The 144,179-nt window shown below is 38.0% G+C and overlaps 2 long non-coding RNA genes and 1 pseudogene across 2 annotated transcripts; 2 read left to right on the top strand and 1 right to left on the bottom strand.

Annotated features, from left to right (window-relative positions):
* The first annotated feature begins 5,723 nt into the window (after nucleotides 1–5,723).
* LOC145524867 (uncharacterized) lies at nucleotides 5,724–10,159 on the top strand. The gene is made up of 3 exons (XR_014067900.1): nucleotides 5,724–5,791; nucleotides 9,021–9,713; nucleotides 9,856–10,159. It is a non-coding gene; the product is annotated as an uncharacterized LOC145524867 (long non-coding RNA).
* A 21,548-nt stretch (nucleotides 10,160–31,707) lies between these two features.
* LOC145524866 (uncharacterized) lies at nucleotides 31,708–99,555 on the top strand. Its single transcript, XR_014067899.1, has 4 exons — nucleotides 31,708–31,839; nucleotides 81,763–81,998; nucleotides 97,954–98,085; nucleotides 99,448–99,555. It is a non-coding gene; the product is annotated as an uncharacterized LOC145524866 (long non-coding RNA).
* LOC145523864 (RNA polymerase II subunit A C-terminal domain phosphatase SSU72 like protein 3 pseudogene) lies at nucleotides 84,850–85,450 on the bottom strand (annotated as a pseudogene).
* Nucleotides 99,556–144,179: the final 44,624 nt, after the last annotated feature.

Here is a 144,179-nt window from a genome sequence, read left to right as displayed (position 1 = left end):
AAAAGAAATAAGAAACAGCAATGCAATTTATAGTGTCATTTACACCACAATCAGTATTTTTATCTTATAAGGGTAGTTGATTTTCTAATATAATTGCAAGGTATTATGTACTATGCATCTTAATTTATCTCATTTAAAATTCATTTAATCCTGTGGTAGGTAGTGTCACTAACTTGAATGAAGAAGCCACTGAGGAACAGAAAGGTAAAACAATTAGCCCAAGTCAACACAGAAAAGTTGGAATTCAAATTCAGACAGTTTGATTTCAGAATTTATAGCTACTGCATTGTACTGATTCTTTGTATATTAGATTCTGCTTATTTACAAGAATTTTCTTTAAAATATATCAATATATAAATTTATACTGATAATTTATGTTTATTATAAAAAATTAGAAAATACAGATACAAATAACTAAACTCCTTACTATTTCATTTCCTCAGGGATAGTTATGTTAATATGCTTTGTATATCCTGTGTGGATTTCCTCTCACAATATATTACAAAAATCATGTGTAGCAACAAAAATTGTTTTTCAGATTTTTAAATTAAGAATGAAAGATAGTTGGAAATTTAAAAGGGTAGATAAGACATTTCATGGCAATAGTAATTTAGGAGAATATTTAGGTTGTATACTGCAATGTACCATGACTGGAACTTGTGTATAGTTATTTTCAGCTCTACCTGGATTAATACAAAATGTATGTTGTGATCAGATTTGGTTACATACATCAGAAAAGCTGAAATTTCAGCAGCTTAAGCATTGTAGTATTTATTAATACTCTCTATCTCCTATTATTGTTGCAAAGATAGATAGTTATACCAGACAGCACAGTGATTGGCATACAGCATGCTATGATTATTGTTGTTGATATAGTTATCATTACTCTAACATCTCCTGATATTATTACTGGATTAGATAGATTATTTTTTTGAGTTATCAACCTTCATCTAAATGTCTTTCTGAACATCACAATCCAATATTAAATTCAAAGGGAACTAAGATCTTCCCTAAAAAAAAAATGCTGCTCTTGAAATTCAAGAGAAATTAAAAGAAAAAAAATTGTTAACATTGTAAAAGCATGTTAAAGAATCTTCACTCTTCACTTTAGTTTTTCTTAGGTTTGCCTGAGAATACACGTATGTTCCTGTAAAATTCGGCATGATTCAAAATAAACGATAAATAAAATTGGGTAGGTACTCTTAGAAAAAGTTACAGATATTTAACACTGGCTTTCTCAACCCTACTCTCTCTTCCTAAGAAAACTAAAGAAAGCCTGGGGTGAATAAAACTGAATTTTGATTAAAATATTAGGCTTGAAAGATTGTCAGATTTTCTTAAGTGCAATTAAGTAGGATGAGATACTAGAATGGATGATGGCATAGGCTATTCAAAGAAAAATTATTATATGTTTAAAGACTCTTTTCATAGTGATTGCAGCAGGGCTAAAAACAGACCAAGCTGGATGAAAGAAAATATTCAGAAAATTATCAAAGAAAAAAAATCAGTGTCTTGGATGTCTGAGATTTTAGAATAAGCATACTTCAGAGATGTGTAAAAGTCATTTGAGAACAAGAGCTTATGAAGAGAGGAGCTACTCTAAATAATATAATATAGTACTTTCATTCTAGAGCATTTGGTAAATAGATAGGAAAACTATCTTGATCACATCATTCTAGCAACAGAATTCATTAGGCATTTAACCATTTAAGGTTACTATGCATAGAATGAAAGTCTGAAACAACAAAGTGCAATTAAGCAGCATTTTTAAATAAATGGAATTGACTATATAAGCAGAAATCTCTTCTGTTTATTAAATTCTTGATTTGAACAATGCATTTTAAGGAAATATCAATTATTACAACATTTTCTTGACTATAGGACTTTTGGCAAGCTTTTCTGCATCTTGGTTTCCTCATTCCAAATAAAGCAATATATCTAAAGAAACTTTGTAAACAGTAAGCTATATTATAAATATCAGTTGTGATTGTGTCCAAGACTGATCTGGACTGTGTGTGTGTGTATGTGTGTGTGCGCGCGCACCCGCACACACTTGTATCTCAGTCTGACTCTTTGAAACCGCGTGGGCTGTAGCCCACCAGACTCCTTTGTCTGTGGAATTCTCCAGGCAAAAATAGTGAAGTTGGTTGCCATTCTCTTCTCCAAGGGATCTTCCCAATCCAGGAGTCGAACTATGTTTTCCTGCTTTGCAGCCAGATTATCTACTGTCTGAGCCATCAGGGAAACTCTTTGATTGCATAGAGAGGCTAAATAATATATATATGTTGTACATCTAAGAACTTGTGGAAAAATGTCAACATTTCTGAATAGAATAAAGAAACAGCCAATAACTTTCTGCTGATTATATACTCTAGCACCAGTTACATTGGATTCTAAGTTTTGAGTGCCAGTCTCCCTTTGAGGGCAAAGGTAAAGTCTCTTGTGTCCAGAGAACTCTGCATTTAGTAAGCCCTTCTTACTCGATGTTTTGCTGGTATAAACTCTTCTGGAGTTGATTAAGGTCCAGAGCAGGATGTCTATTATATGACCAGATACAGCACACTAAGCTAACAATTAACCTCATAACTCATCTACTGAGAGTAATTTACATCTGTAACTATTGCTTTGATGAATGCTTAACGAATCTTTTGAAGATATAATTGACAAATAAAATTATGTAATTTTAAGGTGCATACTGTGTTTATTTGATATATGTATATATTATGATACAATTATCACAGAAATGTGAGTGATTTTGGTCAACAAGACTGTATTATATACTTGAAATTTGCTAAGAAACTAGAGTTTTAGTGTTCCCATCACAAGCCGTGTGGAATATCTCAGGAAAACTATAGACTCTCTCCCCATTGGTGGGGGTGGGTGTGTGTGTGTGAGGAATACCAGGGGAGGAACATCAGACACAGAGAAAGAGAATCCTGCATCTAATTTTAGAGGAGCCTCAAAGCTATTGAAAATCATTGATGTGCTCTCTAAAATGTTCACAAACCTCAGATTAAGGATTCCTAACCTAAATTTCTGGTAGAAGAGGAAAATTTGAGGATATTTCCCTAGACAACTAATTTAATTACATTTTCACATCCAACAATTTCATATATTCCTTTTTAGTCCTATTTTATCTCTTTAGGTTTGAGGGTTTATTCAAGTCAAGTAAAAATTGATTTTTATTGCCGTTTAAGTTATCGAAACAGCCTGTTTACTAACAAGTTCTTAGTTCTACTTTATCTGTTCTAATATTTCAGGGATTATTTCACCAAATCATGACAAGTACCATTTAAGTCTGATCCAAGGGAGTAGAAAATAAATCACATAAATATTAGATATGTATATTAGATATATACATGCACATATGTGAAAATTTGTATATGAAAAAAATATTGCTTTTTACCTGTCTACTCTGCTTTAAGAGCAAGAATATTCATCTGTTTTATTCTTTGTTGAGGCTTCAACACCTAGAACATAGTTCATGGCACCCAAAATATATTTATAGAATAAATGTTTTATTAAAAATAAAAGGAAATTTTATCACCGTATGTTTAAGTACATGTGAGGAAAATTAAATAAATAGTCTTGTTTAGGCTTCAGAGACAAAGCAGAGCAGGCCTCTGACCTTACTTCTAACCTGCCCAACACTGCCCTGACTGTGACTGTGAGTGACTGCCTGCTGTGAGTGCAGGACTTGCAGCAGCATAGCTAAGACTGGGGAGGAATCTTGAGATTGTTGAGCCCCTGGAGGGGGCCTGGCCAAACAAGCTCCAGGCTCATCAACATCCAAAGCTTTCCGTGGTAAAACCAGCAGCATTAACATGAAACCAAGCTTGCAATTTGGTCACAGATTGATGATGATATCAGTTTGAGTCCATCCTGGAATTATAAGTGGGGATCCCAAATATAATATAATATAATCCCCAATTATATTGGGGATTCCCAATATTTGAAGTCTCACTCATGGAGCGGACATGCTACCTGGGACCTTTTCCCAACTGGGACTCCAGATGTGCTGTGACTCAGGACTTACCAGCACTGCTTAAGTCTGGATGTTGGTCAAAACCCAATTTGGTGATATATTCTTTGCTCTTTCTATTTCTCTTTTCTTTTAATGTTAGTATGTTGAAAGTAAGCTAGGTAATTCTCTAATAAATATCTGTATTTTTTTTTTGTATATAATGAATGGCTTATTTTGTTAACAAATTCTTTGAACCTGAGATGAAAGTGAAAACTTTCAGCAAAATAGTACACTACTTTAAAATGTGTACCTGCTAAGCTAATATCAGTATTTACTTTTCAGGAATTCCCTGATGGCTGAGACAGTAAAGAATTTGCATGCAATGTGAGAGACTTGGGTTTGATCCCTGGGTCCAGAAGACGCACTGGAGAAGGGAATGGTAACCCACTCCAGTATTCTAGCCTGGAGAACCACATGGACAAAGCCTGGTGGGCTACAGTCCAAGGGGTTGCAAAGAGTTGGACATGATTGAGTGACTTTGAGAGAGATACAGTTTTCATGTTGCTCGTAACAGATAAAATTCACTTCTGCATAATAACATTTACCTTTATCGAATACTACTTTGTACTAGACATCATTCCAGGTGCTTTATAAAATTACCTCATTAATTCCTACAGCAATCTGCAAAGTGGGTATCATAATGCCAATTTTATAAATGAAGGCTGAAGGTTCTAACAGTCTGCGAAAAGTGAAATAAAGTATTCAGAGGCTTCCAATTTTACCCCTACCAGCCTTCACTTCCACCTTCATCTACATCCCCATGAGAACCTAAAAGGTGAAAAACTAAAGCAGTTCCAAGAAAGTAAACTATAAGAAAAAGTATGAATCATTATGTGCATATTGCTTTACAGACTGTTATAAGCAAGCTAGAGTAACTCTTGACTATGATCAAACTAAAGATGTTACATTTTCTCAGGGAAGTAGTACATGAAAACACAGTTGCTTCGCAGTCATGAAGCTCACACACAGGGAAACTATGGAGTCAAAGGCTGGCATGATCTCTCCAAGGAGAGGTCCTGGCTTCCAGGCAGATATTTCTCCAAAGGGGATATGAATGTGTATTTTCTGTATAGTATCATTTTTATCATGTTCATTGAATAAATTAAAATTTAGGCTTAAGATTTCATCTCTGGAGACATGACACACTGGAACAACCAGAAGAGAAACAGAGCAAGAAATGAGATCCTTAAAAAGGAGTCGAGTAATTAGCTACACAATCTGACAAGTTCCATGTGGTCAAAGGTGAGCAGTCATTATAATTGGAGACTTGAGATTTTAGGTAAGATTTTGGATTTTGAGGACAATATGAGGATTGCATCTCCTAATTTGTATGCATAGGCAAATTTCTGCTGTTCATTGTTTGTAATTGGGCTAATGCAGTCAACTCAGAGAAAATTAATTTAGTGATATTAAGTAAAATAGCAATGTGAAAAGGAAGGCAGAAGTAGATTAGATGGGAAAATCAATGCCAGGAACATAGCGTATTAAAACCATTCTAATTTTTTTGTCTTTTCCAGAGGAAGTTGGGAAGAAATAGGACTGTCTGTCCTGTGCTATCTAATAAAGTCTTGCCATATTGCTACTTTTGAATTTGTTTAGCATACTAATTTTCATAGTAAGTTTAGAATTTAGAGGGAAGCACAGGTTCCATTTGTCTGTATTATGATTTGGTGGTTGCACGGTAACAAGGACAATTTCTATTGAAGAAAATCAAGAAGCCAAGCAACCCATCCTAAGCTGAATTTTGTGAAATCAGCAGGATGAAAGGTATATGAAGAGATTAGGGATGGTATAAATCCTGGGATTAGATCTTCAAGGCAACCCAACAAGTCAGCACCCAACCGAGAAAGAGACAGGGGAGTTGGTAGTTGCTGTGGTATGCTGAATCTTTTGCCATACATTGGGAGAATGAAAAAAAGAACAGGGAAATGCAGTCCTGCTTTGTCTATCCTGAGAGCTTTAGAACATAAATCATATAACAGTTATTCCAGTGAAATAAAATATAGAGCCCTAATCCCCTGAAATCCCTGTCACTAGGTTCACAGGGAAGCTTACCTATCAGGATCTCCAAAGACTTGATTCTAATTGCTTAGATGGTTTCTTAAAAAAGACCAGAAACCAAGGTAATGGGTAGAGAAGGACAGAGATTTAGATTAGATTTTTCTCTCAGATAAGTAGCATTCATATATGGCCAAGAAATCTTGGTTAGTTCAGCAAAATATTTGCCACCTGATTTTCTACTTACTGTTGTACTAGACACACTGTGGTAATTTTTTTTTTTTTAAGTGCAGAAGGAGCTGGAATGTTAGATACTCACATAATTACAGCTGTGATAAGTGACATAAAAATAAGTTTCAATTAAAAAAGATTAAACAAATCAACGTAATCTAGTTTGGGGAACTAAAGGGATCAACTTAAATTTTGTCTTGAAGGATGACAGGGATCAGTAAATATATGTGCAAAGAGCATTCTGGGTGAGGCAACATCAAACAAGCAGGCTCTAAAGTACAAAGCAGTTGGATATACGGAAGGAACTAAAAGAAAGTTGCTGTAGTTACCAATACTAAGTGAGGTAGAAGTGATATAAAATTAGTGAGGCAGATATCACCATTTAGTACAAGCTAAAAAGCAGATAGATACTGACTGTGTGTATATATATATTCACACACACATATATATAATATATACTATATTTATGTATATATGTGTATGTGTGTCATTATTATAATCATGGTCATCATTATAACTTTGGATGTTGGACTTCTTCACTTCTGCACAACTTAGAAAAGTATTGAAACTGGGCATGTCTTTGTGATGTTCATTAGGGCTGTTCACAAACACTAGTTTCCTTCCAGTCCTATGTAAGACTATGCTACCCTGGACCTTTGAAACTAGGTGATGTCTTCTGACTTGCTTTGGACTATGCAATGTGAGCAGGACTATGGGTGCACTTATGAAAATATATGAAGAGCTAGTGTGCAGTCTGCCATGTCCTCTTTCTTGCTGCAGCAATCACAAAATTTCGTGTAGAAATTGGTTTTCTATCAGCCTGTACCCGTGAGTAACTAAGGTAAGCAGATTTCTCTGCTTGAGCTGCAGTGAAATGTTATGCTTATTGTATCACGAAGGGTTTTGATCATCAAATGTTAGTTAAAATCGATTATCACTTTATCCCCCTATAATATGACATAGACATTCATAGTATTCTTACCACTGGACAATTCATCAGACAGAAACACTTGTGCCTTGTCTGCACTTATGTGCTGTCCTGTGCTAAGTCGCTTCAGTTGTGTCTGACTCTGTGACCCTATGGACTGTAGCCCTTGAGGCTCCTCTGTCCACGGGGACTTACCAGGCTAGAATACTGGAATGGGTTGCCTTGCCCTCCTCCAGTGTATCTTCCATACCCAGGGACCAAACCCGGCTCTCCATGTCTCCTGCATTGGCAGATGGGTTCTTTAACACTAGTGTGCCCGTCTGCCCTTACACTCTAAAGCAATGCTTTTCAAAATGGGAGGGGTGTGGCATTGGTATGTTGCAATAATTCTCAAGGTAAATCATAAATAATATATTGTGCATAATACAACACTGAAGTTTGTAAATTATTGACTTGATTAGAATGAATTCAACACCATTCCCTTTAACTTGCATTGTCATTCTTCTTTGAGTGGGAAGAGTATACGGGAATGTAGAGTATCTGAAGCCAAGTTTATGGTCAAGTTTCCAGGAGCACAGCTGGGATTCTAGTTAGATGTAAAACCATAGATAGATTTCTTATTCCCTCTGAGTCTGTGTCTTCATTTACTAAATAGTAATAACTCCTTCCAACAGGGGAGTTCAGTGTACAATATAGATTGATAGACACAGTCGTTCTTATGATTAGTATAGTTCTATGCCTATACTAATGGCAGTTATCATTTTTAAATAAGTAGATAACTATCACTTGGACTAAGTACAATGAGAGATAGAAAGCAAAGTGACAATGCACCCTCAAATTTTTCTAGTTGTGAATATAAGTTGCACACAGGTTAAGAAATGGCTAACTAACTGAGACATGTGGCTAGATTGTAAACAGGAGTGTAGCTACTCCAGACTTCCAAGATAAAGGAGTGGGTTGAGGTTGCAGTTGTGGTTGCAATCGTGGAGTGGGTTGAGGTGCAAGGAAAAGTCTCACCACAGAGCAAAGATTGGAACTGGGTCTTAATAGCAAGTGAGGATTCAGAAACCTGGACAAGAGGAAGTTTGACATTATGAAAGGTCTGGGATTGCCTTCTCACTATGGGCTGCACTGACCCAGTTCCCATCCCTCTTCATATGTGTTGCAGAAAGATGCTTTTAAATTCACAGTGCATTTACTGCAGCCCTAATACCAAATTAGAAACAGCAACTGTGGTTACAGGGAGTGCTTGCTGATCATCTATCAGAAGTAGAGGAGAAGTCAATGCAAGCGAATTCAAATTATAAGGGACAAGGAAAAATAGAAATGACATTTCCTGAGTGCCAATTGAGGGCCAAACACTGGGAGATGTCTTGCATATGTATCATCTATTTATCAGAAAACCCTGAAATGTGGATACTCTTTTCCTCAATATAGAAATGAAGAAACTGAGGCTCAGAAGGTTTAAGTAATTTTTCAAGATTTTATAGCACAGAAGTAGAAGAGACAGGATGTGTACCCAAACCAATCCAGCTTCAAAGCCTCTGCGCATTTTATCAGTCCATTGTTCATTTTGTCAAAGACTTTTACAAGCTGGTGGCAGTAGGAATGGGGGTGAAGGAAGTAGAAATTATACACAAATAACAAAATAAGATGACTTGTGGTAAGTCCACATTGTCAATATTTAAATTAGGATAGAAAGTCTAGCTGAAATGAACTTAAAATATAAGGAGATGCACTATCTTTGATGGGAATAGATCCAGGGCACATATAGCAAGCAGCTTATTTTTGTCATGAAAGACAGTTTTTTTTTTGTTTTTTTTTTTAATCTCTGCCCAGTCATCCTCATGTTGCCTTTAATCTCAGGCTGAAAGCAAAATAGCACCAAGGGTCATAGCCAGACCCAACAACATGCAGAGGCGAAAAAGAGATTCTTCATGTGACTCTGTTTGATCAGCAAAGAAGCTTATCCTACGGACTTCCCAGTTGTGCTTTCTTGTCTCTCCATCCATAAGTGGATCACGTGCCCACTACTAAATCATGTATAATTAGGAGGAAAGGTTTGCTCTTACTAATACTACCAACATTTATTGAGCATTTACTAGGTGCAGACAATATTCTTTGTGCTTCATCTACATCTGATGCTCATAAAAGCTCTATGATATGGGTGTTAGTATTATCATGATTCACCATTTTAAAGTTGGAGAGACTAAGGAAGAAAGAATAAGTGCTTTTCTCAAAGCAGGGAAGTGAGCATGTGACTCCACCAAGTCACTGATTCTGCACTGAATCTCAGCACTGTATTGCTTCACATCATGCTACCCAACTACACTGACCACTTCTGGATCTGGCAGAGAAGTCTGTGTCCCTGAAGTGCATGAGGAAAAACTGAAAGAAGGAAAGAGATATACACCATAAGATACCAGGAGATAAAAGACAGATTAATTTATTCCTGAGATAATCAATGAAGATATAATGGAGGAAGAAGCATGGCACAGCATTTTGATCGATAAACAGAATTTCTTTTATTAGGTGAGTATGGGAGGATTAAAAAGAAAACAGCTAATTTTATTAAAAATACATATATCAAACAATGTTCTTAACTATTGCATAGGTGATATTTGTTTGATTTTTACAACCCCATATAGAATTATTTCTGCTTTTACCATGCTAGTGTTGTAAATGAGAAAACATCAGCTTGGAGGATGAAGGTGCAAAACCCACCACTAGAAAATGGCAGAACTAGAATTCAAACCGAGTTCGGACTCTAACATCTAGCTCTTATAAACTACACCTGATTTCATGTATAAAACGCACATTTGGAACCTGAGAAAGAAGAACCCCATGATTCAGTGCAAACAGCAGTCCTGCATCAATTCATGATTATAGACTCAATTGGCCATCTAGGCAGGCATCTGTGTAAATCCATTTCAAACCTCCTGACCTATCAACAATCAATAAAAGTAAATTTGAAAATCTTTCTTTCTCATCTTGCTGTGTGATCCCAATTATATAATTTGCCAGTCTATCTCCAGCTAAGCTTGTGTAGAAGAGCAGAAATCAGGACTTTGATGAAACTCTGGGTGTCTTTCCCTTCTCCATGCTTTAACTGTTGCAGAGTAAGAGTCCAATATTCTGGGGATACTGACCCCTTCTATAAATCCACTTTCGTTGTATTCACAAAGATTGAGGCTGCCTTGAAAGGCTTGAAGCATGGGCCATGCTGGTTCATAGGCTGCTTGCCAACAGATTTTAAGTAATTATAGCAGATAATCGATCTGGCTCCATTGTGCTGTGTGCTGTGCTTAGTCGCTCAGTCATGTCTGACTCTTTGCGACTCCATGGACTGTAGCCCACCAGGCTCCTCTGTCCATGGGATATTCCAGACAACACTACTGGAGTGGGCCATGCTCTCCTCCAGGGGATCTTCCCAACCCAGGGATAGAACCCAGGTCTCCCGTGTTGCAGGTGGATTCTTTACCATCTGAGCCACCAGAGAAGCCCAAGAATACTGGAGTGGGGGTACCCTATCCCTTCTCCAGGAGACCTTCCTGACCCAGGAATCGAACCAAGATTTCCTGCATTGCAGGTAGATTCTTTACCATCTGAGCTACCAGGGAAGCCCCTGGCTTCATTACAGACATTTAATAGTGGGCAAATAAATACTTTTATAGCTTTGGTATTACTTTTGATGTTGAAACCAAAATCCGTAAAAATCTTTGGGTATCATATGCTAAGGGCTGTCAAAGAGAAGAAAAATAGGTAGTCTCTGCAATTCCACTGTCACTTACACACTTGCCTATAAAGTGGGATCTGTGCAACTCAGAATTAAAGTAAGTGGACATTCTCCTAATTTTATATGGCAAATGCATACAAATGACAGTAATGATATGGCCATTAGCGCTGATCTTCAGATTGATGAATCTGTTTCATATGTGTTAGAATTTTCTGAATACTCAACTTGAATTCTTTTAATGGTTACTTAATTAAAGGGAATTAGAACTTTAGCAGAGAGGCAATTTAATTTTAAAAAATGAGAGAGAAGTGTCACAGCGACACCTTTCATTCATTTTAATGAGAAAATGTAAAAGAAGAGCTGAAAAGCATTTTTCCCAAAAGAAAAGTGGGCTATAATAACATGAATCACAAAGTTGCCTCATATTCAGTTGTCATTTAGTCAATGTTATTAATTTGGTTTTATAATAGCTTAAGGGGGTAGATTCTCATAGAATAATTCAATCAGTAAGAGCAAGTTCCTTAACCCCTGTTATAGCAAATCTCTTCTATTGATTTATAGGGCATGTGGCAAATGAAAAGAAATGCAAAGCAATCATATTGCTATGTGGAATATCAGACCTTACACGCAGTTAGTCTTGACAGCTGGATACTCATGTTTGCGCCTTCTTTGCTACATGAGTCTATCCACTAAGAGTTTTTAGGGTATTTCAGATACAACTTCTAAATGCCACACACAATTTTAATTCCAGTATCCTTTCATTTATTGGAGAGCACAATATATACAGTTGTGGATCTAATTTCCCAACCATACTGACATACGTGGCTGTAGTTCGCCTAATGGTATACGTTTGGGAAGATACACTGAGTCAAGGGCTCAAAACGTTTGCTACTGTTTTCATTTAAAAGATGTTTGAAAATGCATCAGATTTTTTTTTTTATTAGAATGCCCAAAACTCAAGAATAGGCAATATCTGTGCTTTTTTTTTATATTAACCAAGTTCAGTTGCATAAGAGTTATTTTTATGCCACTGGCAAGCAAAACTTTTCTATTCTTAATCACATTTGTGCATCTAAAAAAATTCAATTAGTAATTCAGTGCTTTTAAACAGAAGAAAAGGCATCACTCCTTGGTGCTGAGAGATAACGAAGGACAGAAAGAAATAAGGATTGCTGAGGCTTTGGGGCTAAGAGAGAATGCTTGATGGAAAGAAATGAACAAGAAACAGAGTAGATCTGGGTCTTCTAGGAATATCCTTTCAAATCCTGTGTATCATATTAAAGCAAAATCTGTTACCAATTTAATTTAAATTTGTTTAGATGTTTGCTATTCAGGTTCTTCTCTTGCATACTATATGTACTAGGAGAAGAACATTTAAGAAAGAAAAGTGTGAAAAAGACCACACATGGATTCACCATATGTTTGAAGAAAACCAAGGAGACTAGGCCTGTCTGGAGCAGGGCAGTGAGCAAAGGAGAATGGGAGATGCCCTTGGGGAAAAAAGCCAGGGTCCTGGCAACATAAGGCCAAGTAAGAACTTGAGATTCCTTTTTTATCCTAACAGGAAGTCACTGGGGGAAGGGGGGGCTTTGAGCAAGTTGAGATATGATCTAATATTTAGTAATCTATAACTTCATTATGGGCTTCCCAGGTGGTGTTAGTGGCAAAGAACCCGCCTGCCAATGCAGGTAGGCATAAGAGACACAAGTTCCATCCCTGGGTTGGGAAAATTCCCCTGGAGGAGGGCATGGCAACCCACTTCTTGCCTGGAGAATCCCGTGGACAGAGGAGCCTGGCAGGCTGCAGTCTGTAAGTGTCACGCAGAGTCAGACATAACTGAAGTGACTCAGCACACAAACACAACTTTATTATATATTTTTTTTCTTTATATATGTCATGTGAAAATATTCAAATATACACAAAAGTGAACAGAATACTGCATTGAACATATACAGCCGTACTTACCTTCAATAATTATTAAGAAACTGCCATGCTTACATGTTGATATAAGGAACCACATATACATATTCATGCCATCTTTTCAAAATACTATATTATATTCCATAACGTGCCTTTCTTGCTTAACACTGTATCTTAGAGATTAGTTCATTTCAAAGTATACGAAATCATTTTACGCAGCTTTACTGCTTCATGTTATTCCATTAGCATGGCTTCAGTGGTGGCCTTAGTTTCTCATCTGATGGGATAATATACTGTAAGGTAGGGGGTTAAGGGCAGAAGAAAGGAGACCAGCTAGAAGACTATAGCAGTAGGTCGTATGAAAAATAGCTTGGATTAGGGCAGTAGTGGTGGAGCTGATAAGTAGTGATATTAGGAAAAAATTTGAAGATGCAGCCATTTGGAGACACTGATAACTTGGATATGGACTGAGAGAGGAAAGTGTCAAATCCACATTTTATGTCTGAACATGTGGTGGTGGCTGAATATCAAACACCATAGGAGAAATTGGTACAAATATGTGGAATACCAAATGTTCATTATGGTATTATGGGACATATTACTTTGAGATGTTTTTTAGATATGCACGTGGAAATGATGTATAGCTAATTATGTGAATCTGAAATCTGAAGTCTAGGATAGAGTTCTAAATTTGGGAATTAATAATTTAATTATATTATCTCACTTCCAACTGAGCATTGTAATGAAGATTAGAGTTTCTTTCCTGTTAGAGTTTGATTTGGGTCTTGACTCTGGTACTTGCTATGTGATCTTGGACAAGTCACTAGACTATTTAAAACTGTTTTTTATAGCCTATAAAATGGTGACAATAATTCTGTCTATCTCAAAAAACTTAATGATTGGAGATAAAATATTAATATGCAAAGTATTTACAATACTCTCTAGCATTTTATACACTTTTAATTAGTGTTGGATAGTACTATTTTTATAGTCACTCCTCAGGTCAATCTCAAGATTATATAATTAATCCAGTAAATATTATTTTACCTCTTTATGAGCTACCAGTGGTCATGTATCTGCTGGGTTTGGAGATATATATATAAAACATAGCTCCTGCCTTGAAGACCTCATGGTATCATTATTTCTATATTATAATTGGAAAATTTGGTTCAAGGGAAGACTTGCACTTGTTTAAATTATTAGCTAATGGGGTATTATTTTTGCAGTCAGACATGTTTTGAGCAAATTTGACCAAGCAACAATTGATGAAGTATGAGAATGTATGCTGAAGCTGAAACTCCAGTACTTTTACCACCTGATGCAAAAAATTGACTCATTGGAAAAGATCTTGATGCTGGGAAAGATTGAAGGCAGGAGGAGAAGGGGACGACAGAGGATGAGATGGTTGGATGGCATCACCAACCAATGGACATGAATTTGAGAAAGCTCTGGGAGTTGGTGATGGACAGGGAAGCTTGGCATGCTGTAGTCCATGGGGTTGCAAGGAGTCAGACATGACTGAATGACTGAAGTGACTGGGAACAGATTTAAATAAAAGCCAAGTCTGACTATATTTTCATTTTGTCCTGAAAAAAATCCATGTGTGGTCTTTTTATTTGGGATACTGAATTAGCATATTGATTTTCAGAACCCAACAAATGTGCTAATTTCATGTCAAACTAATGGTAGCATATGTGCTAAATCAGTTGTTAGTTCAAATAGACAGGTGGATAAAACATAAAAGGTGAAAGGGTGAAGCCATTTATGTTAAAAGGTGGTGGCCCAAAGAATGAATGAATCTAAATTCATTAAAGAAGACTAGGTGAAGCACTAAAGAAGAAGTTTTGATTCTGGAAATCACACAATAGGGAAACTGAAGTCAAGTGGTAAAAAGATAGCCAGAGAATATTTGCATGAAAAAAGGAAGGGTTTCTTGGCATTTGACTTTTACATATATGTATCTTCTCATAATAATAATAATCATACCCATGAGAATTCTATTGGGGTTTCCACTTCATAGATGAGAAACAGGATTTGGAAAGGATAAATAACTTATCCAGAGTCACTCAGGAAATGAATGCAAGTCCAGATTCCCAATCTTATATAGTCACTACCACATTCTCGCTCTGCTTATCATGCTGCAGTCTGAGTCCATTTAAGACTCAGCAGTGAATTATTTCTTATTTCTGGTGTCTTTTCTTGTACTTCAGAGAAGCTGTTCACTGCATTTGGTTGCCAGGAAAAGACTCTAACTTTGAATGAATATCACTATACTTTGAGAATTTAAAATATATTTCCCTGATTAATCCTCAAATTAACTTGATGGAGTAGAAGTGATTATTACTCTTTTTAAAATGAGAAAATCATGCCTTCAAGATTAAGTAATTTATCAAAGTTCTCACAGGTCACACAGTAATTAACAGAGCCAGGTTTCTTTCTCAAGTTTACTGAATCTAGTCCTTTTCCTCACCCAACAGAGCTCTTGTGTCATAGGCCAAATTAATTTGTCAGCTTTTTATGACATAGTTTCTGACTCCCTTTCTGATTCTTATTTGTATTTCATGATGAAACTAAAGCGTCATTTCTATGAAGTCTCTTAAAAATGATCGAGCTATGCATTCCCCCAAAGTGTTCCTATGGCCAATGGCCTATGACAGCTGTTCTCTTTTCTCCTCGTATTCTGCTGTAGTGATTTGTCTTCCACACTAGACATTGAATTCATCCAGACCAAAACGTTGCTTAACATACCTTTGAAACTGGAATGCACTAACAAAATTTCTCTCTAGAATCAAAACATCATTGTTATTTAGAAGGTAATAGTTTTCCTTATTTAGTAGCTTAAAACAAAAAGTGTTAGTCACGCAGTTGTGTTCAACTCTTTGTGATCCCATGGACTGAAGCCCTCCAGGCTCCTCTGTCCATGAGATTCTCCAGGCAAGAATACTGGAGTGGGCTGCCATTCCCTTCTCCAGAGGATCTTCCCTACCCGGGGATTGAACCTGGGTCTCCTGCCTTGCAGGCAGATTCTTTACTGTCTAAGCCACCAGGGAAGCAAAGGTATATTAAACAACTTAAAATATTTTTGCAATGATGGAATCTCATGGACAAAAAGGAAAGTGAAGTTGCTCAGTCATGTCTGACTCTTTGCGACCCCATGGACTGCAGCCTACCAGGCTCCTCTGTCCATGGGATTTTCTAGGCAAGAGTACTGGAGTGGGTTGCCATTTCCTTCTCCAGGAGACCTTCCCCACCCAGTCTCCTGCATTGTAGGCAGACGCTTTACCATCTGAGCCACCAGGGACAAAAAGGAGGGAAAGATTAAAATAAAGCCTCAAATTTCATATTTTTCAAATTATTGATTTATGTGGCCTCAAGTGAATATTGATGGCTTTACTTCAAGGATTGACTACTGCAACATAGAGATAACTGAGATGATTAGGTAACTCAAGATGCTGAGGTGTTTTTCTTTTTAATTAAAAGTAAAGGATGGTTAAATATAAGAAGAGAAGAAAGAAACCAGTATAAATGATTATTTTTTATTGTGTGGGGAATAGTTGAACGAATCCTCAAAGTTTGCCTTGAGGATCTGATGCTACAGATCAAAAAAGAGAAGAGGTTTACTAGTGAAAACACAGTCACACTAACTTCAGAGATCTCAGCAGGGGAGATTAGAGAGAAAGGAGCACCAAGGAGTCCAGAAAAACTAATCTGTGCTGAGAAAATGGTGACTTAGAAAGGCTTAATATAGGGTTCCTATGAGATCAATGCTGCCAAAGGGAACACAAAAGAAACTAGGGTAGATGCAGTATCATAACCTTTTATTGATGGACAACTTCATGTGTAGAGAGAATATAGACTTAGGAATCTCCTTGACCTGATTGAAATCCCTGTTCCAACTATTATTACTGTTTAACTTTAGGAACCTTACTTTCTGGAAGTAGAGTGAGGTGGGTCAAGTAGACAAAAGAGACACCTGCCCAGTGGTTCTTTTGAAACTATGGATGACATAATGCATGTAAAGAGCATAACTTAGTATCTGGCACATCCTAGGTTATTAATTTATCTTCCCTCTGCAGTTTGCACTTCTGTTTCCTTGTGCATTATTAAAGCCCTTTCCTTCTCGTTCTCTTGGTATGAGTTTAGAAATAGGAGCAGATACTGGAATCTCTTATGGTAATACAAGATAGACAAGGTAAGAAAAAAAGAAAGGATGTAATAAAATATCAGTAGAAAAATACAGAGACAGTTAAAAAGAAAGCAGTTTTTAGAATCATTTTATTGTCAACGGAACAAAATTAGGATTTAGATTCTAACAGTGGGACTGTGGTACACAAATGATTAAACCTTTTTGTTCTTGAGTCTTCTGATGTTCAAATCTGTCCAGTGAGTACAATAACATCGGATAGCCATATAAAGGGCTTCCCTGGTGGCTCAGACAGTGAAGAATCTGCCTACAAGGCAGGAGACCCAGGTTCAGTCCGTTGGTCAGGAAAATCCCCTGGAGAAAGGAATGGCAACCTACTCTAGTATTCTTGCCAACAGAACTCCATAGCAGAGGAGCCAGGTGGGCTACAGTCCATGGGGTCACAAAGTTGAACACGACTGAACAACTTTGAGAGACAGTCATTAAAAAAAAAATGGGGAACGTAGAATATATGCTTAAGTTCATTAAAGAAATTTAAACCTATAACCATGAAACTGACTGACTGACATTCATCAAGTTATAACTGAACTGACTAAATAGCCCTCTTAAAATAGGAGACTGGGTTTGATCCTTGGGTTCAGAAGATCCCCTGGAGAAGGGAAAGTCTACCCACTCCAGTGTTCTTGCCTGGAGAATTCCATGGACAGAGGAGCCGGCAGATTACAGTTCATGGGGTCACAAAGAGTGGCACATGACTGACACTTTCACCTTACTTTCGGGCTTCCCAGGTGGCTCAGTGGTAAAGAATCCACCTGCCAATGCAGGAGACACAAGAGACTCCGGTTTGATCCCTGAGCCAGGAAGATCCCCTGGAGTAGGAAATGGCAACCCACTCTAGTATTCTTGCTTGGATAATGCCATGCACAGAGGAGTCTGGAGGGCTACAGCTTATGGGGTCGCCAAAGTCAGACATGACTGAGTGACTGAGCACACACAGAACTCTCTGATTTTGAGTTTGTATCCTCAGAATTCAAGTTGCTGCAGACTTATAGGTCAATTAATTTACAAGGTGTGTAAATGAAACATTTAAATCATTCTCCTATTATTAATGGGTAAGGAGCTAGAGATAATACCTGAATATAACTAATTTAGATGCATCCAAACAAAACAAACTGTTCATTAAAATATCAGTGCTATTATTAAACCTTGCCATAGAAATGTATTTTAAATGACACTTAAATTCATAATAAATACTATTAATGAACATAAATTCAAAGAATATTATTATTGCTGTCATTATTAATCATGATGATAATATTACATCCTCTTTTATTAAGCACCATATCTAATATTCTCAACAATCCTGAAAATTGGTAATGTTACCTCACTATTCTTATTTAATGGGTGAAAAAGAAATGATGCTTAGAATAGTTTATTGGCTCTCAAAAGTCTTAAAGTGAGAATACAGAAACGGAGCTTAATCAGTTCCTCAGAGGTCAAAATTTCTTGTCCTACTAGGCAAACTATACTTGGAACATTTATATTTAGACAGACTGAGGGTTCTGCATATCAAAATTGGAAATGTCATTAATAAGATTAAAGATTTGACCTCTGAATTCTCTCTTCTAAGAATCTGTGTATCTGAATCTCTTCCAGGTCACTCTTCTTAGTAAGTCCCTGTATTAGTTTGCTAGTGCTGCCATAATAACGTGTCAGGGAGTCATCCTCTGTCATCCCCTTCTCCTGCCTTCAATCATTCCCAGCATCAGGGTCTTTTCAAATGAGTCAGTTCTTTGCATCACATGGCTGAAGTATTGGAGTTTCAGCTTCAGCCCTAAACAACAGAAATTTATTTTCTCACATTTCTGGAGGCTAGAAGTTCAAGATCAATGTGTTGGCCAGGTTGGCTTGTACTAAGTTGTCTCCCTGCTTTTAGATTTATCATCTTCTAATGTCTACACATGGCCTTCCCTCTGTGAGTATCTGTGTACTGCTGCTGCTACTGCTGCTGCTAAGTCGCTTCAGTCGTGTCCGACTCTGTGCGACCCCATAGACGGCAGCTCACCAGGCTCTGCTGTCCCTAGGATTCTCCAGGCAAGAATATTGGAGTGGGTTGCCATTGCCTTCTCCAGTGCATGAAAGGGAAAAGTGAAAGTGACGTCACTCAGTCGTGTCCAACTCTTAGCGACCCCATGGACTGTAGCCTACCAGGCTCCTCCATCCATGGGATTTTCCAGGCAAGAGTACTGGAGTGGGGTATCTGTGTACTAATCTCCTCTTAAAAGACACCAGTCATATTGGATTAGGTCCCACCCATAAGACTTCATTTTACGTTACTTACCTCTTTATAGGCACTATTCTAAATATGATCTCATTTTAAGATCCTGGGAGTTAAGCCTTCAATATAAGAATTTGAAGAGGACACAATTCAGTTCCCCCCTTTAATCCTCCAATTTGTATGTGTGTGTGTGCTCAGTTGCTCAGTTGTGTCCAAGTCTTCGAGACTCGTGGATTGTATCCCCTTTGGCTCCTCTGACCATGGGCTTTTCTAGGCAAGAATACTGGAGGGGTTGCCATTTCTTCCTCCAAGGCATCTTCCCGACCCAGGGATCGAACCCGTGTCTCCTACATTGACAGGTAGATTCTTTACCATTGAGTCACCTGGGAAGCTCCCAATTTTACTGAAGTGTAATTGACATATAACATTATATTAGTTTGATACATAGTGATTGGATATGCAGGTATACCTCATTTTACTGTGCCTTGCCTTACTGTGATTTTAGCTGTTATGATTTCTTTTTTTACAAATTAAAGATTTGTGGCCATCCTGTATCAAGCAAGTCCATTGGAATCATTTTTCCAACACTTGTTTACTTAACTCACAACATTTCAAACTTTTCAATAGCATTATATTTCTTAGGGTGATGTGTGATCATTGATCATTGACATGAACATTGCTACTATGACTTGCTGAAGCCTCAGATGACAGTTAATAGTTTTTAGCTGTATTTGTTTAAATTAAAGTATGCACACTGTTTATTTAGACCTAATGCTACTACGCACCTAATAAACTACAGTATAGTATAGACATAACTTTTGTATACACTGAGAAACCAAAAAAAAAAAAAGTGTGACTTGCTTTATTCCGATATTTACTTTATTCTAGTGGTCTGGAACAGAACCCACAATATCTCTGAGGCATGATGCTTATATACATATATATATATGTGTGTGTGTGTGTGTGTTTGTGTGTGTATTATATATACACATATGTTGCAAAATGACAGCCACAATAAGTTTAGTTAACATTCATCACATATACTTACAATTCTTTCCTTTTAATGTGAAATTTTAAGATCTACTCTCTTAGAAACATTCAAATATAAAATACAGCATGTTAAATATACTCATCATGCTGTGTCTTACAGTTCCGGACTTATTTACCTCATGGCTAGAATTTTGCGGCTTTTGATCATTTCACCCATTTTTGCCTATATCCCCCCTCCACATTTAGTAATCACCAATATTCTCTGCATAAATAGGTTTGTTTTTTTAGGGGTCCATAATACGTAAGATCATATCATGTTTATTTTTCTTTGATTTATTTCACTTAACACAACACACTCAAAGCCCATCCATGTTGTTTCATTTGTCAGGATTTTCTTTTGCATATAGCAGAATTACATATATTATATAATATATGAGAGAGAGACAGAGAGATATTTCTTTTAATCAATTCACCTGTCAATGTATGGTTACATAGTTTTCATGTCTTGCTCATTGTAAACAATGCTGGAAGAACATGAGAGTGCAGATATCTATTCCAGAAGTGGAATTACTGGATGCCTTTTGTTGAAATTCTCACTTTGTTCATACTTTGTTCTCCTGACTGTGCTAAGCATCTTTATGACCATTATTCTGAACCCTTCATCAGGTAAATAACTTACCTCCATTTCATTAAGGTCATCCAGCCTGGCCCTAGCTTTTGGTTCTTTCTTAAAACTTTGTGATTGCACAACAACCTTTTTTTTTTTTTTTTTAGTGGTTCTTAGTAGTTAAGGGTGAGCCAAGACCTCTCAGTGTCCCAAAGGGGAGATCTCGGTCTGTATCTAGAGGCTGATTGGAAGTCAGCTCTTCAGAGAAAAGCTTTTAAAATCGATCTATATCAGGGAAATACTAGGAGCTGAGTGCTTCCATCTCCTTCCTCTGTTCTGAGTCCTGGGGGAATAGTCACAATAGAACTGTTCCTTTTTTTTTTGCTCCAATCCTGTGAGACCCATGAATGCAAGCCTCCTGGCCAACAGAACCATATGATCAAGCTGCACATCTTAGCATCAGCTGAAAAAGTAGAGGCACAACATGTATGTGTAAACTTGTTCCAGGTAGACATCGAGGACCAGGAATGGGCAACAGGGAAATTTGGAGATGGTCACTGCCAGGCTCCCTGGTCTCCAGGATAGACTGCAGTCTGTCCCTAGATGTTTATTAATTAAAAATCAGGCCTTGGGCAGCCGCTGCTAAGGTGTGCACATAGGCCTCTTTAGGGGAAACAACGGGAGACAGACATTGCTTTTTGCTCCTTTTGCACTGACATTTCCTGGTAGCTCAACTGGTAAAGAATCCACCGGCAATGCAGGAGCTCTGGGTTTGATTCCTGGGTTGGGAAGATACCCTGGAAAAGGGAATGCATTCTGGCCTGGAGAATTCCATGGGCTGTATATAGTCCCTGGGGTCCCAAAGAGTTGGACACAACTAAGTGACTTTCACATTCATTTTTCTTTTCTCTGCACTGAGTACTAGAAGATAGCTGCTTAAGAAGTATTCCTTTCATTCCCGGGTGGTCCAGTGGTTAAGGTCCCTGAAACTTTCTCAGGGAACTAAGATCCCACAAGCCACGTGGTGCAGCCAAAAGTAAATAAATAAATAAAACAAGCTAAGTTCTTTAAAAAAATGTTAATAATAGAAAAAAAAGTATTCCTTTGTTTGCTAAAATCCTGTGGGACCTGGAACTTAAGCCCCACTAGCCAGCAATGGGAAGTGATCAAGGAGGCATTCTCTGGGTAGCAGCCAGTGTGCCAGATGTATGCACTGGCAACCTGGATCTGGCCAGAGCGAACATGCAGAGAGGGCACCTGCAGACCTTCTCAGTCTCTAGAGAGGATTCCAGTACGTCCCTAGAGGCTGCTTTAATTAGGAGAGTAACCCTCAAGTGGAGGCTCAGGATATGAAAATGGACCTCTTTCAGGAAAAGTTGTGAATTATGATATATTCAGTGGCCTTAATGTGGATTATAAGCAGATATGTTTGGATGGCATCACTGATTCAAACGTGGGCAAACTTGGGGAGATGGTGAGCGATAGGGAAGCCTTGTGTGCTGTAGTCCATGGGGGTCACCAAGAGTCGGACACAACTTGGTGACTGAACAACAAAAACAGAGTCTCTCGGATAACTCTGAGGAACTGTCCCAAAGACATAATGGACGAGGCAGGATATAAAGGAGTTTGCAAAAACCAAACATGACACGAACAAAAAACTCATGTAGATGAATATCAAAAGATTATTGCTAATCAAACACACACACACACACACACAGATCTTTTAAGTTAATGATTGTAGTATTTTTTCTATGTATAAGAAGATGCAGGACTCTGGACTCACTGAGATCACTCCTTTGACATGCATCGTATTTATCTGTCTAAACAGTATCCTGTTCTCTCCATCCTCAGTTCCCTTCAGTGTAAAGTCTGGGGGCAGCTGTACTAACTGACAGTTTTCTGGAGAAAGCACCTTTTGTTTACTGAAATGGCAGACAGCATTCTGTCCACAGGATATAGCCATGGATAGACTCCGAGATCCCATTTAGAAGTGTTTCTTTCTTTAATTGTAGTCTGATGGGTCTTTCAGCCTTGTCTAGCTCAAGGAAAATATGAGCCATGCCATGTGGGGCCACCCAAGATGGACGGGTCATGGTGGAGAGGTCTGAGAGAATGTGGTCCACTGGAGAAGGGAATGGCAAAGCATTTCAGTATTCGTGCCTTGAGAACCCCATGAACAGTATGAAAAGGCAGAAAGATAGGACGCTGGAAGATGAACTCCCCAGGTCGGTAGGTGCCCAATATGCTACTGGAGAAGAATGGAGAAATAACTCCAGAAAGAATGAAGAGATGGAGCCAAAGCAAAAACAACACCTAGCTGTGGATGTGACTGGTGATAGAAGTAAAATCCAATGCTGTAAAGAGCAATATTGCATAGGAAACTGGAATGTGAGGTCCATGAATCAAGGTAAACTGGAAGTGGTCAAACAGGAGATGGCAACAGTGAACATCAACATTTTAGGAATTTATAAACTAAAATGGACTGGAATGGGCAAATTTAATTCAGATGACCATTATATCTACTACTGTAAGCATGACTTCCCTAGAAGAAATGGATTAGCCTTCGTAGTCAAAAAAATAGTCTGAAATTTGGGTGCAGTCTCAAAAATGATAGAATGATTTCTGTCCAATTCCAAGGCAAACCATTCAATATCACAATAATCCAAGTCTATGCCCTGACAAGTAATGCTGAAGAAGCTGAACAGTTCTGTGAAGACCTACAAGACCTTCTAGAACTAATACCCAAAAAAGATGTTCTTTTCATTATAGGGGACCAGAATGCAAAAGTATGAAGTCAAGAGATACCTGGAGTAACAGGCAAATTTGGCCTTGGGGAACAGAATGAAGCAGGGCTAAGGCTAACAGAATTTTGCCAAGAGAATATGCTGGTCATGGCAAACACTCTCTTCCAAAAACACAAGAGATGACTCTACACATGGACATCACCAGATGTTCCATACTGAAATCAGATTGATTATATTCTTTGCAGCCAAAGATGGAGAAGCTCTATACAGTCAGCAAAAACAAGACCAGCAGCTGAATGTGGCAAAGATCTTAAACTCCTTATTGCCAATTCAGACTTAAAATGAAGAAAGTAGGGAAAACCACTATAGCATTTAGGTATGACCTAAATCAAATCCCTTATGACTATACAATGGAAGTGACAGATAGATCCAAGGGATTAGATCTGATAGACAGAGTGCCTGAAGAACTATGGATAGAAGTTCATGACATTGTACAAGAGGCAGTGATCAAGACCATCCCCCAACAAAAGAAATGCAAAAAATCAAAAGGACTGTCTGAGGAGGACTTACAAATAGCTGAGAAAAGAAGAGAAGCAAAAAGCAAAGGAAAAAAGGAAAGATATACCCATTTGCATGCAGAGTTCCAAAGAGTAGCAAAGAGAGATAAGAAAGCCTTTCTCAGTGATCAATGCAAAGAAATAGAGGAAAACAGTACAGTGGCATGACAAGAGTTCTCTTCAAGAAAATTAGAGATACCAAGGGAACATTTCAAGCAAAGGTGGGCAGAATAACGGACAAAAGTGGTATAGACCTAACAGAAGCAGAGTATATTAAGAAGAGGTGGCAAGAATACACAGAAGAACTATGCAAAAAAAGATCTTCATGACCCAGATAACCATGATGGTGTGATCACTCACCTAGAGCCAGACATTCTGGAATGGAAAGTCAAGTGAGCCTTAGGAAGCATCACTATGAATAAGGCTAGTGGAGGTGATGGAATTCCAGTTGAGCTATTTCAAATCCTAAAAGATGATGCTGTGAAAGTGCTGCACTCAGTATGTCAGCAAATTTGGAAAACTCAGCAGTGGCCACAGGACCAGAAAAGGTCAGTTTTCATTCCAATCTCAAAGAAAAGCAATGCCAAATATTGTTTAAACTACCACACAATTGCACTCATCTCACGTGCTAACAAAGTAATGCTCAAAATTCTCCAAGCCAGGCTTAAACAGTACATGAACCATGAACTTCCAGATGTTCAACCTTGATTTAGAAAAGGCAGAAGAACCAGAGATCAAATTTACACCATCTTTAGGATCATATGAGAAGTAAGAGAATTCTAGGAAAACAACTACTTCTGCTTTACTGACTATGCCAAGTCTTTGACTGTGTGGATCACAACAAACTGGAAAATTCTTCAAGAGATCATCTTCCCTGCCTCCTGCAAAATCTGTATGCAGGTCTAGAAACAATAGTTAGAACTGGATATGGAATAAAGTACTGGTTCCAAATTGGGAAAGGAGTAAGTCAAGGCTGTATATTGTCACCCTGCTTATTTAAGTTATATGCAGAGTACATCATGTGAAATGCCAGGCCAGATGAAGCACAAACTGGAATCAAGATTGCTGGGAGAAATATCAGTAACCTCAGATACACAGATGACACCACCCTTATGGCAGAAAATGAAGAGGAATTAAAGAGCCTCTTGATGAATGTGAAAGAAGAGAGTAAAAAAGCTGGCTTAAAACTCAACATCCAGAAAACTAAGGTCATGGCATCTGGTCCCATCACTTCATGGCAAATAGATGGGGAAACAGTGGAAACAGTGACTGACTTTATTTTCTTGGGCTCCAAAATCACTCTGGACAGTGACTGTAGCTGTGAAATTAGAAGATGCTTGCTCTTGGAAGAAAAGCTCTGACCAACCTAGACAGCATATTAAAAAGTAGAGACATTGCTTTGCCCACAAAGGTTCATCTAGCCAAAGCTATGGTTTTTCCAGTGGTCATGTATGGATGTGACAGTTGGGCTATAAAGAAAGCTGAGTGCCGAAGAATTGATGCTTTTGAACTGTGGTGCTGGAGAAGACTCTTGAGAGTCCCTTGGACTACAAGGAATTCAAACCAGTCCATTCTAAGGGAAATCAGTCTTCAATATTCACTGGAAGGACTGATGCTGAATCTGAAACTCCAATTCTTTGGTCACCTAATGCAAAGAGCTAACTCACTGGAAAAGACCCTGATGCTGGGAAAGATTGAAGACAGGGGGAGAAGGGGACAATAGAGGATAAGTTGGTTGGATGACATCACCGATTCAATGTACATGAGTTTGAGGAAGCTCCAGGAGTTGATGATGGACAGGAAAGCCTGGTGCTGCGGGCCATAGCCACAAGGAGTCAGACACAATTGAGTGAATGAACTGACTATGGAGAAAAACACAACAACAAAAGTGTAGCTGATGGATCGGTGAGAGTAACCGCTGTTAAGGTGATCAACTATCCTGGTTCACCTGGAACTGAGAGAGTTACTGAAAGTTAAGACTTTGATTGCTGAACTCAGGATAATCTGAAGCAAATGAGAATGTTTTGTCAATGTACTGCAAATTCCTGAAGTATTTTGACAGGAGGTACTGGCTGGAAGTTGTCTCTGAGAAGGGACATTTGACCAAAGACCTGTGGAAGGTGAAGGGGAGATCCAGTTATGTATTTAGGAAAAGGTAACTCTCGGGCAGAGATTAAAGCAAATTCTAGAAGCCTGTGCTTAGTAGCTCAATCATGTCAGATTCTTTGAAACCACATGGACTATAGCCCACCAGGCTCCTGTGTCCATGGTATTTTCCAGGCAAGAATACTAGAATGGGTTGCCATTTCCTACCCCACCTAGAAGCCTGAGACAGATGAGTGTCATGTGATTCAGAAGTAACAAGAAGTGGGACTTGCTGGGAATTACGACTGCTCTGTGCCTATCACTGCCAAGAGCCCAGGTTCAATTCCTGGTTGGAGAACTAAAATACCACAAGCCGCACAGTGAAGCTGAAAGCAAGCAACAGCAACAAGAAAGCAGGAGGGCTAGAGCGTTTGGAGTCCAGGAAGTGTAGGAAGAGAGTGGTAAGAAATGAAGTCAAAGAAGTGAAAAGACCTGGGTTACAGAAGAACTTACAGTCAATTGAAAGACATTAACTTTTGCTGCAGGCATAGGAAAGAACTCATGGAGGAATATAGGTCAAATATTATAATAATCTGATCAAGTTTTAAAAAGATTATCCTTGAGATTGCCGAGAATAAATTTCAGAGGGCAAAGGTACAGAAAGAGAGACTAGAAAACTATTGCAGTGTTCTAGGAAAGAAATGACGGCAGTTCAGAGAAAGAGGCAGTGATGAGCTCTGGTATTCTGTTAATAGTTTGATTTGTAAACTGATAGATATCACTGATATAGTGGGTGTGGGCTATAAAACAAAGAGGAATAATACTACTTTTTATGACATTAAAGTGGCGATACTGAGTAGAGTAGTTAAGAGTCTCGAATTTGGGGCCTATGAAGAGCTGAAAATATAAATTAACTCATGCCATTAGACCCTGAGTTGTTGAGAAGATACAGAATATATTACACAAAAGAAATATACTCTTTACACAGAGGATTAGAGAAACAACATCTAAGTTGACAGGAAGAAAGGACATTTGCACAGGGGTGAGATGTGGAGAAGGGAGTTTTTGGAAGTTCTTTCGTAATTGTCCTTGCTTTTTAGGTTTGTGAAAAAATATTATCTGAGAGAAAGGATGAGCTTCCTTGGTGACTCAGTTGGTAAAGTATCTGCCTGCAATGCAGGAGACCAGGATCCAATCCCTGGGTCAGAAAGATCTCCTGGAGAAGGGAATAGCGATTGATAGGCAAACTCTTGGCAGAAACATATCCAGGCACTATTTTATGGAGGCTCTTGAAGGCAATGGAAAAGATTTGGGACTTTCCTCCCTAAATATGTGGGAGCCACCAGTGAATTCTGAGCTATGAATTGTGATCAGAATGGTGCATAGGATGAACTCAAAATAATTGATAATTATGTAGTAGTGTTAAGATTAAAAGTATGAATATGTAAGTGACTGGATGAATGAAAAAGGCTTATTGTCTTCACTTCTTCTGTGATAAATTCTGAGAAAACCAAGCTCACTGATAAAGAAAGTGGGGAATATAGGTGATATTTTACTTTTTATCTCCATCCTAGCAGGTCGTTTATGTATTTCTTATATAGCATTGGCATCAATTAACTGAGAAGAAACAGTTAAGAAATGCAGCTTCTCAACTCTTGATTTTGGATATAAGACATAGTATGGAAGATCCAGATGAAAGATACAAAGTAAATCTGCTCCATTATTCCTTTGGCTCCATTCTGGCAGCCCTGAGCTGGTGAGCATTTAGGAGGAGTCAAACACCATGCTATAGGATTCAAGAACTCTGACTACTATTCCCTTACTAGTGGTGCAATGGAAGAGGGCATGGCTATCCACTCCAGTATTCTTGCCTGGAGAATCCCCATGGATAGAGGAGCCTGGCAGACTACAGTACATGGAATCACAAAGAGTTGGACATGACTGAATGACTAAGCACAGCACTAGTGGTGCATGCTGTGCTAAGTCGCTTCGGTTGTATCTGACTCTTTGTGACCCTATGGACTTTAGCCCATCAGGTTCCTCTGGTCATGGGATTCTCGAAGTAAGAATACTGGAGTGGGCAGCCATGCCCTCCTCCAGGGGATCTTCCCAACCCAGAGACTGAATCTATGTCTCCTATGTTTCCTGCATTGGTAGGCAGATTCTCCACCATTAGTGCTATCAGTAGGATGAATTTCTTTCCTAGATGCCATAGGAAAACCTGAAAATTTATGTTTGTGAGGGGCTGGAGAGAAATCTCCTTTTAATATCCCAGAAAATCAAGGGGTTAATATCACAGCTCACATCCTCTTTGAGCCAAGTAGTGGACCTGTGTGGTGTCTATATCCGTCAGTGAATTGAACTATGTACTCAGTAGTACATAGTTCCCAAGGCAAACCATTCAGTATCACGGTAATCCAAGTCTATGCCCCAACCAGTAATGCCGAAGAAGCTGAAGTTGAACGATTCTATGAAGACCTACAAGACCTTCTAGAACTAACACCCCAAAAAGATGTCCTTTTCATTATAGGGGACTGGAATGCAAAAGTAGAAAGTCAAGAATCACCTGGCGTAACAGGCAAGTTTGGCCTTGGAGTACAGAATGAAGCAGGGCAAAGGCTAATAGAGTTTTGCCATGAGAATGCACTGGTAATACAAAACACCCTATTCCAACAACACAAGAGAAGACTCTACACGTGGACATCACCAGATGCTCAACACCGAAATCAGACTGATTATATTCTTTGCAGCCAAAGATGGAGAAGCTCTATACAGTCAGCAAAAACAAGACCGGGAGAAGACTGTGGCTCGGATCATGAACTGCTTATTGCCAAATTCAGACTTAAATTGAAGAAAGTAGGGAAAACCACTAGATCATTCAGGTATGACCTAGATCAAATCCCTTATGAGTATACCGTGGAAGTGACAAATAGATTTAAGGGTCTAGACCTGATAGACCGAGTGCCTGATGAACTATGGACAGAGGTTCGTGACATTGTACAGGAGACAGGGATCAAGAAAATCCCCACGGAAAAGAACTGCAAAAAAGCAAAATGGCTGTCTGAGGAGGCCTTACAGATAGCTGGGAAGAGAAGAGAAGCGAAAAGCAAAGGAGAAAAGGAAAGATATTCCCATCTCAATGCAGAGTTCCAGAGAACAGCAAGGAGAGATAAGAAAGCCTTCCTCAGAGATCAATGCAAAGAAATAGAGGAAAACAACAGATTGGGAAAGACTAGAGATCTCTTCAAGAAAATTAGAGATACCAAAGGAACAATTCATGCAAAGATAGGCTCGATAAGGACAGAAATGGTATGGACCTAACAGAAGCAGAAGATATTAAGAAGAGGTGGCAAGAATACACAGAAGAACTGTACAAAAAAGATCTTCACGACCCAGATAATCACGATGGTGTGATCACTCACCTAGAGCCAGACATCCTGGAATGTGAAGTCAAGCGGGCCTTAGAAAGCATCACTACGAACAAAGCTAGTGGAGGTGATGGAATTCCAGTTGAGCTATTTCAAATCCTCAAAGGTGATGCTGTGAAAGTGCTGAACTCGATATGCCAGCAAATTTGGAAAACTCAGCAGTGGCCACAGGACTGGAAGAGGTCAGTCTTCGTTCCAATCCCAAAAAAAGGCAATGCCAAAGAATGCTCAAACTACCACACAATTGCATTCATCTCACATGCTAGTAAAGTAATGCTCAAAATTCTCCAAGACAGGCTTCAGCAATAAGTGAACCATGAACTTCCAGATGTTCAAGCTAGTTTTAGAAAAGGCAGAGGAACCAGAGATCAAATTGCCAATATCCGCTGGATCATCAAAAAAGCAAGAGAGTTCCAGAAAAACATCTATTTCTGCTTTATTGACTATGCCAAAGCCTTTGACTGTGTGGATCACAATAAACTGTGGAAAATTCTGAAAGAGATGGGAATACCAGACCATCTGACCTGTCTCTTGAGAAACCTGTATGCAGGTCAAGAAGCAACAGTTAGAACTGGACATGGAACAACAGACTGGTTCCAAATAGGAAAAGGAGTAGGTCAAGGCTGTATATTGTCACCCTGCTTATTTAACTTACATGCAGAGTACATCATGAGAAACGCTGGGCTGGAAGAAACACAAGCTGGAATCAAGATTGCCGGGAGAAATATTAATAACCTCAGATATGCAGATGACACCACCCTTATGGCAGAAAGTGAAGAAGAACTAAAGAGCCTCTTGATGAAGATGAAAGAGGAGGGTGAAAAAGTTGGCTTAAAGCTCAACGTTCAGAAAACTAAGATCATGGCATCTGGTCCCATCACTTCATGGGAAATAGTTGGGGAAACAGTAGAAACAGTGTCAGACTTTATTTTGGGGGGCTCTAAAATCACTGCTGATGGTGATTGCAGCCGTGAAATTAAAAGACGCTTACTCCTTGGAAGGAAGGTTATGGCCAATCTAGATAGCATATTTAAAAGCAGAGACATTACTTTGCCAACAAAGATCCGTCTAGGCAAGGCTAAGGTTTTTCCAGTGGTCATGTATGGTTCTGAGAGTTGGACAGTGAAGAAAGCTGAGCGCCGAAGAATTGATGCTTTTGAACTGTGGTGTTGGAGAAGACTCTTGAGAGTCCCTTGGACTGCAAGGAGATCCAATCAATCCATCCTAAAAGAGATCAATCCTGGGTGTTCATTGGAAGGTCTGATGTTGAAGCTGAAACTCCAATACTTTGGGCACCTCATGTGAAGGGTTGACTCATTGGAAAAGACCCTAATGCTGGGTAGGATTGGGGGAGGGAGGAGAAGGGGACGACAGAGGATGAGATGGTTGGATGGCATCACCGACTTGATGGACATGGGTTTGGGTAGACTCCGTGAGCTGGTGATGGACAGAGAGGCCTGGCGTGCTGCAGTTCATGGGGTCGCAAAGAGTCGGACACAACTGAGCGACTGAACTGAACTGAACTCAGTAGTAGACTTTCTGGTTTCTCCTCCTTGTAGCTTATATGCTGAAAATCTCCCAGCATTGTACTTCCGCCAGCTAAAATTTAGTACAAAACTTTTAAGGTGTAAATACCAAGTATCTCAGTGTATTGAAAACTTAAAATTGTTGTTTGTAGGAGCCATTGTGGAGAAGGAAATGGTAACCCACTCCATTCTTGCCTGGAGAATCCCGTGGAAAGAGGAGCCTGGTGGGCTGCCGTCTATGGGGTCGCACAGAGTCAGACACGATGGAAGCAACTTAGCAGCAGCAGGAGCCACTGATGAGACCATTGTGATTTAACAATAGGCTGGACTCTCAGTTGAATGAATGAGTGAATGACGAATACAATCTAAAATTCTTTATATCCGTTTAAGGCCATTTTTAATCTGTGATTCAGCTATTTATGTGTGTGTTCTTGCTCAGTCGCTCAGTCGTGTCTGACTCCTTTGTGACTTCATGGACTGTAGTCCACCAGGCTCCTCTGTTCATGGAATTATCTGGGCAAGAATACTGGAGTGGGTCACCATGTCCTACTCCATGGGATCTTCCTGACCCAAGGATCAAACCTGAGTCTCCTGAATTGGCAGGCAGATTCTTGACCACTGAGCCACCTGGGAATTCCCTCAGGTATTTATATTGCTAAACAAAAGCCTATGATCCAATCATCTTTCCTTATTCTTGATTTACCATACAATAAATGATATTAGAAAAGAGATCTTGATGAAAGATCATGTTGGGCTTGAATTCTGGTATCAGGCTTTGTTAACTGAGAGGTTGATCAATTAATTCCAGTCATGTAACCTTAACCTCCCCATCTGGATAGTCTTCTGGATTCAAATCCCAGTTCTGTCACTGTCTAGCTTATAATATTGAGAATGCTCTGAACTTTCTGTGTCTCAGTCTCCTTGTGACTATAGTAATAGAATACACTGAACTCATAGATTTATTGTAATGTCTGTGATAGATAAATAGATCTGCTGCTGTTGTTCAGTTAGAAAGTTGTGTCTGACTCTTCTTCGACTGTCACCTGGCTCCTCTCTCCATGGGCTTTTCCAGACAAGAATACTGGAGTGGGTTGCTATTCCTCCTCCAGGGCATCTTCTCGACCCAAGGATTGAACTTGCATCTCCTGCATTGCAGACAGATTCTGCACCACTGAGCCACCTGGGAAGCCCCAGATAGATACATAGATAGATAGATAGATAGATAGACAGACAGGTAGATAAATAGACAGATAGATAGAACAGAATAAACATTAAGCTGATTTGGATCTGGGACTGGATGAAGCACATTTCCTCAGCAGAAGGTCTGGCCATGGATTCAGGCTAACTAGGTCCTCCAGGTCTGACTCAGGGTGAAGATTAACTGAGATGCATCTCAGATAAAAGGTGTGAAGGTGAGAGAGTGACAAGGAGAAAAACTAAAAATAAAGTGAGATGGAAACTTTATACAAGATCAAGAGAAATAGTATCTTATATCCAGTAAAATTGGATATCAAGAAACTATTTCTTGATGTTAGAGAAAACTCTTGAGAATTCCTTGGACTGCAAGGAGATCCAACCAGTCCATCCTAAAGGAAATCAGTCCTGAATATTCATTGGAAGGACTGATGCTGAAACTGAAACTCCAATACTTTGGCCACCTGATGGGAAGAGCCAACTCATTGGAAAAGACCCTGATACTGGGAAAGATAAAAGGCGAAAGGAGAAGAGGATGATAGAGAATGAGATGCTTGGATGGCATCACTGACTCAATGGATGTGAGTTTGAGTAAGCTCTTGGAGATGGTGAAGGACAGGGAGGCCTGATGTGCTGCCGTCCATGGGGTCACAAAGAGTTGGACCCGACTGAGCAACTGAACAGCAACAATCTGATAAAATTACTGGAGCACAGAAAGGTTTTGAAGGATGAGAGAGAAAGGCAAGCGCCATGAGAAATTCCTTGGTTAACTGTTGTTATCTGATGCTTGGACTTCTAGGCTTTGGAATGGGGTGGACACCATTGACCAAACAGTTGGTGAATGCCTGTCCAATAGTCTGCTCAGGTGTTGAGAAAGGAGGTGGGCCTCCTGATTAACTTACTTTGTTTCAAAGACACAGGTGGAGGTAGGGAGTTCCTGTTTCATCCTAGAAGGAAACAGTGTTGGAAGACACCTCTAAGTCTCTCTACCCTCATTGACTTCCTCCTCTCTACCAAGGAAGAATATTTTCTGCTTAATGAAATTGGATCAGAGGTAAAGCGTATCCTGGCTTTTTGAATCTTGCTCTTTTTATCTGGGTCCTATTTATGTTCAAATCAATTGAGTTCATTTTCACTATTCCTTCTCACTATAAATAGCCATCCACACCCCCTGTCTGCCTTGCACCAGACACAGACAGCAGTGGGGAACTGCCCTTGGCCACAGCTGCTCTGACCTGGGGCCATCCAGCTAAGGAGGAAGGGGTTCCTTGGTCTCCTTCATCCAATGCTCCTTTATTAGGAAACCTTCTCTTTAGGTTATGAGGCTGTTAGGTTACCCTGTTTAGTGCTGGCTTCTATTTATCCAAATTTCCTATCGTTTTGCACCTTATATTGGAATTTAAACTGCTTAGTAATCAAACCGTTCCACCACTTTCATCACCTACTTATCTAATCAGTTGAAATGAGTTCAGAGATGGAGTGGAAAATGGGATAGTGATCTTCCTGATGCTGTTCCCTTCTAGGCATGGATAAGTCATTCTTTCCCCTTTTAAAAAAGAAAGAAAGAAAGGATTAGGATAAGTGTCACTCCGTAACAAGAACCAGTTTAAAACTGTGTTTGGATGTGACATATAGACATAAACTTAAGTTTCCATCTAACCCCATAGTTCTAAAATATTGGTACTATTAATAAAATTCAAATTATGCACTGAATGCAATAAACCTAATATAATTTGTGTAGACCGGAGACAGGGCAGGAATTAATTTTAAAATGTTCAAAAGCTGCCTATTTATCTTTTTATGTACTAATCAATAGAGACATTTTATGCAATCCTATTCTCTAAAAATAAAGTCATGTTCCTAGAGAGATGCCAGAGAGAAAATTGATCAAAGACTAACAACAAAAAGAATTTATAAATATAAATGTACCTTGTTAGGGTGTCTGGGTGGGTGTCATGAGAGTTGTAGTAGATCCAATTTAATTAGCAGTTTAATTCTCTCTTAGAATGGTGTAAATAGTAAAGGAAATTTGCATATTAGGCCAATTGGAAAGATATAGCACCTACTAAGAAAAATAGATGCATTGATTAGAAAAAGAAGTAGGAAAATGCCTGCTGAACAAATGAAAGAGAGCATAGCCTTGCCAGCTTCTTAACTTTTAGCCTGTATCACAGAGAAAGAATAAATTTTTGTTGTTTTGAGCCAATGGTTTGTGATACTTTGTTGTGGCAACCTAGTTATAACAGAGAAACATGGCTTTAGAGTCAGAGGACCTAAACTTGACTCAATCAGTTTGTCCCTAATTAGCTTTGAGTCACTGAACTAATATTTTTTGGGTGCCTTTTTCAATCTATGAAATGGGCATAAGAAAAACCACATGTTGTGATATTTGAAATGAATAATTTTTGGTTTAGTATTTATAATTTTTTTAAAAAAAATATTTTTATTTGTCATTATTGTTGTAGTTGTTGCTGTTAAGTGAAACTATACTGGTGGAACTTCTACCCAAGGGACAATCCTAAAAGAAAGCTGGGATCCTATTGGGGAAAATATCATAGTTAACACGTCAGCCTGCCTCCTTCTATGAGCTTTTGGCTGAATTTGGATTTTCCTCCTACTCTTTTGACTATAAAATATTATTAGACTATTCTGTAGGGATGAATATTACCCTTAGTAAACCTCCCTCTGGTCGTGGATCCCACCCTCTGTTTAGGCTGTTACCACCTCCCCACTGTGCTGGAATCACAGAGATGCCATCTCTCTCCTCATTCACAGGGAATTCATTCTACAACATCAGTTGAAACCGCAGCATAGCACTGACCTTCCCGGGCTGGAACAGAGCCAACATCATTAACAGGCCTGTCTCTGCAGCTAAGGGCTGCTGGTTTTCTCCTGTCAAGTTTCCAATTCTTAGGGAGAGAGCTAGGGAAGATGAGGCAGAGCAGGCTTTTAGAAAGCCGGGACAGATGGGTCCTCTGACTGTCTGTAGCCTGGGTAGAATCAATAGCAACTTGTCACACATACACGCATACAATCCGCTCAGCCTAATGAGCATTGACTGATACAATTTTATTTGTACCTCTGCAAAATGTTTCTGGTCAGAGGTCAGTGTCTGTGGGCAAACTCTTGCCTATGGTATTTATTTTCTAGTAGAGGTTGCTGGACAGCTCACTGGAGTGGGATTTTTGAACCATGAAAATATACAGACTGTCATTTCTTCCCACCACTGCCCACCTCACACGTACATACACACAAAAACGCTGAAACATATTTATCAGAAAACTTTTACACTTAAAAAGAACAGGTTGAGAGCATCAAGTCTAGAGTCAGACAGATCTGGGCATTCTACACACTGGCTGGATGACTTTCAAAACCCCAATTCTCTAATCGACATATAATGGAAACATTTTTATAGTCTATCTTATTTCTGATTGTGTATTTTTGGCTGTGCTGGGTCTTCATTGCCGCCTGGGCTTTCTCTAGTTGTGGCGAGTGGGGGGCACTCTCTAGTTAGGATGCACGGGCGTCTTATTGGGGTGGCTTCTCCTGATGCCAAGCATGGGTTCTAGGGCGCATGGGCTTCAGTAGTGTGGTGAGCTCGCTTAGATGCACCATATGATGTGGAATCTTTCTGGATCAGGGATTGAATCTGTGTCCCCTGCAAGCGCAGGCAGATTCTCAACCACTGGACCACCAGGGAAGTCCTATATATAAAGGAAATTAACAGTGTCAAACACCTAGGCTTGTGTTGATTTTGTCACAAGTTTAGCTCCTCCTTTAGATTGACTTGTTAAGAAGATATTTTATATTTTATTTCTACATCTTCAGCCTCTAGCATAGTACTTGGTACACGTGAAACATTTCACACTTGCTGAGTAAAGGCTAGATGATGCTTAAGTCAGGTTTGCTTCTTATACAGTGTGTGCTTTTTATCAAGTCACTTTGCTTCCCTCTAACTCTGTTTCCCTAATGTGAGAACTATAATAGATAATGTATAAAATAATTTCTTAGGTCTTTGTCACTATTAATGTTCACGGTGTCACTGTTTGTTCATTGTGGGGGGAAAGGAGATGCTTTTTCCATACAAGAGTTTCCTTATCTGGATTTAATTTCATAGCCATTGGACTTTTCCTCTAGTGCTTGCTCATTTGTGTGTGTGTGTGTGTGTGTGTTTAGTAATGTCAGATTCTTTACGATGCCATGGACTATAGCCTGCCAAGTTCCTCCATTCATGGAATTTTGCAAGTGAGAATACTAGAGTGAGTGGCCATTTCCTACTCCAGGGGATCTTCCCAACCCAGGAATTGAACCTACGTCTCTTGTATCTCCTGCCTTGACAGATGGATTCTTTACCACTGCACCACTATCCGTGGTGGTTTTTCATAGTGGGGGGAAAGAAGATACTGTTCCTATATGAGAGTCTTCTTGTTTGGATTTAATTTCTAGCCATTAGACTTTCTCACCAATGCTTGCTCATTTGTATCCAATGACAAATACTCAACTGAATAAAATGGAATCTAGCAGAACATGCAGTATTTAGAGAAATCTCAGATCTTTATTTGAGTGTCTTGCTGCAGTCTAAGAGAGTTAAGGATGAGGAATGCAACATCACTCACCACTTTGTCATGATCTACATAGGTGCTATCTTTTGATAGTTTTCACCTTTGTGTGTGTGTGTGCGTGGAATAATCACATTTTCTTGCCTTTTGGGGAGAAACAAGAGTGAGCCAAAATGATACTACTTTAGGCAAAACACGTGCTTTGTATTTATCATGCTTTTCAACGATACCTACATTGTCTTCATTGATAGTTTGTTTTAAGCTATTCCTGGTTATGTTTATTTCTTCTTTTAATTAAATATATCATCAGCAGAGCACTTTAGACTACGTCCTTCCTCCCATCGTAGGCTAGAGGAATTAGGAAATAGCAGTTCTGGTATTTTCTTCTTTTCACACATTGGAAATCGGTCAAATCTAACTTTATGTATGAAAAGCAAAATGAGTAGAAGTGTGTATTTTTCTGACTGGCTAACAAAGATGCAATCTTGCACTTTGAGGATTCAGAGAGAAGGCTCTGTGGTGTCATGAGGTGTCATGCATACAGGGAGTACAGGTGGCAGCTGGTTGATGTAGAGGTAGCAAACGTGCAAATTCACTAATTAGAGACATGCAAATTTCAAAGACATAGTCTGTTATACCCTGGAGCCATGATGAAGCAGTCAACATTAGGAGGGTACTAGGAGCACTGACTTTGGGGGATCTTGGAGCCAAGATGTAGTTGGTTACACTTATTGGTACACATTAAAGCAACAGCTGCTGTTTCAGAAGTAGAGAAGTGGTATACAGGGAAAATTTCAATTGTGAGGACCTTTAACCTGATAGACATTTAACCTGGGTGACCATCTTGTAAACCATTTGCTATCACAGAGTCCCATGTATTCCTATACCCTGTCCTGTCTTTGATTCAGTCTTGAATAGTACAAGGTGCAAAACGTTCTGGTGGTATGAAATGAAAGGATTTCATTTCTGAACAAGTCACTAACTAACTACGAGGAAAAAGATACTAAACTACTGTTAGAAACATGAACAAATTTAAATAAATGCTTGATTGTTTTTGTGCATGTTTTGGTTTTGCCTGATGACCTGTAGATTTTTCCTGCACAGAATTAATTGACTTTTAATTAAATCAGAGTAATTGGCTGATTGTTTTTAACATCAAGCTGCCTAAATATCTGTCTTCCAGTGCTGAAGTCCTAGCATAAATTTGTTGATTATCAGACTGTACATGTCAGCTACTCTTCGTTTCAAGTTTATAGATTTCATGGAGATTTTTAAGTTCACATTAAGAAATCTATAAATATCCCAGAAATCTAGGAAATAGTGCTTGTTAAAATGCATTTGTACATTTTTCTAAAGGGAAGGTTTATGACTTCTAATGTATTATTATATGTGATCAATCCCAGCCACCGAATTTAAGAATGTTATTGCAGCTTTATCACTAATATAGTTCAGGCAGCCTTGATTAGATGTCTCAGCCCATTTCTCCTCAATCCCTTCATTTGCAATCATTAACACAGGATCCCTGGGAGATCACATGGCACAGAATATTTCATAAGTATAGACATCAGACTCACTTTTCACACAGCCTTTAATGCTTTAACTCATATCTCCCTGTTATTTAGAAATCTCAGGTCCCTGCTCCCATGATTGGATTCTGCAGGAATATTCTCTTTACCCTAGAAGGCAGGCTGTGGGATGGCCTTACCTATCCAAACAGACACTTGAGAGTTGATATAGACCCGACATTTTCCTGGGCGAGGAAAATAAGTCTCCTCTCCTAGGCAATTTTCTCTTTCCTGTTTTTTTTTTCTTCTTGTTTCCACAGCATTCAACTCCAGAAGTAAGACTGGTTTTCTTTCTTTCTTTGCTTTTTAACATAGGTTAGCACTAACCTGAATCTAGAAACTTAAACGCAGTTTTGTATTGTTGTTCTGGCTTAACCATCCCCTGGTTCTGTGACATTGACTCCCTATTTTATGTTGTCAAACCTCTGTTTCCTTATCTGTAAAATGAAGGCAATAATCCACACCTTGTTTTCTTACAGGGTTCATAGGAAGAAAAAATGAGATGACAATGAAAACTCTCTATGAAAATTTAAGTTTCTAATAATATAAGTGGGTTCTATTTAATTTAAAAGAGGTCTATTATAAAATTGTTCACTCAGGTAGAGAAAACTATTTCAGATCCTTTATTTTTATTAGTAAAATAACTCTTTGACCTAATAGGAAACTGGTTTTTCTGTGTACATCTGTTTATTAAATAAATAGAAATGCTGGCTCAGTGATAAGAGTGTGGGCGTGAGGTTCAGTGGCAGGATTTTGAGAGCTCTGAAAGGAAATGCTTTTGGTTTGTTGATGACAATTTTGTGCATTTTTTAATATTATAAAGAAACATCACCTAATGAATATATATTTGAAGCTAGTTTTTGTGGAGTTCAGGAGAAGTTAACTTTGTAGCTTTTGCTCTTGAAAAATGCTTTTTGAAAATTATCTATATTGAGAATTGGAAAAACATTGCAAGTCTAGTTTTATTCCATCTCACAAGGTACTACACTGCTGTTTTCTACTTCTTTTTTTTTATTTGGAGTATAATTGATTTACAATGTTGTGTTAGTTTCAGGTGTACAGCAGTGTGTGTCAGTTATATATAATATATATATATATATATATACACTCTTTTTTTTCATTTTTTCCCATACAGGCCATTACAGATTATTGAATAGACTTGCCTGCACTATACAGTAGGTTCTTATTTGTTGCTTATTTTATATAGAGTAGTGTATATATGTCAGCCTCAGTCCCTCAGTCCCAATTTATCCACTCTTATCCCCTAGTAACAATAAGTTTGTTTTCTACATCTATGACTCTACTTCTGTTTTGTCAATAATTCACTTGCATTTTTCTTTTTTTTAGATTCCACATATACATGATATCATGTTATATTCATCTGTCTGTGTCTGACTTATTTCGCTCAGTATGACAATCTCTAGGTCTGTCTATATTGCTGCAAATGGCACTGTGGCCATTTTTATGGCTGAGTAATATTCCATTGCATATATGTACCACATCTTCTTTATCTAGTCCTCTGTTGCTTGATATTTAGCTTGTTTCCATGTCCTGGCTATTGAGAATAGTGCTACAAGGAACATTGGGGTACCTGTATATTTTTAAATTTTCTCTGAGTATATGCCCAAGTGGAATTGCTGGCTCATATAATAGCTCTATTTATAATTTTTTAAAGAAACTTTATACTGTTTCCATAGTGGCTGTATCAATTTGCATTCCCACCAACAGTGCAAGAGGGTTACCTTTTCTCCACAATCTCCTCACAATCTGTTTATAGATTTACTGATGATGGCCATTCTGATCATTGTGAGGTGATACCTCATTGTAGTTTGGATTTACATATCTGTAATAATTGCAGCACTTTTCATGTGCTTTTTGGTCATCTCTATGTCTTCTTTGGAGGAAGAAGATTCTATTTAGATCTTCCACCCATTTTTTTGATTGAGTTGTTTTTTTTTTTGATATTGAGTTGCAAGATCTCCTTGTATATTTAGGAGATTAATCCCCTTTCATCTGTGTCATTTCTAAACCACACTATCTTCTGAGTGAGGCTTCCCTGTGGCAGAAGGAGAATGTTTGCAACAACTGTGAGTGGGGAGACACTGATGGCTCCATTAGTGAAGATTCACGATCCCAGTTTCCAATCCACCAGTCAGAAAAGTGGATTTACTACTTAGTGCCCATTTGGCAGTTTTTAGGTGCCTATCCCAGGGATTTATAAAACTAAAGAACATTTCTTTCTGGATAACATACTTGTATGTGTGTTATACAAAGATAAAAATCTTGAAATAAATGTACTTATTAGGTATAAAGGAGATAATAATCCAGTGATTATTACCTCTTTGTAATATAATCTCAACCATTTCTTTAATATAAAACAGAGACACCTAAACCTCATTAATTCAGGGGCTGTAATATATTGTTTATAATTATTGGCCTGAATCATTCTGACATTCACCCTGGCATTATTTATAAAGAAGAGACACAATGAAATAATAGAAAAAAATATTTGCCTCTCAGTTCCTGATACAGATCTACCCTTCAGTTCCTAATACAGATTTCCTGAAACCCTAAATCTGTATCTAAATCTATTCTATTTCTTAACAGTGATATAATTTCTAAAGAGACATTTCTTCTCTCTGCACTTTTTATTTCCATCTTTAAAAACTCATAAGAAACTGATGGAAGTTGGGTATATGGATAAAATAACATGGGAACATCTCTGGCTTATGGCAGCCTGTTGATAGACGTGTTTTAGAGGAGCAGTAGTGGTGTAGTGGCAGAAACAGAGTTGTACTTGGGATTTGGAGAGATCTGACTTCCAATGCTGGCTTTGCTGATTTCTGTTTGTGACCTTAGGCAAGTTTATTCATCTCTCTGTGACCCATCTGTAAATGCATATTTGTTTGAATAAAATAACATATATGAAAATGGTGCATAATGCCTGACATATGGTAGATAGTGCATAAATAAATGTATCTGTTATGTCAACCAGGCTGCTTTCATGTCCTCACCTACAGTTTATAATAAAACTCCAGCACACGCTGGTATAGAAAAACAACACAACACTCACATTTTAATATAATTTACAGGAAAATTTAATTACCCCAAATAGAAAGCAAACTATTTTTTTTTTTGGACTGATAAAACTTCACCCTATGTTAGTTGAAGTCGGGGAACAGAGTCTTTGAACTTTACCCAGGACCCAGGATTGTGTTCTGGATCATACGGCTTATAATTTTCACCTACTTTGGACTTAGAACTTGAATTTAACTGAAATAGGATCCTGGCCCAATATGTATACGATGATTTCAGTCAGAGTCAGAGTTCACAGTCTCCAGAATCTTAATTTCATCCTCCCAAGTTGGCTGTAAGTTATAGACTCAGAGGATCACAGAAAGTCAATGGCAGTTTGACCACAATAAACCTGAACCTGACTATATAGCATCATTGTCATGACAGTCCCAAAACGATGACTCCACTTTGGAGACACCTGTAAAGCATCTATTATAATGACATGAACACATGAAATGTCTTGGGTAGTCTTTTGTTATATCATGCCAAACTTTTCTCCAAGAACTTTAAGGGAGATTATTTCTCCCCATTTAATGTTCACCCCAACTCTTCACTTTTACATTCACTTTTAATTCATTTTTTAGGTTAAATTTTGAATTTCTCTATTAATAATATATTCAACATTTGCCAATAAATACAAACTATCTTAGGCATAGTATAGAATATCATTTCAAAATATGCTAAGAAATGTTCAGCAAGTCTAAGTTTACTCTTCAAAAGCATTTAATATTTCATGTTTTCATTTCCGTGCTTAAATCTACTAATCTGCTAGTAGTTCCATTGTTCAGTTAATCATTCTGGTCTAATCTATCAGTTTATAGTTTATCTGAATCACTCGTGGCCTAACAGAAGGGCAAAATCCCTTTTCTACAGTATGTCTCATAGGTCTGTGTGTTTAGGGAGTACCTACAACATCCCTGTCTTTGAACTAGATCCTGGGGATTCAAAATGTATAAAAAGCTTCCTGTCATCAAGGTGCCTCCAACTTCCCACCAGCTCTGTAGTTTAAACACGATAGTGTATATATGTCAATGCTACTCTCTCAATTTGTCGCACACTCTCCTTCCCCTGCTATGTCCACAGTCCGTTCCCTAAGTCTGTGTCTCTATTCCTTCACTGTTAATAGTTCTTTCTTTAATGGACAATCTGGATTCTAGAAGCAGACTAAAGGATATCATATCCTAAATACAGTAAATTGTTTATTGCTATTACTATTTAATTGACATTCTCCGTTTTGAAATACACATTGTATACTGTTCTTTTGAGTACTTTAGATAAATGGGAGATGGTATTTAACTTTTATAAACTATAACCCACTCTAATAAGTACAGTTAAATTAGGTTATGCATGCATACATTTTATATATATATATAATTTAGGTGGTGGTGGTGGTTGTTCAGTCGCTCAGTTGTGTCATATTCTTTGTTACACCATGAACTGAAGCATACCAGGATTTCCCGTCCTTCACTACCTCCCGGTGTTTGGTCAAACTCATGTCCACTGAGTCAGTGATGTCATCTAACCATCTCATCCTCTGTCATCCCCTTCTCCTCCTGCCCTCAATCTTTCCCAGCATCAGGATCTGTTTGAGTAAGTCGGCTCTTTGCATCAGGTAGCCAGAGTACTGGAGTTTCAGCTTTAGCTTCAACATCAATACTTACAATAAACATTCAGGGTTGATTTACTTTAGTATTGACCAGTTTAATCTCTTTGCTGTCCAAGGGACTCTCAAGAATGTTTTCCAGAACAACTTGAAACCATCAATTCTTCAGTGGTGAGCCTTCTTTATGGTCCAACTCTCATATCGGTACTGACTAGGAAAAACCATAGCTTTGACTGTATGGACCTTTGTCGGCAAAGTAATGCCTCAGTTTTTAATACACTATCTAGGTTTGTCATTGCTTTTCTTCCAAGGAGCAAGTGTCTTTTAATTTCATGACTGCAGTCACCATCTACAGTGAGCTTGGAGCCCCCAAAATAAAGTCAGCTACTGTTTCCACTGTTTCCCCATCTATTTACCATGAAGTGATGGCACTGGATGCCATGATCTTAGTTTTCTGAATGTTGAGCTTTAAGCCAACTTTTTCACTCTCTTCTTTCACTTTCATCAAAAGGCTCTTCAGTTCTTTGCTTTCTGCCATAAGGGTGGTGCCTTCTGCATATCTGAGGTTATTGATATTTCTCCTGGCAATCTTGATTCCAGCTTGTGCTTCATCTAGCCCAGCATTTCTCATGATGTAGTCTGCATATAACTTAAATAAGCAGGGTGACAATATACAGCCTTGATGTATTCCCTTCCTAGTTTGGAACCAGTCCGTTGTTCCATGGGTGGTTCTAATTGTTGCTTCTTGACCTACATACAGGTCTCTCAGGAAGCAGATAAGGTCATCTGGTATTCCTATCTCTTTAACAATTTTCCACAGTTTGTTGTGATCCACACAGTCAAAGGCTTTCACATAGTCAATGAACCAGAAGTAGATGTTTTTCTGGAATTCTCTTGCCTTTTGTATGATCCAGTGGATCCTGGCAATTTGATCTATGCTTCCTCTGCCTTTTCTAAATCCAGCTTGTACATTGGAAGTCCTCAGTTCACATACTATTGAAGCATAGCTTGAAGGGTTTTGAAAATTGCCTTGCTAGCATGTGAAATGAGCACACTTGTGTGGTAGTTTGAACATTCTTTGGCATTGCCTTTCTTTGGGATTGGAATGAAAACTGACCTTTTCCAGTCCTATGGCCACTGCTAAGTTTTGATAAAGATATTAATGTAATATATTTCTAGATGAAGCACTCTAATACTTTCCATTACATTGCATTTTAATCTATTTTGTTGTTAATAATAGTCAGAAGAATCCTTGTCACAACCCACTAATTTAACTTAATGATATGATAATGGGCTGAGGTCTACAGTTGGGCCATGCTGAAGTATATATGCAATATGGCCAACTAATTAAGAAATTACATAATGTGGCAAGTCCCACAGATACATGCAAAGTTGCCAAAACAGGCTAGAGGGGGGATCTGACAAGCACATCCATTGCAAGCAGTGGAGTGTGGTCCCTTTTTACTCTATGTATTGTTTAGCATTTGTTGGTTCTTAAGAAATGTTTGTTAAATGAATGCAGCTGGGTGAAGTTCTCAGTTACGACAAAAAAGACAAGGCACGAGGCCTGGGCCACTGCCCTTGCCTGCTCACAGCAAGGTGATGACACGCCTTCTATGAACTGCAATTCTTCCCCAGTACAAGGATGGCAGCAGCTTTGACCAACCTCCCAGACCTGGCTTGGTGAGGAAATCTGCTTTTAGGATATTTCTTTACAGGGCTTTCCCTGATAGCTCAGTCGGTAAAGAATCTGCCTGCAATGCAGGAGACCCCGGTTCAATTCCTGGGCTGGGAAGATCCACTGGAGAAGGGAGAGGTTGCCCACTCCAGTATTCTTGGGCTTTCCTTGTGGCTCAGCTGGTAAAGAATCCGCCTGCAATGCGGGAGACCTGGGTTGGGAAGATCCCCTGGAGAAAGGAATGGCTTTCTCCAGGGGAATACTCCTGTATTCTGGCCTGGAGAATTCCATGGACTGTATAGGCCATGGGGTTGCAAAGAGTCGGACAAGACTGAGTGGCTTTCACTTCACTTTTATAACTTTGTATATTACTGACAGTTTGACCAGAGGCAAGTTCCCTCTCTCTCTGGACTTTCTCCATCCTTAAAGATAGGCACCGTGTCACTTAATTCATTTCAACTCCAAAGATTGCCTAATAGGATTTCTGGCACACAGTGGGTTCACATATTGAAATGATATATATTTGTTAGAAATACATTCAATTCCACTTTCCCATCAAATGGGACTGTTAAATTGTGAACATATTTTTTGCTTTCCTGCTTCATAAAATATGAGCACTCTAATCCCAGATGGCACATCCTCCAGAAACATATGGACGAGACAATTTATAAGGAGTGTTCTTTCAGGAGCTGGTTCCACTTAGCCGAGGAGGCTGTGTGATTTTGCCAAGACCTTTCAAGCAACTCATTGAGAAGGAGGGTGAGCAGGTCTTAGTCATGTAGCCAAGTGATTGAAAAAAGTCTGACGCAAAGCCCCTTTCGGAAAAGGTCTGGGTTTTCACAGTTTAGGGAAGGAGTGGCATAGATTGAGGTGGGAAATTTCTCTCTACAGTGCAGGGTGCAAGGACTTTGGAGTGAGTATAAAGCATGACTGTTGTTTTCTTTTTGTTTGTTTTCTATGACAAAATAGACTATGGAGGTCATTCCAGTCCAGGCTTAGCTCAGGGAGGGCGTTTGCAAAGAAGAAAATGACCTGATATTTACTTCTCACTTATTACACACCATTGTCTAAATGCTTGCATAAATCTTTGTGTATTAAGAATGTTATATTCAGGATGCAGAGTGGTATCAAACTGAAGATACTTCTCACGCTGTGCTGTGTGTGTGCTAAGTCACTTCAGTCATATGCGACTGTTTATGACCCTATGGGCTGTAGCCTACAAGGCTCCTCTGTCCATGGGATTGTCCAGGCAAGAATACTGGAGTGGGTTCCCATGCCCTCCTCCAGGGGACCTTCCTGACCCAGGGACTGAACCTGTGTCTCATGTCTCCTGCATTGGCAGGCGGGTTCTTTACCACTAGGGCTACCTGGGAAGCCCACTGTTCAAGCTAACGAGAGTCAGATGATGAGAAACTCTATATACTATGCTAAGAGTTCGTATTTTCACTTGACACTGGGTGGGCCATAGAAGGTGTGTGTTTTTGCTTCCAAACATATAGTTTACAGAGTTAAGAGTTGGGTCTTCCCTTGCTGTGTCCAGAGGTAAGCGAATCTCAAAGCAGGAGCTGCCGTGAGTGCTTTTAGGAGCACAGCCCCTTAGCACCAGAAACAAGAAGGGTGAGCTATGCATAAACAAGCCTGCTCTGTGTATAAGCGATCTGTAATTGACAGAGTTGGGGGCGGGTTCAGGTTTTACTTTGCCCTGGGCACAACAATGTAACCCCTGTGAACAGAGTCCAGTAATAGAGCCAGGACATCTATCCTGAAGGGTCTGGCTCTGGCACCTATGGTCTTTTCGTCAAGCTGTGCTGCCTTTCTTTGTGAGCATTCTCTGCAGTGTCTGATACATACCGAGTGATCCATAAGTGATGCTTGCATGAACAGGCACTGGATTGTTTCCATGAAAATTTCAATGGACTATTTCAGTACATCCCTCCACCACCACCTGCTCCCACTGCGTATGTGCTCCCAGCACTTTCCCCTGACATTCCCTTTGCTTTTAGGTCACTGGCAGCTGGAGCTGCAACAGTTATTTATAATCCTTTATGTTGAGTTTTAGACTGATGGTCAGGCCAGAGTCCCAGACCCTTTGCTCCATGCCAGATCAAACAGTCTGCTGAGGTGTTTTTCCAGGTCCCGTGTAATCCGATGACCAGTATTTGTAGGAGATCTAAATCATGTTTGCACGGTTTAGCAAGATGGGATCCGAAAAGCTGCTTAGAATATATAGTGAAACTTTTAGGGGCTTACAGATACATCGCAGCTTTTATTTACTTTCTGTTGTTAACAGAAGTTTAAGTCCACACAGTCAGAAAAACATCACAGAGGCAAACAGACTGGGAGAGTTACTCTGTACTTATTTTATTTTCAGCAATGGGCAAAGAGCATCATTACATTATTGTTTAATCCTTATAATCATAAGATGTAGGTATAATTAGTCCCACGTTTCTGATGATAAAGCAAATACAGAGGTTAGATAACTTGTCCACAGTCTTGCCCCTAAAAAGAGCAGATCTGACAGCCTCCAAAATCCTGTACGGACACAGCCTTTTGTTTAAAACCCAGCAATTGAAAGAGCCCTGCTTATTCTTCTGTAAATTCTTACCATCTGCCTAGAAGCTGGAGCACCACCTGGCCCGAACACTGTCGTATTACCAGCAAATAAATGTCAGAGTAAAGACCATGAAAATCACCTGTTACCTTTGCCTTCAAGAAGTGCATCACTCCCATCTGACACTGATGCTGGGAAACAAATAGATTAGCGAGACTGGAGTCATTGGGGGTACATAACCTTATGTTTCTGAACATTTAACTTATTAAAATTCACAGAGAGACCTTATGGTGCCATCATTTTACCCAACTAACATCATCAGTATGGCTCAAGGGCTGTGGCTTTTTACAGTCACCCTAGCAGCGGTGAACATATGGTTTTACTTCTCTCTAAAGCCTCAGGGCATCTGACGGTACCTTTCATGGATAATGGATAAAGGCTACCACACCAGTAGGTAACTTCTGTTCCATCAGTATTGCCTTCGTGCCAAGAATGCTGAATGACTTCCAGGCGGTTTGGAGCTGACCTAGGTCTATTCCGTCAGCAGTAACCTCCTCAGGAACAGCCGGGGTCATGTTTCCTGTTTACCTACATTTTGGAGTTTCTCTGTTAGCCTGAGCTCCTTAGAAGCCACAGGTTGTAGCTCCCCCAATTTTTCAGCTGTTGCTTTGGTTGTGTTAGTTTGTTCTTTTACTACTTCCCCTACTGCATCTGGGTGAGAAAGTGTTTTATTGTAATAGTCTCCAAGAATTACTGCAAGTGTATTTTGAGAATATATCCAAAGAAAGTAAGAGAATCGAAAATGTTTTTGCACATTGTTTCCCAGGTTCCCTGCGGCATCTAAGCTATAAATGGCGTCACTGTTTCTCAGTGCGGTGTCTTCCTAGCAATTAAAGGCAATTCCATCTAATCTGTGTTCCACTGTCAATTGTTCAAGAGGGTCAACATGCCCTTTCTGCGTTCTCCCAAGAATGCTTAATATTCTGAGAAATGGTGCAGTGAATTTACCAAAGGCCTGGAAATCCCCTAGGTTCAGCAACAGATTTTTCACTTATTTTGAAGATGAACCATGTGGGCAGTTTCTATGCTTTCAGGACTTTCTATAGTATAGTGAATGCAAAGAGGTCAGGTTTTGGAACCAAAGCAAACTGGGTCCAAATTTAAACTCTTGTAATATTCTGGGTTGGGTTTCCTGGTGGTTCAGCTGGTAAAGAATCGGCCTATAATGCAGGAGGCCTGGGTTTGATCCCTGGGTCAGGAAGATCCTCTTCAGCAAGTGGCTTAATTTTCTGATCATTGGCACTCTCACTTCCCCTCTTACCTTTTGGTATGTTTTATGGATATTCATGCATATTACCATAATTTATACATTTGTTATAGCACCCGGGATTGATTTCTTTAGTCCAGTTTCACAAATTGATGTTCAAAATCTATTCTGAACTTTGCCTTTTCTCATCAGCTTCAGAACAAAAACTAGTCAAAGGCATCATCTTGTTGGTATCTCTGCTTTTACTTGTGCATTCATTACGGTTTATTCTTCACAAAATTTATCTCCATTCTCACTCTATGGCCAGAGTAAACCTCAACTATTTTTAAAAAATCATCTAAATCTTTAGCTGGAAGTCTTTCTTGGTTCAGATTAATCTTATACATTCCTTGAGATTGCTTTAAAGATGCTATCTTATCTAGGCCCTTCCCTAGCTTTCTTTCCTGACCCCATTCTACTTTTTCCCAGGACCACTCTGTTCCAAGCAAGCTAGCAGTTTTGATGCTTCTTGCACTCACTGAATTCACTCCTGTCTCAGGGCATTTTCCCTTGCTGTTCTATTGAACTGGAATTCGTTTCCCCAAGATGTCTGTGTTAGATCTTTGGTATGACTAAGGGCTCAGAGAGCCCTCCTACAATTATCATGTTAAAATAAAATGTATCCCTGTCCTGACTTTCTAGCCTATAATCCAGGTGACAGTTCTTCATCTGATCACCACTCTGTTGCTGTTGTTCAGTCACTAAGCCGTATCCTACTCTTTGTGACCCCATAGGCTGTAGCGCACCAGGCTCCTCCACTATCTCCTGGAGTTAGCTCAAATTCATGTCCATTGAGTCAATGTGAGTCAATGATGCTATTTAACCATCCCATCCTCTGCCACCCCTTTGTTCTCCTGCACTCAATCTTCCCCAGCATCAGGGTCTTTTCCAACGAGTCAGTTCTTCGCATCAGGTGGCCAAAGTATGAGAGCTTCGACTTCATCAACAGTTCTTCCAATGAATATTCAGAGTTGATTCCCTTGAGGATTGACTGGTTTGATCTCCTCACTGTTCAAGGGATTCTCAAGAGTCTTCTCCAGCACCACAGATTGAAAACATCAGTTCTTTGACACTCAGCCTCATTTATGGACCAACTCTCACATCTGTACATGACTACTGAAAAAATATAGCTTTGACTATAGGGACCTTTGTCAGCAAAGAGATGTCTCTATTTTTTAATATGCTGTCTCATTTTGTCATAGCTTTCCTTCCAAAGAGCAAGAATCTTTTAATTTCATGGCTGCAGTCACTGTCTGCAGTAATTTTGGAGCCCAAGAAAATAAATTCTGTCACTGCTTCCACATTCCCCCCTTCTATTTGCCATGAAGTGATGAGACTAGATGCCTTGATCTTCAATTTTGAATGTTGAGTTTTAAGCCAGGATTTTCACTCTACTCTTTCACCTTCATTAAGAGAATCTTTAGCTCACAACTACCTGCCTATATTTTGTGTATTTTTTTTAATTTATGAAACTAAGGACTTTTATTTTTTATTTGATGTTGAATTCTCAGTATGCGGAGAAACGTCTGCAAGTAACAAACAAGCACTAAATATTTATTGGATTAATAAATTAATAAATGAATGAATATACTCTATATTTCCTAAAAATGATGTTGATATTTTCTCACTTGCAGTGTTGCAGTAAGGATTAGAGTTAAAATATAAGGGAACCAATTCAATGTACATGAACTTGGGCAAACATCAGGAGGTGGTGAGGGACAGGGAAGCCTGGCGTGCTGCAGGCCATGGGGTTGCAAAGAGTCAGACACAACTTGGTGACTGAACAATAACAACAGCATAAGGGAGCTAATTATGACTGGCATAAGTTTCACGTAAAGTATTGCTGTTAGTACTAAAATTTGAACTAACTAATCTTTTAAAGACTGATCTCATTGGCAAGTAGTATGTTTTGAAACTACATGGAATGCAGTGAATTTAGATAATAGAATGGAGTACATGGAAGTTTTTGAGTACTCACATCTTGACTCAGACACATCAGCCCTCATGTGCGATTATTGAAGAAAATGCATTTTATTATATTTTAGATTTATATAGCACATTAAAATTTTTGGACATGCACAAAAGTGTAATATTCTTAGAACTGTCTGTAGCTTATTATCATTTATTACTTTTGATATCTAAAGAAATGCTAAGAGCACCAGCTGAGATTTGGGTGTAACTCACAGTGGCTCTAGCTGCCACTGTCCATATATGTGTGAATTTAGTTATGTGATTATCTGACTGTGACTTTGTCAGTATTATTTACACTGGTAGAAACACATTCAGATTAATTTTAGCTTAAGTTTTTATCTATAATTATTGTTTAATGTATCTCCCAATTGTTACACAAGGATTTCATATTGCAAATAATTATTTTGTGTGTCTAAGTTTTGTAAGACAAACATATACCAGTGGAATCCTAGCTCTTAATTACTTTTTTAATGCATTTCCTGCATATTGACTTGTCTTTATTAGTGGGCTTTTAGTTTGAAAGATTTTATGACTTGCCTCATGACACGAGTCCCCTCCTGGATTTCTGGAACTTAATCAGTCCAAGGGTCTACGGGCAGAAAGGTTTACAAGATACAGAATAATAATTGGACTGTCCTTTCAGGCTTTAGTCCATTTGTTTTGGTCACAGTGGCCAGGGTAATTTTGAAGCTCGCTCCAGCAGAGACCATCAGAGGCTTGCACACAGCTGACTTGAAGCCATCCCTGGTACCAGAACACAGCTGGCCAAGCTCCGAGGCTGCATTTGAGAGGCTTAGACTCGTGTGTGCAGCCACATCTGTGCCCCGTGCTAGTGCTCGCCTGAAAAACGGAGAGACTTTCCACACCTGTATCACTCTTCTTTGGCTGAGAACTGAAGAACTGATGCTTTTGAACTGTGGTGCTGGAGAAGACTCTTGTGAGTCCCTTGAACAGCTAGGAGATCAAACCATTCAATCCTAAAGGAAATCAACCCTGAATATTCATTGGAAGGGCTGTCACTGAAGGTGAAGCTCTGATACTTCGGACACCTGATGAGAAGATTCGGCTCTTTGGAAAAGACCCTGATGCTGGGAAAGATTGAGAACAGGAAGAGAAGGGGGCGACAAAGGATGAGATGGTTGGATGGGATCATCAACTCAATGGACATGAGTTTAGCAAACTCTGGGGAATTGTGAAGGACAGGGAAGCCTGGTGTGCTGTAGTCCATGGGTTCACAAACAGTTGGACACAGCTGAGCAACTGAGCAACAGCACCAATCACTTTTATTTCCTAAGGTATTCTCCTTTGACCCTTGGAGAAGAGGGCTTTGTCTGGGTCACCAGCTGTTCTACAGCAGGCCCCCGTGGCTGTATTATGGAGATGAGGCATTAAGTACTCCAGTGACTCTCTGCAGTGCTGGGAGCTAAGGGTCATCAGGGATGGGAGGCAGGGTCATCTTCACTAAATTTCAGAGTTTTACTCCAACATTTTCTTGGATTGTGTGTCTATTCATCTTGCACGTCCTTAACTATGTGTAACCCCTCAAGTGACTCTTCTTCACCCATCAATATCTGCATGAAACGATTATTGATTAAAAAGAGAGAGAATGGCACCTATCTATATCTCATTATTAGCTGATAAATTTCTAAAGCAGACAAACCACAAGTAACAACAAAACTTACTGCATGAATTTAGTGTGGTAGTTTTTGATCCTAAAAAATTATTCTTGAACTGAAGGTGTATTTGAAAATCACCAATAATTTTAAGATTTAGAAACTACCAGAAAATGAGCAAGTGTGAAGTGAAAACTATTATTTTTGGTGTCAAAATTGAGAAATAAATAGGCAGAGAACAGAGGATTTTAGGGCAGTGAAAGCAATGTGTATGATATTATAATGGTGGATTTGTCATCATATATTTATCTGAACTAATAGACTGTACAACACCAAGAGTAAAACTTAAGGTAAATTACAGACTTTGGGACATTATAAATGTATTGATGTAGGTTCATCTTTGATTAAAAAAACTGTATCATCCTCGTGCATAATATTGATATGGGGAAGGCAATGCACCTGTGAGGAAAGGGGGCATATGAAATTTGATTATAAAACTAAAAATCTTCTGAAAAATAAAGACAAAATGAAAAGGGAGATGTGTGGCTTTGACGTCTGGAGTAACTCAAAGATAAAGAGACAATAGCCTTGTGTCCTGCGATCTTTATCACCAGAGAAGGCTGTGTGTTTGCGTGTATGCTCAGTCGTGTCTGACTCTTTTTGACACCATTGACTAGCCTGCTAGTCTCCTCTGTCCCTGGAAGAATACTGGAGTGGGTTGCCATGCGCTCCTTCAGGGGATCTTCTTGACCCAGAGTTCAAACCCATGTCTCTTACATCTCCTGCATTGGCAGGCAGGTTCTTTACCACTAGTGCCATCTGGGAAGCCCAAAAGAAGTATCTGGGAATATAAGTGAGTTGAAAATTGCTGAAGCTAAGGAATGGATATGTGGGTCCATCACATGTGTACGCTCTGTCACTCAGTCATGTCCAACTCTTTGTGAACCTATGGATTCACCGGTTCCTCTGTCCATGGGATTTCCTAAGCGTGAATACCTGAGTGGGCTGCCATTTCCTTTTCCAAGGATCATCCTCATCCAGGGATTGAACCCGTGTTTCCTGCATTGGCAGGATTCTTCACCACTGAGCCACATAGGAAACCAAATAAGACTATGCCCATTACAAATCCTGAAATTCATCCAGGACAGGTCAGGCTTCTGCCGCATAGGAAGTCTCATAACTTATCCTTAATTCTGACTTATTCTAGTGGTGTTTTTGAGTTAAAGGAATGAAACTATTGTGCTGTTCTTCTAGAAGCTGCCAATAACTATAAAAGGCAGATTCAATCAATGGGATTCTGCTTACTCCAAATGCATTATTAGGAGGATAGGGTAAGCTGTGAATTTTTCCTGCAGGGTTCCAATTGCCTGGGACCTTATTTTATTAACAGAATAAATCCATAAATATATAACTTCATGTGATTCTTCTTTTACACTTGTGTTTGGAAAAAAATACTTCTCAGTTTATTGCAAGAACTCTTTCATAACAAATCAACAATAACAGATATTGTAAAATTTTTTAATCAAGAGGAGCTTTAAGCAAAATTTAATTCATTTAAGTATCACTTCAGTAATCCTTTCTTAGTTACAAAAATGTAAGTCGCTACCCATTTTCTGAGTTATTGAGACAATAGACTCACCTTTTGTGACTGATGAAGGTAAACTTTTTATTGTCACATGAGAAGTACTGGGCTGCTTGACATAAGAAGATCTGGGAAGAAAAGGGCTGAGTCTGTTATCTTTTCTTTCAATTTTCAGTTAGCAAATAGGTAAGAGAAGACTAGAAAACCATAAAGAAGGTCATTTTGCTATAAATTGTTAGATTCAAGAAATTCATATATACTTAGTCTTTAAAGATCGCATAGAATCATGGTAACAACATCAACTGCCTATCACAGTTGGTAAAGAATCTGTCTGCCAGTGTAGACCTCTGGGTTGGGAAGGTTCCCTGGAGGAGAGCATTAATACTCCAGTGTTCTTGCCTGGAGAATCCCATGGACAGAGGAGCCTGGCGGGCTACAATCCCTGGGGTTGCAAAGAGTCGGACATGACACCATGCACACACCAAAAACTGCCATATGGGTTAAGTGAGACAATGAATGTAAAGTGCTTAGAAAAGCACCTAAATGCTCCTATATTTTCCCTGACATCCACCCACTGCTTTCTCTCTTTTTAGGGAGATAAACAAATTTAATCACTGGCATATAAACATCACTCAGTGAATGGTAATATTGTGATTTTTATTAGCCATTAAACTTCTACAGTGTATAGTGAACTCTATGATAAACAAAAATCCTCATTTATGTTTTTTTTTCTACAGCATGGTTGATTTGCATTTATTAAAGGAAGCAAATGATAATATGGTGTGCCATACTTGAAGATTGTTTAAAACATTAATTTCCAGTCTGCACTAGGTTCGGTCTATTCTTTTTTCAATTAGAATTTAAAGGAAGTGATTGGAAACATGTTTGAACAGGGAATTCTTGTCCTCTAAAGAAACTTTAGTAAAATCTATCTTCCAATTTGAGCTTCCCAGGTGGCGAAAATAGCAAAGAACATGCCTGCCAATGCAGAGAGACTGTAGCCCAACAGCACCCCAGGCAAGAATACTGGAGTGGGTTGCCATGCCCTCCTCCAGGGGATCTTCCCAACCCAGGGGTCAAACTCAGGTCTCTGGCATTGCAGGCGGATTCTTTACAAGCTGAGCTACCAGGGAAGCCCAAGAATACTGGAGTGGGTAGCCTATGCCTTCTCCAGTGGATCTTCCCAACCCAGGAATGGAACTGGGATCTCCTGCATTGCAGGCAGATTCTTTACCAGCTGAGCTACCCGGGAAGCCCCTACAATCCATAGGGTCACAAAGAATCTGACATGATTGAAGCGATTTAGCACGCTTCACATCTTCCAGTTCCACAGCTATAGGATGAAAAGCACCCATACAAAACTTGTTGACACTAGCTAAACTTAGTTATCTGTTTGAAATCTACTGTTACCAGCATCCCATGTCTTGCTGCTTGTATATTTTTCTTTTCTATAAGCAGTGCTAAAATCTCAGGGTAATTACCACTTGGGTGTTTGTTTTAGACTGAAACATATCAGATCACTAAATAGTAATGTTAGTATCAGTCACTCAGTCATGTATGACTCTGCAACCCCATGGACTATAGCCCACCAGTCTTCTCTGTCCATGGCATTCTCCAGGTAAGAATACTGGAGTGCCATTTCTTTCTCCAGGGAATCTTCCCAATCCAGGGATTGAATCCATGTTTCCTGCGTTGAAGGAAGACTCTTTACTGTCTGAGGCACCAAGGAAGCCCAGATCACTGAATAAAAAGCAATGATTGACCATATGTAACTTATAGGAATAATATTGAACATAAACACGCATGCAACTCCTTCTCCTCTGGTGGTACAAAGATCCAGATAATGAGCAAAGTGACACAAGGCACTTTTAGCAGAAAGGACATAAATCAGCCCCACTACCATAGTACATTTCTTGATCTTGAGTTTTATGGCATTTTTCTCTTACGTGTTTTCTTGACAATTTAATTTGGTATTTCACCTAACTCTCTACAAATCCTTCCAAATGCCTGTATGTTTTCTGGCTTCTGAGCATCACTAGCAAAGTGTTTAAAGGAAGAAAAACCAACTGCCTTCTCACTTGATATGAAGAACCCACTTGTGACTGGCCGGAAAGTCTCTTCTCTACACAGCTGTGCTAACAGATTGCTGATCAATCAGTGACCTTTCTCACCAGAGCAGTTCAAAGCCTTCTTCCCAACTTTGCTTTTAATTTAATTATCATTTGAAGAGAGGAAAATCCTTTTATGCATCACTGAGAAAGAGATAGATCTTGGAACTGCAATGATAATGATATTGCCTATTATAAGGCCTGAGAACTGTCTGATAAAAGCAAAACTTTGTTTCATATCAGAGAAGTGTTTAGTTTAAAAAGGTTTTGGATTGCTCTTCAAATAATGCAGAACTTAGATAGATTGAAAATAAGAAAAGTAAATATTCTCCACGAATCACAGACCCATTCTTTAAGCTGAGGATTGTCTTGGTTTGTTTGATTGGCACAAAAACAATCAGTTTTGTTCCAGTGTGAACTTTTTTATATTGCTTTCCCACGTGAACCAGGGCAGAAAGTATTTCATGATCTTGTTTATTCTAACACTAGAAAGGTATGTGTGAAAAGATGAAAACTTAGGGAAGGCTAAGTGGTTTCTGATCAAGAGATTGATACTGATGATATATTCAAATTAGAAATTTCTTTTGCTAACTTTGACTGAAGGTCCCAAATTAATAAGTTTTCCCTTTCATCCCATTTTACTATGGTCACTAGTTATATGTGGATGACTGATTCATCTCTCTACATTTAAATGGGCCTATGGACCACAGGCCACTGAATCATACCCATTATCAGTTAACCCTTGAACTTGACTTTATCCTTAGCCTTGCTCTCTATATTACTCTGTCCTTTGCTTCCCAATCTGCTTCTGTTATTTTCCATTTCTGACTATGTCAGTTCAGTTTAAATCAATATTTTTTATTTTGATGAAATGTGTCTGCTTGTGCATGCTTCCTATATGTAATGTTAACCACTAAGGATACAAGAACAAGATACATCTTCCTTCCTTGAAACATTTTGTCCCATGATAATGACACACAAAAGAATCATTTCAGTAAACAATGAGATATTAACAGATGGTATTCCACAGGTTGATCGAAAGACTGAGGCTTCTTTCATCATGTAGCTCTACCATCTCCAAGGTGCAGTCTACCTCTAAACTCTTGGCTTCCAGTTGGTAGACAAGAGACAAAAAGAGAATGAAGTATTATGTGAGGTTTTTATGAGTTAGATCTGTTAGATACATTGATTTTATCAGCATTTTCCTGGTCACGTCTTGCTCACATGGCCATATCCATTTATAAGTTATAAGATATATCAGCTTCCTATTGTTGCTGTAATGAATGACAGAAAGGTCGTGTTGTAACAGAATACAAATTTGTACTCTTACAGTTTTAAAGTCAGAAGTCTGAAATCGGTTTCCCTGGGCACAAACAAGACTCTGAGGGAAGAAACAGTTTCCTAGCCTTTCTCAGCTTCTAGGGGCTGCCTGGCCCCCTGGTTTGTGTGGTTCCCTCCTCACATCATGCCAGCCTCTGGCATCCATGGTCATTTCCTCTTCTATTGAGTTTTAATCTCCTGTCTCCCTCTTATAGGGGTCACTGTGAATACATTGGGCTCAACTAAATCTTCCATTATAATCTCTCCAGCTTGAGATGCTTAACGTAATCACATCTGCAACGTGTCACTTACCATGTAAGGTAACATACACACAGATTACTTTGTAGGCATCTTTTTGGACCATTATATCTGTCATAAGAGGGTAACTCTAACTGGGAAGATCCATTGGAGAAGGGATAGGTTACCCACTCCAGTGTTCTTGGGCTTCTCTTGTGGCTCAGCTGGTAAAGAAACCACCTGCAATGTGGGAGACCTGGGTTCGACCCCTGGATTGGGAAGAACCCCTGGAGAAGGGAAAGGCTACCCACTCCAGTATTCTGGCCTGGAGAATTCCATGAACTGTATAGTCCATAGGGTTGCAAAGAGTCAGACACAACTGAGTGACTTCCACTTTAACTTTCACTTGTGACCCTAAACTAATGCTGGTACTGGGAAAGAAAAAAAAAATGACAAGATTCAGGTCAGCAAGAATTCAAAAGACAAAAATGCATTTCAGAGATGGAGGCCTGCTCAAATCATTAGCATATCCTCCACAAAAGGGCCTGGGTAACTCCCACTTCAACACACCTTTGTGAGGCGGCTCCACTTTCCCTGAAGCCGGGCTCTTTCAGCCTTAAGGTCAGCCGACCTCTACTCTCACCTCATCATACTGCACAGGTCAGAACTGCATACAGCATCTCTTTAGCAAAGAGATTTTGACTTGTACCTACCCAAAATAAATCTTGGTTTCTGTCTGGACTCTCTCATTTGGCAGAAATTAAGTGAACATGCCCGCACATGGATGACCTAAATGATCTTTTCCCGAAAAACATCAAAGTGAGCCATTGTAGTTTTGCACTAATAACCACTGAGAAGGGCTGATTGCTCTTTCCCTTATTTTATCACAGCAACATCTGTTAACTTTTCCCTGACTTTCTCATAATGTCTATGCTATGTATAGAAGGAGACAGAGTAGTACAATGTAGCAAAATATGAAGTCATTGTAACACAGTACAGTAGACAGTGTCCTTTAACCTAAGACCAGATTTTCAGACATGATTGTACTCATCACATATTCAGTAAGGACCTATCCTTTACCAAACACCATGCTAGGTGATGCAGAAAATCTGCATTCTTCTACTAGCTTTGCTAATAATTAGCAATATGAATTTAAGGAAACAAAACTTCCTAAGCCACAGAGTTACAATCTCTCAAATAGTTGTCCATCCATGCTCAGGAATATGCTGGGAATTTCAAATAGGGTAATATATATGACATCCCTTTGTGAACAGTAAAAAATGACTCTATAGTCATTGATTATTCATATAAATGTGATGAGCTTTACTTTCCATTCAAAATAGTGAGTGTATATGGTTTACAAAATTGATGAAAAAGAACTCACTTTATAAGCACAGATTCTGTGAAAATCATTGTTCCCCTGTTCCCTCAAATTGATTGACATGAGTTTTTCTATATTAATTTCTTGATAACTTGTAGGTTAAGCCATTACAATGTAAATGTCTTTCTGGGCTACAGGGCACATTATACACAATACTAGTATTGCCAGCACAGGAATACACTACTCATGAATATACAATATGTAGCTATTCACCTCTGACATGTTTAAGTATATGCATGTTGGGCTTCCTGGCAAAATTACAGAGACTACAAATTATTTCAATTAAAAATAAACATGCTTTTCATGAAATTAATTACACGTTACATTTAGACTTAGACATTACATGGTGAAATATGACTGTAAACAGAGCTATTAAAACGGCATCGGGAAAACTCCAGTCTATCCAAATCTCTCTCTCCAACCCATGTTTAAAACTGTATTAAAGAATTGATTAACTTGTGTTTCTTTACCAGACAGCACTCTTTATAAAAGCAGTGGTATTTTCATGTACTTCCAAATGAACTAGAAGCTTCTAGGTAAAATACTGATTAATGAAGTATATTTTCACTGGAAAGAACACTGAGCAAAATTTGAAATACATAAAAATATCTCTGTGTAATTGTATACTATCCCCATACTCACAGACTAAGAGCACTGGAAAGGAGTGTGGATTTAATGGAGCTTGAACTAACCTTAGGTGACTGAGTGCTCCCTTGACACATACTTGAGTGCATGCTTAGTGTGGACTGTCTATCCTTAAATCTCCCAGTGTGGAGGAGATCATTACTACCCAAAGAGGTACATTGTATTTTGGGTAATTCTCTTTAAGTTCATTGTAATTAAATGTATTTTTAGCTGGCACAGTGGTAGGCTCAAGGCTAAACAGATAATAAGAAACACATCATTTATCTTCTGGAAGTTTAGAAGCTAGATAAAAAATATGATAAAATAGTGAATTTCTAGAAAATAATTAATCTTGTTTAGTCACAAACATGAAGATAATTATTTTTTGTTGTTCAGTCACTCAGTCATGTCGACTCTTTGCAACCTTATGGACTACAGCACGCCAGGCTTCCCTGTCATTCACTATCTCTTGGAATTTGCTCATACTCACATCCACTGAGTCGATGATTTCATCTAACCATCTCATTCTCTAACCTAACCATTGCCTCATCTAACCATTGCCTCCTTCTCCTCCTGCCCTCAATGTTTCCCAGCATCAGGGTCTTTTACAATGAGTCGATGCTTTGCCTGAGGGGGCCAAAGTATTGGAGCTTCAGCTTCAGCATCAGTCCTTCCAATGAATATTCAAGATTGATTTCCTTTAGAATTGAATATTAACTGATCTATAGTTTATAGTGTTCTTTCTTTGAATGTATGTTAGAAATCACATAGTTCCAATTGTCTAATTAGAGGATGTTCTCTGCTGTGCTTAGTCACTCAAACGTGTCCATTTTTTGTGATCCCATGGACTGTAGCCTGCCCGGCTGCTCTGTCCATGGAGATTCTCCAGGCAAGAATACTGGAGTGGGTTGCCATGCCCTCCTCAATTAGAGGATGTATACACATTAGCATGACTAGAGTACAGTTTCCCTGAAATCAAAGTTTAAATGAATTTGCTGAACATTGCTTTGGATGAAATATGAAATAGTATTTAAATGATAACATCATCTATTATTTTGGTAAATAATACAAATCTTCCTTGAATGACTCATTGTTCTACAGAGTTTAGATCAATTTTGACCATTGGACAAAGCACGCACAGCATTCAGAACAGCACCAACCACTTCACTTTTCAGAGTATAGAAAATCATTTTCTATAATAAATATCCTCCACATTTCTATAGCTTTTGAACAACTTAGTACACATAAAGTGATTTGGATGGAAAAATAGTTTAATTTAAGGTCCCATCACTTCATGGCGGAGAAGGCAATGGCACCCCACTCCAGTACTCTTGCCTGGAAAATCCCATGGATGGAGGAGCCTGGTAGGCTGCAGTCCATGGGGTTGCTAAGAGTTGGACACGACTGAGCGACTTCACTTTTACTTTTCACTTTCCTGCATTGGAGAAGGAAATGGCAACCCACTCCAGTGTTCTTGCCTGGAGAATCCAGGGACGGAGGAGCCTGGTGGGCTGCCGTCTATGGGGTCACACAGAGTTGGACACGACTGAAGTGACTTAGCAGCAGCAGCAGCAGCACTTCATGGGAAATAGATGGAGAAACAGTGGAAACAGTGGCAGACTTTATTTTGGGGGGCTCCAAAATCACTGCAGATGGTGACTGCAGCCTTGAAATTAAAAGACACTTACTCCTTGGAAGAAAAGCTATGACCAACCTAGATGGCATATTAAAAAGCAGAGACATTACTTTGCCAAAAAAGGTCCATCTAGTCAAGGCTATGGTTTTTCCAGTAGTCATGTATGGATGAGAGAGCTGGACTATAACGAAAGCTGAGCGCAGAAGAATTGATGCTTTTGAATGTGGTGTTGGAGAAGACTCTTGAGAGTCCCTTGGACTGCAAGGAGATCCAACCAGTCCATCCTAAAGGAAATAGTCCTGAATGTTCATCAGAAGGTCTGATGCTGAAGCTGAAACTCCAATACTTTGGCCACCTGATGCGAAGAGCTGATTCATTTGAAAAGACCCTGATGCTGGGAAAGATTGAAGGCAGGGACGACAGAGGATGAGATGGTTGGATGGCATCACTGACTCAATGGACATGACTGAGTAAACTTTGGGAGTTGGTGATGGACGGGGAGGCCTGGTGTACTGCCGTCCATGGGATCACAAAGAGTCAGACATGATTGAGCAACTGAACTGAACTGATTTCAAGTAATCAATCTTAGTAGACTATCCTTCTGTAGCTAAACGATATGAGTTAAAGCAATGTTACAATTAGATATCTAATTATAGAAATGCATACAGAAAATACATACATTTACTTGCTTTTGCTTTCTAATTTCTGTGTTGAACTAAGACATCCTAAAATATTTTAAGCAATTTTTACTTTAGAGATTACTTTAAAATGTGGACGAATAAAGGAATATAACCTTTTTAAGAGCAATAATTGTTTATAGTACCCTAAGAACAGATGTGAATTAAGGGAGATTTTATTCTGATGATCCTAGGTCAATAAATATAGTCTCAAGACATGTAATTATTTTAATCTTAAGTTGATATATTGTGATCAAAACATTGTGACTTTTTTAAGAAGTCAGTTTTAATGAGGTACAATGAACATGTCATTCAATTTACCTGAAGTGTACAATGAAATATTTTTTAGAACATTTAGAGTTGTGTGACTTCTAACATTCAACTTTTGGAAAAATTTTTGTCACCCCAAAAAGAAGCCTTGTATCCATTAGCAGTCTCTCCCCTCCAGGTTCAAGACAAGCAATGTGTTCTGTATATAGATTTGCATTTGGGATATTTTTTGTAAATGGATTCATACAACATATGATCCTTTGAAATGAACTTCTTTCACTTATCATAATGTTTTCAAGGTATAGTCATGCTGTAGCATGTACCAGCACTTCATTTTTATTGCTGAATAATGTTCTATTATTCATAATAATCATGTTATGATTATACCACATTTTATTCATTTATCAGTTGATGGACACTTGGATTTGGAGAAGGGAATGGCAACCCACTCCAGTATTCTTGTGGGACATTTGGATTATTTCACATTTTGGCTATTAAGACTAATGCTGCTACATACACCCATGTAGGTGTTTTTGTGTGGACATTTATTTCCATTGATGTTAGATATTTACGTAGGAGTGGGATTGCTGGTTTGGAAGGCTTTCCAGGTGGCTCAATGGTAAAGAATCCAGCTGCCAATGCAGGAGACGCAGGAGACTCAGGTTTGATCCCAGAGTCAAGAAGATCCTGTGGAGAAGGAAATGGCAACCTACTCCAGTATTCTTACCTGGAAAATTCCATGGACAGAGGAGCCTAGTGGACTATAGTTTATGGGTTTGCAAATAATTGGACACAACTGAGCACACACATATACACACTGTAACTCTATGTTTACCATTTTGAGAAATGGTTAAATTGTTTTTCAAGGTTGATCTATTATTTTGTATTTCACCAGAAGTGTATAAGGATTCCAATTTTTCCTTTATCTTTGCCAACATGCTATCGTCTGTCTCGTTTATTTTAGTGATCCTAGTGGGTATGAAATATTATCCTGTGTTTTGAAATTGCTTTTACCTAGTGACTAATGATGCCGAGCATCTTTATCTGTGTAAGAGTTCCTTACATAGTACAAGCTTCTTATCAGATAATGCCATGAAAATGTTTTTTTCCTAATCTGTGTGTTGATTTTAACATTTATGGTATCGATTTCAAAACAAAAAGTTCATTTTTATAAAGTTCTATTTATCTATTTTTAAATTTTTCATTAGTGCTTTTGTTCTAGATTTTCTGAAGACTGCCTAATCTAAGGTCATGATGATCTACTAGTATGTTTTTTCTGAGGTTTTTTTTTTAATCCCCTATATTTAGATCAATGACCCTTTTTAAATTAAGTTTTGTGTATGAGATGAGGAAATAAACTTTATCTTTTCAGGAAAGACAAGAAAACTTAAACATAAAATTCTGTGTGTATAAGTTTCTTCTCTCCCTCCCTAATAGGTAGTTCTGCATCTGCATTAGACATTAACTATACATCTTCAAAGATGAGAGTGCCTGTTCCACCTTAATGATCTATTTCTTCTGACCTTAGCAATGTAACTTCTTAAAAGAATACTTTAGTGATTTTTTTCCAACTCGGTAGAGGGTCATGGTGACTTGCTACTCTGTTTGTTTTGTGTGGACTTACCTGGACTATGTAACTTTATGTAAAATATTAGTATGCCATTTTGATGTATGATCCTTTGTCTACAAAATGTACAGACCTGTGCCTTCAACTTCTAACATGTAGAATACTTTTCAGAGATTTCTGAGAGTCTGTCTCCTGGTAGTAATCCTTAGTTTGGCTTGAGTTAAGTTCCCTTTTTTCTTTTTATGCACGTTAAATCGCTACACAGAGTCGTGTCTGACTCTTTGTGACCCTATGGATTGTAGCTCGCCAGGCTCTTCTGTACATGGGATTCTCCAGGCAAGAATACTGGAGTGGGTTGCAATTTCCTCCTCCAGGGGATCTTCCCAGTCCAAGGATCAAAGCTGCATCACTTATGCCTACCTGCATGGGAAGACAGGTTCTTTACTACTAGCACCACCTGGGAAGCCACCTTTTTCTTCTTAATTTGATTTTTAAATTGAACTTTCATCAACAGGCATAAGGAAGGGATTCAACTTCATCCAACACCGTTTTCTCAGAAAAGTTTATTGAAAAAATGATAATTTTCCCATTTAGGTGTCTCAGCAACCATGTCAAAAAGGAATTGATCAAAATATATGAGTTTATATCTTGACTCTAAATTCTATTCTATTATTCTATATGTCTATCCATATGCTGGTATTACACTGTCTTAAATTATGTAGCTTTATAATAAATTAAAAACATATTCTGGGTTCAACTTTGTTAACAATTTTAAGATAACTTTGGTTGCTTTATTTATTACAATTTCAATATGAATATTGGATCTGCTTGCTAACTTTTGCCAAAACTGAAGCCAGCTAGGATTTTGACAGATATTGTGTTGAAGTTATATGTCAGTTTGGGGAATATTGTTGTTTTTAACAACTTCAATATTAATTATTCTGAGCCATGTTCATGGAATGTGATTACATTCATTTAGGTAGTCTATAATTTCCTTTAATGATATTTTCAAGTTTTCAGTGTAAAATTCTCACATTTCTTGATTCCTGAATATTTTATTCTTTTTGAGTCATTATCAGTGGAAACACTTTCTTAATTTCATTGTCAGATTCTTCATTGTGAGTGAGTAGACATATATTTAATTTTTCTAAAATTATTTGACATTCTGTAAACTTGTTGAACTTGTTTATAAGTTATACAAGTCACACTGTCCCCATGGAGTCCTTTCAGTTTTCTATATACAAGATCACTTCATTTGCAAATACAGATAACTTTACTTCTTGTTTTCCAGGCTGAATGCCATTTGATTCTGTTTCTTACATACTTTCTCAGGCTAGAACTTCCAATATAATATTGACTAGAAATAGCAAGAGCAGACATTGTTGTCTTGTTCCAGATATGAGGGTAAAAGCATTCTGCCTTTCACAATTAAGTCTGATGTTACATGGTATTTGTCAATATTATTATTCTCTTCTTAAAAAAACAAACAAATTTTGTTTCATTAATTTTCTCTAGCTTTCTTTCCTTTACTTCATTTACTTCCACTTTGAAGTCTACTGTTAATTTTCTTTTACCTAGTTTCAATTTAGTTTGCTTTTTGTTTCCAGTATCTTTAAGTAGTATAGTCAAAATATTGATCTGAGATTTTAAAAATCATTCTTATAGCATCTATGACTATACATTTTCTTTTAAGCACTGTTAATATATATTTTATTATTATTATTTATCTCAAAGCATTTTCTAATTTTCCTTGTGAGTTCTTGGACTATTGGTTATTTAAAAGTTTATTCTCTTTGTGACCCCATGAACCACAGCATGCCAGATCTCCCTGTCTATCACCAGCTCCCGGGATTCACCCAAATCCATGTCCATTGAGTCAGTGATGCCATCCAACCATTTCATCCTCCGTCGTCCTCTTCTCCTTCTGCCCTCAATCTTTCCCAGCATCAGGGTCTTTTCAAATGAGTCGGCTCTTCGCATCAGGTGGCCAAAGTATTGCAGTTTCAGCTTCAACATCAGTCCTTCCAATGAACACCTAGGACTGATCTCCTTTAGGATGGACTGGTTGGATCTTCCTGCAGTCCAAGGGACTCTCAAAAGTCTTCTCCAGCACCACAGTTCAAAAGCATCAATTCTTTGGCGTTCAGTCTTCTTTATAGTCCAACTCTCACATCCACACATGACTACTGGAAAAACCATAGCCTTGACTAGAAGGACCTTTGTTGACAAAGTAATGTCTTGCTTTTCAATAGGCTGTCTAGGTTGGTCATAGCTTTTCTTCCAAGGAGTAAGCATCTTTTAATTTCATGGATGCAATCACCACCTGTAGTGATTTTGGAGCCCAGAAAAATAAAGTCAGCCACTGTTTCCACTGTTTCCCCATCTATTTACCATGAAGTGATGGGACCAGATGCCATAATCTTAGTTTTCTGAATGTTGAGCTTTAAGCCAACTTTTTCACTCTCCTGTTTCACTTTCATCAAGAGGCTCTTTAGTTCTTCTTCACTTTCTGCCATAAGAGTGGTGTCATCTGCATATCTGAGGTGATTGATATTTCTCCTGGCAATCTTGATTCCAGCTTCTGCTTCCTCCAGCCCAGCATTTCCTTCTGTTACAGATTTCTAATTTTATCCTATTGTGATGGGCAAGCATACTTTGTATGATTTCAATCATTTTAAATTTATTAAGGTTTAATTTATGGCCTTGCACTAATAGTTGGCTTATTCTTGAGAATGTTACATGTTTGCTTGAGGAGAATATATATTTTTCTATTTGGGGTGGAAGAGCCTATAAATGTCTTTTAAGTCTTGCTGGTTTAGAGGGTTTTTTAAGTCTTCATTTTCCTATTCACCCTCACCTAGCTGTTCTATTATTGAAAGTGGGAGGGTATTAAGGTCTCCAATTCTTATTGTTGATTTATTTGTTTCCCTTCAGTTCTATCTGGTTTACTTCATATATTTGGAAGTTCTGCTGTTAAATGCATATACATTTATAATCATTATATTTTTCTGATGGATTCACTCTTCTTCATACTAGAATGTCCTACATTACCTCTTTTTAAAAACAATTTATTAATTATTAATAGATTTATTTATAATGTATTGAATTGTTATTTAATTTATTAAATTATTAAAATAATAAAATTATCAATTAATAATTAACTAATTAATTTTAATTGGTGGGTTATTACTTTACACTCTTGTGATGTTTTTGCCATATATCAACATGCATCAGCCACATGCATACATGTGTCTCCCCCTCAGCCTGTACCCCCTTCCCACCTCCTTCCCTGTTTTCCCTTTTGAAGCACAGTTTTTTCCTTTTAAAGTCTATTTAGTCAGCCACTCTAGCTCTGTTATGATTGCTTCTTAATAGAACTTTACTTCTATATAGCTCTATCTTCTCTTTTCCTTTTTTTGGATTTATTGTTAGTATACTCATGCCATCAATAGATATGTTCCAAATCCAACAATCCTCAGTTACAATGATCACTTTGTGTAATCTGTGTCTTTTAAGGAAACAGGAGACCTATAGAAAGCGAGCACACGCTTGTGGGCCCAGTATCACTGGCCTGCCTCTCTTCAGGCAGGTCTTCCTTTTCATAAGCAGGGAGCTCAGTGGGGTACAACGAGCTCCAGAACCCTGGGCTGCACTGCCTGGAACAGAACTTCTGCAACAGGGAGCTGAAGTGAGGGGTGAGGAGAGTGAGAAGCACTGACAGTCTGTTTAGTCCAGTAAGAAACTGTAACCGTAGAATAGGAGTTGGGGGACCAGATGACCCGTTCTTGGCACGCTTGACCAGAGGGGAACTTCCGTCACACTTGGCAAAGCGGTATGGAGGGAACGGATAGTAGCGGAAATGCCACACATTTGCTATTTGTAGTGAGATTTTGTAGCTTATCTCCAGCAAACCTTTCTCCATTTTCTGCACACATTTAGGGCAATTCCTAGACACTTAAAGGTTTTTACTTTTTAAATTTTGATTTGTGTTTGCTCTAATCATGATTGTTTTGCTGGGGAGAGTTTTCTGATGGGCTCCACACGTCACTATTCCAGAAGACTGGCCTGAGAGAGCAGTTTTCGTCATTGACCTGAAATGATTTGTTTGCACTTACTGCTCTTAGGTTTGTCTCTTTTCATTGGCAGATGCTCTGTGCCACTGATCCAAAACTTGGGGTGTGTACAGCGACACCCCTGCTGTCTGAACAGGACCCTAGGTTAGGGTGAAGCCCCCCATATCTGCCTCATTGAATACCCCTTGTGTTCACTGCCATCCTTGTATGCTTTTTTACCCATGACTTAATTCCCATAATATATAAGTTTCCCTTGGGTTGCCCTGATGGTTCAGCAGGTAAAGAATCTGCCTGCAGTGCAGGATACACAGGAGACATGTGTTCGATCCCTGGATGGTGAAGATCCCCTCAAGGAGGGCATGGCAGCCCACTCCAGTATTCTTGCCTAGAGAATCCTGTGGACAGAGAAGCCTGGTGGGCTACAGTTCAAAGGGTTGCAAAGAGTCAGACATGACTGAGTGACTAAGCATGCACACATGCCCACATGCATAAGGTCCCCTTACATATAAACTGTTTCTTGTATAACATGGTTTTTAGTTCACTGTAACAAATGCTCTGTTATGAATGAATTTCTATTTGTTGGTGTCTCTCTTTAGGTATGGTGCCAAAATCTCATATCACACTTAAGGGATCATTTGAAGAGCAAGGCAGAAAGTGATCCCAATACCTCATCTGTTGAGGAACATATTTGCAATCTCTTCCTGTGACTTCCTCTTTTCACAGTTGGCACATAAAGCTGTATTGTTAGCTAAAACAACACTTCCTTTTTATTTGTTTGTTTGTTTGCAGTATTCTTTTCCATATCTTTCTCTAACCTTAATTTATATAGTATCATCAGAAAATCATCTTGATTATCTATCCACTACATCAAAGTTTGGGGTGGTGGTAGTGGAATCTTGCGGCCATAGCTTTGGCTATTCTTACTTGGGCAAATTATGTGTAAATACATTCTTCCTTGTCAAAGTAGTGTCAAAGTAGCTTTTTCTCCCTAGGTTAGTTGTCTCTTTCTTTGACACATGGTCAGTCAAACTTTTAAGAGGCTGATCAATTTCTGTTAGGGTTTCCCCGGTGTCTCAACAATAAAGAATGTGCCTGCAATGCAGGAGATGGAGGCTTGATCCCTGGATCAAGAAGATCCCATGAAGGATGGAAATGACAGCTCACCCAGCATTCTTGCCAGGATAATCCCCTGGACAGAGGAGCCTGGCAGTCTAAGGTCTGGACAGAGGAGCCTGGCAGGCTAAATTCCATGAGGTCACAAAGAGTCGGACATGACTGAAGTGACCGAGCATGCACACACAAGTTCTGTTAACTTCGTTTTTTGTTTATTTTGTTTTTAATACCTTGCTTCCTGTTGCTGTTGCTGTTCTGTATTTACACAGGGTTCTCCTGTGCTGCATTAACAGACCATGCCTCTCCTCCATTCCTCCAATACTTCAATAGGTTATTTTTAAAAGTTACTTAGATTAAAATAATCTTAATTAATTCATACTAGCTTGTGAATGAATTAAAAAATCATCTTCTTCCAAGTGATATTCGTGTGTTTATTTCTAACAAATAAATAACATATTAATTATATTCAGAAGTTATCAGAGCACTTTGTTTTCATGATATCTTCACAGTGTAACTATAACATGTAAATGATAAGTTAGTTCATTTATACATAATCAAAGTACTAACAATCATGATATTGCTGATAATTACTATTGCTCTGACACTTAACAATGTTCAAAGCATCTTTGGCATTAAAATTTGATTGGAACTTAAAAATATCTTGTGAGGTAGCTATCATAATCCTCAGCTGCATTTTACAAGTATATTTATTTTAACATGAATGAATTTGTAGCACTGCTCCTGTTTTTTCAGTCATGATATAGGGAATATTGAATGCCATGGTTTATATTATCTGCACATAGCCTCTATTTCCTATATTGAAAATTATCTTCTCATTGAAGATCCTGAAAAGTTGATTACAAAATGTTGTCGCTATTCTGCAAGAAAAAGTGATTTGATTTCTAACTTATTATTAGGAGCCAAATAATGCAGTATTGCTAGTAATTCTCTCTCTTTTTCTCTCAAGCTTGCAGAAGAATTAGAAAGTAAGTGTCCACTTGCCTCATGATAGAAAATGAAATTAGCTGGTGAATAAAGTTTCAGACTCACACCCTCCTCCAACACCACTGAGTTTTTAATGGCCTGTGTTTTAATTGCTTCTTCAGTTGTGCAAAAGCAGTGTGTGATTGAGAGGAGGGGAAAAAGGGATGTGAGACGTTGATAATTTTTTCTTTAGATAGTGTTATAGTACACATTACACATTCCTTAAAGGTTAAAAAAAGGATAGAGTAGGCAATATAATAACATATTGTGCTTCATAGAAATGTTCCATTTAAAATGTCTTGCCAGCATTCATTTATTCATTCATCACTGTTTTAAGCTGAAGGTACAAAATTTGCATAAGATTTGGCCACTAACCTCAATTGGCTCACAGTCTTGTGGTAGAGACATGTAACCAAATGATGCTACTGAGTGTTAACTAAAGGCCTTGGTAGAATTATTCAGTCCATGTCTTTTGTGTTATTCCAGAAGGTAATATACACATGGAAATACAATAAGGATGCTTTAGGAGAAATCTATGTGTATTTCACATTATTAATATTCTATGATGAACAAGATAAGCTATTCTTTAACTTTCTTACACATGGAATAAATGTTGAATCGGGAAGTGCATTTTGGTGTTTGTGTATGTGTTTAATTCTCAGTGTTTTGATTGAGGATACATTTCTACCAGCCAAATTGGGATTTCATAAATGTGTGTGTGAAGACATGAGGTATTCCACTTAAGAGAACTTGGAAATAAAGGTCAAAATGTTACTTCCTGAGATTTAGACAAGTAATTTAACATACTATTGATTAGATTAGATATATTTAGGCATAACTCAGAGATATTGCTGGTGCAATTCCAGACCACTGCAATAAAGTGAATAGTGGAATAAAGCAAGTCAAGGAAGTTTTTTGGTTTTCTAGTGAATATGAGTGTTATGCTTGCACTATACTATAGTATATTAAGTGTGCATAGAATTATGTCTAAAAAAACAATGTACATACATTAATTTAAAAATACTTAATTGCTAAAAATGCTAACCATTTTCTGAGCCTTCAGTGAGTTGAAATCTTTTTGGTGACAGATTTTGCCTTGATGTTGATGGCTACTGACTCAGCGTGGTGGTTACTGAAGGCTAGGATGGCTGTGGCAATTTCTTAAAATCAGAAAATAATTAAATTAAGTTTGCTGTTATGGATTGACTCTCGCTTTTATGAATGATTTCTCTGTAGCATGTTATGCAATTCAATAGCATTTTACCCACATAGAACCTCTTGCAAAACTGGAATCAGTCCTCTCAAACCTTGTCACTGCATTATAAACTCAGTGTATGCAATATTCTAAAGTTTTTGTTGTCAACAATCTTCACTATAAGTAGTTTTCATCTCAAGGAGTACTTTCTTTGCTCATCAGTAAAAATTACCTCCTCATTTGTTCAAGCTTTATCATGAGCTTGCCGAAATGCAGTCACATCTTTAGGCTCCACATCAAGCCTCTTAATATTTCTACCATTTCTGTCTTGAACATTACAGTGAAGCCTTGAACCCTTCAGAGTTGTCAGAGTTGTCAGTTCTTCCAAACTCCTTTTAATGTAGATATTTTGACATTTTTTTTTATGAATAACAAATGTTCTTAATGACATCTAGAATGGCGAATCTTTTCCAGAGGGTTTTCAATTTACTTTTCCCAGATTCATCAGCGGAATCACTATCTATGATGGCTATAACTTTTCAAAATGTACTTCTTAAATTATAAGACTTTAAAGTCAAAATTACTTGATCCATGGACTGCAGAATGGATGCTGTATTAGCAAGCATGAAAACATAATTTCATTATACATCTCCATCAGAACTATTTGATGACCAGGTGCATTGTCAATGAGCAGTAATATTTTGAAAGGACTCTTTTTCTAAGCAGTAGGTCTCCACAGTGGACTTACAGCAATCAGCAAACCATGTTATAAACAGATTTTCTGTCATCCAGGCCTTGTTGTTCAATTTACAGGGCCTAGGCAAAATGGATTTAGCCTATTTAATAGATAGGCAAAAATTTAGATAATTCTTAAATCTGTTGTTTAGTGTATCCACCTTATGTTATTTTCTTAGTTAGATCTTCTGGATAACTTGCTACAGCTTCTATATTAGACCTTGCTGTTTCACCTTGCACTTTTATGTCACAGAGATTTTTCTTCCCTTTAAATCTTAAAGAACCAATAACTACTAGCTTCAAACTTTTCTTCTGCAGCTTCCTCACCTCTCTCAGCCTTTGTAGAGTTGAAGAAAGTTGAAGCCTTGCTCTAGATTAAACTTTTGTTTAAGGGAATGTTGTGGCTGGTTTCATCATATATCCAGACCACTCAAAATTTCTCCATATCAGCAATAAGTCTGTTTCACTTTCATATCATTCCTGCATTCACTATTCTGTTCAGTTCAGTCACTGCATTGAAGGCAGATTCTTTACTATCTGAGCCACCAGGTAAGTCCTAGGGGAAATCAACTTTTCTGGGTCAATCTGGCCATGGTGGCCTGCTAGGCCCATGGGTACCCAGACAGGACTAGTATACCCTGTGTGGACAAAAGAGACACTGCAGAGAGGAATGCAAATGATGAACCCTGTGCAACCAGCCAGGAAATCAGAATCAGGAACTCCCAGACATCAGAGAATGATAGTGGTTTCTCAGCCACAGATGATTTTGCAATCAGAAGACTGAAGTGACCCCAGGCCAAAGGTGGCCCTGCTTAGAGACACCATCTATAGGGAGATACTGGTGACGTAAGAAAAGTTGGTTAGTAAACAAGTGTCAAGCTAATGAGTTTCTATTACAGAGGCTTGTTTTGTTTTGACTTTCATTTAAATCTGAAGGAAAGCAAGTTCAGGTCTCTCAAACACTAAAGAGAATATCTTGTCTTTTCCTAGTGTTCAGTCTGGTGCCAGACTTTCAGTGAAATTCAAATGTGCATATTCTGAATTTTATCTACAGAGATTATCCTAATAGATTGATCCTTCTCTTTTAGTACATTCAACTGTCTTAAATTTTCCAAATTCAAACCACTCTGTTCCTTGATTAAAATGATGGCTTGTGTGTGTGTGTGTTTGCATTTTTTTGCTTGTTTTTTGTTTTTTAAGTGTGAGAAAAAGATAAGCTAAAGAAAAACTCTCTGCTGGAATGCTAAAAAATCAGCCTTTTTAATTGTAGAATTTTTAGTCAGTATTGGGCTTCCTAGGTGGCTCAGTGGTAAAGAATCCATCTGCTAAACGAAAGACACCTGCCAAGCAGGAGACCTGAGTTCGATCCCTGAGTAGGGAAGATCCCCTGGAGAAGGAAATAGCAATCTGCTCCAATATTCTTGCCTGGGAAATCCCATGGACAGAAAAGCCTCCTGGGCTATAACAAATGTGGTTACAAGGAGAGGGACACAACTTAGCAATTAGACAAACATCAGCATACTTAGGTTTATTTCATAGTTAGAGTAACATTTCTCAACTTTGTGTTAAGTTTGTGAACAATGCAAATGCTCTACCAGAAACCCAGAAATGAGTGAGGGATAAAGCACAAAGAGGCAGGAAACAGAAGATTCTGCTTGAAAGCGGTCTTGTTGAGGAAGGAATCATAAGGAAATAGTCACTCTTGAGAACTGTTCTTTAAACACCAGTCTAGGCTATAATCTCTTGGAGTTGTAATGTTTGCTTTATGATCTATATCACAAGGTAGTAGCAATCTTCTTACAACCTAATGAAATTGAATTTTAAGTTTTTCTGTACTTTCCATATATGATTAAATTAAGCACTAAAAGCAAGAAAATTGGGATTTTATTTTTCCTTGTCAACAAGGTTTCCAAAAGAGTGGGTTCTTCTCATTACTGAGGCTTACTGATTTACAATTATCTCTTAAAAGACTTTTGATAACTGCACTGAATGTTTAATATTATACTATCATTAGCACATTTATTATTAATCTAAATCATACAATTGTGGCAATTAAGTTGGCTGCCTTTAAACACTTGCTTCATTGATCTTTAATTACACTTATAAGAATTGTACTGAATAGGGAAGTTGCTAACTGATACAATTCCATTTTGTTGTCCCATAATTTGTGATCACATCATTTAAATTTGTGAAATAGGACTGAATTTTTCAGTGAGATAGTCTTTATTTATACATTGTACAAATTTTCTATTTTTCTTTTTTTTTTAAATTTATTCTCCTAAATTTAATGAGTACCTACTGCGTTTCAGACAAGATGCCACTAGATATTTGGCATAAAATGATGAATAAGGTGAAGAAGTTTCCTAGTTTATGGAGTTTACATCATTGAGAATAAATAAGAGATAAATAAGAAGTAAAAATAAAATAATTCAGACTGTTCAGTTCAGTTCAGTCACTCAGTCGTGTCCGACTCTTTGTGACCCCATGAATCGCAGCATGCCAGGACTCCCTGTCCATCACCAACTCCCGTAGTCCACCCAAACCCATGTCATTGAGTCGGTGAAGCCATCCAACCATCTCATTCTCTCATTCAAACTCATTCAGACTCATCCATCTCATTCAGACTGTTATTAGAGCAATTAAGAAAAACACTTTCTAATAGAAATAATAAGTATTAAAGGGGTTCAGAATGAATCTCCCCCAAACATGCCACTTAGGCATGCAGACTGTCTTGAGTTGAAGGCAGTCACAACCCAGAGGATTCAAGAAACATTTTTACTTCCCTTTAACTACCCTAAAGAACAGAGAGAGAGGTCCTGGCCCAGAAAAAAAGCTATTATCAAGAGATAACTTGTTATTTGAATGACCCATCTGTATGGCAGGACACACCTCTGATTACCAAATATCTGCTCTTACCAGTCTGTGATTCTTCCTCTGTCCAAGGGGTTTTATCCCAGGTTTCTATCCCATTTCTTAGCTCAAGATGGCATATAAGACTGAATGGATTAAAAAATAGTAGGTAATGGAATTTATGAATTGGAAGACAAGTCAAAGAAAATTTTCAGAGAGTAAAAATAATATAAAGAATAGAAAATAGCAAGAGAGACATATGGGCAATATATAAAGATCAAACACAATTTTCCTTAGAGCCACAGATGAAAAGGGAAGAGATAATAGGGCAAATAAATACTATAAGTGATGAAGGCTGAGGCTTTTCCAAACTGATGAGATCTATCACCTATGAATTCAAGAAGCTTTGCAAGTCCCAATCAGAATAAAACAACAACCACCAGCACCACTTGTGCACATCAAAGTTAAAATGCTAAAAGCCAAAGAGAAAATTTTAAAAGCAACCAGTTGTATGCAGTTTTCTTTATGGATGTTATATTTCAATGAAAAGATTAAAAAATTTCAGAGAAAAGCAAGTCCTTTAACTTCAAAGTAGCAAAAAGACCACAGCTGGCTGCTCAACAGAAATTATTAGAAGTCATAAGAATATAATGTTCAAATGCTCAAAGTTCTGAGAAAAATAACTACCTGTTTTAAATTCTCTACACCCCAAAATATTGCACAGATATGAAAGTGGAATTAAGATGTTTCCTGACAAAAATAGAGAATTGGTGGCCAATAAACTTAAGAAAATCACATCACAAAGGAAAACATTGAATTAAAGGATGGTGTGAAGTACAAAGAAAATAGTAAACATTTGGGGAAATATAAGGAATACTCAGATAGATTTTGAAAAACAAAGGACACCAAAAACTTTGGGAGGTATTGCATGTGTGGCGAAGACTTCACGGATATTTACATATCTTCAAACTCTAAACTGTACACATTTCATATATGCAATTCTTTGTTTATCAATTATACCACAACAAGACTATTTTAAAAATAAAATTTGATTGAACAAAACAATTGTAATATCTTCTGGGTAAAAATATATAAAAATTTAAAATGCATGATAATATTAACAGCTGGTGTGGGATACAGATAAATACCGTAAAAGAGTCCTAGTGTTACTCTATTACTGGGAAAGTTGTAAAATAATAATTTGTATTGGACTGTAAGAAATCAAAGATACATGTTTAATCTCAAATGTAATAAAAAATATATATGCAACAAATTACTGTATGAGAAAAAAGTAAAATGAAAACACTTGATTAAATCGAAGGGAAACTAAAAAATGTGAAGAAAAATATCATGAAACACATGGTTTTGAAACAGCACAGCTCAGATTGGGACTTGAACCCCTGGTCTTCTAGCTGAGACCACACATCTGATTTTAAGATTTCATCATCATTTTTCTGTCATGCAGTTGTGTCTAACTCTTTGTGACCCCATGGACTGCAGCACGCCAGGCTTCCCATTCCTTCACCATCTCCTGGAGTTTGCTCAAACCAATGTTCATTGAGTCGGTGATGTTATCCAACCATCTCATCCTCTGCTGCCCCCTTCTTTCTTGCCCTTAATCTTTCCCAGCATCAGGGTCTTTTCTAATGAGTCGGCTCTTAGCATCAGGTTGGCAAGGTATTGGAGCCTCAGCTTCAGCATCAGTCCTTCCAATGAATATTCATGACTGATTTTTTCAGGATTGACTGGTTTGATTTCCTAGCTGTCCAAGGGACTCTCGAAGCGTTTTCTCCAACACCACAGTTTAAAAACATCAATTCTTTCGCACTCAACCTTCTTTATGGTCCAGTTCTCACATCGATACATGACTACTGGGAAAACCATAGTTTTGATATATGGACCTTTATATGACAGAACGTATATATGGCAAAGTAATGCCTCTGCTTTTTAATAGGCTTTCTAGGCTGGTGAATAGCTTTTCTTCCAGGGAGCAAGCGTCTTTTAATTTCATGGCTACAGTGATTTTGGAGACCAAGAAGATAAAGTCTGTCACTGTTTCCATTCTTTTTCTATCTATTTGCCATAAAGTGATGGAACTAGATGTCATGATCTTAGTTTTTTGAATGTTGAGTTTTAAGTCAGCTTGTTCATTCTCTTCTTTCACCTTCAACAAGAGGCTCTTTAGTTCCTCTTCACTTTCTGCCATAAGGGTGGTGTCATCTGCACATCTGAGGTTATTGATATTTCTCCTGGCAATCTTGATTCTAGCTTGTGCTTCATCCAGTCTGGCATTTTGCATGATGGACTCTGCATATAAGTTAAATAAGCAGGGCGACAATATTCAGCCTTGATGTGCTCCTATTCCAATTTTGAAACAGTCCATTGTTCTATTTATGGTTCTAATTGTTGCTTCTTGACCTGAATAAAGGTTTCTCAGGAGGCATGTAAGGTGGTCTGGCATTCCCATCTCTTTAGGACTTAATGAAACTCATGTTCTTGATGTCTCATCCCAGAGAGAATTCAGTGAGAGACAAAGTAATAGGTAAGAAGTGGATTTATTTAGAAAGAAACACATTCCACAGACAGAGTATGAGCCATGTCAGAAGGAGAGTGTGGCTGAAAAATATAGTGTGGTACTTTTTAAGGGCTTGGTGATTTCATAGGCTAATAAATGGGAGGATTATTTCCACTATTTTGGGGAAGGAATGGGGATTTCCAGGAATTAGGACACTACCCACATTTCGGTCTTTGACGGTTGACCTCAGAACTGTCAAGGTGCTGGTGGGTGTGTCATTTAGCTTGCTGATATATTCACAATGAGTGTATTCTGAGGACCAAGGCCTAGTGGAAGTGGATGCATCAGTCATCTTGGACCTATTTGGTTTAAAGAAGTTTATGATGTGTCCTCCAGCTATGTCTGGGTTATGTCATTTTTTTTTTTTTTTTTTTTTGAGGATTTTGCTCTGCTCTCTCCCCTCCTGTTTCATTCCCCTTTCAGACATTTTACTTCCATATGCTTATGGGAAGCAGATAGTTGCAATGGTTCATCTTCTATAACTGCTTCAAGCCTTGGTAGGGGTGTCAACCTTGGCTGTCAGGGAGTAAAAATCTCTGGATGTCTGATCTAAGTGCCCAGGGGCAGACAGCTTCTTGTTGTGAGTCAGTATGGGCTGGAAGTCTCACTAAGTCATCATCTGAACATGAAACAGATGTAACTGCTTCCATAGCCTTTCTATGAACCTACTTGATGATGAAGCACGTTTTGCAACAGCATCAGAGTACAAATATGTCTGTAAGGATGTAAGACGTAAAAGGCACAGTTAAGCACCTGATTACAGTGTAGGTGAGAAACTCAGTTATAATAACCCGTATTAGGATTGATTATGTTTTACTTAACATGCCAAATAATCCTACTTAAATAATTTCTCTTTGGGATATATCAGAGACCCCCTAAACATCCCAAAGTTAGCTGGTAATCAAAAGAGCTTCAATTAAAATTGGTATTTGGGAAGTTTACCAAAAAGTTTTAAAACTTGTACAGATAAGATTGCAGGTCATTATGAGACAATGCTTATTACTTAACCAAAGTTACAAAAGATCTTAAAAGCAAATACAGATCATTTGAAAACAAAGAAACTCATACTATCTGTTATTAAAAGCAGTATTTGAAGAATACATTGAAGAAGCCAAATACAATCTCTTGTTCCAGTGCACTCCCAACAAAATCCATTTATCCAACTAAATTTAATCTGATATCAGAAAATTCTGATCATGCAACTCTTTTCTCAGTATTTTTTCTCATTCTTCCCACCTTCTTTTAATGAAAATTTACATCTCACTTTCCTTAAGAGTTTTTTTTTTTTCCACACAGAGTTACTTTCCTTGTTGAAAAATTTATAAGAGCTACAAAAAGGTCTTATTTGACCTCCAGTAAAACTAGGTAGGAGACCTTCTAGAACTAACAACAAAAAAAGACATCCTTTTCATCATAGGGGACTGGGATGCAAAAGTAGGAAGTCAAGAGATACCTGGAATAAGCGGCAAGTTTTCTCTTAGAGTACAAAGGCTAACAGAGTTTTGCAAGAGAACACACTGGTCATAGCAAACACCCTCTTTCAACAACAAAAGAGAAGACTTTACACGTGGACATCACCAGATGGCCAATACCCAAGTAAGACTGATTATATTCTTTACAGCCAAGGATGGAGAAGCTCTATGCAGGCAGCAAAAACAAGCTCAGAAGGTGACTGTGGCTCAGATCACAAACAATTTATTGCAAAATTCAGACCTAAATTGAAGAAAGTAGGTAAAACCACTAGACTATTCAGGTATGATCTAAATCAAATCTCTTACAATTATACAGTGGAAGTGACAAATAGATTCAAGGGATTGGCTGTGTCAGATAGAGTTCTTGAAGAAGTATGGATGGAGGTTTGTAACATTCTATAGGAGGCAGTGATCAAGACCATCCCCAAGAAAAAGAAACGCAAAAAGGCAAAATGGCTGTCTAAGGAGGCCTTACAAATAACTGAGAAAAAAAGAGAAGCAAAAGGCAAAGGAGAAAAGGAAAGATATACCCATTTGAATGCAGAGTTCCAAAGAATAGCAAGGAGAGATAAGAAAGCCTTCCTCAGTGATCAATGAAAAAAGATAGAAGGAAACAAAAGATGGGAAAGACTAGAGATCTCTTCAAGAAAATTAGAGATACCAAGGGAGCATTTCATGTGAAGATGGGCACAATAAAGGAAAGAAATGGTATGGACCTAACAGAAGCAGAAGATACTAAGAAGAGGTGGCAAGAATACACAGAAAAACTACACAAAAAAAAGTTCTTAAAGACCCAGATAACCACAATGGTGTGATCACTCACCTAGAGCCAGATATCCTGGAATGTGAAGTCAAGTGGCCCTTAGGAAGCATCACTATGAATAAAGGTAGTGAAGGTGATGGAATTCCAGGTGAGTTATTCAAACCCTAAAAGATGATTCTGTTAAAGTGCTGCACTCAATATGTCAGAAAACTTGGAAAACTCAGTAGTGGCTACAGGACTGGGAAAGGTCAGTTTTCATTTCAATCCTAAAGAAAGGCAATGCCAAAGAATGCTCAAACTATTGCACAATGGCATTCATCTCACAGGCTAGCAAAGTAATGCTCAAAATTCTTGAAGCAAGGCTTCAAAAGTACATGAACCAAGAACTTTCAGATAGTCAACCTGGATTTAGAAAATGCAGAGGAACCAGATATCAAATTGCCAACATATGTTGGATCATAGAAAAAGCAAGAGAATTCGAGAAAAACATCTACTTCTGCTTTATTGACTATGCTAAAGCCTTTGACTGTGTGGATCACAGTAAACTGTGGAAAATTCTTCAAGAGATGGAAATACCAGACCACCTGACATGCCTCCTGAGAAGTCTTTATACAGGTCAAGAAGCAACTGTTAGAACTGGACATGGAAAAACAGACTGGTTCCAAATTGGGAAAGGGGTACATTAAGGCTGTATAGTGTCACCCTGCTTATTTAACATATATACAGAGTACATCATGAGAAATTCCAGACTGATGAAGCACAAGCTGGAATAAAGATTTCTGGGAGAAATATCAATAACCTCAGATATGCAGATGACACCATCCTTATGGCAGAAAGTGAAGAACTAAAGAGCCTCTTGATGAAAGTGAAAGAGGAGAGTGAAAAAGCAGGCTTAAAACTCAACATTCAAAAAACTAAGATCATGCCATCAGATCCCATCTGTTCATGGCAAATAGATAGGGAAACAATGGAAACAGTGACAGATTTTATTTTCTTGGGCTCCAAAATCACTGCAGATGGTGACTGCAGCCATGAAACTAAAAGTTGCTTGCTCCTTTGAAGAAGAGCTATGCCAAACCTAGACAGCATATTAAAAAGCAGAGACATAGTTTACCAACAAAGGTCCATCTAATGAAAGCTATGGTTTTTCCAGTAGTCATGTATGAATGCAAGAGTTGGACCATAAAGAAAGCTGAACACCAAAGAATTGATGCTTTTGAACTGTGGTGTTGGAGATGACTCTTGAGAGTCCCTTGCACTGCAAGGAGATCCAACCAGTCCATCCTAAAGGAAATCAGTCCTGAATATTCATTGGTAGGACTGATGCTGAAGCTGAGGCTCCAAGACTTTGGCTACCTGTTGGGAAGAATTGACTCACTGGAAAAGACCCTATGCTGGAAAGACTGAAGGCAGGAATAGAAGGGGACGACAGAGTATGAGATGGTTGGATGGCATCACTGACTCAATGGACATGAGTTTGAGTAAGTTCCGGGAGTTGGTGATGGACAGGGAGGCCCGGCATCCTGCAGTCCATGGGGTTGCAAAGAGTTGGACACAACTGAATGACTGAACTGGCTGTCTGACAACCGATTTATTATACTTAACACTGATGACTCTAAAAATATGTCTGTATTAATCAAATGAACAAGCTTAAGCCACTTTCAGTACCAGATATCAGCTCGTACTGAATATTTTTCAAATGACATTAACCTGAAATTCATTCGGCTGGATCATTTTATTTCTGAGTATATAAGTGCTTAATTTCCTTTAAATCAAATAGATAGAGATCTTTTGTAGATTAATTTGGCAATACCACACAGCTATAACACACATGTAGATATGTACAAGCACACAAAGCACAGAGACATCATAGTTACCATTTAAAAATTTCACCCCTGTGTCAGTCCCAGTACCAAAGCCATCATTGTCACACCTAACCTTTCTAGTTACGTGTATATTTATGTCTTTTAACAATTTGCCTCCAAATGCTGCCCTTTCCACAACCTTCTGCATATTCGATTTGCTGTGTCTTAACTGGAATCATGTCTTTCTACTCAAGAAACAATTGTATTTTCAATAACACACCTAAAACTTGAATTCCCACTCTTCATATTTATGTAGAAAGATATTGTTAGTTACCATTACAACTTACAAACATAACTTCCTCTCCTTTAGCTAAATTACCAACACCATGGTTTTCATATCACCTGGAAACTATTTTCCCTACATATTTAACTAATGGCCGATCTAGCTTCATCCTCTCCACCTCATGATTTTTTTTTTTAACAGAGCACCAGGAGGTCCACAGAGAGTTTAGCAGGCATCTGGTCCAAATTCCAGCTTGGTTTTGGCAGATCTGAAGCTGGAAAGACATTGTTACGATGAGGAGCCTTCTAAGACACTGCTAGAAGGAATGTCCAATAATGAAGGTCAGGACCCGGCACCCTGGAAGCCTGCTCACCAGAGAGTAAGACTCTAAAACACTTGCGAATGCCACCAGAAGTTTGCAGCCGTAGTCATACACTGTGAGTAACACCCATAGCTCCAGGTAAATGATCTCTGCATTCAGATCATCTCTAATCTGTCTCTGACTCTCTGCACAAGGAAACCCCAGGTACTGCAGGCATGGATGGAGCAACATGAGCCCAGAAAACTTCGCAGGTGACCTTTGACTAACCTCCTGCTCTCATTCTTACCAAAAGATCACTCACTCAATGCCCTCAGTGTTCAAAGTGTGATCTTAACAATATTTCTAACTCTACCGGAGACACTAGCTTCTATAGTTCCATCAAGATTAAAATCTAATTAAAACCAGATTAAACCACTAGATTAAAATCTAAACAGTAAATTCACCAGCATTAAAGTTCTAACTTTCCAATCTTTTTTATATTTTTATAATGTATCTACCCACTCCAGTATTCTTGAGCTTCCCTGGTGGCTCAGCTGGTAAAGAATCTGCCTGCAATGTGCGAGACCTGGGTTCAATCCCTGGGTTGGAAAGATCCCCTGGAGAAGGGAAAGACTTAAGTATCCTGGCCTGGAGAATTCCATGGAGCGTATAGTCCATGGGGTCGCAAAGAGTTGGACATGACTGAGCGACTTTCACTTTCATAATGTATAAGGACTTTTAGACAATGTTCTGCAACCTGTTTAATCCAGTCCTATTCCTTTTAATTTATTCACATACATTTTATAGTTTTCTTTTTAAATAAATGTATTATATTCTTAAATTTTTATTGGGCTATAGATGATTTGCAATGTTGTATTAGTTTCTGCTGTAAAGTGGATCAGTTAAACATATATACATATCCACTCTTTTTTAGATTCTTTTTCTATATAAGTCATTAAAGAGTTGAGAAGTGTTCCTTTTGCTATAGAGTTATTAGTTATCTATTTTTATTAGTTATTAGTTATCTATTAGTTATCTATTAGTCCTTATTAGTTATTAGTTATCTATTATTAGTTATTAGTTATCTAATATTAGTTATCTATTTTTTACATGCTTTATACTTTGTAATTCTTCACTGTAATCACTCCATTTAAGCACCTGCAGCATTTCACTCCTCTGTCATATTTGCCTTGGCTTGCCCAAACAGACAGGAACAGAATTAGCAACATATTAAAGTTTCCTTAAAATGGATTTTCTGGTCGAAATATCAACTAGACCAAACATTTTTAGCTTCAGAAGAATACCCATCACTACCTAAAAACCTGCTATAATTTGGTGTTCCCATTACATGAAATGGGCTTCCCTGATAGCTAAGTTAGTAAAGAATCTGCCTGCAATGCAGGAGAGCCCAGCTGGATTCCTAGATTGGGAAGGTCCCCTGGAGAAGGGATAGGCTACCTACTCCAGTATTCTTGGGCTTCCCTTGTGGCTCAGCTGGTAAAGAATCTACTTGCAATGCAGGACACCTGGGTTCGATCCCTGGGTTGGGAAGATACCCTGGAGCAAGGGAAAGGCTACCCACTCCAGTATTCTGGCGTGGAGAATTCCAGGGGCTATACAAGTGACTTTCACTTTCATTACATGAAACAATAGCCTCAACAGATTGTCCCCTCCCATAGGCAATCCTGATCCTCACTACTCATGATCAGCACAGAGGCTGATCAGAGAGGGGATTGAATCTACCAGGAAAGAAACCCTCGCCTCTGTACCACCCACACTGCCACATGCATATAAGTTCATGTGGTCATCTGTGGGGAATGACAGAAATTTGAGAGTGCTTCTAAATTCCTCCCTCTCTCTCTTCTTCACCAAGTCTTGTCATTTCAACCCCAACATCTCTCTCTACCTGTCCAGAGCCGCCACCCTATTTCTGGATCCACTCTTCTCCTTAGGAACTAAGTACAAGCTAGGCCCTCCAGGGCCTAGCAAGCTAGGCCTTGCTTCATTCTGGCTACACTCTGCAAAGAAACTCGGCTTCTACTTTATAACATAGCAGGTAACCTAACCTAATTCAGCCATGCCAACTACCTCTCCTTTATTTTCTTCTGTAAGTCACATGGGCTTTGGTGCCACTGCTGATCAGAACCAAGAATGTTGCACTTCACAATAGTGTAGGTCTACTTTCAGAGGAGCACAACACTCAAAATCATGAATGCCTTAAGAGTGAAGAAGTTTCTCATTAGGAAAGAATGCTTTTCTCCACGGAATTTACATGCTTTAAACAATAAGAATCCAAGGGGCTCAGTTTGTATATGCATCCCCTGCCACAAACAAAAAGACATATTTTCTTTAAATTAGGGGTTTGATTTCATTTAGCAAGCTACTTAATTGAACAGATCATGCCAAGATTTTAGTAATAATTGCCATCCATTATCTACCCTGAGTTTTTAATATAGTTGGCATTAGTAAAAGACATACAATCTACAACTAAAAATATTTCTAAGTTCATACATTCAGTATAATCCTCTCTCACCACACACACAAAAATCATGTTTATACATTATGCCAAAAGGGCAAATGGAAGTTGTTATCAATATAAATGAATGGAACAATTTTTTTTTTAATGAGAATATCCTTCAACATATCACTTGTTCATTACAAGCCTGGTTTGTTCATCAGAAAAATGGAGTCCTAGAGATTAGCTTCCTTGCAAACTGTGTGAGCATTGAATTGTTTCTTCCAAGTACCCACCCTATTGTCCCTCAAATTGAAAGGATTTTGATGCCTACTTATAGTCCATGTTCTATTTTCCATAAAATCTTTTTCTCCTCCACTTCCTTCCCTGGGAGGGGTATATCCGAAAAAAATCATACAGATAGCTTTTAGTGGAAAGGGCTTTGAAGATGTTTCTCACAGAAAATGCTGACTTGCCCAAAAGTCCAGGCACAAGTTCTTACTAACAAAGGAGCTGAAACCAGCCAAGGTCTTCAGCAGAAGCAGATCATGTGCAGAAATCACCTTCCTGTTTTCTCCTTTGCTACCTGGAGCAGCTCAGCCAGACTGCCTTCCATGTCCTCAGCCTGCTGGAGACCTTGGCAGAGCTCACAGAGGATCAAAGCTCCAAGGGTGGCTGCCTCCAGGGTGTCCACCATGTCCACACTGATCACAGGCACAGGCTGGAAAGTCTCCTCTTCTCTGGCACACAGGTCTGCCACCACCTTGTTATAGACTTTCTCCTTACAGGTGAAGATGACGTCGAAGGGATCTCTGCACCCTTGAAATCTTTCTGGATGGGACTTGATTTTCTCATTTTTTCCCCAAGATGTGTAAGAATCCATTCCTTTAGTAGTATTTTCAGTCTTTACAGGGAAGATCCTTGAGCATCTTCTCATATGAAGTTGAACATATTTGTTATTGAACATAACACACCACTGGTTGTTTGGGTGCCGGCCTTGGGAGCCTCACTCGGGATACTGCGCCGAAAGGCCTGACACTGAAGCCTTGCCTCTTGAGGATGTGTCAGGCTTCCATGCTCCTATTCACACTACTCATACAGACGACCTCCACCCTGAGGGGAGAGGAAGGCATGATGGCACTCACTTGGGACTCCAGCCAGACCGATAGATTTGAGGGGCTGAAGGGGACTCTGAAGCCACAGAGAAGATCGGCTGGGTCCAGTTCTTCCAAGCAGTGTTAGCGTCAAGGAACAAAACCCTATTTATATGGAGTCACCTCCCCTCGGTGGAAGGGGAACTCTTGATGGGTAATTGGGTTAAATCTTGAGTGACTGGGTTTTTGCTTTTCAGTATTAAATTAGTTGAATTTTGATAGGGGCTCTGACCAGAGAACCGAATCCAATCTAGTCATCAGAACAATCTGGTGATTAAATCACTCACCCTCTACTGCAAGGACTTGCCTATTCACCCACCAGCATTGTGTAATCTCCAGTTAAACCTGTCGGTGCTGGTGTGTATGGGGCTAAGATCAGTTAGACAACAACTAGTCAACTTGCCTGCCTATCACAGGCCTCTCTGATAACCTGAAGAATGCATGTGGAAAACGTCTTTGAAATTTCCAAACCTACTAATTCATGATACAAAGACTCACAATGGCTGTTCTGTACTTTTCATGTACAGTTGAAACTCCAAAGTGTAGTTGTGTTAAATCATATGAAGATATCTGTAGTTGTGTCCATCAATCAATAAATTGATTTGCCAGTGTCAAAAGCAACCTCTGGATAACATGCCTGCCAATGGTGTTTCACAAGTTGCAAGAACATCACATTTTCTCCATTGGCTTTTCCTCAATTCATAATAATTGTGAAGACAGCAATGTATTCCCTCTCCCTTAACATGTCTCCAAGAACAGCTCTGTCTGAGCACTCCATACTCAGAATAAAAGGCTTTTCATTTCTTTTCTTTTCTTCATTTGGTTAGTTGACCAAACAAATTATACAGATGTAAAAATTGGAAATGGGACCCTTCACTTTGAAATGGCACAGGAGAAAGATCCACAGATTGAACGTTCCTATGAACCTGCCTGTTGCAGTAATTCTCACATTGCAAAGAGGACTGCATCAATAAGCATCCTAAGTCTACTCAAAGTGTCATTCCTGAGACCCACAGCATCAGCATAGACCAGCAGCTTGTTCACAACAGAAACTGGGGCCCCAGATCACCGAATCAGATTCTCTGGGAGTGAAGCCTAAATGTCTGGAAAGTACAAAGCCCTTCAGATGACTGTTATGGGCACCAAGGATTGAGAGCAACTAACTCAAAGCAGAGGTTTCTGAAACCCAGATGGACATTGATAGTCCCTGGGAAGGCATTCAAAGCCCTGCCTCTAGATGGGAGATGGGATTTCTGAAGAGAAAAGCCAGATTAGAGACAAGGCCAGGCATAACTGAAAAGGTAGTCAGATCTTAAACACGGTGTGAAAATGTTTTTATTAGAGTCAATGACTGAGACCTAAAGCATTCTTGGGGGGAAAGAGGAAAAAAAAAAAAAAAGATAGAAGCAAGATCTTACAGCCAGAACTATAATCCTGATTCAAGGGGAGGGCCATGTTTCAACAGAGTTGAGATAGTGTATGTCTTCATAGAATGGCTCTAAGGTCACACAGTGGAGGAAATCTTTACTTCTGATTTGTGTGCTCCCGAGTTTATCTCTGAGCCTTGGACAGGTCTTGTGAAACGTGTCAGGACTGTGGCAGTCAGTACTTGAGCTCTCAGTGCTTGAGGAGTGCTCATGTGTCACACCACAGGTCTTCCTGATGTTGCAGTACCAACAGGTTCCCCAAACCCTGGGCCATGAGCTAGTACTGGTCCATGGCCTGTTAGGGACCAAGCCACACAGTAGGAGTGAGTGAAGTTTCATCTGTATTTACAGCCACTCCCCAGGGCTCACATTACAACCCGAGCTCCACCTCCCATCAGATCAATGGTGGCACCACATTCTCATGGGAGCACGAACCCTACTGTGGACCATCCATGGGAGGGATCTAGATTCTGTGTTCCTTATGATAATCTAATGCCCGACAATCTGAGGTGGAGCTGAGATTGTGATGTAAGCACTATGGAGCAGCTGCAAATACAGATTACCATTAGCAGTGAGGTGTGACTGCGTAGAGACCATAATAGATCAACTCCTTGCAGACTCATATCAGAACCCTATCAACTGAGTTGCAATTAAGCTACATCTAGTGACAGGATTTACAGTGGCAAGTGAGTTGATGTGCTCCAGTTGTACAGCTGCATCTGGTGGTGGGCTTTAAGTCAAAGACCGGCACTTATTTTAGTTCACACGTGGTCTACCTATTACTTTACTCACCACTTCCATCCATGCTTCTTTCCCACACTGTGCACTTGACTCAGTCACCATTTTGGGAAGCTCAGAAGCTAACCCTAGCCAAAATGAGTAAAAAACAAAAAACATGTCACTCAGATCTTCTTTGGAAAGAGGGAAAGACTCAGTGATGAGACAGCAGAAGACTCTAAGACTAACAATGAAAAGAAAGCTGTATTTGAAAGTGAATATCAAAAATATGTATGCTCATTCGTGTTTGACTCTTTGTGACCCCATGGACTATAGCCCACCAGGCTCCTCTGTCCATGGAATTTTCCAGAAAAGGATACTGGAGTGGGTTTCCATTTCCTTCTTCAGGAGATCTTCCCAACCCAGAGATCGAACCTGTGTCTTTTGCATCTTCTGCATTGGCAGGAGTATTTTTTACCACTGAGCCATCACAGCAGCAAAATACCAAGAGTCCTATTTAAGTTATGTGTTTATTGCAACAGATGATACACATTCTCCAAGCCAGCTTTGTATAATATGTGGCAACCAGCTATCCAACAAAGTCATGACATCTTCAAAACTGCTTTACTACATGGAGACTAAACACTTCACATTAAAAGACAAGCCTTCGGAATTTTTCAAAACAAAAAAAACAAAACAAAAAACCATGAACATGAAGAACAGAAGAATTATTGAAGACTATTGCAGCAATGAAATTAAAAGATGCTTACTCCTTGGAAGGAAAGTTATGACCAACCTAGACAGCATATTAAAAAGCAGAGACATCACTTTGTCAACAAAGGTCCAACTAGTCAAGGCTATGGTTTTTCCAGTAGTCATGTATGGATATGAGAGTTGGACTATAAAGAAAGCTGAGCACCAAAGAATTGATGCTTCTGAACTATGGTGTTGGAGAAGACTGTTGAGAGTCCCTTGGACTGCAAGGAGATCCAACCAGTCCATCCTAAAGGGGATCAATCCTGAGTGTTCATTGGAAGGACTGATGTTGAAGCTGAAACTCCAATACTTTGGCCACCTCATGCAAAGAGCTGACTCATTGGAAAAGACCCTGATGCTGGGAAAGATTGAGGGCAGGAGAAGAAAGGGCCGACAAAGGATGAGATGGTTGGATAGCATCACCGACTCAATGGACATGAGTTTGGGTAAGCTTGGGGAATTGGCAATGGACAGAGAGGCCTGGCGTGCTGCAGTTCATGGGGTCACAAAGAGTTGGACATAACTGAGCGACTGAACTGAACTGAACTAAACCACTTCATCAAATGTGTCTGTACTGAAGGCACCATTCTTAGGGTCTAAGCACATTGCTAAAGCCAAGAAGCCCTTTACTCTTGGTGAAGAGTTGATCCTACCTGCTGCTAATGACATTTGTCATAAACTTTTAGGAGAGGTTGTCATTCAAAAAAGATTCCATAACTAGACAAAGTGATGAAATAGCAAATGATATTGAGGCATAATTGTGCCGTGGTATGCAATCCAGGTTGATGAGTCTACCGATGTTGACAACAAGGCAACCATGCTTATTCTTATAAGACACATTTTTAAGGAGGATATGCACGAGGATATGTTACATATGCTTTTGCTGCCTATCAACACTGTCACTGCAGAACTATTTCAAACACTTGAAAGAATGCATATCAGGAAAGCTGAATTGGTCATTTTGTGGTCGTATATGTATGGATGGAGCAGGTGCCATGACTGGACAACTTTCTGGTTTTACTACTTGAGTCGAAGAGGTCGCTTCTGAATGTGGTCTTTGCACTGTGTTATCTTTAGAGAAATGTTGGCTAGCCAAAAAAGTCACCTGAAATTAACATTTTACAGGATGTTTTTAAAATTATCAACCACATTAGAGTGCATGCCCTTAACTCATTACTTTCCATCTGTTGGCACAGCTCTGTGAGGAGATGGACACAGCACACACATCTTCTCTTATACACAGAAGTGAGATGCCTTTCTAAAGTTAGGCCATGGGCCAGAGTTTTTGAGTTATGTGAGCCATTTCAGAGATTTCTTTTAGAAAAACAATCATCACTGGCAGCACATTTTGGTGACAAAGAATGGGTTGTAATACTTGCTTACTTGTGTGATGTATTCAACCTGCTCAACAAACTCAATCTATCAGTTCAGGGGAGAATGACAACAGTGTTCAAGTCTGCAGATAAAGTGGTATTATTCAAAGCCAGAGGGTACTTATGGGAGCAATGAGTGAACACTGCAATTTTTGACATGTTTCAAACATTAGTAGAGAATTTTAAAGATTAAGCCAAGGACTTCTTTACTCCGAGTTGGTGTATGACTGCCTATTTCAGCTTTCAAAAGAGTTTGACCATTAGTTCACAAACACAAAAGACCCCCAGAGTGGAAAGAAATGAATCTGCAATCCATTTGTGAATAAGTCAGGTGAATCGACTTTTTTTTTTTTTTTGCCTGTGCTAGAAGAGAATCAACTGCTTGTGATCATAAATGATGGTGGCCTTAAAAATATGTTTGAGACAACTTCAAATCTCTATATATTCTGGATTAAAGTCAAGGTGGAATATCCTCAGATTGCCACAAAAGCACTGAAAAGCCTGCTTTCATTTTCTACATCTTATCTTGGTAAAGCAGGGTTTTCTGCAGTGAGAGCAAACAAAATGAGATTTTGGAGTAAAATGGACATAAGCAACACACGGTATCACTGTCTCCCCTCACCCCTAGAGGGGACCATCTAATTGCAGGAAAACAAGCTCTGGGCTTCCCGATTCTGCATTATGGTGAGTTATATAATTATTTCATTATCTATCACTATGTAATAGTAATAGAAATAAAATTTACAATGAATGCAATGTGCTTGAATCATCCCCAAACCACCACACTCACCCCCAACCCCCCAGTCGGTGGAAAATTGTCTTCCATGAAACCAGTTCCTATTGCCAAAAAAGTAGGGGACTGCTGTGCTATAGTATTTCAGTTAATGAAAGCAAATTGGTCTTGACCCAAGGAATTTGAAACCTCGGTGAATTGAGAATTTACAAAATTTCTTTTCTTTCATGCAACAAAATGCATTCCCTCCAGGTATTACTTCTGCTTTACTGACACTAAACTCTATCAAAAGGCCTCTAGAGTCCAATTTTTATATCTCCAGTAAGATTGCTAGATTTTAATCCTTAAAATATCAAGCTAATAGAGTTTTGTTATATCAAATATTTGTTTAATTTCATTATAAGAGCTTTTAATATTATTATTAAAGTCTCCTTTAAGTATATGAGATGGATGACAAAAACCTAAGAGTCAAAGAGGTGGAAGATGTGTGTTTCAGGTGACAAAATTAACACTATGTATTCTTTTTTATTTTGAAGAATTTTAATGTGTTGTTGTTCAGTCACTCAGTTTTGTCTGACTCTTTGGGACCCCATGGACTGTAGCATACCAGGCTTCCCTGTCTTTCACTGTCTACCAGAGTTTGCTCAAACTTATGTCCATTGAGTTGATGATGGCATCCAACCATCCCATCCTCTGTTGTCCCCTTCTCCTGCCCTCAATCTTTCCCAGAATCTGGGTTTTTTCTAATGAGTTGACTCTTCACATCAGGTGGCCAAAGTATTGGAGCTTCAACTGTAGTATCAGTCCTTCCAATGAATTTTTATGCTTGATATTCTTTAGTATTGTTTGGTTTGATCTCCTTGCTGTCCAAGGGACTCTCAAGAGTCTTCTCCAGCACCACGTTCAAAAGCATCAATTCTTCGGCGACAATATCTATGGACAGTGCCTTTTTCACTCTGTGACTCTGTTGCCTTTAGTTGCCATGGATGACTGACTCTTCTTGGTAACCCCTCTGATAGTTTCAGGGAAGACACAGTATTCACCTTATAAGTCATTTGTGTTGTTGAAATTTGGGGGTTGATACACCACGTGGACCATCTCTGGAATCAGATATCCTGGTCTTTACATCACCTGTACAAGATACTAGCCATGTGATTTGCGGCAAGTCTCACTTTTCTAATCTTTAAATTTTAAATTATTTCAATAAAAGGTATAATGATATCTTTAAGAATTTTGTATACCAAGTGAGAATTTTTAAAAATGGCTAGACTGTACTAAGCATTAACTATTAATTAATGTTAATTGTTTGCATATCTTTGCACAAATAAATAATGTATTGATTTGGTTTTACTCTCATAGGGTAGTAATTTCAATTTTCCTACATTTTGGAGAATGTCTCACACTAGATTCCAAGTTTTAACAGCAGTAGTTTGTGACTTTAACAATGACTAATGATTTGTTTGTACGTCAGTTTCTCCCAGGGGGCATAGAGGAAAGAATCTGCCTACCAGTGGAGGAGATGCAAGAGGCTCGGATTTGATCTTGGGTTGTTAAGATTTCCCTGTAGTAGGAAAGGGCTACCCACTCCAGTATTCTGGACAAGAGTGACAGAGGAGCCTGCTGGGTTACAGTCCATGGGGCCACAAAGAGTCAGACACAACTGAGCAACTGAGCACACACAGACATTGCCTTTTATTGAATACATCTTCTGCACCTCTTTAAATTCTCTCAGTCAAATCTTTCTTCACACCCTTGGCCACTTATCCCCCTCAACTTCTGGTCTACTGATGCCAAGCCAGACCATGAGGTGTATTTTCTGAGGCCCACGAGGCTCAGTGCTGGAACTTCTGGCTCTTTCCAGAACTTTCAGACATCTCAAGATAACACAAGACATGGATCTGACATTCTGTAATGTTGCAAAAAGGTTATGTAATCTGGAAGTGAGTGTGAGGAGGTGTGGGATCTGATACGGTTAGATCCCCATAGGGCAAACTTTAAGCAAGGGGAGACAGGAGGCAGACAGAACAGAAAGATGGGTTGTCTTTATCTCCCCTTTTCCTTCTGGTATACAGTTCTGAAGAGTGCTTTCTCTGTGACTGGTCAAGTGAATGTACTTGAGGTGTTTTTGTGGCTTGTCAAGAAGGAATGGCCAACACACTAAGTCATTGCCTAGTATTGCTTCTGATGGCTCAACTCTCTTTTCCTTTGGTTGCCTTGAAAGTATGTTGTTGCTATCGTTTAGTGAGTAAGACATGATTACAAGAAACTCTTTGTGACCCCTGTGGACTGTCGGCCACCTGGCTCCTCTGTCTGTGGCATTTCCCAGGCAAGAATACTGGAGTGAGTTGCCATTTTCTTCTCCAGGGAATCTTCCTAACTCAGGGATTGAACTTGTGTCTCCTGCATTAGCTGGTGCATTCTTTACTGCTGAGCCACCAGGGAAGCCCTTTGAAATTATACATCGTATGAAAATCTTTGGAGCTTCCCTGGTGGCTCAGATGTTAAAGGATCTTCCTACAACATGGGAGGCTGAGATTCAATCCCTGGGTTGGGAAAATCTCCTGGAGAAGGGAATGGCTACCCACTTCAGTGTTCTTGTCTGGAGAATTCCATAGACAGAGGAACCTGGCGGGCTACAGTCGGTGGGGTCACAAAGAGTCAGACATGAATTGGTATCTTACCCTTGGTTGGGGCTTTGTTTCTAGGAATTTCAAGCTGTGACCACCTTTTTATTCATAAGTCTTCAAACACAGTAGCAGTCTTCTCACTAACTCTCATCCATGCATTCATTTATTTATTTCATCACAAAATCCGTTACTTATGTTATTGAAATGCAATGTGCACAGTTGGAGATACAAAGGTGATCAAAATTCGTTTCCATGCTTTATGGGAATTACAGTCTAGTAGCAGTGGCTCTACAAGTATCTGCATTAAAATTGTAGCATAATAGATTCCTTGAAGAGAAATATATATGAAGGGCAGAGTTTGAGGGGAACAATTTTAGCTGGGAGATTGCAGAAATCAAATACTCTGCTGGTGACATTTGTTCTGGGTCTTTTTGTTCAAGTAAATGTGTCACTTTTGACTGAGTCAATGAGTGGATAAATAAAGTGATAGCTTAAATACCCTATAAGCTCTTCTCCATCACTGAGTTAGAAAGTTTAAGAACTCAAAGATATTGTTACTTATAATGGGCTCAAAATCATTATATTTAGTATAAGTATTTAAATAAATAAGTTTAGATGTTCCCTTACATGAGAATATGATTATTATAGAAAAAATAAGGAAGTAAAAATGAATAACATTCATAATTCGACCAGTGTTAAACCGCTAAGTTAACATTTCAGATATTTTCACATGTATCCATTTTTTAAAATTGCATCATATTGGAGATAAAATGTTTGTCATTTTAGTATTATTCTGTGAATATTTTTCCATATCAGTAATGCTAGAGAAGCTTTCAAATGATTGCATGGCTAATGTGCTTAATCATTTCATTGTAGTATTGTGCAATTGTTTATCTATCTAAAGCTTTTATGTGGTCATTTATTTTGTTTCAACTTTTTTTCAATATCTTAAATTATTTTACATTAAGCATTCCAAGTTAGTGTAATCTTTCTGTGAATCTTAGTTACATCCTTACATAAAATTTTATAAGTACAATAGTTATATTAAAGAACACAAGCATTGCTACTATTTTTTCAATTGTTGTTTAGTTAGCAGCCAAACATATTATCTTAACATACAGGCTTACCAGTACTAGGAAATACTACCGCATTTCTAGGATATAAAATGGATTTTATAATTGAAAATACATGTGATTGATTGGGAGAAACTCTTGTTTCATCTGTAACCCAGAGATGGTAATAACTATTTCATATATTTTGTCAAGATTAAAAAATATTTTATAAGGAAATATGTGAACATTAATCTGATTTTTTAAAAGATAGCAAAAATATAAAAGATTAGGTGGGGAAAAAGGACACAACCACAGATAAAATAGTTAAAAATTTATAAGAGAATAGCTTTGCAATTCAAAGATGTTTTACTCCAAAACTTAGAAGTGAATAATTTCTGAACAAAATATAAAATTTTAAAAGTTGACACAAAATTAGAAATCTGCAATGGAAACATCATAATAGATGAGATTGCAGAGTGATTAAAAATCTATTGTTAAAGGACAATAGGATCAGAAGGGTATATTAAATAGTTTCTGTTTTCCTTTAAATATTAATAGCAGATGGTATTCATATTTAGAAAACTTTTCAGGCCATAGAGACAAATGGAAAATTTCCAAGATCAGAATATTTTTAGAGATAACATTTGATTGGGAGTTCACATAAAAAGAAATCCATAGAATGTACTTGTATATATACATAGACAAAAGATTTAAATAAAATATTAAAAGTTAAATCCCTCTATATTGTAATAAGAATAATATACTATTATTGGGTTTAGTGGGTTTAGTGCCAGAAAAACAACTCAATATCAGGAAGCCTAATGACATTGTTTATTATAATAACCAATTAGAGAAGAGAATAATTAGGTCACATGAATCAATGATGAAAAAGAATTTGATAAAATTTAGCAGCTCTTTCTAATAACTCTATAAGTAAAATGGAAGCAATTACTAGAATATTATAATTACCATTTATCAAATTCCCCCAGTATGAACTATAACAAGGATGAAACATTAAATTCATTCCAATAAGCAAAATTATAAGGAGATATCACAGCACCATTTAATAATATCCTAGCAATGTAATGAGTCAAAACATAAAAGCCACCATAAACATTGTTAAAGGCATAGGGTGTCCATTTTTGTCAATGATATGATTACATGTCTATAACACCAAGAAAGTTCTAGTAGCACGCTGCCAGCATTGATCTTTTTAAATATGTAAGACAGCTAGATATGAGTTCAATATTTGTACAGAAGTTCTGTTGATAAGAATATACACAAGTTATAAAACTTTTAGAAATGAATAAAATAAGGTTATGAAAGAATTTTATGAAAAGAGACTATAAATTATTCTTGATAAAATAAAAATACATAAACTACTGCAAACATTGGCCATCTTCTCATATCGAAATTCTTTATATGATAAATATATCAATTGTATGGAAATAGGATATAAAATTACTGCAGGCACAGATAGAGCATTAACTTTTATGCAGAAGAATCATTGTTGAAAAGTAGTAAAGAAAATTTTAAAGAACATTAGTGCTGCTTTAAAGAAGTCAGCAGAAATAAGAGAGGGAATTCAGAAATAGATCACAGGATACATTCCCCATTATAATTTTCCTTTTCCTTTTCGTTTTGAGTTGTGTACTTTCTGTTGGATCATTGAGATTTTGATTTGCTTTTCTGTGAATTGCCTCTTTAAAACTGGGTCTTAATTACCTTCTTGATGATTTTCAAGAGTTTTTATATTATTTTTTTAACTGTTTTCTATAATCTTTGTTGCAAATTTTTTAAAGTTTTATTAAAAATGTATAAGAAAACAATACGTTATCTAAAATGAATAAAACTAAAAATAATTTCAATCCTTACTACTAGCAGGATGTGGGCAAAAGTTACTCATATATTTGTTGCATAAATGTAAATTATTTAAATTTATTAGAAAGTAAAGTAGGAATAGCTAATAAAATTATTGGTAAATATATCCTTTAACTACAAATTCTTCTCTTTGGAATCAATTGCATAAAGTAAATACTGGCAAGGATATAAACGCAAGTATGTGCAATGTGCTTAAATTATTTTATTGTCATAAAATGCAAATGATAAGTATATTTCTAATGGATATACATGTGCATAATTTCTGATAAGTATATTCTGTATGACAATATGATCCCAGAGGAAAATATGAAAGTGTATAAATTATGTTTTCAAGGGCTTTGGAAAAGTGGGAGAAATGAAAGAGGGAAGAAACATAATTAACAGACTAATAACATGTATACTAAAACATATGTAATGCATATATGTATGTGTTTATGTAAACATCTATATACTTATGTATATCTAAAAAGTTAAAATGAATCAGGGGTAAAAACTGCTTTTGAACTTTCCAATCTCCTCTAAAACAAACAAGCAAAATGGACTTTTTATAGCAGTATTAAACTCCCTTATATTACATTTTTTGCCTATTTTACTTGCTTGCCCACAATAAATTTTCAATTGTATTCTCTTGAAGATATGTGTGTATATATATATATGTGTGTGTGTGTGTGTGTGTGTGTGTGTGTGTATACATATATATATACACACACACACACATATATATATGAATTTTATTATTGGCCCACAAGGCATAAAATATCTAATACCATTTCTTTCAGAAAATGTTTCCCAACCTGACACAAAGGTCAAAGATTAAGGCAAAGTGTTTCCAGTAGGTGAGGTACATGGTCAATTGGTGGGTGAGAGTTTATCACAAGCTGTGAAAATCTAAACATACACTGTGAACTGATGTAATAAAATTGACCTATGAAAGACAGAACCTTAATTGGCCAATCATCATGAAAGTGATTTAATCCTGTCTTAGAAATGATTCCTTACCTTCATTAAACTTTTTGAATTAATGTCAGTTTTGGGGAATTTCAACCATAACTTCATGAAGCACTTTCCTTGCTACTTTAACCATTTCAGAGTATACAAAAATGGAAAGGATACTACAATATTGATGCCAAATGCTCATAAAAATTGCATGCAAAAAACTAATATTGGAGACTTCTGTAAATGTAGATATTACAATATCAAATCAACCCCCCCATGTAATATTTACAAGTATCTTAAGAGTCAGACATGACTGAGCAACTGAACAACAACAACTCTAAGTGAGATTTATTCCACAAATGTAAAGGTGATTTAAAATGAGAAAATATATCATTCTAAATCATTGCATTAATAATCAATGGAGAAAAATGACAATTCAATGATGCCTAAAGGACATTTGATATTTAAAATCCATTCAGGATCTTTGTTAATTAGAAATAAAATGATGCTGTGGCAACAAGGTAAAGAAAACTAACTCAAACCTAAAACATTATTTAAAGAAAAAACATTAGATATGTTCTTGTTAAAGACAGAAACTAGTGACAGATGCTTGCTATTACTTCTTTGACTCCTAAAAGAATAGCATGAAATTATCTCAATGTCACTTGGTCTTAGCAGAGGTTATGAATATATTTTATTGTGTCTGCCAGCTCATCTACTTTGTAATAGTTCCTCTGAGAATCATTTCCCCTCCCTCCCACAACTATAGAACACAAAGGTGGGTCCTTGTGGTGGACACATGCTAGGGTAAACTCCAATATGTAACACAGTTTTAAATTTTTTAAGCAACGCTTGGAACCAGTGATTTGCTTCTAACTAATAGAATATGCTAAGTAGCATGATGGCATGTCACTTCCTTGGTTAAGCTGTATTAAATGTAACAAGAAATGAGATGCCACTCTCTGATTATCTTTTCTTAGGGTATATCTTAGTGGGAGCGACAGATTCTCCTCCTTTTCTTGAAGAAGTAAACATCCACATTATGAAATTTCCAAGGAGAGAGTCCCATGACAGGGAGCTGCAGGTGGCCTCTGGGACCAGAGCAATTGCCAGTAAGACCTTGGACCTTCAGTCATACAGTCCTTTAAGGGAATGAATACTTTGTGAGTTTGGAAGCAGATTCTTTCCTAGCGGTGTCTTCAGCTGGGAATAACAGATGCAACTATTATATATAAAATAGTTAACCAATAAGGACCTCTGTATAGCACAGGGAACTGTACTCAATATTTTGTAATAACCTATAGGAGAGAAAAATCTTAAAAAGAATATGCGTGTGTGTGTGTGTGTGTGTGTGTGTGTGTGTGTATCCCTGGAGAAGGAAATGGTAATCCACTCCAGTATTCTTGCCTGGAGAATCCCATGGACAGAGGAGCCTGGCAGGTTACAGTCCATAGGGTCACAAGAGTCAGACATGACTTAGCGACCAAACCACCACCATATATATATGGTGGATCACTTTTCTGTATGATTGAAACTAGCACAGCACTATAAATCAACTGGTCACAAAGAATTGGACACAACTGAGCACACACACAGAGTATAAACCTTTTGATAGTAATTTTTACTCTGTTACCAAATTTGGGGTCCAGCTGCTTGTTGCTCAAAAGTCAATACTCAAGAGGGAAGATGGGTGGAAAGGAAAGTTTGCTTTATAAAGTTTACTTTATTTCAGAAGCTGGCAAATGGAGAAGAGAATGGACTCATGTCCAAGGGCCAACTCTCTCCTGGCAATCAGTGGGCAAGAGTTTTTAAACGGTAGTTTCAAGAGCGTATTGGTAGAGGGAAGGGACTACATGTAGAAACAGCAGAGTCAGCTCTGACGGTCATCTTGAAATTGGTCATGTGGTTGTCTGATTAGCATCTTGATTGCTTTAAGTGCATTTAATCTTCAAGTCCAGGGTCAGTTTGTTTCCATTTCTTTGGGGCCATTTCTTGGAACTGTGGCAGCTTTTGTAATGGCTACAGCCTGGTCATCATGTAGTTAACTTCTTTCTGGTGGAGGAAAGTGGGGGTTTCAGTATCTATGAAATAGTGCAAAGGGTATTAACTATAGCCTGTATGTGTACCTGAACTTAGTCGTGTCCAACTCTTTGCAACCCCATGAACTGTAGCCCATCAGGCTCCTCTCTCTATGGAATTTTCCAGGCAAGAATAATACTGGAGTGGGTTGCCATTTCCTCCTCTAGGGGATTTCCTGACCCCGGGATTGAATCCATGACTCTCCGGTCTCCTGCACTGGCCGGTGGATTCTTTACCACTAGCGCCAGCTGGAAGCCCTTAGGGGAGAACTAAAAGTCCTTGATTTTGTTTAATGACAAAAATATGGTTATTTTTTCATGATTGATAATTTTTTTTTGTTTCTCCTTTTTCCTCGTTTCTCTGATTAAATTTATTCTTTGACTAAATTTTTTCAGAGACAAAGCAGCAGGACATGGAGGGGAAGGACCCTGTGACCCTGCTTCATTTCAACTCTACTGCATGAATCAATAAGAAAATAAATAACTTAAAAAATGTGTTACTTACATTTGTCTTTGTTGTTATTGTTGTGTGTCATTCTATGTCATTTCAAAACAATTGATGGAAATGTGACTATTAAACTAAAACACTGTTTGCCATCATGAAGTGAAAAATGAGTTCCCCTCAACTTAATATCAAACAATTCAATTCTGCCACAATAATGTGTAAACTCATCCATTGTACCTAGTATTTTAAAAATTGGTTATCTCACATGACTAAATGACTGGCCTATATATTTGCACAATCTGACATAGACCCTGAAAATCTTCCCCATGTTATTCTGAACTGAGGTATCATAAAGTTGTCTTAAAAATCAGAATTGGTTTTGGTCTAAAAACAGAAAATTAAATGATAGATGCTTTCTGCTAACATTATGCATAGCATCCCTATAGAACACATTACCAAAATATAGCCACAGCAAGAGATGTAAGATCTAGACCCTCTATAACTGTCCAGCATCACTATAATTCAGCCAAGGTCTTCAAAAGTCAAAAGGAACCTCCTAACTGAGAGTTATAAAACCTGGCAATGACTATTACTCTCCTGTAAGCTAGGCCTTTATCACATTTTACTGTGATCTTTAAATCCCTCCATGACAGAAATGCAGGTTCAGTCTTTGTTTCAGAGTCACACAATCTACCTAGAGTCAAAGCATAAGCTCATACTTTTAAGACTGCAGAGGCTGTTAACCACTTCATTTCACTAGCGAGCAGGGGGAAACATCACTAAACTAAACCAAAGGAAATGCCTAATGAGATACTGACATTTAAAGAGGAAAGATTTGTTTCATAAGACCAAGATCCATGCTCATGGATGCTATTCAGATGGAGGGTTGCAGCCAAGCAAAATGTGAGGGTTAGATGCTGTGTCCTTGATACCACTGAATCAGCAGGACAGAGTGGCTGGCTGGTAAGTTTAAATTATGCATGCTTCAGCACATTTGCAACGCCATTTACAAAATAAATGATTTCCTTGCCATCATGTGAACATTCAAGGCACGTTGGTTATTAATTCCCAGGTCAACCAAAATTAAGAGGGTAAATGGCATTGAGAAATCTTTTGTCTTCTACTTTGTGGTGGTAATACGGGCTTTGGGGAAATATTCTGTTAATGTTCCTTCTACCTGGTTTTATCCAGACACCCAAGCTCTTTCTTTAGTTTCAGTGTCCTTCTTAAGGTGTGCTTTTCTATTTGAATCCTGAACCAGCACATGCACATCACATCTATATTTTCACATTCCCAGGAGACTGCAAGTTCTATATTCCATATGTATGTTAGACTGATTGTCCCTTCAAATCCCAAACAGTTCAATGTCTTCTGTTCTCAGATTTTAATTTATATGCTTCAATATTTTTGCTATGACTAAATCTAATCAAACCCAGGAAATGCTCAATAACAAAGTTGTTTCACACACAGCTGAATCTTTTGAGAAGTCAAGTTATGAAATGTAAACTATGATTCTCATTTCCAGTGATGATTTATACGCAAAATAGTAAGAGCTGCAGTGTTAGAGGTTTGATATCATAAGAGAAAATCAAAAGTATATACCAAGTTGTAAAATAGAGGCTGTTCAGAAAATAAAAACGCATGGTTTGGGGAGGAGGACATTTGACCACTTAAATCCCCTCAAAAACCAAAACCTGCTGTCTACTTTCCTAAAGTAGATTAAGAAGACTCTCAACATTTCTATATAGTCTGTGTATGTGAGTTGAATACAAAAATGAACAAGATTGGAATGGTAGAAACCATGTTTGTAATCCCATATGGTTTAAAAATTCACTTATTAATGTGATAATTAATGAAAACCAGGAGTATAAATTATTTTAAAAAGCACCCTTCCTTTTCAGTTTTGCAAATTATGTGCACATAAAACTAAATGTTTAAAATTTAACTGAAAAATATAATCAATTACCAAAATATTCAAAAACATCTAATAACAAAAAAATCCAGACTTTAGGCTGATCCTCTACTGGCATTTTCAAACACATGCTTGGAATGAGAGTCAAAAAGTTATGTTATCTTTTTTTCTTTTTAAGATAAAAGCCAAAGTGGGAATGTGCCTGCTTAATGATTTTTTTAATAAGAAAATGATTTCAACATAATCATTACTCTTGGAACAGTACAATGTTTTGTTATTGCTTCACCAGTAATTCATCACATTATTTGAAAAAAAGCAAAACGAAACTTGTCCACCAAGAGTTCAGAACATCTGTGTGGAATACAAGGCATTCTCACATCCAACTGACTATCCACAGTGCATTATCCAGATCTTTGTATACCCGAGCTCACCATTAGGACATCTGTGAATATACTTTGGCCACAATAGCAAAGCATAAAGCAAAACATAAAACAACAAACCAAAGCAATCCTAAAGGAAATCAACCAGGACTATATTGGAAGGACTGAGGCTGAAGCTGAAGCTCCAATATTTGACCACCTGAAGTGAAGAGGCTACTCATTACAAAAGACCCTGATGCTGGGAAAGATTGAGAGCCAGAGGAGAAGGGGACAACAGAGAATGAGATGGTTGGATGGCATCACTGACTCAATGGACATAAATTTGAGCAAACTCCAGGAGACAGTGAAGCACAGGGTGTGCTGCAGTCCATGAGGTCACAAAGAATTAGACACAACTTAGCGACTGAACAATAGCAAAGCACTGCAATACCAAAACAATCAATGTTGATTTATACAATGGTTATGTCCTTTGTTGAAGGGAGGAAAATTTTTGGTAGTACACAGGCAAAAAGTAAAAGATCATTTAACCAACATAGTCAGGCTGTTTTGTTTTACATAGACATTGACAAAAGTATACAACTAAAAAATTTGCCCAAAATAACAATATAAATCAGTTAATAGGTTTAGTAATCAGAAATCAGAGAAAAAAGATTCTTGGTTATTCTTTATTATGGCATAAAAGTGAAGAATATGTTATGGAACAATTACTATAACTGACAGAAGAGTATCCTAACAAATTCATGTGTATTATCTGTAGTGAGTTAAAAAGGATGATCCCATAATATTTCTAACTTCCAGCAGTTTTAAATGAAGATTATATGTATACATATATATGATTTTTTATGACATATATATAATTAATTTCTTAATGGGTTTCGTAGCATGTATAAATATTATCTTTCTATAAATGTGTGATAGCATGCTAATATATTCTGCAGTAGTAACAAATCCTGTTTTGCCTCTCAGTTCAATGTAACAAAACCCCTTTGTTTTGTCAGTAGTTTAGGATGCACTAATATTTGATCTCTCTATTGTTCCTATTAAACAGATGGTGATCTTTTACCTTCTTATGATATATCCAAGATAGTTCCGTAGAGCTTTCCCTTCTTTCTGTCTGATATGTTACATATTGTCACTAGTTCTCTGGCTCTTCCACAATCAAGTTTACAGGAACAATTAAACAAAGATTTCCCCATTTATGATCCTGTTTGTGGTCTAGTCAGTAGTAAACCTCACCATAACCAAATGCCTGTTGACAAATGGATGAGTTTCCACAGTACCTACTCAGATAAGCCAAAGTGTAGCAACTTTTCATGCTGAATGGTAGAACTCAACGTAAAATGGTAAAATTGTACTTGGGTACATTTTATTTGGATTTATCTATTTAGAGATTTGAAACAATAGCATCTAAATGGCATATAGACAATCTCTAATGTTATATCAAAAACACTTTTTTTTAAAAAAAATTTGATGTTGGGATCACGGGCTCGTAAGCAGCAGTGACACAGTGATATTCAATTATTTAGCAAACACTTATTGGACAACTATTTTCTGTTTTAAATGCTGGAACTATGAAAGTGAACAGTAAAGGCATGAACTCTTTTCTAATAGAGTTTAAAACTTGGTTGAGGGACAGAGAAAAACAAGTCAAAAATATTTTTTTAAAGAGGAAGAAGTGGTGATATGTGATAAAATAGAAAATAATTGTGGGTAGAGATAGATATTAACAGGATGAGAGAGAGAGTTGCTTTGAGAAAGACTTTAAGAAAGAGAAAGCCTATTTATGCTGAGCTATGAAAATCGAGGAGACAATCCTTTGAGGATCAGAGAATAAGCATTCCAAACAGAGAAGTTAGCATGAGTCTCGTGATTTGGAAAGCCACAAAGTGGAACATTGCATTGACTACAGCAGCAGACATTAATGTCTATTTACTGTAACATTTCATCTCAAATTATGCCCCCCCCCTTTTAGTGTATTCTGACTTACCATTTTGGAACGCAAAGGAAAGGTTACTATACTCATTGAGGAAGGGAATTCCTGGAGATGAGTTATGATTTAATATATTGGCATAGGAAAACGGTTCATATTTTCTTTAAGCAGACATTGCTTAGATGTTCATGGCTCAGATAATCATGCCACAGTTTCATTTTTAATTTTCATGGTAACGAAATTCTTCCTTGTGATTAACTTAAATTCTCATACCATGTATTTTTCTGCTCTATTTGTCATTTCTTGTAGAAAGAGAAAATTAAAGTTGAACATTTCTCAATTAAAGTTGAACATTTAATGAATTTTCATTAAAATATAATGATATGTTTTACTTTTCCTTTATACTTTTCTTCCTCTATCAGGCAATGTTAAGCCAGAGAACCAGAAACATTAAGAGATATACTCAGAGACATATTGCAAGGGGTGGATAAATGTGATTGTGGGATTGGTTAAGAAAGTCCAGATGCATCGAGCAATTTGTCAAGAAGGACAGGCTAGAACTCTGAAACATGGATGGAAGATGCTGTTCATGGGCAAAAGGTACTCTTTTCAGGGAAGCCTCAGTCTGTACTTAGGGCCCTTCAGCTGATTGAATCAGGTCCACTCACATTATCAAGAGTAATCTCCTTTACTTGAAGTACACTGAGTATGAACTTTAGTTGCATAACAAATGTATTCATAATGACTCCTAGATTGGTGTTTGATTGAATAGCTAGGAACTGTAGAATCACCGAGTGGACCAATACAACTGACCACCATGCTGCCATTTCCTACTCTTCCTTTTCATCTCTTTCCTTAGTAAAATACTGAGTTCAGGATGTACTGATTAGATCTCGGTAAGATAATGGTCCACATGTAAAGGTAGAGCTGAACAGCTGCAGTAGACTGGCTTGGGGAATCAGAGCCCACTTAGAGAAAGAAAGCAATGCTTGCAAGGGGTGGTAGTAGCAGCGATTCAGAGGATTATCAGAGCCAAAGCAGAGCAAAGAGACATTTGGGCAAGAGAGTGGCCCAGCATGGAAGGGGAGGCCTGAATGGGGTAACAAGGAAATTCACAGTGGATAGGAAGATAACAGTGATGGTCTAGTATGAGATATCAAAGCCTCAGAGAAAAGATGAGTATGTTCACATGGTAGAGGGACCAGTGGTAGAGGTGGCCACACAAGGGTTTTGTTTATTTATTTATTGTTGTATGTATATATATGTATATATATATATATATATATATATATATATGTATTGGATGATATATATGAATGCATATATATTTTGAATGCATATATATATGGGTATATTCATATATATATATATATGAATGCATATATATATGCATATGTTCCCTAGCTTCATCCTCATAGTTGGCCTGGGAGCAGAATTATCCCAGTACCAATAAATACACCTAGAGTCCAGATCTTGGCTTCGAGTTTCATTCTCCACCCACAGAAACCATCGTTTCTTGGGGAAATAGCTGACTCTGGGACTGGGGAATGATAAGTCTTAAATAAACCCAGAATATCGTATTGTTCCAAAAAGTAAGGAAATGCTCGAAGAATGAAAAGAACCTTCTCCAGGGTTCCCACTGGGTAAATTTGAGAAAATCCAGGCATCAAAATAAATAATATAGTAGTGGATTATTATTTATAGAATAAAATGAGTTTCTACTTATATAGATAAATAAATTTAAAGTTGATAAGGAGCAAGATATTTCTCATAGCCTCAAAATATCTCCACCCAAGATACTTATTAATAACAAAGGGGAGAAATGAGTAATTTTACACTGGAGAACTTCAAGAGATATTATCTTAATTAAATGATCGAAGTCACCATCACCAGTAAAGGGAGGAATAGAAATCATACATCACCTGAGATAATACAATAAGAACAGCATCATGTCTTTCATATTCCTCCTGTATTTAATTGTGAGAACTCATCATACAAGCACAAACTGAAAAACATTCCACAAAATAGTTGATCTATAATTCATCTAATTCTTCCAGGAAAGTTGAGAAGAATGTTTATGTGTGTGTGTGTGTGTTGTGCTCAGTCACTTAGTCATGTCTGACTCTTTCTGATTGCCTGGACAGTAGCCTACTAGGCCCCTCTGTCCATCAAACTTTCCAGGTTAGAATACTGAAGTGGGTCTCTATTTTCTACTCTAGGGGATCTTCAGGACCCAGGGACTGAAACTGTGTCTCTTGCATCTCCTGCATTGGCGAACAAATTCTTTACCACTGTGCCACCTGGGAAGCCCCTTGAATACAGGGAGAATATTTTTTATTTCAATTAGATAAAGAGAGACTTGGTGATTATAGAAATAAGATTTTTCAGGTACTTCTAGTTAAGGAAGAGTTGGGCAATTGGACATCTATTCAGTTCTTTGAAAATGTAGGTAATCAATGATTAAGTTTTATTTTTGGTGTATCCTATGAAACAGTGCTTTTCAAACATTATTGGGCTTATGAACCACCCAAAGATCTCAGTGAAACATTATTTCTGATTCTTTAGATTTAAGATGTAGCCTGGGGTTTTGAATTTTAATAAGCTTCCAGGTAATGCTAATGCATCTGACCATACTTTGAATCATGAGGTTCTTCTCTAGCATAAGGCATGAGTAGGGTAAGATCATAATATAAATGGTACTGGCCTTATATAAATGTTACTATTAGAATTTGCTTAAATATATCATAAATGGAAATAAGAGTTTATTTTTAATTCCTTAAGAAAATTATAGGTTCTTGATATATTTAAGTTGTATGCAGACACTCAAAGTTGCTATGACAGGTGCACACATACATTTAAATGTCAGTAAAATGAATCTGTTTTAATGGCTGATCAAAGTTCTCCATCCACTCTTCCTTTCTCAGCAAATTTAATCTGGTGATCTCCAATTGGCTAGATGCATTATGGTTTATGTTTTGTCTGCCTCTGAAACAGCAGAAATAGGCCTCTGCCAGAGAGGGCTATTACATTAAATGGACAATTAATGTGATTCTCTGTGCCAGCTCATGTGGAGTTTAGCCAAAAGGCTAAATAAAGTGACCCAGACTAAACATTTAATGCAAAATGGAAGTGACATGGAGACAAAGTCCTAGGAAATGTTATCTGAAAAAGAACTGTACTGCGTTCAAGGAATAGCTTCTCTCTATAATCTTTGCAACTAACATTTATAAGCAGCTGGCAACAGATGGGCCTTCTAAGAGGCCAAAGTGCTTTGATCTAAAGAAATAAATCTTTGAATTTGAACTCTCCATAAGAATCTTATTCTCCAGATGTATTGTTTTACATGCCATGCACCTGTTTTCCCAGAATCTTCCTTAAGAAATAAATTCCCTGCTCTTAATATAGATTATCTCTGCCCCAGATATGTCATAATTTATTGGGTATCCAAGTTATTAAATCAAATTAAGTCACAAAAGACTATTTATAAGCAATACACATGCACATGCATGTGCTCACACACGCACACACACACACACGTACACACACACACATACACAAACCCCTAACTGGGAATAAATGCAAAGCAATATAGTAAGTTTCTAGTCAAAGTGAAGGCAAATACAATTATCAAATCAAAACTATTTTAAAAATCCAGGCTCTCCACCAAGCCAGACATAGTTCTTAGACTAACCATTTGGAAAAACATCTCATAATCCTCCTAATAGTTTAACCAAAAAGGTTTCATTAGAAAGTATATTATCCACAAGGAGAATAAAACAGGTGAGAAAATATATCTGGAAAAAAAGAAAATAGGGGAAAAAAGGACAGTAAATCTATGCAATTAGCAAGGATAAGAGCAATTTTATTAAGCAAGACACAGCCAGAAGTAGGACAGAGTAATAACATGTTTCCTACAAAAATTTGGTAATTAATGTGTTTTTATTTTTAACCCCATTCTTTAGGTCTAGTATTATTCTAGTTTTTGCTTTAATAAGACTCTTCTTGCTAGAGATAAACATATTTATTCTAAATAAATCCAGAATTTAGGAAAAAAGACTCTTTTGAAAATATGAAGTTCTTGATGTATCTAGTTCAATTTGTCTCTGAAGACCACAAAGATTTGTGTCTAAGAAGCACACACATTTATAATATAGTATCATCTGTGTTCCTCTGATGTCAAAGTCTGTAACGTAGAATAGTGAGGAGATAGCAGTATACATGTATGTATGGCTGGATCCTTTCATTGTTCACCTGAAACTATCACAACATTGTTAATCAGCTATGAAAGTGAAGGTGTTAGTCGCTCAGTAGTGTCTGACTCTCTGTGACCCCTTGGACCCGCAAGTCTCCTTTGTTCATGGAATTCTCTGGGCAAGAATGCTGGAATAAGTTGCCATTCCCTTCTCCAGGGGATCTTCCCGAATCCAGGGATCAAACCTGGACCTCCCACATTGCAGGCAGATTCTTTACCATTTGAGCCATCAGGGAAGTCCCGATGGTTATAGTTGATCGGCTATACCTCAATACAAAATAAAAAGTTTTTTTTTTTTTTTTAAAGATAGCTGGATATATTTCAGTCAGCTGACACTGTCTCAACTCTTTGCTCTGAGTTGTATAATGGCATAAGACCGAGACCAATAAATATCTAAAAAAATAAAACAACACTATTTCTTAGGACAAGGGAGTTAATGGGTCATAGAGTCTCATGTTCTCAAGTAATTCTTTCTTTTATCACCAAGGTCTTCTTGAGGAAACTTCCGACTCTGCAGACCCAGGAATTCTGAATCTAGAATTTGGAGGTGTCAAGTCCTGGAGTGCTCAGGCTGGTACATGATGAAGTCGGTGCAGCTTTTCAGGCAAGGATTTAATCTGGGATATCTCAAACTGAGTATCTCCTTTAGCAACTATTTCCTGGGTATCTGGCCCCCCAACAGGTTTGTGTGTGAATGACACCGCCATCTTCTCTTGTCAGCCAATTATAAAACTGCGGTTATCATCTTCCCCTTTCTTCACCTCTTCTAGCCGGTCATGTAATTCCACCATTGATCATTTTTCTACCCTAAAGGAGTGCTCTTAAATATTTTCCCAATGGAAAAATGTGTGTATATGAATGTATACAAATATATTACCAATGTTACTGATATACATAATGTGTCACAGATAACTTATAAATAATCATAACGTCTACACTACTTTATTGAAATTCCATATAGCCAGTCAGATCTCATAGATGTATTAGTTGATTTTTGCCTAAATTTTGTGTACAGAGTCAATCTATGATTGAAGGTGAAGAAAATGGATGACCAGTTGTGGTGCCTACAGAGATGTCGGTTCATGATTTTATTTGTATCAATGAGTAAGACAAAAGTGAAGCAACCAAGATGGACCTGGTAACTTAACTCAGTATATACCGCAGGTGATACATTTGCTGAATTAGAAAACGGTTTTTGAATACTGGCAGAACATTCACTTACTTTTTTGCACTATTTAAAATGTAATGGTACAGATATGATACACTCTTATGTTGAGCTTGAATTGTTCTCTTTTCTTAGCACGTTCTTAAGTCTAAAAAATAACAAAACAGTATATCAAGGTGGATTTCTAGAATTTTCAGATTTCTGTGGGATAAATACTACTGCCACGGCTGGTGCCAAGCTACCGATGTGATATCACTGAATGCAACATTGGAAAGATGTGAACAGCTGCAGGGAGTTACTTAGCACTTCTGTCATATGGATACAGTAGATGTAAGTAGTCTAGAGAACATAAAAATAATAAAACGAAATAAAATGGCAAATAATGGGTTTGGTATCTATTACCTTTGTTTCTAATATAGTATAGTTTATATAACTATAATTTGGGCTTTATTGGAAGTGTGTAACAACCATTTTGGACAATTCTTGAAAATTTAACAATAAGTTCTCATGAGCCAGTGGGAGTTATGTCCAGCACATTGGTGCATTATCTACCCTCCACCACACCCTAATTACCTAGTCTATGCCCAGCGTTCCCTTTCCTGGGCTTTCATGGTGACATATGAACTGACTTAACTGTGACCCACAGAGTCGGACACGACTGAAGCGACTTAGCAGCAGCAGCAGCAGCAGCAGTCTTGACTCCCTTTGAAGCTGAAGGGAGCTTGCGTACGTTTTTGTATGACACTTTCCTGCTTGAATTCTTTTAATAGTTCCCTTTGGCTCAGACAGTAAAGAATCTGCCAGGAATGCAGGAGACATGGGTTCTGTCTCTAGGTGGGGAAGATCCCCTGGAGAAGAGAATGGCAACCCACTCCAGCATTCTTGCTTGGAAAATTTCATGGACAGAGGAGCCTGGTGGACTATAGTCCATGGTGTTGCAAAGAGTCCGGCACAACTGAGTGACTAACACTTTCACTTCATTTTACTTTTTTTTTTTGAAAATGAAATTAAATTTTGTTATTAGGTACGCCTTCAAGTTCTGAAAAGCATGTATTCCTCAATTTCACCTCCCAAACACTACCAGATAGACTGTAATGTTCTAGACAAAATAAAGCAAATAAACACAAAACACCCACACACTTACTATCTCCTGGACACTTCACCCTTCCTCACAAATTCCTACATTCGATTTCATTACCTTTTGACTGCCTACAACTTTATTCCTCTGAAATGTGCTAAAATACTTAAATACTTGTCTTTGAACCCTCTTGACCTACCTTGGCTGAGCCAGGTAGACTCTCTTTGTGTTATATCCATGAACAGCCTGTTCACGTCTGCAGTTAAAATTTTAATAGTGGATTTTTTTGACTACACCCTTAAATAGCTTGAGAGTGACTTGTGTAGAAGCAAACTGACATTGGTTTCCTTCAGTGTGCAGGACACTGCTCTAAGCACTTTCCATATTTATCTCATTTGCTTAAAGGGGCAATTAATATTTTACACATTAGGAAGCAAAAGCTCATAGAGCATATACAGCCCAAGGTCACAAGACTCACAAATGGTGAGCTCAGGATAAAATGCAGAGAAGCATAAAGACAGAGTGGCTTCCTGCAACATTACCTGCCTCCTTATTCATCTCCAGATTCCAGGAGCCTGGCACAGTACCCACAATACTCAGTAACAGTGCAGAATTTCATCCAGAAATTCAGTGGTTCTCAAGTGTGTTCCCTATGGGAAGAGTGTTACTAGAAGAACTGATTAAACTGAAGATTCATATGCCTCTTGCCAGACCTGCAGAATAAGATTCTACATGCACCCAAAATATTGAGAAATTCTGGCTTAACTGTGTGTGTGTGTGTTTGTGTGTGACTAACTTTAGGAATTATCTGATATTCTTTTATACTCTTATTCACTGCAACCTGGTACACAGTGGCACAGAATTACACAGTATTTCTGCCATACAGATACAATGGACAGAAGCAGCCTCAAGAATAGCATGACGCTCCTCCTTCCTTCTCTGTGAAGAGTCAGAGAATCACAAGATTTCTAACACAAGATCTAACAGCTTTGTTATTATCCCCCTTGTGGATGCCCTGTGATGAAGCCAGGTGCAGTTGACCGTGTTCATCACTTCCAGACTCCATGTTCATAGTCTCCATATTATTAGCTTGAAATGAGATTTGATGGGATAAATACACCAAATACACCATGGAAATTGTCAAAGGCTACAGATCAGTCCACCCTCCCCTCTCCCCAAGAGCCAGTCTCGATATATTTACCAGCATGCTATCAGATCACAAACCGAGACCCGTGGTCACTGTGAAACAGGTTTGTTTCAAAGATTGGTGACAGTGTCTCAGATTTCCTCTGTCTTACGTCCTCCGAGTCAGTTGCCAGAAACCTGTTTTTCAAAATATTACCTTTACAATTTTCCTACCTCAGTCAGTATTCACTTCCTTGTGCTATATGCTTTTTTTCACATCTTTAAATTCTCAGCAGCAGTTTGGTGCTGTTTTTGGATTCATGATGGCTGTTTACATTACCTTCCCATTTAGAAGCATGCATTTGTTGAAATCGATGTCATTTTTTTCTCTTTGAAGTTGACCTTGCTAATATCATCCCATAATTTGAATATTATTTCCTATCTTATTATTCACTGATTTTAAGACTTCATTGAATAACTAAGGCCTGTAGTGTTACTTTTTGCCACTTCATTTTAGTCAAATTTAAAAGTAAGATTATAGAGGCAGAAACATTAACTTCACACAGTATTTACTCTTGTCTCTCCATTATCAAATTCTGTTTTAACTTCAAGTCGAAATTATAGTGAAGTAAATAGCTTGTTTTAAAGTTATGAAATGTATTTCCCCTTTTGGACACAAATATTTTAGCTCATTAAAAATGGAATTGTGAATTTGAATTCTTTAGCCTAGAAAAGAGAAGACTCATTTTGCAAAGTAAACTGGGTATAAATTCAACCTATAGAGCTAAAAACAATATTTCAGGAGATATTCTTGCCAGATATTCCATTGTTTACAAAGAGTGGTTTCAATTTCCTTTCTTTGTGTGTTACTTGAATGGTTTAGATTCTTTGATTGCATTAAGCAGATACTAACTTGAGACAACTGTATTTAAAAGAGGATGAAGTATTATAAGGATACAGAGATTTGTCACAACAGATAAGTCAAGAAGTTTTAGAAAATGCAGCTAGTTTGCATTGTTGCTTGCTTTTTAGTTGCTCAGTCGAGTTAGACTCTTTGGGGGCCCCATAAAATGTAGCTCTCCAGGTTCCTCTGTCCATGTAATTTCCCAGGCAAGAATACTAGAGAAGTTTGTCATTTCCTTCTCCAGGGAATCTTCCCAATACAGGGATCAAATCCATGTCTGATGAATTGTCAGACAGATTCTTCACCACTGAGTCACCCAGAAAGCCCCTGGCCTACATTAAATGGATTAATCTCAGAAGTGGGATGCTAAATGAAAATCTGGAAGAATTCTTTTTCTACTTCTCCTTTCTCTTCTTTTCAGATACCCTTACTGTCTCTCTGTAGACCAGCTTTTCTGCTACTCAGCTCCCACTTTCAGTGATTACTTCTTCACAACTTGTGTGAAATTTCCTCTGCTCACGACACAAGCCCAGCCTGAGACTGAAAACTTTAGTCTCAATTCCAAATTTTCTATGAAAGGACCCTGACTCCATTTATACCTAGTATCTAACTATATAATACAAGCATAACCTTTGGGGACAGCACTTGCTTTCTGTACTGCATGATGGATTACTAAATATTTAGAGGTTTATTATTTTCCAGTAGTCATATATGGATGTGAGAGTTGGACTGTGAAGAAAGCTGAGCACCGAAGAATTGATGCTTTTGAACTGTGGTGTTGGAGAAGACTCTTGAGAGTCCCTTGGACTGCAAGGAGATCCAACCAGTCCATCCTAAGGGAGATCAGTCCTGGATGTTCATTGGAAGGACTGGTGTTGAAGCTGAGACTCCAATACTTTGGTGAAGAGTTGACTCATTGGAAAAGACCCTGATGCTGGGAAGGATTGGGGGCAGGAGGAGAAGGGGATGACAGAGGATGAGATGGCTGGATGGTATTACCGACTCGATGGACATGAGTTTGGGTAAACTCCGGGAGTTGGTGATAGACAGGGAGGCCTGGTGTACTGCGATTCATGGGGTCACAAAGAGTCAGACCGGAGAAGGCAAAGGCACTGCACTCCAGTACTCTTGCCTGGAAAATCCCATGGACGGAGGAACCTGGTAGGATGCAGTCCATGGGGTCGCTAAGAGTCGGACACGAGGGAGCGACTTCACATTCACTTTTCACTTTCATGCATTGGAGAAGGAACTGGCAACCCTCTCCAGTGTTCTTACCTGAAGCATCCCAGGGACAGGGGAGCCTGGTGGGCTGCCGTCTATGGGATCGCACAGAGTCGGACACGACTGAAGAGACTTAGCAGCAGCAGCAGCAGAGTCGGACATGACTGAGCAACTGAACTGAACTGAATACAAAAATGAGTATTCGTTATCTAATAGTTTCTGTGGGTTGGGATTTCAAGCACAGCTTAATTGGGTTCTCACAAGGCTGTAATAAAGGTGTTGTCTGGGCTGCATTCTTTTTTCCTCTTTTCCTTCTTTTTGTTTTTATTGAATTATAGGTGATTTATAGTGTTGTGCTAGTTTCAAGCATACAGTAAAGTGATCCAGTTTTATCTATATATACATATATATCTATATCTATATCTATATCTATATTGGTAGTTGAGTCACTAAGTCATGTCTGACTCCTGTGACCCAATGGACTGTAATCTGCCAGGCTCCTCTGTCCATGGGGTTCTCCAGTAAAAATATAACTACAGACAAAGAGATAAAACCTGAATTAAGGGTCAGGAAATTGCCTATGATATCAGTCTCCACTGGGAAATAAAGTGTCTGGAGTATTAAAACATCCCTGAGAATATAAGAACAATAGTATTTCATTTATCAGTACATTGAATGAATCACTGTTAAAGGTAGTTGGAAGATGCTTTGATACAAGTCACTGAGAGTGGGAAGATAACCCCCCTAAGAGGAGTGTTATTTAGGCTGAACTGCATCTGAATTGGATTAACTCTGGTACTTCTGTTTGAGCAGATCACACATACCAGGTGCCGAATCACAGTAAATGATGGAGGAGAGGCTGTGGCCCCACAAGCATTCTCCATCATGCTCTCACTCTGTACCATGCGGGTCCTCTCCTGGAAATAAAAACTAGTCCATTATTAATTTGATGTTTAGTTTCATATTACCTTTCTTCTCAAAACAGCCATAGCCTCACTTACCGTATGATACATGCGTGTGTGCTCACTCACTCAGTCGTGTCCAATTCTTTGCGACCCCATGGACTGTAGCCAGTCAGGCTCCTCTATCCATGGAATTTCCCAGGCAAGAATACTGGAGTGGGCTGCCGTTTCCTACTCCAGCGGATCTTCCCGACCCAGGGGTCAAACTCATGTCTCTTGTGTCTCCTGCATCTCCTACTTTGGCAGGCAGAGTCTTTACCACTGAGCCACCTGGAAAGTCTCAAAAGCTTTATAACACTGCTACTATTACATATAGTAATAGTAATTACATATTACTACTGCAATTACATATTAATAATAATTACATATTTCCTCTGTAATTACATAGTACTATAATATTATATATTACTACTACTGGAAATAATATGATAAGAACAACAATTATTTTAAAAAGATTCTTTTCCTCACTACCTCTCATAATATCCTTCCCACCTAGGGACTGTTCTGGTTTTAATCCCCAAATCTTGTGCCTAGAAACCTTTCAGTACCTGGCTAACCAGGAATATTCATTACCCTAACCTAAACAAAAGTACCTTCTCATGATAGCTAGATATCTAGAACACCAACAATACCTCAAAAGTCTTTCTATATTTATATTACCATCATTGAATTAGTTTTTATATAATTATAACCATATAATGCTCTGATAGAGACAAGTAGTATTATGATGATACTCCCTTTTTCATATTGCTATTTGGTCTTCTTGAAGGTAATAATTTGTATTTATTTCCATTTATATAATTTGCTATTCACATTGGCTTATTTTGTTTCGAATGCTATGTTATTCCATTAAATCACTGTTTTTAATGAAGACCTCTTTTCCATAATCCTTTTCTTTTTTCCTAAATTGACACATTTCTGTGCTTTAAGTCACCAGACTTCACTTTCTTAAGCACATTGTTTTTTCCTCAGAAAAAAGTGCGAAAAAAGGATATCTCTGATTCCTTTCATGAAAAAAATGTGGAGTCATAGCCTACCTTCATACTGAGTGTATTTTTTACTTGGTGTAGTATTCAAGGTTGAAGAATATTTGCCTTCAGAATTTTGAAGATAATTCTCTCTTAGAATCCATAGTTGCCACTGAGAAATCTGAAATTTTGCAATTCTTACCTTATGCATGTGATATTTCCCCCCTCTCTTTGGATGTTAAGATCTTTGTTTTATCACGGACATTTGGAAATTTTATGATAATTGACCTTGGGGTAGACTTTTTTATTTGGTTATATCAAGCAATCTGTAGTCCTGTGTACTTTAGCTCCAGAAATTTTCTTGGCTAATTCCCTTTTATTTATATTATCCATCTATTCTTCCTGGGATTTTTTTTTTTTTATCAGACACAGATCTCAGATCTGAGTTTTAAGTACATTTTATTTCATATTTGTTAATTTTATGTCTTCTGTTCTACTTTCTCAAACTTATATTTATAACATTCAATTAACCTATTTTTTGCAATATTTTCATTTCTGAGAGTTCTTTCTTCTTTTCTGATTTTTATTTTCTTAGTACTTTTCCATAGTATTTAAAAAATATCGCATGCATTAACCCATCTTTATGAAGAGAGTAATTATTTATATAATTTTTTGCTTGATTATTTAAAAGATTTATCTTTTTCTTCAAGACTAAATTATCATTGTCTACACTTTTTCTCTGCCTTTTATTTTGAGATCTTTCTTCAACTGTCAGGTGGTCTTTAACTCTCTCTTCTTATATAAGAAGGAGTTATTAAAATATCAGTTTGAAAGCCCTTTGTTTACTGGTGGACAAAAAACAGGGAGCTGGATCCAGTAATTAGATGGACAGCTGGCTCTTTTGCTGGGTTACTCTTTTCCAGAATACGAATGTGTGCATGTTATTTCTCTGTGGATCTTCACTTTATCTAAAGATGATACTTCCAGTAGGTTTTCCAGGGAAGGATTTGGCAGCCTCTGTTGATGCTCAGGCTCCAGCAGGTGACTCCCTGAGCAAATGTTTATTTTCTTTCCTTGTTTTACACTCTGTCTCTCCTGCACCTTTTCCTATTACTGCTGATTTTGAATCTTGTGCATCTGGATGGATTTTTCCAGAAGTAAGCATAAAAGTCCTGCTTGTAAAGTAGACATCTGACTGACGGTTTATTGTGGTTTTTTTTTTTCTTTTTAATTAATCCTCCCAACCACCTCCCCTCTGGCGACCACCTGTTTCTCTGTATGTATAACTCTTTTTCTGATGTTTGTTATTTGTTTTTGTTTTGTTTTGTTTTTAGATTTTACACATGAGTGAAGTCATATGGCATTTGTATTTCTCTGTCTGACTTATTTCACTTAGCATAAAACTCTCAGTTTCCATCCATGTTGTTGCAAAGAACAAGATTTCATTCTTTTTATGTCTGAGTAATATTCCATATAGGGACCTCCCTGATGGTTCAGTGGTAAAGAACCTGTCTGTCAATGCAGGAGACGCAGGCTTAATCCCTGGGTCAGGAAGATCCCCTGGAGAAGGAAATAGCAACCCACTCCAGTCTTCTTGCCTGAAAAATCCCCTGGACTGAGGTGCCTGGCAGGCTACAGTCCGTGGGGTCGCAAAGAATCAGACATGATATCGCGACTAAACAACAGTAACAAAATATTCCATACACTTCTTATATTCTTTGCCCTGGGTGGCAAAAGGAGTGAGTCAAATAGCCATTATAATAATTTTCAAATGATTCCTCTGTTTTCCTCCTCACTCTTTTTTCTTTCTTTCATTTTTTTTTATTCCCACTTTTTGCTGTGTCTCGTAACTTTCTGGAGTTCTTCAGAGAAAATTCACTGAAAACTATTCCCATGAACCTGTGCTGTATACTCTTACTTACTGTAAATCTGTGACTACTTTTTGACCTGCTTTCCATTTTTCCATGTTTTTTTTTTCCTTGCAATCAGTCTCTACATTATGCCCCATTTTTCTTGATGTATACCATTTTATTCCTTTTATATTCTATTATTTTGTAATGGACTCTGGAGGAATGAAAGACAATCAAATGGCCAATTGACCATCTCTCGACAGAGAGAAAGAACATATTTATTTTAAGATGGCCTCAAAAGTGGCAGAAGTAACAACAGTATCCGTAGTGCTTTTAGTGGAGGTAGTTGTAGTCATTACAACAGTAACACCTAGTAGTATCTACTATCACTACATCGTCAATAACAGTTCATGATGCCACATAATTAATAGCATCATATAACTGGAATCAGTGAATTTGACTCAGATGACAATTATATCTACTACTGCGGGCAGGAATCCCTTAGAAGAAATGGAGAAGCCATCATGGTCAACAAAAGAGTCCAAAATGCAGTACTTGGATGCAGTCTCAAAAATGATAGAATGATCTCTGTTCGTTTCTAAGGCAAACCATTCAATATCACAGTAATTCAAGTCTATGCCATGACCAGTAATGCTGAAGAAGCTGAACAGTTTTATGAAGTCCTACAAGACCTTCTAGAACTAACACCCAAAAAAAGATGTCCTTTTCATTATAGGAGACTGGAATGCAAAAGTAGGAAGTCAAGAAACACCTGGAGTAACAGGCAAATTTGGCCTTGGTGTACAGAATGAAGCAGGGCAAAGGCTAATAGAGTTTTGCCAAGAGAATGCACTGGTCGCAGCAAACACCCTCTTCTAGCAACACAAGAGAAGACTCTACACATGGACATCACCAGATGGTCGACACCGAAATCAGATTGATTATATTCTTTGGAGCCAAAGATGGAGAAGCTCTATACAGTCAGCAAAAACAAGATCAGGAGCTGACTGTGGCTCAGATCATGAACTCCTTATTGCCAAATTCAGACTGAAATTGAAGAAAGTGGAGAAAACAACTAGGCCATTCAGGTATGACCTAAATCAAATCCCTTATGACTACACAGTAGAAGTGAGAAATAGATTTAAAGGACTGGATCTGATAGACAGAGTGCCTGAGGAACTATGGATGGAGGTTTGTGACACTGCACAGGAAACAGGAATCAAGACCGCCCCCAAGAAGAAGAAATGCAAAAAAGCAAAATGGCTGTCTGAGGAGGCTGTACAAATAGCTGTGAAAAGACAGGAAGCAAAAAGCAAAGGAGAAAAAGAAAGACATACCCATTTGAATGGAGAGTTTCAAAGAATAGCAAGGAGAGATAAGAAAGCCTTCCTCAGCGATCAATGCAAAGAAATAGAGGAAAAAAATAAAATGGGAAAGACTAGAGATCTCTTCAAGAAAATTAGAGATACCAAGGGAACATTTCATGCAAAGACAGGCTCAATAAAAGACAGAAATGGCAGAGACCTAACAGAAGTGGAAGATATTAAGAAGAGGTGGCAAGAATACACAGAAGAATTGTACAAAAAAAATCTTCATGACCCAGATAATCACGATGATGTGATCACTCACCTAGAGCCAGACATCCTGGAATGTGAAGTCAAGTGGCCTTAAAAAGCATTACTACGAACAAAGCTAGTGGAGGTGATAGAATTCCAGTTGAACTATTTCAAATCCTAAAAGATGATGCTGTGAAAGTGCTGTACTCAATACGCCAGCAAATATGGAAAACTCAGCAGTGGCCACAGGACTGGAAAAGAACAGTTTTCATTCCAATCTCAAAGAAAGGCAATGCCAAAGAATGCTAAAACTACTGCACAATTGCACTCATCCCACACATTAGTAAAGTAATGCTTAAAATTCTCCAAGCCAGGCTTCAGCAATACGTGAGCCGTGAACTTCCAGATGTTCAAGCTGGATTTAGAAAAGGCAGAGGAACCAGAGATCAAATTGACAACATCAGCTGGTTCATCAAAAAAGCAAGAGAGTACCATAAAAACATCTATTTCTGCTTTATTGACTATGCCAAAGCCTTTGACTGTGTGGATCACAATAAACTGTGGAAAATTATGAAAGAGATGGGAATACCAGACCACCTGACCTGTCTCTTGAGAAACCTGTATGCAGGTCAGAAAGCAACAGTTTGAACTGGACATGGAACAACAGACTGATTCCAAATAGAAAAAGGAGTACTTCAAGGCTGTATATTGTCACCCTGCTTATTTAACTTATATGCAGAGTACATCATGATAATCGCTGGGCTGGAGGAAGCACAAGCTGGAATCAAGATTGCCGGGAGAAATATCAATAACCTCAGATATGCAGATGACACCACCCTTATGGTAGAAAGTGAAGAAGAACTAAAGAGCCTCTTGATGAAAGTGAAAGAGGAGAGTGAAAAAGTTGGCTTAAAGCTCAACATTCAGAAAACTAAGATCATGGCATCCGGTCCCACCACTTCATGGCAGATAGATGAGGAAACAGTGGAAACAGTGAGAGACTTTATTTTTATGGGCTCCAAGATCACTGCAGATGGTGATTGCAGCCATGAAATTAAAAGACGCTTAATCCTTGGAAGGAAAGTTATGACCAACCTAGACAGCTTATTAAAAAACCGAGGCATTACTTTACCAACAAAGGTCCATCTAGTCAAGACTATGGTTTTTCCAGTAGTCATGTATGGATATGAGAGTTGGACTATAAAGAAAGCTGAGCACCGAAGAATTGATGCTTTTGAGCTGTGGTGTTGGAGAAGACTCTTGATAGTCCCTTGGACTGCAAGGAGATCCAATCAGTCCATCCTAAAGGAGATCAGTCCTGGGTGTTCATTGGAAGGACTGATGCTGAAGCTGAAACTGCAATACTTTGGCCACCTGATGCAAAGAGCTGACTCATTGGAAGAGACCCTGATGCTGGGAAAGATTGAGGGCAGGAGGAGAAGGGGACGACAGAGGATGAGATGGCTGGATGGCATCACTGACTCGATGGACATGGGTTTGGGTGGAATCAGGGAGTTGGTGATGGACAGGGAGGCGTGGTGTGCTGCTGTTCATGGGGTCGCAAAGAGTCAGACATGACTGAGTGACTGAACTGAACTGAACTGAACTTACAGAAAGTTTTAGGGACTTTTAATTTTACTTCACTTAATCTTTACAATAGCTCTGTGCAAAGGAATGGGCATATATCATTGACCATTGCTTACATGTCTTTATAGATGTGAAATGTAAGAATCAGGGACAGTAAATAATTTACTTGACTTTGCTCAACTAGTAGATGCTGTAGAAGATTCTACTTAGTCATCCTACCTTTTCCAGTATTCATAACCCATGACCATAATTTGCAGAGTGAGTATGAAACAGTATGTATGAATTTGATTCTAAACATTTCCCAGACTCTTTCTCATCTTGTGATTCTCGCAGCAGCCATAGAACATGAATTTTCCTTTCAAAAATTAATTTTTTAGAAAATTAGGATAGCTCAGATGTTTTATTATTATTATAAATTCTGAAATAGAGAGAAATGTGCTTATTAAAAGGTTTTACCATAAATTGGATATCTCTAGTAGTCCTCAGATACAACATGACTAAAATAAGGTAGCTCTTTGCTTTCTCTGGATTTCAGGCATCCTGTTTCAGAATTTTCCCAGGCATCCTTTGATCAACAAGTCAAGCATTTATTTAAACCACCTCACACTGACTTCCCTTCTGCTTAGGAAAAATAATGAACATTCAGTAAGTTTGATTAAAAAGTATTATAACTATAATAGTAATTATATAATTATAATTATATAGATATAGATATATATAATTATAATTATAATCTAGGACCTTTAGCTAATAGTGTCCAGTGTACAAAGTGTACCAGTTTGTGTCCAATGTACAAAATGATTGTCCTTTAAAACACTACAGTTGGAATTAAAACACAGATATTATTTATGCTTAGTGCAACATTTGCCCTGTAATAGCATACACTTCATCTTTTTATTAGAAAGAGATTTACATTTAAATTCCTTGTCAGTAATAGATCTTTATCTTAAATCTGAGTTCCCTGATAACACCTCTCCTTCCAAAAAAAATAACCCTGAAGAACATCTTACCAAATATTGAAACCAGACCATCTGATTTTCTTTCCTTCCTGTTCTTCTTCCATGAAAAGAATACATTTGGCCTGACTTAATGTCTCAGAGATGTGTCTCACCCCACAATTATTGGCTGTTATCCAGGCAAGTTTCTTGCAACCATGTATGATTTCAGAGTTTAAATGCACTCCTTGTCTGGAGGGAAATTTCATGGTCGAGAATCAAATGATTCTTAATTCTTTCTGGGAAGACGAGCTTCTCTCCAAGTCTGGTTCAGTTCTTACTTCCATCCTCTACCACAAACACACATATCCATACAACTCCGGGGACATATCATTCCTTCCCCAGGGTGTTGACAAGAGACTCGGATTACCTAGCACAGCAAAGCGTAAAATGATCAGGTACTAAGGTATTACATAGCACAAAAACCATTCAAAGATGATTTATTTTTGTCTCGATTTGGAATATGCTTGTTTCCACGTGTTGCTTTCAGTAACAAAATGTTTATGAAATACATTGAGAATGCCAACTCAGTTGTGTACATTTTATGCTTCTAAAAGTAGAAAATGCTTATGTGGCAATTATCATGAACTTTGTAGAGTCATGAGTTTAAAGGACTTTTGAAAAAGCTGTCTAGTTTCATCCCTAATTTTGTCACTGAGTAACATGTCCTTCTTGCCATGTATACAGCAATGACATTGTCTTCTCATAATTGTGGGAAAGTGCTAGAAAACTACCTTTCCAGATATCTTTCTTCAGGCCTCAGAGCAAATAGAAAGGGCTACGGAGAATTTTGAATCCCAATTGATGCTCTGTAATTTTCACATTACTACCTATAGAGTGTGAATAAAAATATAGGCAAATCAGTAAAGATAAAGGAGATAAGGCACCTATCATAGTTCCATATAATAACTGTTATCATCTCTTTCCCTTCATTTTTTTCTGGTGTTTTGCTCTCTTTCCCTTTTGACTTATTTTAAGAGGAGAATAGCTTCAGAGAAAGTTGTGGTTTTCCACCACAGGCTGAGGTTAGATGCAGGGACCCCATGTAAGGGTAAATGACTGCCTGGAGAAGAGATGTACCTGATTTTTGCACTTGATTTTTGTCACCTGGTCATCATCAGGAATTGTGCACCTGATTTTTGCCACCTGGTCATCATCAGGAATTGTGCAAATGTCAAGGGAACATTGGACCACTTAGAGCCAGAAAATGATGTACATGTTCCAAATGCTTTTATGGTTGCTCCTCCTGTTTCTCTATGCAATTGTGCCCAACAAGGAAGGTAGAGAATAAACTGATCTTGATTCTTAACCTATAAACCCATTAAGTTCACAGGAGAGCTTGCCCTTCTGCTAATCCCACATCCTGTGTCCCCTCTTGAATGAGATCTTCTGTTTGGCCTCAGAAGAGAGTAAGTCCTCCCATCGTTGACTTTTATACAACTTTTCTGTCTATTTCCCATTATGAGGGTTAAAATCGTTCAAAGTTTCTGGCATGGGAAGTTATTGTATAATGGTGCATAGTTTCAGCATTGCAATATGAAAACAGTTCTGGGACGGCGAGGATGGTTGCATAATAACATGAACAGTGCACTGCATACTATTTTAAGGGGTTAAAAATGGTACATTTTATGCAATATATAGTTTACTACAATCAAGACTTTAAAACTTTCTGACCAAAGGGAAGAAAGATACTCCAATATGGATTGACCTATGTGTTCCCAACATCATATAAGGGAAGTGGTCATGAATAGATTTTCTCCACCTCTCTCATGAAAGGAAACATTACTTTGCTCCTCAACCCATGAATCTGCTGATAACCACAAAAGTGCTTTAGTCTCATTTTTTTTTTGAGGGGGTCATTAAATCAGAATGCATAATAAATACTTTTCCTTTTTCAAAACAATCTGTTACTTGCTATTTTGAGAAAGTTATATTTGGACTATAGAGCATGACCTAAGTTTGAGAAAAATAACTACTTTTGACACCAATACTATCATTTATTTATTTATTTTTTAATTTATTTATTTTAGTTGGGGGCTAATTACTTTACAATATTGTAATAGTTTTTGCCATACATTGACATGAATCAGCCATGGGTTTACATGTGTTCCCCTTCCTGGACCCCCCACCCACCTCCCTCCCCATCCCATCCCTCTGGGTCATCCCATTGCCCCGGCCCTGAGCCCTTGTCTCATGCATCGCACATGGAATGGTGTTCTGTTTCACATATGATAATATACATATTACTATCATTTAGAATGAGCAAAACTTTTCACACTACTGTTTAGAAGTAATAGAGTCCACAGAAAGAGATGAGAATTTTTAAATTTACTTTTTAAAAATATACTTTATATATAATTATCTCTTGTAATTAAACAAGAGAATTTCACTAATAAAATAGTAAAAAAGTACTGGGTTGGTCAAAGAGTTTATTCAGGTTTTTCTGTATGCTGTTATGGAAAAACCCAAATGAACATTTTGGCCAACATGATACTTTGCAATGATAATTTTTTAGTCAAAATCAATTTTCTAAATGTTCATAACTAAATCAGCTTATAAATTCACTATTCAGTGAAAATGGAAAATAAGGCAAAAGATAGAAGGAAGATATTTCCCACTCATGAGAAAGAAGAGAAAAATAATAAGGATTCAAGGATTCCTGAGTTTGCCTTAAGGCTAAAGAGCTGTGAGATTAGATATATAAGATGTAGGAAATAGGATTAAAAACTAATATTCTCTCATGAAATGAAATGGAGAATGTGGCGTAGTAAGGAGAGAATGTGTTGATAAAGATTGGAAAAACATATCAGAATATCCACATTTAAAAATACACTACAAAAAATATATTCTTAACTATATATATACTATATGGGCTTTCCATGGTGACTTAGTCTGTAAAGAATCTGCCTGCAATGCAGGACCTGGGTGGAGTTGGAAAGATCCCCTGGAAAAGGAAATGGCAAACCAATCCAGTATTCTTGCCTGGGAAATCCAGTGGCAAGATGATCCTGGTGGACACGACTCAGGGACTAAATCACCACCCACCACATATACTATAAAAGCATAGTACTTTATATATATAGTTATATATGGTGTACCTAATTGTATAGTTAAGAATATATATCATGGAATATATAATACATAAGAATATATATTGTAGTTAAGAATTTATTTTTGTTTGGTCTCTAAGTCATGTTCAATTCTTTTGCGACCCCATGGACTGTGGCCCAGCAGGCTCCTCTGTCCATGGGATTTCCCAGGCCAGAATACTGGAGTGGGTTGCCATTTCTTTCTCCAGGGGATCTTTCCAACCCAGGGATTGAACCCCGGTGTCTTGCATTGGCAGGCAGATTCTTTACCACAGAAGTCCATAGTTAAGAATAAACACACACACACACACACACACACACACACACACACACACACACACACACACACACATATATATATTTATATATATATATATATATGAAAGTGAAACTGTTAGTTGCTCAGTTGCATCCGACTCTTTGTGACCCCAGGTACTGTACATGAGGTACAGTACAGACTGCCAGGCTCCTCTGTCCATGGGATTTTCCAAGCAAAAATACTGGAGTAGGGTGCCATTCCCTTCTCCAGGGGATCTTCCCTAGCCAGGGATCAGACTCTGTGTCTCCTGCATTGCAGGCAGATTCTTTATGGTCTGAACCTCCAAGAAAACCTATATGTATATATACACATACATATAAATGTGTAGACTATTCCATTGCAATAATACAGTTCTACTAAAAGAGTAAGGTGTGCAGAGAAACAGGTGCCATATAATGCAATCTCATTTTACATCGTGATGCAACAAGCTTAAGAGATTCAACAACTTGCCCAACTTCAAATGCCTTGTGAGTGGCACTCAGGGCTAATATCTGCAAACTAATTCTCATTGCACTGCACAATATGATCTCCCTATGAAAGTCCATAACTTCTACAGGAAGAAATGGTAGAATCTCCTCCCTCGCTGAGTTAAATAAAAAGAAAAAAACAACTCTATTGGACATCTTAATATCCAAAAGAATTTTGATTAAATATGAAATGTCAATAAACTAATCATGTGCATTAATTCAGATAGCTTTTAATACTCTGAAATGTTTTTCATCTCATTAATACTCATTTAATTACATAGAAATGAAATAAATAGCAACAGAAATACCTCCAAAACTTGAGCTTACCAAGGAAAAGTAAGTTTCTGTGTAGCATAATATATTTTATCCTTTGTTGTGGGAGGTGGGGCATGCTGTGTGGCATGTGGGATCTTAGTTCCCAAACCAGGGATCGAACCCTTGCCCTTTGCATTGGAAGCACAAGATGTTAACCCTTGGACCGCCAGGGAAGTCCCAAGATATTTTAAATTAGAGCAATTAATAGCTTCTTTGAAGCAGAAGAGAATGACTTGGACCCCATTACATGACTTATTTTCACATATGCTTCGATGTTATGGTTTGAATGTTCTGATTCATCCACCTTTACCCAGTTGAACTCCCAAACAGTGCTAACCTCTTTCAAAACCAGGATGCTTATCTGGTTTGCACATCCAGTAGCAAAGGGGAAGCTTCTGGCTCTTTTTGCTTCAGGTTGTTTTTCTTTCACTATTTGTCCCCAAAGACATAGCACTTGCTCTTACCCCTGCCTGAAATGTTTTCCACGAGGCCCCTGCAAAGCTGCCATCTTTTCGTGATTCAGCTTTCAGCTCAACTCTTACCGTCTCAGAAAAAGTCATTCCTTTGCCACCTTTATCTGTTTCTGCTTTCTGACTTTTCTCTAATAAGTCACCTTTTGCCTCCATGTAGTACTTTTAATTACTCCAAAATTTATGTGTTTTATATGAATCCCCTCTATGCACAGACTAAACATACATCTTCCAGCTGCTATTTGCTTGATCCCATTTCCTCCACCTTCTGTAGGACAGTCACTCTCCCAACCAAAACACTGGTTCTAAGCTTCCATTGGTTCCCAAATCTCAGTTGCTCCTGAATTATACTCCTTAACTCTTAATGATGCCCACGAGGCTGTTGTTGGTTTTTTTTGTTTGTTTGTTTTGGCTGTGCTGGGTCTTCGCTGTGGACTGTGGGCTTTCTTTAGTTGTGGAGCACATGCGTTGAGACACAGAGGCTTAGTTGACCCTCAGCATGTAGGATCTTGGTTCTTCAACCAGGGATCGGACCCAAGTCCCATGCATTGAAACGCATATTCTTAATCACTAGACCATGAAGGACATCCCAAAACACTTTACTTAAGTACATCATCACATAGGTTCAAGAGAAGTCTATCCTCCACTATGACTTTATGTGAGCTGCTATAAAAACTACTATTTCAAACTGTGTAGAGGTTTAATAAATTTTTAAACATTTAAATAAAGGAATTTATCTGTCACAGAGTGGTAGAAAATGAACAAAATTATTTAGTCACATCCTTTGGAGAGTCATTGTAGAGCTTCTCATTTCTTGAGAGAGCAAACAAGAAATTCAACATTTAGCTTATATTCAGCGTGCATTCCTTCTTACTTACTGAGCATACTTCATCTACTGTAACTCCCCTATGTCATTATGTTTCATGAATCTAGAAAACCTATATAAAACCAACACCAGGGATGCATTTTGAGTGGCTTGGGGAAATATTTTTAGAATCTCGTATTAAAAGGCACAAAACAGAATATTGCTATTCTGTGTGGAGTGGCAAATCACTTGTATTTTGTGCACAGAAAAATGTTGGCATAAATTTGGTAGAATACGCTTTAGCTATCTGTGAATAAGGGGTACTGTTAATGCATTAGATATAGTTTGTCTCCCAACCCCACCTCATGCCTAATTATACTGTATAGAAAGTTAAGTAGGCCCTGAACTAAGAGATGTGGAATCACAGGCAGCATAATCCTATTGTGATTTTCCCCAGCACAGCATAGCTGGTTGTTTTTTTTCTGATATTGCAGAGAACTTCATAATTATACATTTTCTGCCACTGAGAGACCCAGTGTGTAATTACACAGTTCAAATGCAATAGTTCTGGTTACTGTTCAAATATATGTAGCTACATGGGATTAAAATGTAGTTAGCGCTAATTACATAGAACTGTGATGGGACCTATGACTGCTTTTATGGTGAATATGAAATGTGTAGGTGTAATCGACCTGATTTGTATGTGAGGGTAGTGTCTATCCCTGTGTGCAACTTTGCACAATCATTCTGTTAGCGTGATGCTCTTGGTATTTTAACACCAACTTTACAAACATTATACAATGAAGTAATTAAATCCACAGTGGAATTGATTTGGGGTAAATAGTGTATATTGAGGCTTCCTCTGTGGCTCAGACGGTAAAGTGTCTGCCTGCAATGCAGGAAACACGGGTTCGATCCCTGGGTTGGGAAGATCCCCTGGAGAAGGAAATGGCAACTTGTGTATATTGGTGTGTGTTTTTTTAATTTTACATTATGTTTAATTACAGAGTATTTAATATAATTCCTTGTACTATACACTGGATCATGTTGTTTGTCTATTTTACATATAGTAGTTTGCTTCTGTGTTTCTGATTTTTTTGTTGTTCAGCAAGAACCATCAGGTAATCTCACCAATGAACAGCAGATGGCGCTGCATTGAATAACGTTGTGTTTCCAATTGTCAATGAATGCTAGAAACAGTTTGGAGATGGAGTACCCCTGAGAGATATTTACGTCCAGCCTCACATTTTGCAAATGAAACTACTCACACGCAGAGAAGTGATACCATTTCTACAAGAACGCATTAGAGAGAAATGCCTGATTTGGCATTCAAATCCCAGTGTGTTTAAAACACGCTATCCTATCTTCCCACGTGATTATGGCTTCATTGCATCAAACGAAGAGGAACAGGAGGATAATGGTCAAATTTTAAATCCTAGCTGGGACACACTAGCCATGTGATGCTGGGCACATCATTTATCCATCTCACTCTTAGTTTCCTCCGTGGAAAGAAAAGGGGAGGGGTTAAAAGCAGGTCTGGGCTTCCCAGGTGGTGCCGTGGTGAAGAATCCGCCTGCCAATGCAGGAAACACAAGTTCGATCCCTCAGTTGGGAAGATCCCCTGGAGTGGAGAATGACAACCCACTCCAGTATTCTTGCCTGAAAAATCCCATATACAGAGAAGCCTGGCGGACTACAGTCCATAGGGTTGCAAAGAGTCGGCCACAACACACACTTAAAAGCACACCTACCTTATAGTTTTCTTTTATGCTAAGTTGTAAAAGTTCTATGTAAAATAGTTAATAAGTATCTATATAGCAGATTGTCTAGACATATTGGTCCCACGTGAATTTAAGGGATCATACGTGTTCCATCATTTTTACAATCCTAAAGCTTTGGTTGCATAGTGTACTTTGCTCTATATTTAAGATGAGCAGCCTTTTGCTCTCAGGAGTTTATGCTCCAAGACAGATATTCAAATGCAGATCTGTAGAAAAACAGCAAAATGAAAGTACTCCAAATAATAACAGAGGCCACTGCTGTGGAAGAGGGAATATAGTTTTTCAGACTGATCAGGGCAGGCAGGGGGACACTGCAGATATAATCGAATCCCAAGTGGGCTACTTAAACTTCTTAGGACTGGACTTTTAGACTGTTTACTCCTTGCCTCTTTTTATTCTTCATGAGTCTCATTCAGTTCCTGCATTCTTCTCCTGTTCACCAATATTGCCTCCTATTGGATTTTGGTGTGATGTGCATTCTGAAGCTAGTCTTTGTCAATAATTAGGTCTGTGACTTTAGTTCCTTTCCTGTTGTGGCCCTAACGTATTTTTCTGCAAAATGAAGGGCTGTCCTAGATAGATGATTTCTCTTTGAAACTCTGTAGTTCTATTTTTACCCCTGTAGTCTTGTGTGGCAAACCATCTCCCCTATACACACACACATATACAATCTGGCATAACTGCTCCCCCAATGGGTCTCACAGCCCCCTAAAATGCCTGTATTATTTTTCTTGTCTACTAGGCTTTGTAAACAAGGTCCTCTCTCACAGTGACAGTAGTTCTGCACATGACTTGCACTCGGTGAGACATGAGCAAACATGATGCAAGCAGAGGCTTAATAAGCACGCTCACAGTGGACTTGTCATTTAGTAAAATTTCTCCTGCAATCATGAGATCACCGTGCAGAGAAGCTCACACTAGCCTTATGCAGAAATGCCAGGGAACCCAGGTAACAGCCAGAACTCAGACACCAGACATACAGTTCACCCCAGCCGTTGAAGCCCCCACCTGAGGTCCCAGACTGCAGTGCTGTCCCTGCTATGTCCAGACAAATATCTGATCAGTAATCGTGAACAAATAAAATGGCTGATGTTTTCAAGCTATTAAATCTTGAGATGGTTTGTTACACATCAATAGATAACTGAAACACTATGCAACCTTGTGGATTGCCTTTAGCTTAGCGGCTCTAAGCCTCCATTCCCTCACATATAAGTGGTGCATAATAACAGAACCAGTGTCACAGGACTAGTAGTGTTACATGAAAGAATGCAAAGATAAGAGACAGTGATAGGCACAGAAGATCTCGGTGCTAGTTATTATTAAAGGAAAACACTGTCATCATCTGATAGATTTGGCTCCAAAAGTCTCATTCGAGTAAAATGAAGGATTGACTGTTATTAGGAGGTTAACAAAATACTGGGATAAACCTGCACAGTGACAAATGGGAATTCCAGGGTGGCTGCAGTGATCCAAATATGCCCCATTTCCAGCTGTTGTTTAATGCACTCTGGTAGCTTTTCTCCTCTGTTGCTTAAATAATTGTGGGAATAATTCTGAGACCCTCAGCTATCTGGGACTTCTAGGAACTTCATGATTACTTGACAATTGCTTTCCCAGCTCTGTTGGGGGTCAAGATATTGCTGATGACACAGGGACAGTTTGACTCGTTGCTTCCTGAGAAAGGGGTCTCCTGATATTATTTCCAACCTAATTTTTCCCTCTTCATCCTCATTTTTGCTGTTCCCTTCCCTCTAATTCCTTCACTCCAACCCCACTGCAATCAATTACAAGAACTTTACACCTGCCTTCATTTGAAATCTTGGGCTGGGTGAGGAAACAAGGCTGGGCAGTTGCTAATCATATTTTATCCAGATTTCTCTGTTCTCAGGTTATATCATCATGGTGTTTTGCTGTGCTACAATTCTTTGCTATCATTATCGTAGCAATCATCAAATTTCGTGGACAGAGGAGCCTGGCAGACTACAGTCCATGGGGTCACAAAGAGTCGGACATGACTGAACATGGACAGGCCATGTCTCACAAGGTTACTTTTTACAGATTTTTATGTATCATATGTACAGATTGTATACTATGTATACATGTGCAATAAAAGGTATGCATTACTATTACACATGCTTTATATATTTACAATTACCTCTCAAATGGAGTAAATCACATGCCCAAAATAGTACAATAAGAGCTGAACTGGGACAGATCATTATCGCTCACTGATGACATTTTCCACATACATGCAGTAGGGAAATTTTACATATTTCCTATGAGAATCATGAGAATTATGAGTAATAATACTGACAAGTAGCCTATGATAGTGTTTGGTATAGAACTATGATGCCGTTACTTTTTCTTATTCTGGAAAATGCCCCCTATCAGAATTTCAGGACCCCGTTAGTGGTACTGTATCCACCCTTCCCGCGTGGCCCTAGCTGGTAATGAACCTGTCTGCCAATTCAGGAGATACAAGAGACGCAGGTTCAGTCCCTGGGTCGTGAAGACCCCCGAGAAGAGGAAATGGCAACCCACTCCAGTATTCTTGCCAGAAAAATCCTGTGGACAGAGGAGCCTGGCGGGCTATAACCCATGGGATCGCAAAGAGTGTACATGACTGAAGCAACTGAGCATGCGTACACATGAGATGCTCCCATAATCAACCACCGTGAAAGACTCCACATTGAGTCCTTATAACAACTCAACCCTCTGCAATACCTATCCAGATTGCCTGATATATATATGTGATAAAATGAATATTTGCGTTTTTGTTTTCTGAGTTAAATGTAAATTACTAACCTGGATGTCTCTTCTGCAACCGGCACGCTCTAGAGTTCACCAAGTCTCCTGTGCATTGTCACTGCTCTATAGATCATTCTTGAGTTACTTTTATTCCTACAGTAAATTAGACTGAAAGACTGCTAGCACTGCTCAGCACACCCATGAGACAGCTGTAACTTGATCAGAGTCATGCAGCCAATCAGTAATGGAAGGCAGCAGAGGCAGGAGACCTCAGCACAGAGTATTATTAGACCAATGATAAGGTGTTACTTGGTCCTCAGGGAAAGCAAGACATCAAGCAGGTATTGAGGTGAGTAACAGGATGCACTTGCCTAAAATATATCATTGAGACTCTCTTGGGAAACCAAGCATCATGGACAATGGTGCTGTGTAACATGGAAACTGAAGCTGCTGAGCCAACAGGGATTTTTGTTTGTTTTCTTTTTTTCCTCTATCTTTTGGTAGCCATTCTTTGTTTAGCTTGGATCAAGGAAAGGAGCCAGAAAAAAGTCCTCCACAGGCTAGTCCAGAGATTTTCCTATACTACCTTGTGCTTCCAGAGTTTTGTAGAATGAAAAACTCTGAGGGTCAGAGTTTAACATCATATAGCACGACTATAGCACAATATTCAAGTCACTTCTGAAATAATTCTGTTGACAAATGCTTAGTCTCTACCTGAGCAAGTTCCTTATCAGCAAACTCACTGCTGTTGTTGTGGTTCAGTTGCTGAGTAATGTCTGACCCTGTGACCCCATGGCCCCTCTGTCCTCCACCATCTCCTGGAGTTTGCTCAAATTCATGTCTACTGAGTCAGATGCCATCCAACCATCTCATGCTCTGCTGCCCCCTTTCTCCTTTTGTGTTCAATCTTTCCCAGCGTCGGAGTCTTTTCCAATGATTTGGCTCTTTGCATCAGGTGGCCAAAGTATTGGAGATTCAGCAAAGCCCTTCCAATGAACATTCAGGATTGTCTCCTTTAGGATTGACTGGTTTGATCTCGTTGCAGTCCTGGAGACTCTCAAGAGTCTTCTCCAGTACCTGTGGTGCAGGAAAATCATTACCACCTAAGTAACTCTTTCATTTCTTTTGATTTTTCTAGCTCAATAGATACCTTGCCATTCTTAAATTTCATCCATTTTCTCCTCCATTATTATCTTTTGTGTTATTTATGGATCATCAGATATTTGACTCATAGAATCATGACTTTTCCTTGTCTTCATTCTCATGTCTTGTATTTTTCATGTCTTCTAATCCTTAGGGGAAACGTCTACAGTTCTTCCAATCATTTATTTTTTCCTCATATTATTTTTTATGTATGACGGTTTTGAATTTGCTCATTAATGTGATTTCAGGAAATGGAAAGAACACACACCATTTGGGTCAGATGTGGCTCCATTTCAGCTACAGGAATGGATGTTGGACATGTTATTTAATGGCATTTATTGGATGGTATCATCAATGCATGATGGACATTAACTTGGGCAAACTCCTGGGAGATGGTGAGGGACAGGGAGGCCTGGCATGTTGCAGTCTGTGGGGTCATAAAGAGTCTGACATGACTTGGTGACTAAACAACAACAATGCTATTTAAATTTCACACTTCCGTTTGTTCCTCTGAAAAACAACACAAAGTTTTTAATAGATGGATGCTTCCAACAACTGTCCAACAGGCTTGCACCTTTATTCGAATCTGGGCAACCATATCACATGATTGACTGATTAGAAACTTACTCTGACTAAGTATAAATTTTTTGCTTTCTATTTTTGTGCTTTGAACTTCCCACCTTGTATTTATATAATAGGCAGTCAGATCTAAATGTAAGTCTTTTCACTTTTCTCAAGTTTTAACTTGGTAGATTCAGTCCATTTTTCCAGAGATAGATTCAAAAATTCTTTAGATATTTCTATCCAGACAGCTATGTGATATTGGCTCATATTTTATAGGGGATTATATGATAGATTATATGACAGGACTTCCCAGGGGGCTCTAGTTGTAAAGAACCCACCTGCCAAGGCAGGAGATGTAAGAAACATGGTTTCCACCTCTGGGTCAGGAAGATCCCCTGGAAGAGGGTATGGCAACCCACTCCAGGATTCTTGCCTGCACAATCTCATGGACAGAGAAGCTTGACAGTTCGTAGGGTCACAAAGAGTTGGACACTACTGAAGCGACTTAGCACACACAGTGCACACGTGTGATAGGTTGTCTCATGCTTGACCAAGACCGTGGAGCCCAAGTGCAGCCCTCACGGCCGTTCCTGGAGCAGTCTCAGGTCATGCTCTATCTCCAGCCAGTCTTAGCAATGTGCAGCAGTGGTGCCGGGTAAAAATGTTGTGCCTGAATTCATAACTGCATCTCATAAGTAGTTTAGAATATACTTCATGTCTATGTGAAAAGAGCAAATAATTAGTTAACAGTAGGGCTTTTGTTTGAGTTTGATCATCATGACTCTGTCTATTAAAATGGAAATCTCATTATGGATCTCTGGATTTCTCTAGCTATCTTTTGGAACCAGTAGTGCGACCTCTGCAGTTCCTTCGGTTTATAACACGTCAGCTTTTTTTCCACCCCTACTCCAGTGTCAACCATGTGGGAGTTATCAGACCTGCTTGTGAGAGTGAGATATGCTCATGACTGTTGTTTACTCTTCCATTTGGCTTTGCAAACGATTTTTCTTGAGTTTTACTGAGACATTTGAAGTGGCCAAAGCAGTCCACGGTTAATTTCTAACTAAGATTCTGTATATTCTACATCCCCTACCAGGGTAACTATGAATACAAATAATCTCCCAAGTTCAATAAACTAAGCTTGTGATGCTATGTTATGACATATTATCTGGTCTCCTGATCTTTTAAAACGTAATAGCTGTTTCTCTATGATATCTTGCTTCTGGTCTGATCATATTTATAGTTTCCCTTTACTATCACCACTGTCTTTAAAAAATGTTTTATGTGTTATTTGGTCTTTAAAACCTTGTTTTCTTTCTGTAAGCCTCAACAACTCATTTAATTCCAATATCTAGGACCCTAGCCATCCTATAAATTTTTCTTCGATCAAATTTATGGTATGCAGAAAGTGAGTTGAGTGTTGAATTCTGAATTGACTTTAAATAACTTAAGTCACTACAAGGAGAGGATTGGTTACTAGTGTAGAAGTTAACTGTGTCTGACATCCCCAACCTTCTCTCTCCAGCCTCTGCCCTTGAACATTCCTGGCCTCTAGTCCTTTCAGATGTTTATGAACAGAACTATGCCAGTTGATCCCAAACTCATTTGCACAAGGATAATGATGCTTTCCAAAGCAGCCTGGGGCTTAAGGAGAGGAACTGCATGCTACACAAAAAGAAGGAGCATTAAGCTTTCTAAGTCTCATTATTGCTACAAAAGAATTATAAGCAACTGCCTTTCAAATCTTGTCATATGAGATTCTGTGGCAGAAACCTGCCAGAAGAATCATTTCTTCAAGGAAACCTTCTTTGATAATCTATGAGCTATATACTAGGCATATTTCTGTCATATTTTCCCTGACAATATTTAATACGTTAAAAGAAAATCTGCAGGAAAAAACCAAATACAGACTGTGCTTCAATCTAAAAAAGGGGTGATGCTTTAAGGACTTCTTTTATAAATATAATGTCATGATTGGAATGGAAAAATCTTTATTTATGGACAAGGTAAGTTGGCTTGCATAAGAAAATCTTTACCGTTTTTAAAGGCTTAAGATATTTTGCTTAAAAAAAAAAAGCATTTGTAATATTCAACTATAGCCTGCTTTTCATTGCTTCCCAGTGTATAACTGAACCCTCTAGAATGTTAAACACGTGTAAAATAATTCTTTACAATTTTATGTGTCTCTGGTTCTCTGTGTACTTAAAAGTGTTATTCAAATATATTAGCTCATTTGATTAGCATAACAACTCTGTAAAGTGGTTATTATCACCTTCAGTTTATAGATGAACAAAACTGTCTTAAGAGTGATCAAGTGACTTGTCAGAGGTCATTCAGGTAATAAAGCAACAGAGTTGAGAGTCAAACCTGGTTTCTTTCCTCTTAATCCAATGTTATTTCAATTCTACTGGCTATCTATTTAGGAAAAGGTCTTTTTAAGGTTTTTGAAGCCTGAAGGAGCGAACAAAAGAGAAGACAAAAGACCTGTACATAGATAAGAAAATTACCAAAAAATCTGAGGAAAGGACAAAAAAAAAATAGCTTTGGAAAGAAGATCAAAAAAATACAAAGAATACATTGTTATATTTTCATTGGAAAACTTTAAAAATGTATTTAATATTGTGCTCACATTCTCAAATCTTCTGGAAGTCTATCAGTTTCCTAAGTTCACAAACTACTTATTCCATCTGCACAGTTGTACTTCTAGTGGCTAGTGCTGCAATTGGTAGACAGTATATGATTCATAAATTTTGTGGCAGGGATATTGAACGTGCACTATGAATGCATATAGGACTCTCCTCTTCTCTGAATTTAGGAATGATGAGACCCTTGCAGGTATAATCTGAAGCACCACGGATGAAATAACTCAGGCTCTGCATTCCACCCTAGATACCAACATGACCGCTCCACCTTGCACCTGGAATGAATGGAAAACACTCTTCTTCTTTATGACCTTAGTTTCTTCATCTGTGGAGGCCAAACTGGTCTCTGAGGGTTGCTAGTGTAATGAGTGTGATCTTTTAAAAGTTAAATATTTATTTTCTCTTTAAACTTTTTGAATATACAGTCTTTCTTCTCCTTAGATCACCAAGCTCTTGATAAAACGCGGAAGGAAGACAAGGTTACAGAATGTTACAATGTTAACAAAAGAACCTGAAGATATTGTCTTTCTCAGTCAAGGTAAGTCTTGAGCATTCCTAAACCACAGCTCTTCCATTAAGAAACTGGTTGTCATCTTGTAGGAAACATCAGGGGCCCACAGAAATAGTGACAATTTTTCAACCAGGTGATAATATGACCCAGATGGGCTGTTAAAAATACTTCTGCAGAATCAGTTTACCAAATGAGACTAAAAGAAATTATTGATTTTGCAATTAACTTAGTCAGAGGCATGCTAAGGAATAAAAATATTTCAATTAAAAATTGGTAAGCTAGGCCTTCCCATTTCAGGTCCAACATGTAAAGAGCCAGTCATCACTCTTACTCTCACAGCAAGAGAAATTTGAATAAACTGGAAATCAATGACTTTGCTTGAACTTATCATGGAACTGAAGTTACAGGGCAAATTCCATCTTCCAAAATCTGGACAGAGAAGAACTTGCAGAGAGACGCATCTGAGATCTACTCGTCTGGAGTGAAAGCTGCTGGACACCAAAATTTTTTGGGAACAGTGAAGTGGTGATTTTAATGAAGTGCTGAAGGTTGAGTGCAGAATTACATGAGAATGGGAGACTCTAGGGAACGTCAAGCCTAAGGGATCCCCGCACTGCCATTTGCTTCCGCTCTAGTGAAACCCACCAGCTGCAGCCAGAAAACAGAGCGGGTTAGCAGAGAACAGCAGTAGCAATTTAAAAAACCAATAGCAACAACCATAACCTTGGAAGAGAGATTAAAATACCCATGAAGGTCTAGCCCTGAGACAGGGAAAGAGTGAGACTTAATCAGAATGCTGTAGAATTTCCCTCTCAGCCTCACCATATTATAACAGAGAAAGCCTCTCCTATTAATGATAATGAGCCCTAGCCTAAAGAGTGGCACAGATCCTCTCTGAGAAACAGATAGAAACACAGAGCCAGTAGCCAGGGCATGGGAGCAACCTAGATGTTCATTGGCAGACGAATGGATGAGAAAGCCGTGGTACGTACACTCTGGAATATTACTCAGCCATTAAAAAGAATGCATTTGAATCAGTTCTAATGAGGTGGATGAAACTGCAGCCTATTATACAGAGTGAAGTCAGTCAGAAAGAAGAACACCAAAACAGTATATTAATGCATATATATGGAATTTAGAAAGATGGTAATGATGACCTTATATGCAAGACAGCAAAAGAGACACAGATGTAAAGAACAGATTTTGGACTCTGTGGGAGAAGGTGAGGGTGGGATGATCTGAGAGAACAGCATTGAAACATGTATATTATCATATGTGAAATAGATGAACAGTCTAGGTTCGATGCATGAGACAGGGTGTTCAGGGCTGGTGCACTGGGATGACCCAGAGGGATGGGATGGGGAGGGAGGTGGGAGGAGGGTTCAGGATGGGAAACATATGTAAACCCATGGCAGATTCATGTCAATGTATGGCAAAAACCACCACAATATTGTAAAGTAATTAGCCTCCAGTTAAAATAAATAAATAAACAAACAAATAAAAGAAACACAGAGCCAAGCAAGAAGACAGACCACGGACAGTAGAGGGATCTGAAGCCTCTGGTAGGGATACATACAAAAACATTAAACAGTCAAACTGCTAGTCAGATAAACACTAAAGCCTCAGAACCTAATACTAATGCAAGTCCAACTTGCAGCAAAAAATCACAAGTCATGCCAAAACGGAAATAAAAAATGAAGTGAGCATTACAACCAGACTCAGATGTGCAACAGATGTAGGAATTAACAAAACAAGGATTTAATATAATTATGATGAGTATATTAAGGGTTTTAATGGGGAAAAAGTACAACATACAAGACCCAGTGGTTACTCTCAACAGAGACATGGAAACAGTGAGAGAATCAAAAGAAAATGCTGGGGGGAAAAGTAACCAAGAATGTATTCAACAGAGTCATCAGTATATTCAACATGTCTGAGGAAAAATTAACAAGAGGTCAATAGCCACTTTCCAAACTAATATCCAAAGAGAAGATGAAACAACAGAAGTGGTAATGGCAAGCAGATCAGAACACTCAGGAACTGGGGGACAATAACCAAAGGTGAATACATATAATTGGAAGAAAGAGAACAGGGCAGAAGATCTAGGAAACTCAGAGAGGACCAAACAAGATAAATCTGCCCCCTGCCTCCCACCTCACCCCTCCATGCACAATGAAAGTGAGAGCTGATTCTTTGAAAATAATCACTATATTGATAAACTTCTTCTCAGGTTAGAAAAAAAAAAAGACACAAATTACCAATATCAGGAATAAAAGAGGATAATTACTAATCCGATAGGCATTCAAAGGGTAATAAATTAACACTGTAAACAATTTGATGTTCACAATTTTAGATAAAATGGATCAATCCTTGAAAGAAACAGACTACCAAAATTCTCAAATAGATGAACCATGTATCTCCTTATCTAGCAAAGACATTAAATCACTGGCTAAAAATCTTCCAAAAAGAAGACACATATCTCAGATAGTTTCACTGATAAATTCAACTATACATTTAAAGTAGAAATTGTGCCAGTCTTACATGCTAAATAATCTCTTCCATAAAATAGAAGTTGGGGGACACATTGCATATGATTTTATGAGGTGACCATTATCTTTTAATAAAATTACATAGAGACATTATAAGAAAAAAAACTATAATCCAATATCTTGAATAAACATAAATGCAAATATCTTTAACAAAATATTAATCAATTGAATCCAGCAAAATAGAAAAGGAGTTATATGTCACAACCAACTGTAGTTCTTTCCAAGATTGCAAGACTATTTCCAAAACAAGCAAACATAAAAGCTCCACAAAGCTAGGAACAGGATGGAATTTCATTAACCAAATAAAGAGTATATTTGAAAAACTCTAACAGAGTACATCATACTTAATAGTGAAAGATTGATTTCTTTAACATGGCAAATGAAGCAAGGATATCCTCTCTCACTGCTCCTGTTAACATCATCCTGAAAATCTTACTTAATTGGATACAACAGTAAAAAGAAGAAGAAAAGATATACAAATTAGAAAGGATGAATTAAAACCATTTTTATTTTCAGATGACATGATGGATGATTTTCTCTATAAAAACCTCAACAAATCTATACATACCCAGAGAGAGAGAGAGAGATCTTAGAAATAATAAGTTAGTATAACAACTTTTCATGTTTCAATGTTGATATATAAAAGTCAATTACTTTCCCATATATCAGCAATAAACAATTGGAATAGGAAAAGTCATTTACTATAGCACCAATGAGTTTAATAGCTTGGTAAAAATGTAAGAAAATATACTTAGAATCTGTGTGTAGAAAACTATAAAACAGATAACAGAAATCATAGATGATCTAAACAAATGAAGAGCTATTCCTTGTTCATATATTAGAAGCCTCAATATGTTTATGATACCAGTTCTTCCCAAATGCATCAGTTGAGTCAACAAAATTTTAATCAAGACCTTGGCAATTTTTTTTTTTTGTAGACATCAGTAAACTAATTCTAAAATTCAACTAGGAAATCAAGAATTTAGACTAGGCAATGCATGTGAAGGACTCACATAACCTTATTTCAAGATGACCATAAACAAGATAGTGTAGTATTGCATTAAAAACAGACACATTGTATGGCAAAACAAATACAATATTGTAAAGTTAAAAAATAGAAAATAAACTAATAAAAAAATAAAACTAAAAAAAATAAAAACAGACACATCAATCAATAGTTTAAAATTAAAATGACAAAAATAAACCAAAACAAATATAACTATATGATCTTTGATAAAGACACAAAAACAATTCCATGGAAAAAGAATCATCTTTTTGCAATAAATGGTGCTATAATTGGATGATGTCTATACTTAAAAAATGATTTTAAACACAGACATTGCATTTTTCATGAAAATCAACTCAAAATGTATTATACACCTAAATTTAAAACACAAAACTGTAAAATGTCAGGAAGAACAATAGTCAAAATTTTACATAAGTTTTAGATAGAACAATTCATAAAAATAAAAATTTTAATCATAAAAGAAAAATATAAATTGAACTTTATTAACATTAAGCATATTTTCTTTGCAAAAGAAATGGAAAATGAAATGAAAAGTGAAAAAACAAATCATAGACTGGTAAAAAATATTTTCAAATCACATGTTTGATTACGGACTTATGTCCAGAATATAAAATGAAAATTTAAAACTCAATAATGTAGGGAGGGAGAAGGGGATGACAGAGGATTAGATGGTTGGATGGCATCACCAACTCAATGGGCATGAGTTTGAGTAAGCTCCAGGAGTTGGTGATGTAGAGGGAGGCCTGGTGTGCTGCAGTCCATGTGCTCGCAAAGACTAGGACACGACTGAACACCTGAAATGAACTGAACTGAACTGAACTGAATGTAGGAAAACCCTGAATAGACATCTCAGGATAGAATATATACATATGCTGCTGCTGCTGCTAAGTCACTTCAGTCGTGTCCGACTCTGTGCGACCCCATAGACGGCAGCCCACCAGGCTCCCCCGTCCCTGGGATTCTCCAGGTAAGAACACTGGAGTGGGTTGCCATTTCCTTCTCCAATGCACAAAAGTGAAAAGTGAAAGTGAAGTCGCTCAGTCGTGTCTGACGCTTTGCAACCCCATGAATCGCAGCACGCCAGGCCTGCCTGTCCATCACCAACTCCCGGAGTTTACCCAAATCCATGTCCATCCAGTCGGTGATGCCATCCAACCATCTCATCCTCTGTCATCCCCCTCTCCTCCTGCCCCCAATCCTTCCCAGCATCAGGCTCCTTTCCAATGAGTCAACACTTCGCATGAGGTGGCCAAAGTATTGGAGTTTCAGCTTCAACGTCAGTCCTTCCAATGAACACCCAAGACTGATCTCCTTTAGGATGGACTGGTTGGATCTCCTTGCAGTCCAAGGGACTATCAAGAGTCTTCTCCAACACCACAGTTCAAAAGCATCAATTCTTCAGCGCTCAGCTTTCTTCACCGTCCAACTCTCACATCCATACATGACCACCGGAAAAACCATAGCCTTGACTAGATGGATCTTTGTTGGTAAAGTAATGTCTCTGCTTTTAAATATGCTATCTAGGTTGGCCATAACCTTCCTTCCAAGGAGTAAGCGTCTTTTAATTTCATGGCTGCAATCACCATCAGCAGTGATTTTGGAGCCTAAAAAAACAAAGTCTGACACTGTTTCCACTGTTTCCCCATCTATTTGCCATGAAGTGATGGGACCAGATGCCATGATCTTAGTTTTCTGAACGTTGAGCTTTAAGCCAACTTTTTCACCCTCCTCTTTACAAGAAAAGGAACAAGATATAGCTGCAAATCTATTAAAATGTCTAAAATCCAAAACATAGACTATATTGATTGCTGGCAAGTGTAAGAAGAATCAGTAATTCTCATTCATCAGGAATTTTCATTCATTAAGTAGGAGTATAAAGTGGTACAGCCACTTTGGAAGATAGTCAGGCACTTTCTGAAAAGACTAAGCAAATTTTTAACGGTACTCATAACACAGCATCTTGCTCCTGAGCGTTTCCTTGGCTGATTAGAAACTTGTGTCCACATGGAAACTTATATAAAATATTTATAAAGCGTTGATCATAACTACCCAAATTTGAAGCAATCAAGATATTCTTCAAAAGGTAAATAGGTATACTAACTTTGAGAAATCCATACAAAGAAATTCTATTGAATGATTTCTATGCTTGCAACAATGTAGATTAATTTTTTTTTCTGTTTACAAGAGACTCATTTTATTTTCCCAGTTTTATTGAGATGTAACTGACATAGAAGATTATATTAGTTTAAACTGTACAACATAATGACTTGGTATATTGTATATACTGCAAAATGATTACCACAACTAAGTTCATTTGGCATCCATTACCTCCCGTAGATTCATTTTTTTTCTTGTGATGAGAATTTTAAAGATCTTAAATGTGTATGGCTAAACAAAAGAAGCCAATATAAAAATGAAACATTCTATATGTTTCCATCTACATGACATTATGGAAAAGACAAAATTACAGAGGTAGAAAATTATTTGATGCTTGCTGAGGTTTAGATATGGAAATTGTTGAATTGATGGAGCACAGAGTAATTTTAGGGTAGTGCAATTAGTCTGTATGATATCATAGTGGAGGATATATGACACTGTCAAAACCCATAGCACCTTATAGCATAGAGCGGAAGCTTAAGGTTTGCAAATTTTAAAAATTAATGAGGAGATCTGGGAATCCAGGCTGAGATGAAGACTCTGATAAAATAATACAACCTTATTAAAAATGCATTTCATAACCTCATTGAAGCAGGAAAAGTAAAAAACATATTGACCTTAGTACCTTTGGAAACTAATGGTCATTGTAAAACTAATGATGAAGGGAACTGTATGTAATCACTGTATTTAATTTGGTAAAGCTTTTTCTCTGTGGGATTATAAATTTACATTTTGAAATCACTATATATGGATACTGAGACTGAACAAGTAAGTTGATGTATCTCTAGTGGCAGGAGCCAAGATTATTACTCTTAAAAGTTTGGAGTTACAGATAAGCAAGGGGGGAAGGCTAGAATGATTCATGTGGTATTAGAGACATCAATATTTACTTATAAGTACCTTAATATAAATTCAGATTTTTGAAGCATCAATAATTAAGAGATATGTGTTATACACAGGTGATGAGGCACCCATATATTCGTTATCCCTGTCTGCTGAGATGCCTTGAAGCAGTGACATTCCAGTAGTGGTGAGCACATGTAGTGCTCAGATCTTAGTTTCTAGTGTCATTATCCAACAACAGCAACAACAACAAACCTGAGTTCTTTGGAGAAAGGACTGATTCTATGTCTGGGACAAGAATATGCAACGTTAGTCTTGAACATTTATAATACCAGAAAGTCAGGCAGTGCTAAACAAAGCCAAACAAACAACTGAAAAATGATGGGCTTATGTTAGAGAGACACAAAAGACAGCTGAAAGAGCTTCCGATGACCAAAGCTGGCACAATTCAAAGGAGAAAAAACTACAAAGGAGTATAACCTAACATATAAAATAAATACTCATGAGTTTGTATTAAAATAAACAAATGTTTAAATAAGCAAACAATTAAGGGAGAATAGACAAATATTCCATAGAGAAGCATTCCAAGTGATTCATGTATAATAGACATGATCATCTCAAGGAGATGAAAGGTTGTTCATTGCCCCTTAAGATGGTCTCCTTAAGGAGAGAACACCTTAAAAATGACTTTTTCAAAGGGAGGAAAGGAGTGAATTTACAAACAAGAAATCTAATAAACACTTCCTCAGTCAGAAGACCTAGATTATCAACAATAGTCAGTGGTATTGATAGTATGTGCCTTCTGTATAATGTGATGAGAATAATACTTTGCATCTGTGTTCTTCCTGTTGCAAACCGATAATCCCTGACTTAACAGAAGAAAAAAATATCAGGCAGACTGAAAATGAATAATATTTTACAAAATACCTGATCTGTACTGCTCAAAACTGTAACATCATCAAACATAAGGAAAACTGATAAAAGATCTTAATCAAGAGGATGTAGGATGAGACATGATTAAATGCGGTATTTTCATAGAAGCTGCAAATAGAAAAATGTCATTAGTTAAAACTGAGGAATTATGAATAAAGTATGCATTTTAGCCTATAATGAGCAAAATATCAGTCCATTAGATTTGACGAATGTGCAACACTACTATAAGATGTTAATGAAAGAGTAGACTGGGTTCAGCTTACACAGAAACTCTCAGTACTGCACTGGAAGCCTCTCCATAAATCTAACTTTTTCTAAAATAAAGTATTTACTTAAAAATCTCATGCTGTATTATGATCACAATAAAAAAAATCTTGTTTTAAAAATTATGAACCACAGGAGAAAATAATTGCCAACAAAACGACTAACAAAGGA

The sequence above is a fragment of the Giraffa tippelskirchi genome, chromosome 10 (assembly GCF_054371585.1).
Source record: "Giraffa tippelskirchi isolate mGirTip1 chromosome 10, T2T-mGirTip1v1.2.pri, whole genome shotgun sequence".
Classification (NCBI taxonomy): domain Eukaryota; kingdom Metazoa; phylum Chordata; class Mammalia; order Artiodactyla; family Giraffidae; genus Giraffa; species Giraffa tippelskirchi.
Note: the sequence above shows the minus strand (reverse complement) of the source record. Positions and strands in the feature narration are given on the sequence as shown.